This window comes from Mixophyes fleayi, chromosome 1, assembly GCF_038048845.1.
Source record: "Mixophyes fleayi isolate aMixFle1 chromosome 1, aMixFle1.hap1, whole genome shotgun sequence".
In the NCBI taxonomy this organism is placed as follows: Eukaryota; Metazoa; Chordata; class Amphibia; order Anura; family Limnodynastidae; genus Mixophyes; species Mixophyes fleayi.
Window position 1 is genome coordinate 188,956,222 of NC_134402.1, and position 144,179 is coordinate 189,100,400.

Here is a 144,179-nt window from a genome sequence, read left to right on the forward strand (position 1 = left end):
TCGCTATATGTATTAAGTAGTGATTTTTAGTATGATCTCCCAAATCTCTGTTAATCGCTCACGATTTGTGTTGATTTCAAACTATCCCATGTTTAGCAACCTCACTGGTGTTTAGCTGAAAATCACAATTTGCAAATCAATACTGATTTTTGATTGGTTTAAAGTTTTACATGGAAAACTTTGGCGATTTTAGGCTAAATAAAATTATATTATTAGAGAAAAAAAATGTGTGGGGTCCCTCCATCCAAACATTATTAACCCTAGTGTTGCCAGCCTAATGCCGGTTGCTCAAAAATCGTGAGAAATTTGCGTGGGGTCACCCCGATTTTCATGTAACCAGCGCTAGGTCTAGCACCCCGTCGCAAATAAAATAAACAGAGCCACAAGCTCTATTTATAGACTGAGGGCTTTCCCATGACCAGGGGAGGGCTGGCAGACTTTAGCCCGGGGGCAAGCACACAGCACTGGCCCATCCTTTAAGTGTGCAATATATGTTTATCTATATAAAAAGAGGCTATTTTAGTGTTGCTTAATCCATATATATATATTTTTAGACAGGGTAACCCTCTATGATGTAGCTTGGTTATCATTTTAAACAAATACAGAGGCAATTCTGTGTGCACTACTATTAAGTGCACATAGTTCTGCCTTCACGAGCAGTACACAGTGAAGCGGGACATACCTCCAAACTGTCCTAAGCGAAACAGTCACTCTATAATAGAGCTTGAGGCTCTGTTTATTTCATGTGTGACTGGGTGCTTGCATTAGATACAAGCACAGTAATCGATATAAAGCATGTTCCAGGTGGAATTACAAATTAGGGATCCATTTGATCTGAAGAAAAAAGACTTCAATCAAGATGGAATTACAAATAGGGGGTCCTCTTGACCTGAAGATCAGAGATTTTCTTCAAGCATGGACTTTCGAAAATACAAATATTTGTGGACATGGGTTTCAAGCCATTTTGGATTAAAAGTTGCTGACAAAAGAAGACATCATATTGATGAATATATGGGGTATCATTATTTTTAATAAATAGATTTGGTATTAAAGAGGGTGTTTTGTGTTTTTATTGTGGTTTTATTATTTTTTATTAAATTGTGGTTTTAATGAGGGTGTTGTGGCTTTTTAAATATTTTTGTTTGTGGAACTATGGGTCGCAGCAAGGCATGGATGTCAGGCCATCTTGGCACTTGGGATTCTCCAAGTGCCAGCATGACCTGGCTGCCATGGTTATGCTGGTACTTGTAGTTCTACAAGCATCAGCATGCCCAGACTGTTTAAGACAGCCCGGTCTGACCTTGGACTTGTAGTTCCACAAACAATAAAGGCGTCTGTTTATTTTTTTCACATACTATCATTGTTATTACCCTACACCCACCGCCCAGGGGTGTAGGAAGAGTCCTATTATGTTTCTTTTGCAGACCCACTCCCAGTCCCACATCCTAGAGATTCCAACCCAGCGCTGAACATCCTGGATTGGTTTGTCATTATTGCAGGGGAACTCCTGCTGTGTCCCCCCACTGCTATAGTGCCACCCACCCTGGCTGGTTTGCCTAGTGTTGGTTGAGTGAGAATTGGGGGGACCATATGCAAATTATTCCCCGATTTTTCGCACAACCAGCAGTAGACTGGCAGCACTAGGGTTAATAGTGTTTGCATGGGGAGACCCCACGCATTTTTTTTTTTAAACAATCATCAATTTATACACTTTAGACAGCCGCCGGGACCTGCGGCTCTATAGGCAGGGCAGTGTAACAGTGATGTGTTTGCTAATCTCGCATCTAGAAAGCAGCGTGTTGTATCTAGCGATTTTTATTTGAAAGTCGTTCAGGTTTGCAGCTTCATATATTTTGAGATTTGTATAGCTAGAGTGGGGAAAAATCGGGACATTTGCTGCAAGTTTTAAACCAGCGATTTGTACAATAATTCATCTTCTCCTGGAGCACATGGTAGAGCTTCTGGAAAAACCTCAGGAGTCCCAGCATGAGGAGGCAGGGAGCCATTCCCAGGACACTATAGAACAATGTAAGTATAATTGATTTAATAATTTAGTAATATATTTAATGGGGAGATTTTCCAGCATGAAAGTATAGGCCACATAATTAATTTCTTTGCTAAAGCTGCAGAGACCTAGACCTAGGCAAAGATTACTATTATGCAGGTGTATTGCTTAATATGCCTTATAAGTGTTTGCTCTTAAAGATAGCAACCCCCACAATATATCTGCATGTCCCTCAAAAAGGCAGTACTCTGGCTAGTACTGTGTTTACACTAAGATGAATCTTCCAGAAAATTTCTATTAATGTAGCACATCTGAACTCTGCAGAGCTAGAAACATTTACGCCCATTGAGCAAAGATATGTTTATAACATGTAATAAAGCTGTGATGTTAAAATGTAGTCTTTTAATTGCAATGTGTTTTTTTTCAGGTGAAAAAGAAACATTCCCTCTGCACATTATTGTACAGAAAAAAGAAAGAAACAAAACAAAAATCAATTGCTAAATATTTAGAAATGATAAGAAAAAATATTTATAAGTTTCTGTTTTAATTGTTACATTTCATTTTATTGCTATAAAAAAAGATTTAAAAAAAGCTTTGTGTGTGTTTTTTTAAAGGAAATTTGTAATAATTAGACAGATTTGTTAGTTAACTATGTTATAACGTGCTTATTGTTATCATGTGATAGTAATCCATGATGTTATTGAATTATCCTGGGCAGCACGGTGGCTAAGTGGTTATCACTTCTGCCTCACAGCACTGGGGTCATGAGTTCAATTCCTGACCATGGCCATATCTGTGTGGAGTTTCCTCCGGGTGCTCCAGTTTCCTCCCACACTCCAAAAACATACTAGTAGGTTAATTGGCTGCTATCAAAATTGACCCTAGTCTCTCTCTGTCTGTCTGTGTGTGTTTGTTAGGGAATTTAGACTGTAAGCTCCAATGGGGCAGGGACTGATGTACAGCGCTGCGGAATCAGTGGCGCTATATAAATAAATGATGATGATGATGATTATCCTATCCATTGGCAATAGCACATTGCCCACCCCGTAGTACTCATCATTCTTGAGGCTCTTTTACTTAATGCCATTCATGTGCAATAGTGTGGGCCATTTCTTTAATTCCGGATTGTCTCAAATGTGGAAATCCTAATGCTTCACTATTACAATGCTTTTGGGACTGTCCCTCCATTAAGAAAATGTAGCTGCAAGTTAAACATTTTTGCACAGCAAATTTGGTTAATTTGTCTTACTATCCCCAGAGTGGGTTATTTTGCTCACTCTCATTACCACAGCTAGACTTATTAAAGTTAGTAAAAAGCTACTCTTTTTTGTTTCAGCAGCCACCAAAAATGTCTATTACAAAAAACATAGGACAAAAAACAATCCACCCACTTTATCACTTTTCAAGGAAAAACTTTTCTATTTATTTAAGATGAACTGGTTGTAAGCAACCTTCAATAAAGTGAGGTAGGCCCAGGGATTTTTTTTAACACTGAGTATATATACAGACACTTTTCCGACTGCAGTCAAATAAAAAATTACTTAGATTAAATGAAATGATATATAACCAGATCATTCTAGAAAATCTTACCTAAATTAAAAAGCAAAATGTTAAAAACATTAAAACCAAATCTCATTAGCCCAGTTACTTTATCATGTGACCCAAATTTATCATGACCAGGTCATATACTGTCGAAGTCGTATAATTGGATGAACAAAAGTATATTGGTTGATATTGTTTTATTGGTCAATTGCACTCAGTATGCCACGCTACACATGGCATATTGCGATCGCATGGTAAAATACGCACGTACACACTCACATTACAACATTTACTTATTTATGTAATTCATATTCATATTGGTTCCGTTACACTGTAATTTATGAGCAGATATTAGTTAGTTTATTATTAGTTTTTATAACAAGATTAAATGTACACTTCAGTGTTATTTAAGGTTCAGGTTAAAGGAAATGTATCATGTCTGATATCATATTAATCCCCTTTACATCAGCAGCTGTCCAGTGCATTCGGCGAAGAGATCGCACATTGCATACTCTAGTTATTGATGTTAGGGAATAAACCTTTAATAAGATACTGACCATAAAATGCTAATAAACCAAGTGTAACTGGAGATTCAGGCGGGAAGAACAGAGCTCATCCCCTGGAGAGATGACCCACACCTTTGGATTTCTTAGATTGAACCAGCCTATGACCTGTTTACCCTGGACCCATCTGATGTCTGGACCTATAGAAGCAAGCCACATCATCTCTATTGTTCACTCTGTAACACTGACTGTATATATAATCATAGCTGCACCCCCTCTAGCCTCAGTCTACTCTGACCACAGTATTCTAAACAGATATACTGTGCACTGGGTCCCGTGGGAGTGCAGCGAGCGCATGCCATAGCAGCGGTATGTATTTATCTTTTGGTATTGGCTGCACTGTACAGTATCTTAATATAATAATGTATTGAATTGTTAACTATTTACATCTGCTAAAATAAATCACTTTGTGCGTTGGAAACGCAATACAATCGCCTATGCAATGCTTATTTGAAAACAATAGAATAACTTATAATAATTTGGGGGCTCTGAGTTGGAGGTTACGTTATCGGCAGGTATGCAACGCTTACGGTTTTCGGTTCCTCAACAAAGGGTGGATTGACGGACGCGTCTCATACGGGAAGGAATGCAATGTGTTCAAGACCTGTGGTTCACTTTGTGTTGCGAAACCGAATGTTCGTTGTTGCATAGTCTGAAGGTACGTTAATTTGAATCTAGGGACAAGAAAGAAAAATGTTTCTTTTTATTGTTGTTTTACGTTTTAAAGGGTATTGCATTGCATAGGATATGTGTACTTCCTGCCTTGCGTATGTGTACTTCCAGTAATATTGCCACGTGGTTAAACAATCGTTTTGATAGTTATTATATATGCATAGTATAATTACTTGTGAAAGCCTCTGAGACATTATTACTATTGTTGGGAACTTTTGATTTTCTGCGCAGAAAATGTGTATAGTGTGTGATTTTGTAACGTAGATACACTGTTTATTGTTGATGTGCTCAGTTGCTGTCTGATGAGGCAGGTTGCCCAACTGAAGGACGATATAGGCAGGTATACCGGGAGCGAAAACAAAGGAAGTTTTCGCACGCGCTCCCAATAGTAATCGCAACGTTTATTTATAGTTAGTATTTGTAAGCGTTGCAATCAGGCCACACGGCAAGGAAAGCCATGATTGTGACTTGGGAAGGCAGCGGGGAGGAATTATATTGGAAAGGCTGGTTGATTGTATCGACTTTGTTCTCCCAGTTATAATAAACACAACAGATTTTTGTGGTTTAGCCAGGGTATCGAGGAGCTGATAGCCCTTGGGTCCCACAAGTGATATTTCTGTGTTAGGGGTCCTCGTTTGGTACGAGAGGAAGCGAGTGGACGCGGCTTGAGCAAATATGTCCACGGCCAGTAAGAGATCTCTAGCGGTAGAGTGTTTATAATAAAGGGCATTGGAAGGGACAGAGTACTGTGGTGTTATCGGTGGTCCGCATAAAGAGTATTGTTCCAAATAGGTGATAAATATACTCTAGAGATGGCCAGTGTACTGCCTAAGGAAGGCCTTATTGATTCAGCAAGGTTTCGTATGTGTAAGAAATATGGTGCATACACAACGGCTTATTGCGACACGGGGGTCGAGATGACCAAAGATTGTGTTAGGCCTTTCCCAACAATAGGGAGCTTTAATGCAGAGGTACTAAATAACGTAAAAGATAAAGTGTGGTTTATTAAGTCAACGAAAGTGAGAAATAAACATGATGATTGTTTAAAGTCGTGACAAATGTAAGGTAACACGTGGCAGAGCAGCGGAAGTAAGCGTGGCAAAAAGTGCGTGCACAGCGGAAATCAGCGTACCAGAAATTAACGTTCCGGAAGTGTGCGTGGCAAAGCGTGGAGAACTGAGTGCAAGCACGCCCCCGACAAATTCGGTCGGGGCAGAAAGTACAGCCAATACCAAAAATGTGAAAACTGTAACTAGTATCTTGTTTTAAGTAATGTCTCAGGACAAAGAAAAGGAACGATCCCACCAGCAGGGGCAACGGCTGAAAGTGGTGAGAATAATGTAAAGGTTATCACAGGGGGAGACATCCATTGTACTGCAGTAGCAATTTCAGCAACTAGTTCAGAACATAGTGATTGTAACGGATTTACTGGATTCACTACTAACCTTGATTAACGCTGGCTTACCTGAGGTGCGGAGTCTAACGATCTCCCCGGTATTCACCAAGAACCGCCGCAAGGCGGGATGGGCTTTGCTGCCAGGAGTCGCAGGTCGTGGTCCTCAGGTTTGCCCCAAGGTGTAGTACAGCGGAGCAGGAGCAAGATGAGAGTAGTCGGGCAGGCCGGGTCTGTACACAGGCAGGCAATGCAGACAGAATCAGGAGGAGGTTTCGGAGTCAATCAAACCGGGTCGGTACACGGGTCACAAGAACAGAAGCGAGGTCAGCTAGCCGGGTCGGTACACAGAGGACAACGGAATCCAGAAGAGTGAACAAGCCGGGTTGATACACTGGGAGTCAATACAGATGAAGCAGGAACAAGGAAGGACACCGGAATCAGGAGCCAGGAACTGGTAAGTTGCTCTGACACTCACCAAGTGTCAGAGCTATGTTTTTATAGTGTGTCCCATTTGAATTCCGCGCCCTGGGGTAGTAATCACGTGACCGCCCTAGGTAGCGATCACGTGACCGCCGAACCCGGAAGTGCGGAGAGGTGAGTATTCGTGATAGTGATTTGGTAGGCTTACATCCTGTTCGCAATACAGCAGTTCCCAATGGGAAGGTGAACAAGGATGGTGAAGTTCCCATAAAACATGTAGTAACACATGATTCATGGACTAGGTCTGAAATGTTTTCAATTATGTCTGATTTCCCTGATCCTAGAAAAGATTTGGCCAAGAGTCAGAAATTTATTAGACATTTAGGTAATGCACATGAGCCTACTAATAAAGAGTGGCGAATGGTGCTTAGAGCCTGTCTTCCTCTCGATATTGATATACAAAAATTCATTAAGGATTGTATTTTGGAGGAGGATGAATCCTTATCCGAGGATGATAATCAGGACAATATTAGACATATAATCACACAGTTGGCTATATATTTTCCAGTGATAGTGGACTGGAGTAAAATTTTTACTATCAAACAAAAGGACAGTGAAAAAGCAACAGACTATTTTTGCAGGGCTCTAATAGCAAATATACTGGGGTATCAGACATAAAAGATAATGTACACTACAGAGAGGTTGCTGTTAAAGTTCTAATGGATGGCCTCAGGGAAAACTTGAAAAGAAGGGTACAAACTTCATTACCACACTGGAGAGGAATTACTGTAAGTGTTCTCAGGGAGTCAGTTATAGGACATGATAAAAATATATGTAAAGAGGAAAAAGCACAGAGTGATAGGCTAATGATGGTAAGTAACCCAGCACCAGAGGGACTGCACACAAGACCACAGTCAGGACAGTCAGACTGGCCATCTGGCTCTTCTGGCATTTGCCAGAAGGGCCGATGGCTAGATGGGCCGGTCCGGCTCCTGGCTCCCCCTTGTTCTGGTTCCCAACGCCGGCGCTGCCTGTGGTCTTGATTGAAGCTTCCCTGCGCACCCGATGGGACGTCATGACGCAGACGTCACGTCATGACGTCACGCGCAGCAACGTAGGAGCGCGGTCTGGAATCTGGTGGCGCCGAGTGAATGCCGGCAGCCGCTGCCGAGCAGGTAAGCAAATACCTGCGGGCGGGGGGGAAGGAAAAAATACTGCAGGCGAGGCAACGGCTGTAGGAGGGGGAGGGGGTGCTAAGGAAATGCCTGCAACGGGGGAGATAGTAAAAATGACTGAGGGGGGAGGCAATGGCTGTAGAAGGGGAGTAATTAAAAATGACTGAGGGGTGGCAATGGCTGTAGAAGGGGGGGTAAGTAAAAATGACTGAGGGGGAGGCAATGGCTGTAGAAGGGGGGGTAAGTAAAAATGACTGAGGGGGGAGGCAATGGCTGTAGAGGGGGGGGCAATGGCTGTAGAAGGGGGGGGTAAGTAAAAATGACTGAGGGGTCGCAATGGCTGTAGGAGGGGGTGCTAAGGAAATACCTGCAGCGGGGGAGTTAGTAAAACTGACTGAGGGGGGAGGCAATGGCTGTAGAAGGGGGGATAAGTAAAAATGACTGAGGGGGAGGCAATGGCTGTAGTAGGGGAGGTAAGGAAATACCTGCATGGAGGGGACAATGACTGTTTGAGGGGGTAGTGAAAATATCTGCATGGGGGAGTAAGGAAAATGGCTGCAGAGGAGATGGCAAAGGCTGCAGGGGGGGGTAATGAAAATGGCCGGAGGTGGGTAATGAAATGGATTTTTCTATTAATCAAGAATTTTATATATATATATGTGTATATATATATATATATATATATATATATATATATATATATATTCAATTATGTACATTTTTATACACTCTACTGCCTTCAGCGCTGTTTTTCTTGTGTTTAGATGTGTGGTTTAGTTAGAAGAAGAGCAATAGTCCCTTTTAACAGCTGCAGCGGGAAGTATTAACTTGTTTGGAAGTACACAATTTATTTTTGCGTATAGATGAGTTTATTAAATTAATATTTTATTATTTTTTTACTTTGGTTTACTCTTTTAATAGCGCTGGAGATTATTCGTTCAGGGGTAATAAAATATCTTGGGGAGTATTTAATAAATAGAGCAGCTTTGGGGGGCATGATCTCTTTATTGTGTGGTGGCTACATGAAAGCTCTCTGTGGCCTTAGCGATCACTAGAATACTAAATACTTCTGAGATGGGGCTGGTAGAGGTTAAAATTTGATTGACAGCAAATGTTCAGTTATTGCTTTTATATGCCTGTACAATGGGGTAGTTTTATTTGGCCATAATGGAGTGTTTTGTTTGAACTAAAGGGCCTAATCATTCAGGGTTTATTAACATTTTGCATTATAATAAAATATGATACAATTTTCAATACAGGACTCCAACTTTCCAAAATCCATCAAAAAGACAACAAAGCTGCAAGAACAAGCAAGAAAGAAGAGCAAGAACAGATAAGAGACAATGGCACAATCTGTCTCAACTTGAATGCTGGAGAATACATCTGAATATTCATATTCATGAGTATTCCTAATACATTGGGGGGGGGAGGGGGGTGCGCAACAGTGGCCTAGTGGTTAGCACGTCTGCCTCACAGCACTGGGGTCATGAGTTCGATTCCCAACCATGGCCTTATCTGTGTGGAGTTTGTATGTTCTCCCTGTGTTTGCGTGGGTTTCCTCCGGGTGCTCCGGTTTCCTCCCACACTCCAAAAAAAAACATACTAGTAGGTTAATTGGCTGCAATCAAAAATTGACCCTAGTGTCTCCCTCTCTGTCTGTCTTTGTGTGAGTGTGTGTCTATATTAGGGAATTTAGACTGTAAGCTCCAATGGGGCAGGGACTGATGTGAATGAGTTCTCTGTACAGCGCTGCGGAATTAGTGGCGCTATATAAATAAATGATGATGATGATGAACCAGTGTATTTGCCTAAGGCGGGCAGAACACTTAATCACCCTTAACCCTTTTTTTTTGCCTTACTCTATTTAATTACTCAAACCCTATATGTTTAATTTTTGCAGAGAACCATTAACTTATTCTGCCTTAGTGAATTTAATCAAATTTAATTATTTGCACCAGTTCTTTGCAGCGCTGTATTTTTTAGTTTTTCTGTCTTGAGTTGGGACATATAGTAAGGTCTTCTATTACAGATGCAACTTAATTTTCCAACTGGTAAGAAGTAAGCTCAGCACCAGAATTTGCTCTTTGGTTATATTTTATAGACTCATAAACAAACAGTAAATGTAAAATGTAACTTTCATTAGGTATTTTTAACATAGACGGAAATTACCTTAAAACATTACAATGATCCAAAGTGATTTATTCGGAAATGGCTTAAACAATATGTAAAGGATGCAACATTTATATCACTCCTTGTCCACACTGGAGAGATTAGAATCAATAACTATACCGTTATATAATTCAGTACAATGTTGTATCCTTTAGATATTGCTTATGCTTATTTATACCGTCTGATTTCCAAATTATTATTTTAATACTTGAAGGTAATTTCAGTATATGTTTCGGTATATATTAAATATACCTAATAAAAGTTACAGCAAAGGTGACAGCAATCATAAATGATGTGGGAAGTGCAGGGGCAGAGCCTCTTGTACCTGGTGGAAGGAGTCATGTTGTAGGGCCGTTGACCTATGGTTTGCTAATTTCAGTAATTAGGTCTTTTATTTCAGTTTTATGCAATTTATGTTTTACATGTTAATTTTAGTTGTTATATAAAATGCTTAAGTTATTTTTGGCTTGATGCTGTGGCTTACATATAGTATATTATAATTCAATAAATTACTATGGCCATTGCATCTCAAAAAATTACTGTCTTATATGGTGCAGTGGGAAGTAGCATGGACACACTATACATTGTATTTTAACAATACATAATTTTTTAAAAAAAACATTTTGGGTTTGTGCATTTTCCCAGTGCTCCAGGTGCTTAGCACAAAAAGGGAATTGATCAGGGTGGGCAGAAGACAATTCTTAATAAATACGTTTGTGCTGAGGCTTTATATTGCACTGCACCAGCAACGCCACATCAGCACGCAACAATATCGTGCATGGAGCCCACAGCAGGTGGGCCTGTGTACTTTAAATGCCAGGGCTGATTTTTAGTCCCAGTCCGGCCCTGACCACAGTATAATGACACCTGGTTTAAGGAACAGAAACGACATGAGTTGAGGAAGTGTTTTAGATGCCATAAAACAGGACATCAAGCAAAGCTGTACAATGACAAGAGCAGAAACAAATAGACTTGGGCCACCTAAAGGGGAATTACATAGACACCCACAGAGGTTTTCCAACAGGCATCTGCACACCTCACAACAGTAAATGTTTGAGGGAGAACCATAGTCAACTAAAAAAAGATCAGGTTATATCTGTAGTCCTACAACCAGCAAGGTAAAGGTTAAAACTGTGGTAAGTATTAGTTTGCACTTTTAGAAAAAACTGATTTAAAAGGTAATCATTGTTGATTTTGCTTGTTTGTTTTATGTTGTCACATGCTTGCTTTTCTGATCGCTGGCCAATGGAAAAGAATGGAAATGTTTATTTTTGTCTGCTGTTTCAAGATAACGATCTTGTTTTTCTTCTCACAGATAAAAGGTACACAAAAGAAATATAGACTTAGTGCTTAAGGGGATGGGATAGAGAAAAATAAAAAAAATTACTCTTGAAAGACAAATTAACAATAGACCATTAGAACACTCTTTGTTTTAGGCTGCAGTGACTCATGATAATTTGTTTGGCTGAGAATCATTATCCTAAAATTAAGTATGTACATACTTTTCTCCAAAATATCGTTTTTTGTATCCCAGATGAGTCATCAAGAGTTAATTTCTATATTTCTGTCATAAGTCAGAAAGTCCGTTGAAAAGGTATGTAGTTAATGTGATACCGAGTTCTTAATGAACAAATGACGGACGACACTGGATTGCACGGTTGACTTAAGACCCCCTAGTCAAGTATGGGGAGGGGTCATAGTTTAGCAAATAGCTAAGGGGATTAGTGGAATGAATTCAGCCATTTTGCCATAGAGTCCAATCCAGCTGTCATTTTTGCTGAAAAATCTCCCTTTCTGCATGTATGTTTGTTTTCAAACCCTTGTTTTTAAAGCTTTGTATTCCTATTTTTCATTGCTTTCTTATTTCTCATTCTTTACATCTATGCTAGTCTCTCTCTCTTTCTCTCTATTTTCTCTCTCTCTCTCTCTCTCTCACTCTCTGCTCTTGTATAGATACGAAAAGACATAGACATCATTTTTAATGGGGCTAAAACATATTTTTTTTAAGACAAATTCAGGGATACACACATTAGATTGACATGAGTTACAGAAACAGTCAGGGGTCTGGTGTTATGTGTATAGAAGCTGCTAATTTTAAGCAAAAAGTTTTTTTTTGTTTTTTTATTGTTGTGAGGAAATACGAGTCATGTTTTTATAGATTGCATATCTGTTGTTTTTTTTTTGTGTTTTGTGCCTCCTGTACAAAAATGTGCGTTTATATGTATGCACAAAGGGTGGATAGGAGGAGATTGCTGGAGCTTAGGTATACAGATATGCATCTCTGTGTAGAACATTGGAGTAGGATTTTTGCCCCAAGATACGACATAATGTGAAACCCTAGAAAATGTAGAATTTTCGTGTTTTATATTTTTTCACTGTTAGACAGACATGTACTGGGTACTGTTATATTTGATGAAAGTGTTATAGAAATAGACCCCTTTGTCTTTCTCACTTAGTCAAGTAGCTGAATGTGAGGTACTGAGAATGGCATGTGAATTGGCAGAGGGAAAATTGATTGATATACATTGGTCTTCAGCATTTTTCTAGTCTAGGGGGGCGATGTTGAGGTGACTGAGAAATCTTGTTATAACAATACCAGCACATGATTAGGACACTACAGAGAGGACTTTATACAGTACAACAGTTACCAACTGAAGTAGCTGCTAGTAAAGTCCACACTTACACACACAACCATACATGGCTGTCACACCAGGCCGAACATAGCTGTCAAATAGACAGCAGAGTTTTATGTGACAGCTAACAAATCTATGTTTTGTTTTGTTTTTCATTGTATTGTTTTAGTTTTAAAATGTGAACACACACACACATTCACGCATGCACATATTGGTTAATATATGAAGATTTGTGTTACCTGAAGAATTAACTATCTGGAAGGTGAAGAGATGTGGTGAGGAGTCTGGCGGACCCTGGGGAGATGGACAAGGTAGACCAGTAGCTCCCAGAGTGTATCTCCCAGACCCAGAGGAGGCAGCACATGGTCTGGTTCAGCTGGGTGCAGAAGGTATGTGCAAGCTGGTAAGAGTATATTGGGGTGCACCAGACATTTCGTCTCAAGCTAGTAGGACGGCAACATCCTATCTTTATTAAGAGAATGTCAGGAAAATGATACCAATAGAGCCATCCCATATCACTCCTGCAGATGGTTTTTCTCCAGGTAAAACAAATCCACGTCATCCAATTACCACCATGCAGGATCCTCAAGTATACACTGGTGTACCAATGAAATATGTCTGGGTAAAGGTGTATTGAAATGTGTCTAATGTATTACTGTGTCATACTCAAAGCTTTTGTTATTCAATGTGATAGCCCTAGAGTTATAATAGGTGATAGGGGTATTCATGTTATTGATAATAGATGTATAATGTATGAGTAGTGGTAACAAATCACATACTTTCGATTAGCCACAAACCAGTGTGAACATAAAGTAACGGTACTCGGTAGAATGAATTGAATAGAATAAGAGTTGGAACTTGATTGAAGTGACTGATAGCTTCGGCCACTAGTCCTTCCCCGCTACCAAAAGGGTCACTCCTGGGCAGCCTTTTAACCTGTCGATTTTTGAGATGTTCTTGACCCCTCTAGAGATGAGATTGTAACTGAGAGGCTAGTTTAGACCTTGAGAGGGAAGGTAAATAGTGAGACAGCAACCGAGAACGTCCAAAGCACTGTTTCCTGAAAAGTCACACTAACTGTCAGGGTGTTGGATCGGGAGAGTAAGTTGTGGAACAGAAATTTCTTAGGCTCAGGTTATTTGACAGACAGGTACCAGGTGTAGGCTACCAGCATCACGGCTTCAAGGGTAGCAGAGACACACTGGTGCCCATTCTACCCACTGCAGAGGAGCCAACACTCAGAGAAGGGTCCAAGGGCACTCATGAATCTGTTCTGGAAGGCCTCGAATGAAGTTAGTAGCACCTGAGCCAAAGGCTAAGACAGTTGTCCATCATGAAGTTGTAGTTTTTCCTGTTCTGTGTTTCTTTCATTTCATTCTCTTCTCAGGACGGTCAATTCTTTTAATTATTGGCAGGTGACAGAGGCTGGTTCAGGTAAGGATGTTGAGGAATTGGGGATGAAGGAGAAGTTAGTAGCATAATCGGTCCAGCCAATTACTCTATTCAATTCAGAGGTAAAGGAAAATTTGGAAACCCTGGAGCTTGGAGAAAGTGCGAGGGGCTATTGTCTAAGTAGCATTACGTCCGTAAGTACGGTGACCCCATAGTTAAAAAGAGGTACACCCAGCGATGCCAGTCCAGTAATATTCGGACTTGAGCAGGCATCCTTGAGAATGATTATCATTCTTGGGAGGGTAAGGTTTTAGACCAAACAAAGTGCTGGGCGTGCTCTCACGTGCCTCAGTGATTATATCAAGTAGGACTAGTTCTCTTTCCACTAAATATTCTTGAGGTACCCGAAGTATGGGTGGGAGGTCACTAGGGGAAAAGTACAACACCTCGGTCCCTTAGTCTGGAGTCTCCCAATAGTTTACAAGCCGATCACTGTTAAAATCTGAGTATTAGGAGACTGAGAAGGACAAACAGACAATAGCCCGCCCACAAGTGTTGATGAAAAGAACTGATGACATTATTAGAAGTGTGTATATTAATGCAAGCTGAAGGAGGTTGGATATGAAATTTTTGATAGACATAGGATGATGCTATCGATGAACATGAAGTGTTTAAATGTATTCTGAGCTTAAAGACATGCGTTGGACAGATGAACCTGTTAAACTTGAAGAACTGTAGTAGAGTATTCTGTATAGCTGATACATGTTCTATTGTACTTTGTACCTTTCCAAATAATGTATTAAGTGTTTTATCGGACCCTTGAAGGGCATACAAAAGGTTATCTCCAAGCTCCAGAAATATACGGTCTATAGTAAAAGAAGAAATCGTTTTGAGGATTAAGACTCTCTCTTATGATAACTTGTTTTCATACACCAAGGGGGACTTGCATTACATAGCAATGAAACGTGGCACTGAGATCTTGCATATAACATCTTTAAGGTGATAGTTTATTATACTATCAAAGGGTGGAACTGTCAAAGTCGTATAATTGGATGAACGAAAGTATATTGGTTGATATTGTTTTATTGGTCGATTGCACTCAGTATGCCACGCTACACGTGGCATATTGCGATCACACGGTAAAATACGCACGTACACACTCACATTACAACATTTACTTATTTATGTAATTCATAATTATATTGGTTCCGTTACACTGTAATTTATGAGCAGATAGTAGTTAGTTTATTATTAGTTTATATAACATGATTAAATGTACACTTCAGTGTTATTTAAGGTTCAGGTTAAAGGAAATGTGTCATGTCTGATATTAATCCCCTTTACATCAGCAGCTGTCTGGTGCATTCGGCGAAGAGATCGCACATTGCATACTCTAGTTATTGATGTTAGGGAATAAACCTTTAATATGATACTGACCATAAAATGCTAATAGACCAAGTGTAACTGGAGATTCAGGCGGGAAGAGCAGAGCTCATCCCCTGGAGAGATGACCCCCACCTTTGGATTCCTTAGATTGAACCAGCCTATGACCTGTTTACCCTGGACCCATCTGATTTCTGGACCTATAGAAGCAAGCCACGTCATCCTTATTGTTCACTCTGTAACACTGACTGTATATGTAATCATAGCTGCACCCCCACTAGCCTCAGTCTACTCTGACCACAGTATTCTAAACAGATATACTGTGCACTGGGTCCCGTGGGAGCGCAGTGAGCGCATGCGATAGCAGCGGTATGTATTTATCTTTTGGTATTGGCTGTACTGTACTGTATCTTAATATAATAATGTATTGAATTGTTAACTATTTACATCTGCTAAAATATATCACTTTGTGCGTTGGAAACACAATACAATCGCCTATGCAATGCTTATTTGAAAACGATAGAATTACTTTAATAATACAGTATATTTCATTCATTCATACTGTATATAGTAGAAATGAAATATTCGGACTGGTTGAAGTCCAACAAGATCCGATGTTGGAAATCTGAGTGAAAACAAGTTGTGGCTTGCAAGATATATAATATATATATATATATATATATATATATATATATATATATATATATATATAATATGTATAGTCCTCTCTCATTTTCTCAAGTGCCATTTATAACAGACAGCATGTAGGGAGGAAGTTAGCTGTGGTGCTCTGCTCTCAAAGTGTTCAGGGTGAAAGAGGGAAATAAAAAGTAATAGAATCGTGCCATTATTGTAAAGCAGTTCTGTAGAGATTAGTCGGCTGGAACAATTTTCTGATCAATTCATTTCAAGAGACTTTACACAGGCTAGTGGCTACTGGTAGTTGTTAATGCATTGCATATATGATAGTACTAGTATATAGACGGTGCTAGATATCATTCTAAAGTAAGTAGTATATTTAGTGGTGGAAAACAGTAGCAGCAGAATCCAAAAAGCAAACAGATATTTTAAAAAATATTTTAAGTTTTTCTAGTGAAAGTGATCTTATGTGGAATAATTTTGAAAAAAAATGGGTGTTTGCGTGAGAGGTTCAGCAGCAGATGCACATCTCAAAAAAAAGGCTATACATTCTAATCCTTTCTATTTTTCAATACTTGTCAATTTTGAAAGGGTGATATATGTGATATATATATGAGAAAAGGGTGCTTGTGTGTGAGGAGTTTTAATGGGCATTTTTGGCATTCAGCCACCGCATGTAGAACATTACAGCAGCTGCAAAAAAATTTAATCTGTCATGCCACCAAGTGAAGCAAGCCCATTAGATAAATTAAACAACAAAAAAATTAGTGTAAGGTGCAAGAGATTGAAAAAAATGTTGAAAAGCTATGCACATATTAAATTTGGAACTTTATAAAGCATGCATCATGGAGAATGAGGAGGCAGTAACAACCAGATTTCATTAGATGGACAGAGGCATCATTAGATATTTAGACAAGTATTTAACCAATTGCAAAGAGTTAAATAATTTTCTGTCACTATATAAATAAATGATGATGCTAATAGACGAAGGTGGCCGACACCATGATAAAAAAAACTTCAAAGACGGCGCACACAATACATTACCAAAGCATTCATCAGTAGCCAAGAGCAGGGCTTTCCTTATATTGACGCTATATAAATGATTATGCTGTTAGATGAAGGTGGTCTGCACTCATGCTAAAAAACTTCAAAGATGATGCACACAAAACACATCTAGATGGGCAGAGCATTCAACAGTATCCCAAGAGCAGAGCTTTCATACTTTGCTTTACTTATATGCTCTGTGTCATAATGCTGTCCTTCTGAATCAAAACAGGGGACGCAAATACAATTGTGGGGAGGAAGGGCTGAAGAATTACCAAAGGGTGAGGTACCTAATTCAGACAGTGGAAATGTCGGCACTTAACCTGTCAACATGTTCATGTCGGCAGGCTAAATGCTGTCACTTTCATTGTGACAATTTTGCTAATTACAATGCCGACATTAAAAAAACAATTCTGGCGGGTCCGGAGTATAACTGGGGTATAGTTAAATGCTGACATTTCCATTGTCAGAATTATGATCGCCACCCGTCCCCAAGACCCATATATGGAATGTATATAAATTATATTTTTATGTTATATTAGTGACGTGTAAGGAATATGTAAAACAGACAGTTCAGATAGGCCAAAAGTTGGCTCTCCTACACAGTGTGTATAGCTGACATTGATGACGCAGATTTGGCTGCCAAAAACATCTGTCTTGACAAAAAAATGCAATTGAAAGTTCTGAAAAATTAAGTGGATAGAATTTAGCTCTGGCTAATAATACATGTATAGATATATAGATGGCTGATGATTTACGCTATGTGATGGAGTTAGAGAACCGTATAGACTGGCTTATTATTTTTGGAGTTGAATGGGAAAAAGCAAATGCACCAATGGCAGATTTAGAAAATCCTTCATTAAGACGACTGAGAACATAATGCCTCATCTATGGACAGCGGCATTAGTAAACATTTAAAAGCTGATGAGAGGGCACAATGTTAAATGGTGCAAGTCAAGATGGCATTGTCCTTGAGTGATGTAGATCTGTGCTGTAATGCTGCCCTTCTTAATCAAACCAGGGAACTTGTACATATTTACGGGGAGGGAGTGCTGAAGAATCATTCCCCCAGGTGAAGCTCCATCCACCCAAAAGGTAAAGGGGACTGCCTGAGACGTGCAGCAGTGGTGGTCCCCAAGAAAGGGTCTAGTCAATCTGATGGCAGATTTTGCACTGGACAATTGTATGTTACGAGCCGTCACGATAGCTGCGATGACTTGAGTGTAGATTGCGGCGGCGTCCCAGCCACTGCCCTGGCGTTCACACTGTCACTGCGTCTCAGCTAGTGACAACCAGTTATGGTACAAGGCTGTAATTAAATTATTACTGCCACCTGAGTGGAGGTGGGGGTGCATGCTCTTGGCCCCATTTCTGATTGGTCCCTATCTGTTTATAAAGGCAGGGAGACCTTAGTATCCCTGCCGTTTATAGTGCTTTGCCCTGCAATAGCTAACTTGCTCTCTGTGCTGTGAAACCTCTGATTGATTTCTGATGTGACCCTTGGCTTGTTTTCTGTACCCTGCTTGATTGCTGATTTCACTTGACCTCTTGGATCATTTTACTGGACTATCCCGGTTTGCTGTCAGCCCTGACCTATTGGCCAGTTTGGGATGCTTGCTGCTGACCCACGACCTCTGGCCTGAATCTGGTTTTCCGCGTACTGAGTCACCTAACTCTCTGCCTCCTTTCTCTGTGCAACTGGTTCCTGCTTATAAGCTTTTACTACGTTAAGTCCTGAGTACCTGTGCGAGTGTCCAACGCTATGGGAAAGGTGACTGCTATATGTGAAGACCTCTCCCGCTAGTTCTAAAAGATTATAACAGTTACTAGGAAGCTGTAACACCGCAAAGGATTGGGTGCAATGAAAGGAAGATATCAACACTATGCAGTTTAAATATTATTTTAATTAAATCAGAGAAAGCAAATGCCAACAAAGTTACAAAATGCTTCATTAAGACAGTTTCCTGCAGACTCTGGCCAAAATTGGTGAAAATTGGGACAGTTATTAAGGGATCATTAGAAAATAGACTGAAAATGACTGAAAAATAATGTTAATGCTACAAATAGTAATATTGGAGCAAAAAATATGAAAATTACATTTTACATATTTTTCACAATTTTTAATTAAATCCAGATCCAATACCAAAAGCAAAACTGTTCGTGATATTTTGGCAAAACCTGTCACAAAACCAAAGCACAAATGCATTTTATTACCAAAACCACATCCAAAACACGGGGGTCTGCGCACATGTCTAATATATAGTTCTTTGATTCATGGAAAATAAATATATTATCCCGGGACTGTCTTTTTCGGAGTTTTCTCATAATTCCAAAATCACCAGATGTGTATATATTTTAATATCATTGAAATGTGTATATATATATATATATAGATAACAGAGGGCGGGGATTCGCCCGAGGTAACATAAACGCTGAGAGGGCAGGTAAAAGAAAAGTATAGCAAGAGTTAACTCCACTGGGGGGCAGGGGTCAGCCAATCAGTGGGGAGGTAGGGGGCAGGATTATAGTGGGGGAAAGCAGGATAAGGCCAGGAACTGGCAGTCAGCTTCCCCTTTCACTGCTGGAGAGTTTATGGAGTGAGTCCTTCGTCTTACCTGCTCTGCTGTCCTGGTGTGAGTTTTCGGGTGAGCGCCTGGCATTCTCTGCTGTCCCGGTGAGTATTAGTGTGCTATTTGTTCAAATCTTACGCTGCATTTGTGGTGTTATTGTATTGTATTGTTGGCATTATATTGTATCGTATTGTATTGCTGGTCTCTTCTAGTTTCCCCCTTGCTCTCTGCTCAGCTTATATCTACATTTCCTTCCCCTTTTGGCTGCATTCCTCCCCTCCATTCCTGCTATACCCGACGTTCCTTCCCTTCCTGCTCCTTTTCCCGTTTTCGCCCCCTTTATCCTGCACTTTTCCCCCCTTTTTACTCCTTGATTTGCTGCCGTTACTTGCTTTCCTCCCATCCCTTATCTCCTCTCTCTCCCCCCCTGTTTCACCCGCCAGCCCGTAGAATAAGTCACCATGCTCAGCGCCAAGCGGGCAGGACCCCCTCCCTTATATGTTTGCCATTACCAACAAGGCTAAGGACGAGTTGGCAGCAGCAAGGTCACGCTCTGGCGTGGGTAAGGAGGCTGATGGGAGTTTTGCCAATTGTTTGGAGCAGGGTCCGTGACAGATACGCACGGGCCGGTTTGTATATATGTTTGCCATTACCAACAAGGCTAAGGACGATTTGGCAGCAGCAATGTCACACTCTGGCGTGGGTAAGGAGGTTGATGGGAGTTTTGCCAATTCTTTGGAGGGTTTCCTGGAGTCTGCAGTCTGTTATTCGGTGAGTAGGCCAGAGGGGCACATGAACATTATAAAAAAACATTCTCTTGATACAGGGGATGTATACCCGCTCCAGAGGTAACATGTGGAGACGTTATGAGGAGGCATTTCACAAGAAACAAGATGGTTTATTAAGGATGGATTTGGTGTAAGGTTATGGCAACTCCCAAACAGTTTGGCACAGCCCTTTCGAGGGAGATGTATTGCATATAACGAGAGTCAGGATGGCAGAGGAGCAGCCTGTAGGCTTAAGCATGCCTGTGCCGCGTATGGAGGAGGGCATCCCAGAAGGGAATGTCCTAGGAGGAGCGGCCCAGGTGCCACAGATAGACCCACCGCAAGTGCTACTGCGAGTTAAGGCCTTTTCTCCTATTGCATTGTCTGAGCTGGATAAACGGCTAGGATGTTACCCCAATAGACCGGATTCTGAGTTTTTAAGGGTTGGTGTTAAGCATGGGTATAAATTGCTGGTAAGTGGATCTGTACATGCGTGGTCTACCATGAACCTAAAATGAGCTCTAGAGTTGCCTTTGGTTGGGCAGGAGAAAGTGAATAAAGAGGACGAGTTGTGCAGAATGTGCGGTCCCTCTCCTAGAGGTCCGTCAGAGAGATTGTCATACCTGGGTAGTGGAATGGACACTAGAGCAGGGTGCTGTAGGTGGCCCAGGGAGAGAGTGCCTAAGTCGAAGGGTGTCATTGTCTCGTTGCAGGGCAAGAGTAATGCTCAGTTAAAGCACGTTCCATTCTCGCTTGGTCTACTTAACTTTGCTTGTTACGTTATCCCCATGTTTTTTGGCAGGAAGTTGGAGAGAGCTACAGTTGGGTATTAAAGCTTGTTATCTGGTGAGGATATCCTAGGAGATTAGGGACGATCTGGTCATGTGGCGTGTGTTTTGGTTAACTTCAATGGGGTTTGTGGATGTTGCCTGACGCCAATAATGTGGAACTGCACTTGTTTTTGGATGCGGCTGGCTCATATGTGTTTGAGGCTTACCTGGACAGGGAGTAGCGTGCGGCCGATGGCCCCTTTCGTGGCGTCAAGAAGGTTTCATGAGGAATGTCTGGTTTCTGGAGTTGTTCCCAATTGTTGTGGCAATGGAATCGTGGTGTAATCGCCATGGCGATAAGAATAGTTTCCGGTTGTGATAATTTTGGGGTAGTGCAGACTATCCGTCCGTTAGCCCCTGGGGCTAATGTGATTGGTGTTTTATGCCCTGGTTTTGTCTGGCAGATTATAAGGCGTTTCAGTGGACCTTGTAAAACATACGATAGCAACGGGTACCTTGTAGAAATATCAGTTGGCTTGGTAGTCCTGGGGAGGGTCCTGTTCATCAAGAGAGACAGAAAGTAGGCCTGATCAGCAGCATACTGCTTTTTGTGTGGCATTGTTTTCATGTGGGTAAATCGAAGCCCTATTTGGTGTCTGCTTTGGCAGGTATTTACTTCTTTCTGCAGTGCACGGTGGTCAGTATGTTGCCAAGCAGGTTTTGGCTCGCAGGGCATTAGGGGTTGAGCTAGAATCCATTTTCTTTTCTCCGGGGGCCTGATTGGCTGTTGGCACCCCGGGGTTTCTGGTTTTACCTCCGCATGGGTCAACCTATCTCGCACAAACAGTGGTGTGCCTTTCCGCTAGTTATTAAGTGTGTATTTCGTCTCTGGTTGACACACATATCAATCCATCTTGCACGTTCCCGTCAGGATGGCAAGAATATTTGGTTGGTGGGCCATTCATTCGTCTTTTGGGCCGGTAAAAGTGGGTCCGCTCATAAGTCGGCCAGATCCCCCCAGGCAAGTTCAGTGAGGTGGATAGGTCGCAGGGGGCTTTGTGGGAGTCGCCATGGAAGGTTCTAAGGGATAGCGAGGTCAGGTTTGGACGCCCTTCGGTGATTAGAATCCACCGCGGGGACAATGATTTGGGTAAGTGGAAAGGTATAGAGCTCATAGTAAGGACCAAAGCGGATATTGGAGCGATTAAACTACATTAGCCAACAGTACGCCTCACATGGTCGGACATCATCCCTAAAATTAGCTGGAAAGGAGTAGACAGGCCAGCCCGTATTGGAAAGGCACGCGGGAAGGTAACAGGGCGGTGAGGAGAATGTTCTCGGAAATAGGGGGCGAGTTTATCAGCTTCCCGGGCATCAGAGCAGGTGTCACAAATTTATATAGACCTGATGGGGTGCATTTGGCAGAGACAGGATTGGCGTGTTTCGTAGAGCAGATTTTCAGTGTTTTGGCTATGAGAGGTCAGTTGGTGGCGGACTTGGGTTCCTAACGGGACCCAGCTTTGGCGGTAAGCAGCCCAGTCAATAAAATGCATTTTTGCAGTAGCTCTTAAAGCCCAGTCAGCAGACAATTGGGTCACATTCATGACGCAGTAGGCACTCTCCCCTAAAGGGAGTGAGTACTTGGGGAGAATACCCCTTCGGGGTGATGGGGCTCCGCTTAGGCGGGCGCGCCCCAGCCGTACCCAATCTAATGGGGCGGATTTGATAGCGCATGGGTGTGGCCTAGGTGCTGATTGGTCTGCTTATATTGGCCACCTCTTCTTAATATATTGAACATTTCAATAAATTACTGACCTTTCATTTAGCCAAAACAAAGTCTCCGTGTCTTTATTTCATAGTGGTATATTAACTCTGTCAGTAACACTGTAAAGGTAAGATGTCACCCGTTAAGTGGATTAGTGCATATCACTTCCACAAATGGTCATCTCCACAAATGGTCATCCCTGTTAAGGCTTAACTTTTTTCCATATAACGTTAGTTATTCAGTGCACTTGCACTTCCCTGTTAATCCAATTGTGATCAAAAATACATCACCATAACATCTTATTTTATTGACTAATAATGTTGTAAATGTATTCTAAGATCATTCACATCATACTCATAGTATTTATTTGCTGCTTTATAATATCAAAGCTGGAATCTACTGCAACTCTCTGATAATTTAATACGTCTTTCTCCTACATCAAAATCTAATTTTAAATCCAGTTTTAATCAGATCTGTACTGTAATATTTCATTACTGGTATTCATTAGTTACTTTGTTGTATTCATGCAGTGATTAAATATAACTTTTGTTCAATTAGTGTATCCGTGTCTCCAAATAGCAGTCTGCTTACTAATCCCGCCCTGTGCAGACTTATGTCACTATTACATTGGAATATGTGATCACACTGAAGATTCATTCCCTAACATGGCAGAAACCTTTCCTAGTGAACTATCTGTAGCAAAGCATCGCAATCATGATCACTTTACTAACATATTTTTATAGCCTGGCTGAATTTGCGATGAAGCATGAAGCCTGCCAGGGATGGATCCAAAGATCCCTCTCCTGCGATGTTGTCTTCAGATGGCGTTAGCTGTCGGGGTCAAGCTTCAAATGCCGACTGATAGTGAGTATGGCCGCATATGTATACCAGAAAATGTGTTTGCAATTAAGAGCTACTGCAAAAATGCATTTTATTTACAGTAGGTATTAATAACATTCTGATAAATGTAGTTCATACATAAAAAAAGCAACAACCTTTTTTCAATGCATTTTTTATTAATGATCAAATTATGAACAGGTTAATATATTTAAGGTTAATGTATTTAATATTTTTTCATGATTTTTTATGAGACAATACATTGCACATGTGCATTGTGCATATCATGCAGTGTGTTGTGTCTGTTTGCATATGGCAAGTGCCATATAGAAAGAACATGCTTACACGCATATTCAACTGGAAAGATTTTTTCAGATCCACTTGTCCTTTAATACGGGCATACCTCTATGCAGTTTACATCTGATTAAAAAGAAACGCAATTGTGTTCACTTTGCGTTCCTTAATGAATCAGACCCTTTAAGTTTAAGAATATATATAGATTCCTTACATTATATGGATTAAACTTTTACTTCCTAAAATACTGTGAAAATTAGACGAGAGTTTACTATCTTGTTTCCTACGCACCCCCGTCACCAATGATATGTTCTGAATGAAAAACTATACTCAAAAATGCTCCATAATAAAAGTGGCTTTCAGTTTCACAGTATTACTAAAATTTTACTTTTTTTCTCAAGTAGACCCAAGTAGGAAGGAAACATCAAGAAAAGGGAAGAAAAATCCTAGTACATGAAAATGTGAAAGTTACCTCATGCTTTAAAAAAGCATACATGGAAAAAGTCAGCACTTAAATGTCTGCAGATGTGCTTCTTATATGAAAATTTGTTATTTAGATGTGTGAGCCAACTGGATCCTCCCCAAGTTTCTCTTTCTGTGATGACATTCAAGTTGCCTGGGCCTCCACCCAGTAGGAATTTAACCCTTTAAAAGAAGCTTTTCTCAGGTGAAAAAGCTATTAGAGTATGGATGATGTGCAAATTATGGGATTTCCCAATTTCCCCTACAATTACTGGAACGCCAATACTTTTATTAGCTGTGTGGTTTGTGAGGCTTCAAAACAGAAAAACACATTTGCTTAATAGTACAAAGAGGAACTACGATATATGAAATTCCCTTTCCTTCCCCTTATGAATTCCCAGTTCTGTTTCCTGAAAAAGTAATTGCCATTTGCATTGCTAGTAGCCATATTTTATTAAGGACAAATAAATAAACAGTGAATAATAATATTTAGGACATCCTATGGTCAGTGGGTGAGTACACAGTAAATGACTACAGTACAGTCACATATATAATTTAAATATAATTATCTAAAATGTACTTATTTGTCCATCCAGTGCCAGTTGGTGTTGTGATATAAGACAAAGGGCTTTATCTTTAGACGAAAGTCACGTTGCGTGCCGTATTTTGTGTGAAATTGCTCTGTGCATGCTCAGAATGGACCTTACGTCATGCAATCGCATTTGTTGGCGTATCATGCCATTTCATTTAAAAAAAAATATAGGAAGTCAAAAAAATTGTTGACTGCCTACATAAAAGAGGTAGGTGAAACTTTCAGATGTGCGTTTCAGTAGTAACAAAAGTATTTTATTTCAATTACAAAACATGGCATACGTTAGCATGTGAGGATCTTTTAAATTGTCTCGCTGACCCTTTTAAAAATGTCATTCATGGCGTGGTTTTGCGGCCATTTTGGACGGACGTCTCCTCTTCAGGCTCTCCCCAAAATGAGCCTTTTTTCCCATTCTACTGACCCCTCACCTACACCTGATCGCGCCCATTGTCAGTGTGCATCCCCCCGCTACAACCGGGTGCCTCTCTCGCCCCTCTAGCTGCCACACAGCACATAAACAGCAGCGGGACCTTCCAGCGTCTGTACCCCCTGCCTGGCATTGCAACTGCCCTTGCCGTTCCACCAGGGCCTTGACTCGGGGAATAAAAAACCTGCCAGCTAAAGCCTCCTGCCTCCAATGGACCAGCAGTTTACCTGGCCGTTCGCCTGGTTCCTGTCACTCACCGGACCGTGAGTGCCTCTGCGCTGGTGCGTGGCTCCCTAGCCTTCCTGCCGGCACCTGTCCTAAACCGCGGCCGTCCGCCATCCTAATGGACTGCGCATGCACAGCTCCCAAGAACTCTTGTGACTGTTGCTTTTAATCCAAATTGGTTGATCAGGCAACTCCCTATTTAAGGCACCTGTGTGCATTACCTGATTGCCTGATCTTGGAGTCTCATTCCCTGTGAGTCTCTGAAGGTGTTCCCTGTGTTCTACTAGTGTCTTCAGTTTCCTGCTGATTCCTGATCTACTCATCGCTGGTTTCCATACCCGCTACTATCTCCTGTGTACTACTAGTGTCTTCAGTTCATGTGGATTCCCTGTGCTTCTCCTCGCTGGTTTCCATACCTGCTACAGTCTCCTGTTTCCTGACTGTGTCCTCAGCTGGACTCTGATTACCGGATCTACTCACCTGTGGTTCCTACACTCGTCTCTGCCGTCCAGCGTCTCTGCAGTTCCTGCATCTCCCTGTGGACAGACTGTTCTACTGAATAGCGGTATGCCTATCTGTTATTGACTTTCTCCGTTTACTCTGCATATCCGCTAGGACAAGTTTCCACGCTCAGCAGCGGTATCCATACCTGCTATAGACTGTTATTGTTACGCTGCATACCTGTTTGGAATTAACCGTACTACTCAGTCGTTATATGCATAACTGTGATTGACTATCCATTATTGGCCTGCATATCTGTGCTGAGCAAGTCTCTACCAAGCAGCGCCACACATACCGTTATATAGACTTTGTTGGATACGCTGCATACCTATTGGGATCAAGTTCCTCTGTGCTCTCAGTGTCTGCATCCTATTATCTTTGTATGCTTCCATTCATCAACACTTGTACACATCCTCACCTATTAAGCAGTGGTACAACTTGCTATACGCAGACCACTGACTTCCCCGCTACCTACCTGCACCTGGACAAGTCTTCTCACCATAAGCAGTGGTACAATTTGCTATACGCAGACCACTGACTTCCCCGCTACCTACCTGCACCTGGACAAGTCTTCTCACCATAAGCAGTGGTACAACTTGCTATACGCAGACCACTGACTTCCCCGCTACCTACCTGCACCTGGACAAGTCTCTTCACCATAAGCAGTGGTACAACTTGCTGTACGCAGACCACTGACTTCCCTGCTACCTCCCTGCATCTACTCACGTCCATCCTGATCTCCGTGTTCAAATCTGCCTTTCCACTATATCAGCTAGTCGCTGATTCATTGACCAAAGATTGCTGCAAGTCACTGACTTTCCTATTATTTATTGGCATTCTCTCTCCATCTGCTGTGATATCTGTTCCGCTAGTCACCCCGCTACCAGAGGACCGTTGTGAGAACTTCACTACTCTGGTAAGCCCAGTCATCTGGTGAAATCCTGGGCAAGACTCCTAGTGCCCGTGACAGTTCCCCTGGATCCTTGCCGCCGAAGAAACTGGAAATACTGTTGACCCGAACTTCCAGTCAACCACGAAGGAGACCTCAACGGAGGGGACTGGCCGAACCGAGACCAGGCGCAATCTGGAGTTCCTCCTACACATCTCAGGCTTCCATCAGCTGCAGGCTCTGTGGTATAGGACTCAATAACAACAGGTCAGTACGCGGGAGTCCAGCGCTGCACAGACCAGGACATAAGGCAGGGGACTGCCAGAGTCATTAACCCCCTCACTACCACTACCCGGGGTCTAAAGTTCACATCCCCCTGTGCCCACAACATACCTGCTGACACGGGGTGTGTCTATGATGCCATAGCACCCTGCTTCATCTAACCATTTCTCCACACATCGTGCTTCCTATTTCCCTCACTGCCTTGAACGTGTAGAGGGACTACGGACCTGCTTGTGGATCATTCTCTGTGTCCTGGTCCTGAAGCCGTTGGAGAGCGCTGCCCTTATTTAACCATCTAGCCTCGAGCTTCTAGTATTCATTGGAGTGACATTCCCTGTGTAAGCAATTACTTTTACATTTGCACCTCCGACCACTAGAGGTCTCTGTATTTGCAAACTTGCCCTTAGATTTGCCCTTATCCAAGATGGCCAGTTTGGAATCAAAGAGAAACCATCTTGGATCCTGTTTCCTGTTTGGGCCTATAAATGGCACTTCCTGGTTCAGACATATGCTTGAGTATTCTGCTTGCTCAGCTCCTGCTCCTCTACCTTGCATCTGTAACTACCTGCTTGTGTACCAACCCAGCAAACGTCTGACTACCCTCTTGTGTACCGACCCGGCAAAACGTCTGACTACTCTCTGGATATCTACTCGGCTATTGGGCTCCAGGTAATGCCACCAGTATCGTTATAGGATACTCAAGCCTTGAAATGAATGCCAGGCAGAGCTGAAATTCCTGAAGGACAGTTTTTTGGCTCTTGAATCACAGGTTAAGCAAGAGTTTCAAGTTATCTCACAAAAAACCTGTGACGCACATAGTGGTTTCCAGGAATTTCTAATTAGACTGTCTCAACATGAGGAACGTATCTCAGAGTTGGAGAAGGGGTCACCACAAGTGCATGTAACTTCACCATCCCCTGCTGCTCTCTCTCTCTCTCTCCCACCAGCCCGGTTTGGAGGGGACCCTCAAAAGTTCCGCGGATTTATCAATCAATGCCAGCTGCATTTCCAACTGTATGAGTCCCATTTCCAGTCTGAAAAGTCAAAGGTGCGGTGTATGCTTTTACTACTTAAGGACACTGCCCTTGCATGGGCTTCTCCTTATATTGAAACTTCTAGTCCAATTTTAGAGAAATTTGATGACTTCCTCAAAGTAATGAAACAAACCTCTGATGATCCGAACCGGAAAGATACTGCTGAAAAAACATTATTGAAATTACGTCAGGGGAGACGTTCAGTTGCGGAATATACTGCAGACTTTCGAAGATGGGTCCTTGATACTACTTGGAATTCTGAGGCACAGCTGTCTGTCCACCGTAGGGGACTTTCTGAGACCATTAAAGATGAATTAGCCCGAGCAGAGGCACCAACTGAACTTGAGCCTTTCATTATCCATTGCATTCGAATTGATGCTCGTCTGATTGAGAGACGACAAGAAAGGAAGGCCTTAACCTGGACATACCCCAGTTATCGAGAACCCACAACTTCAAACTATAATGGGAATTCTGAGGTAAAATCCACTACAGAATTTGTGTCTGAACCCATGCAAGTAGACACACTTCACAAACGTAGTTCCAATGAAAGAAGGGAGCAACGACGTCAAGAGAACTTGTGCCTTTTTTGTGGCAAACCAGGACATTATGTCTCAAATTGTCCTAGAAGACCTCAGAAGACAGTGGCTAGCTTAGCAGATGCAGAATTTCCAGACCAGGAGTCTGTGATTTCCGACATTCCTCAGCATGTGAATGCAATTATTCCTTGTCTCTCCTCTTTAGCATCAACTAAAAAGAATAAGGGAAATAATAACTCACATTTCTCAATTCCAATTCGATTCCAGATCGGTGCACACTGCATTTCCAGTACAGCAATGGTGGACTCTGGTGCGAACGGCAATTTTATGGACATTATGTTTGCTAAGAGAAATAAGATTGAATTTAGAGAGAAACAGATATCAGTATTAATGGAAACTGTGGATGGTTCTCCTTTGAACTCTGGTCCAGTTACTCATGAAACCGAACCCCTGGACCTTGTAGTTGAGCCAAACCATCATGAGACTCTGACATTCTTACTGATCTCTTCTCCCCAGTTTCCTATTATTCTGGGAATTCCTTGGTTGGCTGCAAATAATCTATCCATTAACTGGGAATCAAAGTTTTCTTTTTCACAAGAAACATATGCTCCGGAGACTAAACCTGAATCCTCTGTTGAAGAGGTGAGCAAGTTATATAATTCCCCTCCTCATGTTTTGGACCAGCTACCTCCACAATATAAGGACTTTTCTGATGTCTGTAGTAAGAGGAATGCTGACAAATTACCACCTCACAGACCCTATGATTGTCCTGTGGATTTGTTACCTGGGGCTGCTATACCCTTTGGACATATTTATCCATTAGCCGAGCTCAGCAAGAATTTTCACAAAATTAGATCTACGCGGGGCATACAATTTAGTTCGCATACGATCTGTCGATGAATGGAAGACTGCCTTTCGATGTAAATATGGACATTTTGAACATCTGGTGATGCCCTTTGGACTGTGCAATGCTCCTGCTACATTCCAACATTTCATGAATGATGTTTTTAAAGATCGAATTGACCAATTTGTTGTCATCTATCTCGATGACATACTAATTTTCTCAAATTCCCAAGAGGAGCATCAGCAACAGGTTCGAACCGTACTGGAATGTCTTCTCAGACACTGTTTGTACATTAAGTTGGAGAAGTGTGAATTCCACCAAACACAGATTCAGTTCTTGGGCTATATCATCTCACCTCAAGGTTTGAGAATGGACCCTAGCAAGGTCCAGGCTATAGTAGATTGGCCAGCTCCAAGAAATGTAAAAGAGGTACAAAGGTTTGTAGGGTTTGCTAACTTCTATAGACGTTTCGTTAAAGACTTTTCGAAGATTGTGACGCCAATCACTCAACTAACCAAGAAAGGATCGTCTTTCCATTGGTCTCCTGAAGCTGAAGGGGCTTTTTCTCTGCTTAAGACAAAGTTTACTACAGATCCCATATTAATATATCCCAACCCAGAACTTCCTTTCATCCTTGAGGCAGATGTTTCAGATTCAGCAGTAGGGGCAATATTATCACAGAGAATAGGAGAGAAGATGTTATTACATCCATGCGCTTTTTTTCTCTCGTCAAATGACTGCTTCAGAAAGAAATTATGATGTGGGAAATAAGGAACTATTAGCCATTGTGGCTGCATTTACTGAATGGAGACATTTGCTTGAAGGTGCTGCACATCAAATTACCGTGCTTACTGACCACCGGAATCTAGAGTTTGTTCGGTCTGCGAAAAGACTTTCTCCGATACAAGCCAGATGGAGTTTATTCCTAAATCATTTTGATTTTGTTATCTCTTATAGACCTGGATCCCGAAATGGGAAAGCTGATGCTCTATCCAGAGCATACATGGAAGACTCACCACAGCTTGATCCTGAAAAGACAATCCTCTCTAAGTCAAATTTCCTGGGAGCTATTGGCACTGGTGAGCTGTTATCTGACATCAAGGAGGTTATAGAACTGATCCGATCCTTTTAGAACCCCCTACAGATTTACACTTGACCTATCAAGATAACATTTGGAAGTATGGACATCGCCTGTATGTACCAGAAGCAGCACGATTAAGAGTACTGCAATTTGTCCATGACTCTAGACTGGCAGGCCATAAAAGTGTTTGGAAGACTCATGAATTATTATCTCGTTACTTCTGGTGGCCGAAATACAAGGAGGATGTCAAAATATTTGTATCATCCTGCAGTAATTGTGCCCGGTTTAAGACTCCCCGCACTGCTCCACTTGGACTCCTACAACTTTTGCCAGTTCCTTCTCGTCCATGGGGTTCAATATCCATGGATTTTATTGTGGATTTACCATCATCCAAGGGTATGACTACAATTCTGGTGGTTGTAGATCGACTCACAAAAATGGCTCATTTTGTGCCCTGTCGTGGACTTCCTTCTGCAAAAGAAACAGCAGAATTAATAATCAAGGAAGTGTTTCGTCTACATGGAGTCCCTGATGTTGTAGTCTCTGACCGAGGAGTACAATTTACTTCACGTTTTTGGAAGCAGTTTTGTAGTGTTCTTAATATTAATATCAAATTATCAACTGCTTTCCATCCTCAATCCAATGGACAGACAGAACGCACCAATCAGACTTTAGAACAATACCTACGGTGCTACATTTGCCAATGGCAGAATTTTCATACAACTCACAACACTCATCCACAAGAAAAAGTCCTTTTTTATGCCAATTTGGGGTACCATCCAAACCTACTCCCCAATTTTCCACATGATTCTTCCATACCTGCTGTCACATCCAGACTAGAGTCGCTACAGAGTAATCTCGAAGTATTAAGAGAGACATTGCAACATGCACAGGATAGTTATAAGAGAATTGCAGACAGACATTGTAAAGCTGCACCAGTTTTAAATGTTGGTGACAATGTTTGGCTTTCTACACGAAACCTAAAAGTAAGCGTGCCTACTCCTAAATTAGGACCGAAATATATAGGTCCTTTTAAAATTTTGGCCCAAGTCAGGTAATCTGCTTTTCGACTTGAACTCCCAGGATCTATGAAGGTTCATCCTGTCTTTCATGTTTCCTTACTGAAGCCAGTAGTTTCAAATCCATTTCCTGGCCGTACCTTGCCTCCTCCAGATCCTGTTCAAATTGATGGACATGAAGAGTTTCTGGTAGAGAAAATACTAGATTCTCGAATATTTAGAAATAAACTTCAGTATTTGATACAATGGCAGGGATATTGACCAGAAGACAATTCATGGGAACCAGAAGAGAATTTTCATGCACCTCGATTACTGCTTGAATTTCATCAAAGATACCCGGAGAAGCCCTGCAAAGCACCGTCCAGAGGACGTTCTTGAAAGGGGGGAATACTGTAAGGAATTACTTTGACATTTGCACCTCCGACCACTAGAGGTCTCTGTATTTGCAAACTTGCCCTTAGATTTGCCCTTATCCAAGATGGCCAGTTTGGAATCAAAGAGAAACCATTTTGGATCCTGTTTCCTGTTTGGGCCTATAAATGGCACTTCCTGGTTCAGACATATGCTTGAGTATTTTGCTTGCTCAGCTCCTACCTGCTCCTCTACCTTGCATCTGTGACTACCTGCTTGTGTACCGACCCGGCAAATGTCTGACTACCCTCTTGTGTACCGACCCGGCAAACGTCTGACTACCCTCTTGTGTACCAACCCGGCAAACGTCTGGATATCTACTCGGCTATTGGGCTCCAGGTAATACCACCAGTATCGTTACACCCTGAGTGCTTCCAGTAACAACATCAACGACCATCCATACCCATCTATACTCATCCCCACTGAGTGACCTGAGTGATAAGATACTCCCCCACACGTGAGCCGGTATTCAGGGATCTATATCCTGTGTTTCAACTCAGCATCTCGCTACTTGGACTCTGTCCACTTCCCCGGGTAGAGGATATATTCATCTGGTTTAATTTCCTCCTGATTACCCAGTCTTAACTATCCATGTTTTAATCCTACATGTCTCGTGGGAGCGGGTCATTTTCTGAAGCATTACCCCGAAAGTAACAACACCACCTCTGCCGTTAGTCATTCCTTCCGGTTGTGTATTTCCTTGGAGTAATCATGTCGCACAAACCGAAGAAGAACCCTCTGCCTCAAACACCCAGTATTTTCTCCAGAAGTGGCAAGGCTGCCCAGCCACCTACCTCTGCCCCGGCATCTCCGAGTTCTGACGTTGACTCTCTGCAGCCTTCTATGGCTGATATAGTGAAACAAGTGAAGGCTACCATCCAGTCGGAATTTCGGGCTTTAGTTACAGTTATGCACGGAAATCACTGCCCTGGGTGCTCGCACCGACTCTCTGGAAAAAAACAACCACCGATCTCTGTGCCTTCCAGATTCAAACTAACCAGGATATAGTAGCTATTCATGCTGACCTGGACATTCTCAAAGACCAGTTTGAGGATCAAGAAAACCGTTCCCGACGGAACAACATTAGGCTCAAGAATGTTCCAGAGTCGATCATATCAGAGGACCTACCTTCATATTTGCAGGGTCTATTTACTACCTTGGTTCCAGACCTAGCTCCTGCCGATTTCCGCTTAGACCATGCACACCGGGCTTTCCGACCTAAGCCCCAGCCTTCTCAACCACCAGAGATGTCATCATACGCCTTCATTATTATTCCACCAAGGAGAAGATTCTTCTTGCTGCTCGAGACCATCGGGACTTTTCCTACTCCGGGACCAACACTCTCTTTTTCCAGGACCTTTCTCCTATTGCATTGAAGAAACATCGAGACCTAGCTGACATCACCCAACGTCTACGCTCAGCTGGCATCCGCTATCGCTGGGGGTTCCCCTTTCAGCTTTCTTTCTCCCACGATAACCATGCATACTCAATCAAGACCCCGAAACAAGGTTAGGACCTGTTACAAACTTTGAAATTCCCAGTTCCCCCTAGTTCATCCTCCACCTCGTCATCAGTGACCCGTAAACGACCTCCTCAAGCTGAATGGTCCTCTATGTAAATATTGCTAATGTAACTGTTTCTTATTCTATTGTTCTTTATTTGTTACTCGTGCTCTAATCTATATCATGTGTATTCTATGTTACATTGATCACATTTGCTCGGGGTCTTGCCTTGATAGGGGTGATCCAAAGCCTCAGTCTAATCCCAGTTGTCCGTGGGCAACTCTCTGGCCTTACGCCCTTTCCCCGAATGGCAAGACCTCTGATCAAACTCACTGTTCATAACCTAAGATGCGGACTCACATGTTTTACACTCTTTTGAAGCTATGTTAGCTCTTTCTATTTTGGGTTTGTTTCTTTATCTCATCTAACACATGATGTTGCACAATACTTGTCCATTGTTTATTATATATATATATATATATATATATATATATATATATATATATATATATGCTGTTCATATTCTTTGTTATTTCTCCTCTCGACAGAGGTTGCCGTCTTGGCGGACACTGAGCGGCGAGGTTTCACCTCCACGTAAGGGTTTCCTGCTTAGACTCCACGCAGTTGCTGCTGGGTGTCCGTTGACATGGTTTTGCTCCACTCCTATGTTCTTTATAGATATAACACAATGCATAATCTACCTGTTTTCACTGATGTGATTTATACTCAGTTTTCCGTTATTTATCTCTTGTTTGGTTTATATGTAAAATGTTTAATTTTTATATTTTCTCATTGGGTATTCTCATTACCTCTTCTTTGACCTTTTATCCCGCTCCCACGACCCTTTAGCGGTCGATTTTTCCATTCACTCTTGGCTGTCCGTGCTTTGCCCCCCTTTTCCGATACCTATGTTGTACCTCTCGTTTTGAACCCGCACTGGCTTCCCTTTGGGGATGTTGGTCTCCCACTTTCCCTTCTCTATCTCCTTTCTGTCCCTAATCACTAGCTCTCTTACTCTCTCCAAGCTCCCATGACTCTTAAAATTATCTCCCTCAATGCTAATGGCCTTAATTCTCCCACCAAATGCACAATGGCCCATCAGCATTTTAAACGCCTTAGGGCAGATCTCCTTTTCTTACAGGAAACACATTTCAAGATTCCTCACCCTCCATTGACATGCAAGACATAACCACATACTTACTATGCATCCTCTGATAGTAAACAAAGAGGTACTGCCATCCTCATACATCACAACATTCCTTTCTCACTGGAATCTCTATACACTGACCCTCTAGGAAGATATCTAATATTGGTTGGATCTCTAGGTTGCGCCAAGCTCACTCTAGTTTCGCTATACGCTCCCAGTGTTGGGCAGGGTGCCTTTTTTTCCGCATTTTTTGAACAGCTTTCCACCATAGCCCAAGGTCTAATAATTATAGATGGTGATTTCAATTCCACCCTGGATTCCGGGATGGACCACTCCTCTATCTCCTCCTCCCATACCTCCGCTCACCGAGAATCTAAAACCCTGGTATCCCTCCTCAAATCCTACGACTTCTACGATGCTTGGCGCCTCGCCCATCCCTCCGGTAAGCAATACACTCACTTTTCAGCTCCACACAACATCCACACTCGTATTGACCTCATTGTCATAGATCGCTCTACCACGCAGCAACTTATTGATTCTGACATCCTTCCGGTTAGCTGGTCTGACCACGCTCTGGTCCTGCTTGAAATCACCTTTCCTTGCCCGCGCTCTTCTCCCCCAAAATGGCGACTGGATGACACCCTACTTCTAAAGCCTGATCCGATTACCTCCATCTCCGAATCCATTAAGGAATTTATCTCTCTGAACTCTTCACCAGATATTTCGCCCTCCATTCTCTGGGAAGCACTTAAAACTTCCATACGCGGCACTTATTGGGCTGTCCGCCTCTCGCCGCAAGGCTGAACTCGCTCGCATCATGGATCTTGAATCACAAATCGCAGCTCTAACGACACTACATGAGCGTTTCCCGAAACGTAAGACCCGACTCAAGCTGATCACTCTCCGCGGGCAATTACAGCAAATTCTCTCCAAAAAGGCGGCCAAAACTCTTGGTTGGCTTCACCAGAAGTTCTACGAGAGGGGAGATAGAGCGGACAGACTATTAGCCCAGAAGCTACGAGATAAACGTACCCGCAACCACATTGACTCTATCAAGAACCACTCAGGGGATCTCACCTATGATCCAAAACAAATACCCGATACCTTTAGAGACTTTTACTCCTCTCTCTATAACCTACCATCTAAAATTTCTGACCCAGTATCTTTACATTCTAAAATTAGTGACTTCTTATCCTTTATTGCCCTGCCCACACTTACCACTGCACAATCTGATTTCCTTAACGAACCGTTTACTGCCGACGAAACTGCTCAAACAATCAAAGAACTCAAAAATACCTCAGCCCTCGGCCCCGACGGCTTCACGGCCGTGTATTACAAAACTTTTTCCAACTCCCTTATGCCCAAGATCCTCAAGCTCTTCAATTCTATACTCCCGGTTCTAAATTCAATCAGGCAACAACTCGGGCAGACATTGTGGTTATACCCAAGCCCGGTCTCGATCCCCAACTCTGCAGAAACTATAGACCCATTTCCCTGCTGAACGTAGAACTCAAATTGTTCGCGAAACTTCTCGCTAATCGGCTGAACTCTGTCATCACCTCTCTCGTTCATCCCAACCAGGTCGGTTTTATTCCGGGCCGTCAGGCATCGGACAACACCCAGCGAGCAATTGATCTGACTTATGCCTCTAACTCACGCAACATCCCCACCCTACTCATAGCCTTAGATGCAGAGAAGGCTTTTGATAGGATGGCCTGGCCCTATATGCAGCAGACCCTCAAGGTCATGGGCCTGAGGGGCCCCTTCCTTCGGGGCGTTGCTTCCCTATACTTTAATCCGACCGCTTCCATTCTAGCTAATGGCTTTCAGTCCTCTTCCTTTGAAATTCAAAATGGTACTCGACAGGGGTGCCCATTATCCCCACTGATTGAACCTCTTGCTCGCAAAATCCGTATTAATCCTAATATCTCCGGTGTTCGGGTGGGTTCCTCCGAAAATACAATATCTCTATACGCAGACGATATTCTTTTGTCAGTCACAAACCCCCTCATATCGCTCCCAAATCTACTCAAGGACATCACTCTCTTTGGCACTCTGTTAGGAACCCCTCCAGCCAGTACATCAAAACCCGGAGTCTGCTCAGAAAGTCTGTGTTCACTGGAGCCCCTGGTGGTAGGGACAGACTTGGCCGCAGACAAACAGAGGGTCGTGAGATGTGCACTGACTGGGGAGAACCCAGGTAGAGTGTAGAAGCAAACAGCAGAGTGGAATCCAGGCAAGGGTCGAGGGTCGGCAGCAGACAACAAATCCGGAGGACAAGCCGAGGTCAGAGGTCACAGGCAAAACTACAGAGTCCAGAAACAAGCCAGGGGTCATACACGGGAGATCAGGTCAAGGAGCAGGGAACAGGAACCGGGAGCCTAGCTACACTGGGAGCTATAACTGGCAGTGAGGCTCTGTCCTCACTGCCTTAAGTAGTGAGAGGAACCAATAGAAAAAGTGCCAGCGAGACTCCTCCTCATACATAAAGCTGAGTGAATAAAGTGGTAACTGATGTATCCAAGTCGACATTAATCCCTATAAACAGACTTTTCTGTGCACATGTTTTTAGTAAATGTATCACAGTAATAAATAAAACAGTTTCATAGTGTTTCCTACTGCGCGCATGCGCCCGGCTGTAGAACAGCTAGCCGGGCGCTGCGGCAGTCGAACAGCGCGTCCCGGTTGTTGCCCAGGCAACCGGGATGTGGGGGGCGGAAGTAATGTCCCGGCCATCATGGAGACGGCCGGGGCGTCCGAGGCACCGGAAGTGAGTCGCGGCGGACCGTCGGGGAGCCGCTACTCCTAACACACTCTTTCCAATTATAAAAACAATACCTCCAAGTCAGAAATCCTATACCTCAATATCTCCTCTTCTCTTCTGTCAACCCTCAAAACCAGCTTTGATTTTAGATGGCAGCCCCAGAAACTAAAATACCTTGGGATCTACCTCACTAGATTCTATGATCAGCTGTACGCGGCAAACTTCCCCTCTTTATTTACAGCCATTAAGACCTTTTAAAGTGGGACAAACTCATTATCTCCTGGACGGGCAGAATAAACTCCCTTAAAATGAACATCCTTCCTCGGCTTTTATACCTGTTTCAGACCCTACCCCTCAAAGTCCCCGCTAACTCCTTTAAGCTCCTCCAACAAATGGCTACCAAATTTGTCTGGTCTGCTAGGAAGCCCAGAATTCATATGCAGACTCTTCACAAATCTATTCAAGAAGGAGGTCTGGGTGTTCCCCACTTTCTCAAATATTATCGTGCTACTCATCTCACCCAGTGTGTAACTCCTTCAATCTCCTCCAGGACAGCGAGTTTGGGTCGATATTGAATCCGCTCCCACAGACACTACATCGCCCTCCTTGCTTCTTTGGCTTAAACCCCAACATCGGCCTCCTTCCTCACGTCTCCCCCCTCCACTAGCATTCCCACTTGCTTCCTGGACTCATACAGTCTCTTCATATAACTTAGCTCCTAACTCAAGGCGCATGAATAATCCCGCCCTTCCTCCTGGACTTCGCCCGCTTCAATTTTTCTACCGGACGCGATGTGGCATCAACTTCCTCTCCGACATCATACCGCTGCAAATATTTCCCTCTTTTACTGACATCCAAATGCTCTTTCGTATCCCTTCGTCCTGCTTCTTTCAATACCTACAACTTTGACATTTGTATAACTCCATCCGACGTACAGTCACTGATATATACCTAACTTCTCCTTTGGTCTCGTTTTGTGATGTTCGCTCCTCTTCTCAGGGCTTGATTTCGACATTCTACCGCCTTATGGTAAAATACAATTGCCCCCCCTAAGGATTCTCACGATCTCAAATTGGAGGAGGACATGGGGGAGTCACTCCCTCCCGGGGAATGGGTTAAGATTCGTCTGAATCTCTCAAAGAGCTCTATTCGCATTAAGATAAGCTTAGACATAGTTGCATACATTTGGTATTCTGGTTTGTGTTTTAAAATGTTAGGAGTGTGTTGCCTATATGATGCAGTTTATACATAGATGCATATATTATCATTATTTATTTCTTAAAAAACTACATTGCATGCTCTTTTATACTGCTTTTTAAAATAGATATTGTCACGGAATTGCAGAGATGGCCACTAACCGGTATTGGCGCAACCTCTTACAGGTGTCAGAGGGTGCTATATAAACCATAAGATGCACGTTGATTGGGTGATGGGGATTCGTCGCTCAGACATGCTGACTGTCGACAGGTGAGTGGAAAAAGCGTTGCCTAGCAATGGGACGCGACTGAAGGGAGCATGCGCACACACAGCGTGCAGAGGAGGGTGCAGGTGTCTCCTACACAAAGTGTCAGTGCAGAGACGGCGCCTGACAGATATAATTTTTGGGATACAAAACTTTAAAAAGTTTAAATATTTGGATGGACTAAGCTTTGTTAGCTGGAAGTATGTTTGTTTTTTCTAGACTGTTTTTTTTGGGACCCCAAAATCTACAATGCTTAAGGGAATTTATTCACAATATTTCCATCTGCTATGGGGTTCAATGGGTGGAAGAGGCCAAGGTTTCTGGCCACAAGAAAGATGACATTGATCCTAGTCCTTCAGAGTACACAAGATTATTTGACCTTCAAAGCATATATGATTGCATCTTACTGTAAGTATCATTTGATTTTACTGAAAACGTAATGCTTACAATAAATGGACAGATATCCAAGGTAACCATTTTCAATACATTTCATTTAGTGCAACAAACAGGCAAAATAGAGACACAAACATAAGTGAAACACACAAAAATCATTTGATTTTGCTCCCTTGCTTGCCTCCTGGCCCAATATTCCCTGCGCTGCTTGATCAAAGCAGCCTCCAGTTTACCCAAGCAGCAGATTCCACAGGGACAGGAAGAGCAATCAAAGTATCAAGGTCTACTTATGCTCCAGCATTCCTGTTTGCTTTACTGTATCCTGACTGACCCTCCTGCTCCAGATTTAGCGATTCCTGACCTCTCTTCTGGATCTCCCTTTGGCATATACAGATTTCCTAGCTTGACCTTTGGCTTCCCGACCATGCTACTGTCTGATCCTTCTGTACCATTCTGCTTGGACGGCCTGACCTCGGATTGCACAACCACGTTTGTTCGCCCACTACATCGCTGGTGGCTAAGTAGGAGGGCCGCGACCTGCATGTCTTCTGCAGCAAACTCCAAACTCTCTTGCGGGGGTCCCTGGTGAAGACCAGAGGTATGTTTAGACTCCACACCTTCTAGTTTAGCATCGCAAATATCAGCAAGCAGGCCTCACTCTCTATTAATCTGTGACAATTTTTTTCCACAGGGAGAAACTTACAGGAGAAAAATCCACAAGGGTGCAATTTCCCATCTGGACCCCGTTGTGATAAAACTTCTCCCATGCCAGCTGACCCAAAATGGGAGAGGAAGCGAAGGCAGTTTTCAGTTGGCAAAAGGCTTTGATGGCTTCTGGGGACCAAATCTTTTGATTAGTGGTCTTCTTAGTCAAAGCAGAGATGGAAGCGATAATGGTAGAGTACCCATTAATAAACTGTCTATAATAAATAAAAAATCCAAGGAAACATTGCATAGCCTTTAATCCTGTGGGTTGGGACCAGTGCAAGATAGCTTTTACCTAAGCAGGATCCATCTGAAGTCCGGTTCCCGAAATAATGTATTCTAAAAAGGGAATTTGTTGTTGTTCGAAAAGACACTTTTCCAACTTGCAGAATAAATGATGTTTCCTCAGAGTCAGTATTCACCTACATGCCTCCTATGGGAGGGGAGGTTCTGGGAGAAGATGTGTATATCATCCAAGTAAATGATAATCTGGTAGAGCAGATCTTTGAAAATTTCATTCATGAAATTCTGGAACACCGCTGAGGCATTACAGAGCCTGAATCACTAAATACTCAAAATGGCTGTCATGGGTATTAAATGCCCTCTTCCATTCGTCCCCTTCTTTGATGCGGATAAGCCACTCACAGATCTAATTTAGAAAAAATGGTGGCTCCTTTGATACAATTGAAGAGCTCTGAAATCAGGGGTATTGGATATCTGTTTTTGATGGTGGTAGCGTTGAGGCCTCTAAAGTCAATGCAGGGAAGAAGCCTGCCATCTTTTTTCTTTACAAAAAAAGAAGCCTGCCCCAGCTGCCTGATGAAGCCTATTTTCAGGTTTTGTTGAATGTAATCGGACATGGCCTGAGACTCAAGAATTGCGAGTAGATAGACCCAACCCTGGGGAATAGATTTTCCAAGAAGAAGTTCAATACTACAATCCCAGACGCAATGAAGTGGAAGTTTGGGGGCCTTCTGTTCACAAAAGACATCGGAGATCTCCTGGTACTGGGATGGCAGAAAGGGAAAGGAAGGAGTGGAAGTAATGCGGAGTGGCACCACTTTAGCAAGACATTGTGAGTGGCATTGGGGAACCCAGGAGAGAATTTGATCAGATTGCCAATTAAGGGTAGGTGACTGAAGACAAAGCAAAGGGAAACCAAAACCTAAAGAGTTGAAAGCTTTAGGAATAACAAATAAGGAAATCTTCTCCTTGTGTAATAATCCAATTTGAAGAGTGAGCGGAATTGTCCGTAAAAAAATTAGTCCCCACGAGATTTTACTTCCATCCATGTCCATGAACCGAACAGGATGTTCCAGAGGAATGGTAGGAATAGCGAATCTCAATATCATAGGGGCCAAAATGACATTACCTGCAGCACCCGAATCTAGAAGAGCGGGCAGGGAAATGGAATGCTCTCCAGAAAAGAGATGGACAGGAAAAAGAAGACTCTTCTTTTGAAAAGAGTCACTGCGAGGGAGAGTAGATGAATCTAGCGAGACCCTACCATGACCTGCTATTCCTTGTTGTTTCCTGGACGACTGGGACAGGTTCCAATGAGATGACCATCCCTTCGACAATAGAGACATAATTTATTTTTGATTCTTCTCTCTCTTTTTTCTGGGAGAGATGGGCCCTGCCCAACTGCATGGGTTCTTCGGGAGGTACTACTGTTTGAAAGTGAGGGGTTAATCGGACCGTACGTCGGGTCTGTTCTCAATATTGTGACCTTTTCTTAAATCGTAAGTCTACCTTTACACATAAGAAGTAAGATAGTCAAGAGAGGAAGGAAGATCTCGAGAAGCCAATTCATTCTTTATCTTGTCGGATAGACCATGACAAAAGGTAGCCATAAGCGCTTCATTATTCCAACACAACTCGGACGCCATGGTCCTAAATTGAATGACACATTGGCCTACCGATTTTAAACCTTGTCGTAGACAAAAAATCCCAATAGCTGCACTGGAGACCTAGCCGAGTTCGTCAAAGATTCTCTTAAAGGTCCTGAGAAATTCAGCACTGTCTTCTTTCCATGTTACAATGCATCCCTTGCATTGTAACATGGTTTTGTCCAGGAGACTGAAATAAGAAGTTTCTCAAGTTAAGATCCTTAATGAATCAGGCCCGAGATGTCTTAGTTTGGTACATATCACCATCTTAAAAGTGGTATTTTCAAAGCCTTTCCCTTTTGTGACCTTTCATAAATTGATACAAGGTGCTTATCCATAACCATGGGTCTGATGCATATTATTATTGAGACCTTGAAAGGTGGGAGTTTTTCATTGACCATTTTAAAACATGTCTGCAATGAACCTTTCAGCATGGGCTTGCCAGTAGTATTTCCTCAAGATCCACAATCTGCTTCGAACCCTATATTTTCTGTGGTCATCATCATCATCATCATCATCTATTTACACAGCGCCAGCAGATTCCATAGCACTTTTTCTGTCTGTGTCACTGAGAATAGGGACACGGGAATAAAGTTTACGTGGGTTCACAGGCAAGTAAGGACTGGTAGGAGGTAAAGTTCCCAGGGATGTGGGGTGCAGGTCAGGATTTGTGGACCTTAAATAAAGCTGCACCTGACTAAAATTCAATTAAACTTTCAGATGGAGATCAGAAGATTTGCTGATAATGCCTTGGATACATTTTCTTGCAAGGTCCTTGTTTGCACCAGTGTGCTTGTAGAACCATTTGCTTGAAAGCCAAGGATGCTTTGCTGCATTTCATGCAAGGTCTACAGACTCACAGAGAACAGCAAGGAATACTAAGGCACAATACCCTGGGGTTCATGCATTTGGTGCAGCATTTTTAGAGTCAATCCAAGAAAGATGCTTGTTTATTAAATTTTTTGGGTTGGTATTACAATGATATCATATCATTAAATTCATCATATGCAAATAAATACATAATTTGACTGAATAAAGTTCTTTCCGGATAAAGTTTAAGACAACCATCTCTCAATTGAAAAAGGTATCAATGTATGGATAATGTGGAAGTTAGGGGATTTGCCTAGACCCTAGGTTCCCAAACTGTGTGCCGTGGCTCCCAGGGGTGCCGCGGCGCTGTCACAGTGGTGCCGTGGACAGGAAGAGGAGAAAAAAAAAACTTAACAAACTTGCCAATCAGGCGGCGCCCGGGACACAGCATCCTCCTCCCTCCTCACTGAATGTCGGGCGTGACATTATCACGCCCGACATTCAGTGACAAGGAGGATGCTGGGTCCCGGGCGTCGCCGGATTGGTAAGTTTTTTTTGTTTTTCTCTCTCTTCCTGGCCATGGCGGGATGCAGAGGGAGGATGCAGAGGGGGCAGAGCGTGGATGCAGAGGGGGCAGAAAGGATGCAGAGGGGGCAGAGCGAGGATGCAGAGCGAGGATGCAGAGCGAGGATGTAGTGGGGGCAGAGCATGGATGCAGAGGGGGCACAGCGAGGATGCAGAGGGGGCAGAGTGAGTGGATGCAGGGGGCACAAAGTGTGTGGATACAGGGAGCAAAGAGTGTGTGGATGCAGAGGGGGCACAGAGTGTGTGGATGCAGAGGGGGCACAGAGTGTGTGGATGCAGAGGGGGCACAGAGTGTGTGGATGCAGAGGGGACACAGAGTGTGGAGATGATGCAGGAGCACAGTGTGTGGAGATGATGCAGGGGCACAGAGTGAGTTAGCTGTAAATTATTCTTTGACAGAAATATAATTGAAAAAAATATATAAAAATATTATTTTCCCTTGGATTTATGTGTATTTTTGCATACAACTAAATAAGTATTTCTGTCCTGACCTAAATACTTATTATGTTTTTTACCCAGCTACTTATAAAATGGGACTGCTCGGTAATTGTTTTGGAGGGGTGCCTTGAAAAAATTAAGGGTGCCGGGAACTGCAAAAGCTTGGGAACCACTGGCCTAGACTATAAGTAGGGTCATTTTATACCCTCTGTTTCATGTCTGTAATTCCTTTGTCAACCTTGTAGGTACTTGTTCTGTTTTATGTGTCAGTTGTGATCATTTGTAACTCTGACTGTCAGCACTGCAGGTTTTATGGCATCTTACGAAGAAATGATGATAAGTTAATATACAAAACTATAATGTCAATATTCACCACATAAAATTTGTACTATAAATATAATCATATACAATGATATGATGTAATAATGTTTGAGAAATTGTATTGACATAGAAGTTAAAAATGACACCCCCCATGTTTTCTCTGCAGAAATGAGTTTTAAACTTTTTTATGCGTCTAACCAAGATTGAATCTAGTCTTTAATTAGTAGTGTATTTGGCCTTTTATCACTTTACTGCTGACTATAGAGTCAGTATATTGTTTTTATTAAAAAGTTTGTAATTTAGATACTTATATTAAACAATATTTAAACATTAAACTTTTATATCCTCCTTCATGTGTTAAGGAGAATTTTCTTTGGGAAAAGCCCTTAAATGTAGTCAGAAAAGCTGTTTTGCAAATGTGGCATGTGTATGGATGATAGAGATGGCTGCACTGTAGATAAACACTCTGACCCCTTCCCCATTTAATCATTTTCTAACCTATATAAAATAGTTAAAATGTGTGAACGCAATGGGAAATGACCCAGTGGTACTGAAGAGTGTCATCACAGTAATTCAAAATCTACTGACATACTATCCCAGTTCAGCTACTGGACCAAGAGAGTTCACCTGTCATTGATGTTCATCTCTGTTCCTCCTTTGGAGATTTCTGCGGCCTCTTTGGTTACAGCAGATGCCATCTGAATTTTTGTGAACTTGGAGAACAAGTGTTCTAGCTCTTTGTTCAGCAGCGAGCATGATGCCAAATAAGAATGCCAGACATGCAGCTACTCCAAGCTGGCAAATTATGACAAGCGTGCCTATGCAGCACTTTCTCTATAACTAGAAGAGGAAGGAGATTCAGATGAGATAAATGGTCAAGGACAGTCATGATTGCCAGCCAGAGCCGTAACTAGGCAGGTGTGGGTGGTGCCGTCGCCCAGCGCGCAAGCCCAGGGGGGCGCAGCCGCCCGAAACCTGCCTCTATGCCTAGGTAATCTCGCCAGCTTTCCCCACAAGCAACAACTCATTCCCCGCAACAGAAGCAGTCACCGAAAGCAGGAAGTTCGGCATTTGGAACGCAAACTTGCGTTCCAAATGAACTGGAACAGAAAAAAGGAGATTGTGGCTGCCACACTGCACTACAGCAAACAGCAAGAGGTAAGTGAAAGTATGTGTAAGAAGAAGAGACAGAGGAACGGAAATGTGGATCATCATCATCATTTATTTATATAGCGCCAGCAGATTCCGTATCGCTTTACGATTGGGAACAAACATTAATAAGACAATACTGGGTAATACAGACAGAGAGGTAAGAGGACCCTGCTCGCAAGCTTACAATCTATAGGACAATGGGAGTTTGAAACACAAGGGCATGAACTAAATGAGAGGGGGAGGGGGCGTAAAGAGAGGTAGAAGGTTATAAGGGATATTTTGAAATGGGAAGGGGTTCGCCCTTCCTCCATACTTTGATCCATGTTTGCTAGTAAACAGAGTAGATCCACTACTCAGAGTAGCAGGTCATTCACACTTTTCACAAGCCCAGTCCTGACTACTGTCTCCCCCCACGTTTATGTGTACTGTGTATCTTGCCCCTCCCTCTCCTAGTGTCTGTCTGTATCAGCTTCCTCTCTCCCTGGTTGTGTTATCTCTTTATCCAAATTTGCCTTTACAGCCCTCTTTCTCCCTCTGTATATGTGTGCCCCCCCCCCTGTTTATGTGTGCACAGCTCTTCCCTTTGTGTGTTTATGTCCATTTCTGTCTTTCCATTTGTGTGCCTGTCTCCCCATGTGTGTTTCTCTGCCCCCCCCCCTTGTAATTATATGTCTCTATTTCTACATTGTGTCCCTTTATTTTCCTCCCCTTTGTGTGTATCTCATTTTTCCATCTCATTAGATATGTATGCCATGTGGGCACTTAGGGGTATTTTACAGTTATCCAGAACACCCAGGGCTGGATTAAGGGAAGGGAGGCCCCCGGGCTAATGTTACTGTGAGCCCCCTCATGAGCCCTCCCACCCATGACCCTCTCCCACTCCCTGTAGTGCTTTCCACGGCGCGCTGTAATCTCCTTACTGAGGAGATCTCGTGAGAGTGAGACTATGACTCATAGTTTCACTCTCACGAGATCTCCTCAGTAAGGAAATTACTGCACGCCATGTAAGTACTACACTGACAGCAGGCAGCTAACAGCATAACATTTGCTGTTAGCTGCCTGCCATTCTGCTTGAACAGATGACAGTCGGAGCCCGCCCCCGACCCGATGAATGCCGGTGGGCCCCCCAGCTGCCTGAGGCCCCTGGGCTGTAGCCCCCCTTTAGTCCTATTGTTAATCCAGCTCTGAGAACACCCCACATTCAAATCAAACCACCCTAAAAGCAGTATCTGCACAGTATGCTGAAACTGTCTGATGTCTCAGTAAGATCAGTAAGAAAGTGGCGCATGCATGATTTCATGCCCGTCACATGACGCAGTGACTGCAATAGACTACTGAGGTTGGTACTTTTTACTGAATAATGATTGGTCCTTACAGAACTAGCAGAGCCCCAAGAAAATGGCTGGCTGCACATAGGGCTTCAGCTAGGAGGAGGAGCAGCATGTTAGTGCATACTTGCCAACTCTCCTGGAATGTCCGGGAGACTCCCGCATTTCTCATGAGTCTCACGGACTCCCAGGAGAGTGTGGCAATCTCCCGCATCTGCCCACTTTGGGCAGAATTAGGTCCAAAATGCTGCATTTGGCCCCACAAGTTTTGGAGCCCCCCATCACGCCCACCTCCCCCCGGCAGGCTCTCGGAAGCCAACTTCAGAAAATTGGCAAGTATGTGTTAGTGGAATGTTTTCAGTAGGTGGCACTGGTATTGTAAATATGTATTTTTGTTTTGCATGCATTTTTTAACCTATTAATGTGAACAATTCGATTTGATTTAATGATTTTAAGGGGACACAATTTATAAGCTTATATTAGTGATTAGAAATGACATTACAAACCTAGGGCCTGATTCATTAAGGATCTTAACTTAAGAAACCTCTTATTTCAGTCTCCTGGACAAAGCCATGTTACAATCAAGGGGTGCAAATTAGTATTCTGCTTTGCACATAAGTTAAATACTGACTGTTTTTTCATGTAGCACACAAATTCTCGATCGCTTACTTGTACACTGAAATTTAAAGTTGATATTTGTGTGCTACATGAAAAAACAGTCAGTATTTAATTTATGTGCAAAACTGAATGCTAATTTGCACCCCTTGCATTGTAACATGGTTTTGTCCAGGAGACTGAAATAAGAAGTTTCTTAAGTTAAGATCCTTAATGAATCCGGCCCCTAGTCTGTAATCACAGCAGAATTAACACTTCTACTTTCTAATTATTTTAATATAGTGAGATTTTTTTTATTGAACCTCTGCAGTTTTGCACCATTTGCGATATGTACAACCTTTTTTAAAAAAAAAAATTGATTTGCTTTTCCATTGGGGAGAGGGGGGAGTGACAATTGCGAAAGGGTTGGGGTTTCTCCAAAGCACTCTTTGTAAATCTACTGTATACTGTATGTCAGTATTCATTGGTGATGAATAAATGTAGCTGGTGTCAATTGTACATCTTCAGAATTCAGTAATGCTTCTTGTAAGGCCAGAGCTGTAACTAGGTAGGTGTGGGCGGTGCCGTAGCCCAGGAGGGTGCAGCCGCCCGATACCTGCCTCTATGCCCAGGCTCAATCGCTCCACACAGGTCCCTACCACAATTCTAATCTTGCCAGCTATATGTACTATTAAAGTAATTGTATCGTTTTCAAATAAGCATTGCCCAAGCGATTGTATTGTGTTTCTAACGCACAAAGTGGTTTATTTTAGCAGATGTAAATAGTCAACAGTTCAATACATTATTATATTATGATACAGTACAGTACAGTCAATACCAAAAGATAAATACATACCGCTTGTGCTACGCTGCGCTAACAACGGGCCCAGTGCACATGAATTCACCCTTGAATACTGTGATCAGTGAAGACTGAGCCTGGTGGGGGTGCAGCTATGATTATATATACAGTCAGTGTTACACAGTGAACAATAGAGATGATGTAGCTTGCTTCTATAGGTCCAGACAAGGGTGGTTCCAGGGTAAATAGGTCATAGGCTGATTCAATCTAAGGAATCCAAAGATGGGGGTCATCTCTCCAGGGGATATGCTCCAGTTACAATGAGTTCATTAGCATATCACATTCTGATATCAATCTAGCTATTTATTCCCTAACATCAATAACTAGAATATGCAATATTCGATCTCTACAGCAAAAAAATGACAGCTGGATTGGACTCTATGGGAAAATGGCTGTATTCCTTTAACTATGATCCCTCCCCCTACTTGACTAGGGGGTCTTAACCGTGCAATCCAGTGTTGTCCGTCATTTGTTCATTAAGAACTCGGTATAACATTAACTACATACCTTTTCAATGGACTTTCCTAACTTATGATAGAGAAATGAAAAATTTACTCTTAGTGACTCATATTTTCTCTCAAATACATAAAACGATATTTTGGAGCAAAGTATGTACATACTTCATTTTTGGATAATGATTCTCAGCCAAACTAATTTTCATGAGTCACTGCAGCCTGAAACAAAGAGTGTTCCAATGAGCCATTGTTAATTAGTCTTTCAAGAGTAATCTTTCTATTTCTCTATCCCACCCCTGTAAACACTAAGTCTATACTTCTTTTGTCTACCTTTATCTGTGAAGAAAAGAAAAGATAGTTATCTTTAAACAACAAACAAACCAAACATTCTCATTCTTTACCATTGGCCAGCGATTTAGGAAAGCACACATGTGACAACATAAAACAAACAAGCAACATCAACAAAGATTACCTTCTAAATCAGTTCTTTTTTCTAAACTTTGCACATTAATACTTACCACCGATTTAACATTTACGCCTGATTGTAGGACTACAGGTCTGACCTGTACTCTAGAGTTGGCTATAGTTCTCCGCAAAGTATTAGTTAATACAGGGTGTGCAATCAATTGTTTGGGAACCTCTGAGACTTGTGTTCGCCTCCTTTGTGGGTGTCTATGTGATTTCCAACCCAGGTATCCCTTTTTCTATCTACACAGTTCCTACTCATGTGTCCCTTCTTAAGGCAGTAAAAACCTGTCCTTGTCATGTCTGCACAATCTTTTGCTAGGTGTCCTATTTTATTGCATTGAAAACACTTCCTCAACTCATGTTGTTTCTTTTCCTTAACCCAGGTGTTATTACACTGTGGTTGTGTGTGCAGTCCCTCTAATGCTGGGATACTTACCATCATTACCCTATCACTTAGTGTCTCTTTCTGTTTATTTATATTCTGATCATGTCCTATGGCTGACTCCCTGAGAACATTTACAGTGATTCCTTTCCAGTGTGGTAATTTCCCTGAGGCCATCCATTAGAACTGTAACAGCAACCTCTCTGTAGTGTACATTATCTTTTATGTCTGATACCCCAGTATATTTGGCCATCGTTATCAGAGTCCTGCAAAAATAGTCTGTTGCATTTTCACTATCCTTTTGTTTGATAGCAAAAATTTTACTCCAGTCCACTATCACTGGAAAATTTATAGCCAACTGTGTGATTATATGTCTAATATTGTCCCAATTATCATCCTCGGTTAAGGATTCATCCTCCTCCATCATACAATCCTTAATGAACTTTTGTATATCAGTATTGAGAGGAAGACATGTCTTCAATAATACTTGCCAATCGTTATTAGTTGGCTCGTACACATTACCATAATATCTAACAAACTTCTGACATTTGGCCAAATCTTTTCTAGGATCAGGGAAATCAGACAAAATTGAGAACATTTCAGACCTAGTCCGTGGAGAATGTGTTCCTACATGTTTTACGGGAACTACACCATCTCTGTCCGCTTTCTCATTAGGAACTGCTGTTGTGCAAACAGGATGTAAGTCTACCAAATCACTATGTTCTCAACTAGTTGCTGAAATTGCTGTTGCAGTACAATGGATGTCTCCCCTTTTATTAACCCTTACATTATTCTCACCACTTTCAACCGCTGCCCCTGCTGGTGGGATCGTTCCTTTTCTTTGTCCTGAAACATTACTTTTACCATTACTTAAAACAACATACAAGTTACTAGTTACATTTTTTTTTACATTTTTGGTATTGGCTGTACTTACTGCCCCGACCGAACTTGTCTGGGGCGCGCTTGCGCTTAGATCGCCACGCTTTGCACAGCTCACTTCCGTTGTGCGCGTGATTTGCACCACGCCTACTTCCACTGAGCACGCGCTCCCTTGCCGCGTGTACCCTTCTTGTTGCCACAATTTTAAACAGTCATCATGTTCAATTCTCGTTTTTGTTGATTTAATCAACCGCACTTTATCTCTAACATTATTTAACACCTCTGAGTCAAGACTACCTATGTTTGGGAAAGGTTTCACACACTCCCGGGTCATCTTGACCCATTTGTCGCAGTATGCCGTTGCATACGCACCGTATTTATTATACATAACATGCTTTGCCGACCCAACCGGCCATTCATTAGGCAGCACACAACTCTCCATGACTTCTTGGCCCTGGACGATTTCAACAGGTACGTCCCTTTAAAAATATCAATGCCTTTCCTAGTTTGAGTACTTTACCACTGTTAGCAACCGATATCAATCAAGAATATCAGTGGTTGCAGCGTATTTCCTCCCACATCTCCCAAGTCACAATCACGGCTGCACTAAATCAACCATGCGGTCCGATCGCACCGCTTACGGATAATAACTATCAGTAACTTTTGCGATTAATATTTGGGAATGCCGCGAAAACCTGTTATTTTCCCTTTGAGTATACCTGCCATGTATACTCTGAGGTGTCTCTTTATCACCTGCTCTTTCTTAGAACAGAACACCACTTCACACAAAGGTTTCTTTATATCCTGCTCACCCTGTGAACAGAAGCTTTGTTGTCAGGTCACCTTTTTTACCGTGCCCCGTCAGACACACCTGAACCAAAGCGCTATCTATTTTCAATAGTTCCACACTGCCCTCCCAATACTCAATCAAGGCCCTGCCATGTGGTCCAACCGCAGATACTCAGAGATTCTAGTTATCTGTGAACATCGAGATTAGTATTAGGCGCACATGCAGAACCCTATATTCCGTTACCAGTATACTTTTGTCTTTGTGCATAACATTCGCATACACACACACACAACCTTTTGTTTTCTGTACAGAAAATGAATTTCCCACACACTAGTAGTATATTTTAAGAGGCTTTTTACAAGTAATTATACTATGCATATATAACAGACTATAACCATGATTGTTTAAAGCACGTGGTAACAATACCGGAAGTTCATACACGCTAAACAGGAAGTACAAATACACTAGGCAATGCAATACCTTTTAAAACGACAAACGACAATAAAAAGAAACATTTTTCTTTCTTGTCCCTAGATTCTAGTTAGCATTCCTTCAGATTACGCAACTGCGGACATTCGGCTTCTCAACACAAAATGGACAACAGATTTTGAACACATTGCGTTCTTTCCTGTATGAGACGCGTCCGTCAATATCCACCCTTTGTTGAGGAACCGAATTCCGTCAGCGTTGCATACCTTCCGGCAACGTAACCTCCTAACTCAAGAGCCCCCAAATTATTAAAGTAATGGCATCGTTTTCAAATAAGCATTGCCCAAGCGATTGTATTGTGTTTCTAACGCACAAAGTGGTTTATTTTAGCAGATGTAAATAGTCAACAGTTCAATACATTATTATATTATGATACAGTACAGTACAGTCAATACCAAAAGATAAATACATACCGCTTGCGCTACGCTGCGCTAACCACAGGCCAGTGAACAGTAATTCACCCTTGAATACTGTGATCAGTGAAGACTGAGCCTGGTGGGGGTGCAGCTATGATTATATATACAGTCAGTGTTACACAGTGAACAGTAGAGATGACGTAGCTTGCTTCTATAGGTCCAGACAAGGGTTGTTCCAGGGTAAACAGGTCATAGGCTGATTCAATCTAAGGAATCCAAAGGTGGGGATCATCTCTCCAAGGGATGTGCTCCAGTTACAATGAGTTCATTAGCATATCCCATTCCTGATATCAATCTGGCTATTTATTCCCTAACATCAATAACTAGAGTATGCAATATGCGATCTCTTCGGCGATGGAACCGGACAGCTGCTGATGAATAGGGGATTAGTATATCAGACATGACACATTTCCCATAACCTGAACCTTAGATAACACTAAAGTGTACATATAATCATAATATATAAACTAATAATAAACCAAATACTGTCTGCTCATAAATTACTGTGTAATGGATCCAATATGAATATGAATTACATAAATAACTAAATGTTGTCATGCGAGTGTGTGCGTGCGTATTTTACCGTGCGATCGCCGTATGCTACGTGTAGCGTGGCATACTGAGTGCAATCAGCCAATAAAACAATATTAACCAATATACTTTCGTTCATCCAATTATACGACTTCGACAGTGCGCCAAATGCCGAACTTCCTGCTTTTGGTGGAACGCACATACGTATGTGTAACAGAATTCTTTCAGTAAAGTGTCAACCACACCCCCACATTGGGCTGACCACACCCACTTGGCAAATGTCAGTCCCATTTCGATGGGGGGCGCCGGTGCCCTGTGTCGCCCCGGGCACTAAAATGTCTAGTTACGGCACTGTTGCCAGCAACTGAAATTCTTCAGATTTATACAACTAGTTCATGTTTGCACCTTCCACTGTCTCTCCTCTTTCCAACCATATCCCACACCATTGGTTGCTGCACAAATATGGCAGTCCTCAAAGGCTGCTTTAATATTGGTGGCTGATATTACTGGTGCCCTACAGTAACCACACATGTTTTCCCCACCAACAGCTACAATTGTCTTTCTGCTACCTTATATTTCAAGTGTTCGCCACACCTTTAAGAGGGAATGCAATTCTGCGTAACGTGCCATAGAAGTGCAAAGGAATATCTGTGATGTTGGAGCACCATAGTACCCGGAATTTGAAGATTGCAGTGATGTTCATTGGAACATTGCGTAGAATTTACTTCCCTCCCTTAGATTGTAAGTTCAGTTGTGTAGAGAGATCTTTACCTTCTGCTTTATGTCATTATACATAATTGTTTGTATCTCCTAAATATAATGCATAATATGGTAGTGTTTTATAAATAAAAGATAATAATAACAATGTTAATAATAACGCAAATACTATGACAAGCTGTATGGTTTGTGCAGCATCAAAATAGAAAAGCATTTGCTTCATAGTTTAAAGCAGGATCTGTCATAATGGAATTTCCTCTTACTTCCCCTTATGAATTCCCTGCTTTGTTTATAATAAAAAAAATTGCAACTTTTTTGCTAGCTGCTGTATTTTATTTAGTTTCAGTCATTATACAGGGAATAATGAATATATCAGGTGATACTATGATCAGTGCATAGCAAAGAGCAACATGTATGTCTCCCTCTTCCTCTATAAAATAACAAATATTCTTGTGCGTGCAGTTGATCACTAAGTTAAGTGAAAAAACGGCATCTTGATACATTCACAAATGTACTGTATTGGTAACTGTTCACAGATCATCACAAGAAATCAGATGTCTGACATCATGGCAGTGGCGGATCCATGGGGGGGGGGGGAACGATCGGGGCAATCGCAGCCTCAGAAGTCAGAAAGGGGCGGGGCCTAAATCCCCCCCCCCCCCCCCCCCCCCATATCACCCAGGGTACAACCATTTTCTAGATCCGCCCCGGCATCATGGTGGCTGCATGTGGCCCTCTGAGCCTACACCTGTGGCCCACAGCACCTCCCCAGTTTATTTTCAGATTTGTTTGTTATAGTTTATAGCACTTGTTTTAAAAGCATATTAGCTGTTATTACAGATAGGGGTCTCTTTTTTTGATGAAATGTATTATTCTAACTTATTACTGAGATTAAGGGTAATGAGCGCCCCATTTGAAGATTATAGGGCCGTCCATTCAGCCACTGAAGTGTATCAGGTCACGGCACTACAGTATGTACAGTTACAATTTGCTTAAATATGCCTGATGTCTCTAGGGGTCGTAGAAGTCCCTATTTTCAACTCATAATGCTTATTTCCTAGAATTCAGACTCCTGATACTGACACTGATTAAGAGGATGTGTTATTATGGCACCCAAAATTAAGTATGGCTTAGCAACTAAAGACAAAGCAAACTTTGGTTCAAATGGATGTTCCAGTTTGTTTGAAAATTATGTGGCCACTAGTATGAGATGGAATAGTACCCCCTCATATCTGCAAACAGTCCTGGCTAATATTAATATCAGACAGTGTCATTTTTTAAAAAATTTGAGTGCAATTGTATCTTTTTAGTAAAATTCTGTTTAAAGTGGTGTGCTCGCAATACAGTGTTGAACAACAAAGAGCCTCTGTTTTCAGATGTGTGCAAGTGTGTTAAGATCTGAAGTTCATTGAAAGGCTTCACAGATAACAAACAGGCAACTCAAAGAGTCTATCTCAGAATATTACCCAATTGTATTTATATGTGCTGTAGAAAGAGATAACAGGTAGATAACCTGGGAGAATGTGTAATCACTGGCTACAATAAAACGTCCCTGTTGATTCTGTTCTGCCCATTTAAAACAAAACAAACGTATGTAATATATGAAGTTGAAATAGCTGTCCTTTAATTGTGAACACTGTAATATGTAACCTTACCTGACCTAAATAGAACAAACTAAATAAAGAAATAACGAAGTAAAAAGTATAATATTAGCTATTGTATATCAATTTACATTTAAGTGTTACCTCAATTTGAGAAAAATGAACAGGTACCATCAGATAAACATTAACCCTTCCTGTGCACTGCAGGAGGTCTTTGGACATTTAGCTCAGATTACATTTTGTATTTCACTGAAATAATGTGAAGCAAATAGCAGATCCCGGAACACGAACCTTCCACACAACACAAAACGTTCTCTGCTCCTGAAACATTACAGTTACACTGACCTACTTACCTGTTCATAAATGAATTTATGTTTTTTTTTATTATTATAAAAAAAAACACCATTCGCATCAATTACAGGTAATAATGTGGGGAATTCTGGAGAGCATGTTGTACCCTCAGCTTCTCACAGCCCTGATCTGTTACGTATGGATAAAATGAAATGAAGTGTAACACGTGGAGTGGGTGCTCCAGTGATACATGATTTCTAGCTCTCCATTTCCTATACGTAACGCTATGTTGTGTATACATATATTATTCTATAGAAACCAATACAATACAATTCGGTGAGGGTGGGGGGTGAAGTCACACTCGTCACATGTACTGATAGTAGTATCTGTTCTGCGGGCTTTATTTTTAACTAACGTGTTGAATGGCTGTCCCACTCCCGTCCTCCCTCACCTGATCCCCACAGTCACACCCCTACCAGCGTTGTTTCCTCCCCGCCACCTGCGCCTAAACTGTCAGCGACTACTCCCGCTGCTTCAAACACAGGAGGCGCGACTGTCAGACGCAGCTGTCTCCCTGACTGGCAATAGCCGCTTTCTACATACCAGATCCGGGTGAGTGTAATACATGTCTGTATGCGGTGTCCGGAGGAGGGTGCACCTTCTGCTTTGTTGCTTGGCGGGAGAACTCGGCAGAGTTTAAAATGCTATGTAGTGACCCACGGGGTAATAAACTCGGACTACTTTGTGTTATTGAGTTTGCTGTCTCGGAGGGCTTTTGAGTACTGCAATCCCCATCATGTCATGTTTACTGAAATTGTAATACTGAGTATATGAAATGAAAAAAAAGTTTATATTAATTTAAGTGGAAATCTGTTAAGCCTGATAATAAGCTATGGTAAGAAATGCATCTAAGGTGCAGGAATCTGATTGGTCTGTTTCCTGGAAGGAATCTTTAAAATGTGAGACTGCTTCTGTTATTTAGAGAGAATTAGCAAATATGTGAAAGTTAAGGACACATATTTTATGTTGTCTATCTTAATTCTATACACTGTCTCTGGAACAGTCTGCAGAGACGCTTCAAGGCAATGGCCAGGTTGAAATATCTGTCCGTTTCTCTTCACTCCCCATAGAGGTGTGCAGAAAGGTAAGCAGACATTCCTTGCCGTAATAGGCGACAATGTGCACAGCCGGGCATTGTGGTGATGTCCAGCGGCACATTGCGTTGAATTGAATCTCCCACTTAATGTAATGACACTATCACCTATGTGAGTGCTGATCTCTTATTTACATCCTGTGAAATACCTGCGTGTCTAAGGCGCATATTTACCAACAGCCGCATAAAATGAAAAAATAGTTTTCAAACCTTATTGCATTGATAAAGATTGAACTATTTCTCATATTTATGGAACAACTTCAGCAGGGACAGCAGTAACGATAAACTGCTCTCCCTGTGAAGTTTAACACTTACCTTTTCATTGCCTGCGAAGAGACTTGTGATGCCGGCATCTTCATTGAACTCCTACTGCGCCTGCTCGACTGAAAGTATAGGGCATGCGTACAGAGACTATACTAACGAACTGTTATGTGACAGGTAGGGATCACATGATCCCTCCACACATGCGCTGTGCAGCTCTGCTCTTTGGAGCAGACCTGACAGCTAGGAAAGTTTTCAATTATGTTAATGTATGCTCGGAAAACGAAATAGAATGCAAAACAGCAGATATCCACAATATGTGCTGCGATGCAACAATATAAATTTGAAGGATCCTTCAGATTGCGACTGAATCATGGTAAGTGTCCTTTGGGGACATTACACTGCTTAATAAATAGGTCCCTAAGGCTGGGTACATACTACAGGAAACTGCAAACGATATAATTTCATTTGAAATTTTACTAATGGTTGAAGTCCTGATCAGTCTGCCGATTCATGCATACACACTATAGACGCTGGATTCCGGGAATTGGTCGCTTCAGTTGTTTAATGGACTAGCCAGTAATAACCATCTGACAGGAGGGAGAGTGACTGGAGCACAGATGGAGATATGGATCCTTATAGTGGGTAAGGGGTATATGCATTAGTTTGATGCGGTTCAACTAAATATGCATCGCTGCACATTGCAGTGATGCATATTTATGTACCGCTAAGATGCACCATGCCAGGGCACTCTAGGAGCCCCGGCGAAATGACCCCTCTCCTGCGATCTCATTTCCCTGCTTACTGTCAGCTTAGCACTGCCAGTGACAGGAAGAAGTGCTGTGCGCATGTGCACAGCACTAACCTTGCCTCTGTGAAATCTTCTACATTGGGAAGTTAATGCATAGCAAATATACTTAAAAGATGTGGAAACATCCGTTTTTGCATCTTTTAAGTGGAAATTAGCTTGATGCATAGATCCCTAAGTGTCACTGATCCCTCTGATCCATACAGGGGACCACAGCTCAGATGTGCCAGGCACAGAACACATATTTCAGCACATGTAGACCATGAAATAGGCTGGACTAGGTGCATATATATATATATATATATATATATATATATATATATATATATATATATATATATGTTTTGCTGTACATTTGGTTAGCTGTGAAATAAATATTTCTTAATGCGGACACTTTAACATGATCTTAAATAATAAAGATGTTTCCTGGCGCCTGGATAGAAGTAACGTGATAATTCCTTTAAAACAGGGGTCAGGGAACTTTTTTACCTTTTACCCCAAAATATATTTAGATACGCCAATGTTACCCCCTTGATTTGAAAGGAAGGAAATCATATATTATTAATTATTGGAAATCAAAATTTTATTTAATCTATTTAAAATTTCTTTGAAAGCTTCAACTTCAAAACTTCAGGTTTCGTAGAAATGATGTTGCTTCATTTTTGATACGGGAACATCAATATTGGGGCATTTTGATGTCGGAGCAATTTGGATACAGTCTTCAGCGTCCAATCGATTTCCCTGCTTTGTTTTTATGTTCGTTAGACTGGAAAAGCCTTGTTCGCAAAGGTAGATTGTTGCAAAAGGCAGCAACTTTTTGACTGCCTCCTCATGTGCAATTTTGAATGCCTTTGCAGCTGTTGACATCCAAAAATATGACATATCTGCTTTGTTTTCAAATGCAATACGTGCTTCATTATTGCATCGAAGCTCAAGAAGTGCCTCTGCCAACCCTGAAGGCTCTTCTGGTACAACAGCAATTTCACATTTAAAGGGGTCTAGAATCCAACTGACGCATGTAAATCGGCAGCATTACCCCCAGGAATTTCATTTTTACCCCATTTGGGGTAATTTACCCCTGTTCCCTGACCACTGCTTTAAAAGAATGTCACAATGTTAAGACAGAAATGTACAATGTAACAGGGAATATAGAAACAAAATAACCGTTAACAAGATCAGATGTGGGAGAACCTGTGCAGAACGGCACTATTAGGAGAAATACAGCTATTTTTCCAATTATATTAAAGCATGGTGATCTAGTAGACAATAACGGGAATGGATTCCATGATCAGTAACTCTCACTGGGGCACAGGTGAGTTATTGCGATTATTTCATTCTTGGCTTCATCTCGTACACACATAAGAGGGTCAGGGAATAAATATCATGAACTTTAAAAATTATATGGAAGCCACAGCAGTCCTGGACCATGCCTTGAGTCACCACCAATGTATTTAAGTCCCAGGGTCTAGGAATTTGTTTTTTTAAATCCTGTTTCCTAATTGCTGTGCAACTTGTTCATTGAAGGAAAAAGGAGTAGAGAAGAGATTTTTTTGTTATGACGTTGTCTCATAAAATAACTCGCATGTAGAGCATGCTCATTCTACATCTCAGGCTCTGTTGTTTGGTTAACAATGTGGACCAGAGAAAAAAAAAGTTGCTTTGTATTCTCCCTCTCTCCCGGTGGGAAAATAAATAAATACCCACGTGTCTTTATTGAAGAATCTTTAAGGCACTGCGGTGGTCAGTTGGGGACCGGGAGCTGGGAAACAGGCTTTGGACTATAGATCAAGTATGGAGGATAGAAAAAAATCAGCTTCAGCGACTGAAAAGACTACATTCCCTACAGATTAACCCCATTCACTAGGGGGATCCATGTCCTTAGTGACTAGACAGACAGGTAAAAGGTTCAGTCTCTTCCAAAGCATTTTGCAACTAATTCAACACACCTTTTGGCTAAATGGACTTGGGCTTGAGAGACACACAATGCATTCTCTGCTTATAAAAGAAGCATGTTTTATATACACAAACTAAGTATAAAAGGTTACTATGATGTTAACCCATGGGCAGCACAGTGGCCTAGTGGTTAGCACTTCTGCCTCACAGCACTGGGATCATGAGTTTGATTCCCGACCATGGCATTATCACTGTGGAGTTTGTATGTTCTCCCTGTGTTTGCGTGGGTTTCCCCTGGGTGCTCCGGTTTCCTTCCACACTCCAAAAACCTACTAGTAGTTTAATTCGCTGCTATCAAAATTGACCCTAGTGTCTGTGTCTGTGTGTGTGTGTGTCTATATTAGAGAATTTAGACTGTAAGCCCCAATGGGGCAGGGACTGATGTGAATGAGTTCTCTGTACAGCGCTGTGGAATTAGTTCAGTAACTTGACCAATTTCACATTTTAACACAGAGTATTTTATTGGATCTGTAATTCCAAGTATAGTATGAACTAATTTTCATTTGTTCTGTGGAATAGAGTAGTGTAAACCGTCACAGTAATTTCTTAGTGTCTTAAGGCTGCAAACTTCATTCATTCCATAAATTTCACACATACTCCATTAAGAATGGATATTTTTAAAGTTAACTGTGTTTGGAAGTAAACATTAAAGATTAATAACACTGCACATGTATTCTCTTTAAGAAGTAGTCCAGAACCTGTATCCTGGTAGGTGTCAAACTTTAGACAGAGTCCACTGCTTCTTTCCAATTCTGCAGAGTGTATACTCATTGCAGAATTAGCATGACATCCTTCCATCGTTGAATGAGAATTTTACTTCACTTTGCAAATCTATTTCAACGATATTATGTGCTTTGGGATGATAATCGTTCCTTGTTGCATGGTACACACTACTGTGATATCTGGCCAATCAGTCGTTTATTATCTGATTGGCCTGATAATCTGCTGAAAACACTGTAGTGTGTACCCAGTCTAACAATTATTCTGGTTGAGCATACTTGTACTTTTGAACTTGATGGATTGGTTAAGGCTCTAAGGGGGGTATTCAATTGTCAGCGTTAACGCTAACAAACGAGCGCTCAAAAAATCTTACCTTTAATACGGTAATTACTCGCGGAATTTCAGCTCGCTGCTCCCTGAGCGGCGAGCTGAAATTCCGCGAGTAAACTTACGTATTAACGGTTTTCGCGCGCAATATTACCGTATAAACGGTAATTTTTTTGAGCGCTCGTTTTTCAGCGTTAACGCTGACAATTGAATACGCCCCTAAATGTTTTTCCCTATTAACTAACATTGTTTTCCACATGCTTTATAAATAAACTCCCAAGCAAGCTGATTGCTTTAACCTACTTTTGTCCCCAAACACCACCCCTTAAGGGGTCGGCAGGCAAATTTTGGCTGGGGCGGGGGATGGGGTGAACCTCGGCTGATTAGGATCATTTTAAAGGAGAAAAAAAATGCAGATAGCCCAGTGGGCAAATACCAAGCCAGCTCTGGCACACAGCTTATATAAATAAGGGAGCACTTTAATATGTATAGAGACCTAAAATGTGTACAGAGATCTAGAATACATTATCCTTCATGTGTTTTTCTTTTCTTACCTATAGTATTAGCTTTTCTGCAGACATAACGTCAGACATGTGAAAGCTATAGTTAATATACCTTAATCTATTTGTATAACTTCTTCTGCTTTGTGTTTAAATTTGGCATTGTAAATATTGGCCTACACTGTTAGAGCACAGTGACAACTTTAATCAGGTGTGTGGATTTTCTGAGTGAGCTGCATTTAACAGCTGTAATAAAAAAGAAATCATTGTGTAGTTACATAATTGTGATACCTGAGATCTCCCTGTGGTCCTCAGGAAGCAAACAAGGAAAAGGACCTTATTTTCTCATTAGTTTTTGAAATGTGTATAGTTCATGCTAATGGGTAATAAAAATTAGGGAATTAACAATTGGGTGTCTGTGTTTAATTATTGCGATGTGTGTGGGGTGAAACCGACTGATCATATTGGTAAATGTAGTCTAGATTATGCCAATTACTGCCAATCACTGCTATCTTCTTGTGTCTGCACCCTCTGACCACATTAACAGGCACAGTAGCATTAGGTTATATTGGTCCAAGAGTCTCCACACATTCATTTCCTTAACAAATTTCAGACTGACACATTTTAGAAGGGAATTTGTCTTGCACACTCTTCTTTAGAAACTCCCCATACATTATGGCTGATTTCTCTTGGAATAAAAACTGTAATATTGTTTTTAATAAGTATTCATCCCTTTTAGTCAATGATTGGTTTAACCACATCTAGCAGATATTCCAGTGCAGCAGTCTATTTGAATAACACTAACTTTAAAAACTGAGATGGAGCACTATTGTAAATTACTACTTTCAAATCTTATCAGTCTCTGTCAAATTAGTTGGCAAGTGGCATAGATGGCAAATTTGATATTTTGCTGCAGACTTTCTCTGGCATTACGGTCACGACTCTGACTAGATCGCTCAAATATATCATGTTTTCTTCATTTTAAGCCACTCTAGTGTTGTTCTTGCTGTGTGCTTTGGCTTATTTTCTTGTTGAAAGACAAACTTCGTCCCCAATCCCATTCCTCTTCCCATTAATCCTGACAAAATTGCCAGTCCCTGCCACTGAAGACATCCTGATAACATGATACTCCCACCACAGTATTTCTGAGTGGAGTTGATGTTGCCTGTCTGGTGTTTTGTATTGTGCCACACATAACTCTTAGCATTCAGGCCAAAAAGTTCCACTTTGTCTTTTTTCAGACTATAATAATTTTCTGCCACATCTCTGCTATATCTCCTAGATGGTGTTTTGCAGATAAGGATCGGGATTTTTTTTTTACACTCCGGACTTATTCCATGCTACGCCCTTTCCTCTAAAGGCCCTTATTGTGGAATGTCTTGGATGATTATGTAGATGGGTCAATGAGCTTTATCACAGCCAATGACTTCTGTAGTGCATTCTGTGTCGCAGTTAACCTTGGAGTTGTTTATCAGTTAAGTGTCATACTCCTATTAAACTATTTGAAATCCATAATCTTGCTGTAATGTTAGGGATATCGTGTTTTATGTTTAAAGTACTCCTTGAATCTGAGTTACCTCTTGGGGGAGGGGGGCCACGTGCGACAGATGGAGAATCTAAGATTTAGTCTGTTAAATAATCACTCGTAACACTAACTTTAGTAGCAAATGGTAAAACATTCAGAGCTAATCCTAAATGCCTATGAAGTGGCTTGGTATATATTTATACATACAAGGTACTATATATGTCATTACACATGGCTAATGTTAAAACAAAAATGAGAAATCCTTCTTTAAAGCCATTACTACAAATTAAGTTTTTTGTTTTTTTTTATATTTTTGGTTTCTTTTTCTTTTACCTGAAAGTGTTAAGGTCAAGAAATAGCGGCCTACTTCCTCATGTGCAACTCCGGATGTGAGCATTAACCATACACTGAATCCACATGCTGACGATATTCATTAAATGATGTATATCTACACATTAGTGCTTTTTTTATGGTTTTATTTTGCTACAAATAAAATCTGTACATTTTATTGATTTCTTGGGGATATTCTGTCATTTTGTTGGTACATAGGTTGGTTCCATTTCCTCTTTCATTTTAAATAAATGCATGACTTTTAAACAGGTTTAACATATATGTACATTCTTTAAATGTCGCTCTCTCACCATAGTACACTTGGTACACTGATGACTGAAAGTATAAATTCACCTGTTTAATACACTGGACCTAGCTGTAACATATAAAGGATTGAAGGCTCTGTGCAGCCCCTATGTGGTAGGACAGTTGTCAGGGGGACAAAAGATTTCGACTGACACCATTTGGCTACAGGTCACCTAGTTCACTCAGATGTACTATAGCTATAATTTGAGAGGCATAATGTGTCTCGTGCATACTGCAGAAAAGAATGGTTAACTTCTTATATGCTTGTATTTTCCCCTCCCACATCCTTTTCCCATTTTCTTTAATTAACTTAATACATTTAATTACAAGAAACTTGAAATTCTTCTACATTTAGTTTAAAATATAAGGAATAACACAAGCTGGGATTCCCCAGACTTGCACACTTGTTTCATTGTTTTACATTTTTATTTAAAATAAACGGGCAAATATGAATAACTGGCTCACAAAAAACATTAAATTATATTGTCGGGGGCGAAAAAGCTAAATGTTTGTGTAGTGGGTGGTGATTAAATCTGTCTGTTGCTTTAAAGTACTTTGTGCTCTCTATATTCTGTAGAAATGCAAAATTAGTGCAGCTGGTAAGGAAGTGCCAAAAAACGCTTCTGATCTGCAATGTTTTCTGCTATTTGTATTACATTTGCTAATGGATATGAGCAGCACGTTGTCTTAGTGGTTAGCACTTCTACATCGCAGCACTGTAGTCTTGATTTTGATTCCCAACCATGGCCTTATCTGTGTGGAGTATATGTTCTCCCCATATTTGCGTGGGTTACCTCCCACACTCCAAAAACATACTAGTAGGTTAGTTGGCTGCTATCAAAATTGACCCACAACTATGTGTGTGTTAGGCAAATTAGACTGTAAACTCCAATGGGGCGGGGACTGATGTGAGTGAGTTTTCCGTACAGCGCTGCGGAATTAGTGGCGCTAAAGTAAAAACTTTAAAGGATTTGCAACAGTTGCATTTTTAAATGTCCCACATACAGTAACAAATGTTAAATAAACCATGTATGCACCATACACCCGTAAAGACTTGATTTTTTTTTTTTTTTAAATTTTCTCATTATTACACCTGACTCTCTCTGGTTCTATATTAAACCATTCAAAGTTTACTGTTTTCTTCTATTCTGGATTAATTTTATAATGTTCTTTATAATATGCCATACTCAATCACTACAGACTCTTAAATCCAGTCTTCAGACCAGAACCAGCATACACCAACAAGTACTCAAATAATTGCAGATTCGTTCTAGGCACTATGTGTATGATTGTGGCATCTTGAGCATTTACAACTATTTTAAGATGTTAATACCAGTTTCAACACGAACATTAAATGTAGCAATTTGTGTGGGTTTTTTCCCAAGAAAGGGGACTTTTTATGAAATGTTAACAAGATTTTGCTAATGAAATAAAATAATTTGCTTTTGAGGATTATGTATTTTATGATATATTGATAACTAGCAGTAAATAAGCCATTTTTTACTTTTTTGTGGGTAAAAGGGTGGAGTGGACTGGGACTATGACAACAACATTAAGGCATATTTACAATGGAGCGTCTGACTATGTATAAACAGACTATAGTGACAAGTTATGTTTGTGGAATTGATGGCCCGGCTGTGCTGTATGCCTGATTAAACTTCATGACTGCTTAAGCATCCTACATTTGTGCTTTACTAAACTCTGCTGCTTTTGCAACCATCTGAATTTGAGCAAGTTCCCAGCATATCGTCTTCTGTCTGTGTCTTACCAATTGGATTGTCTAACGTGGCATAAGCAGTTTTAAACTCCTCATAGGATTATTTTGTTTATCATGTGACCTGATAGAGGCAACCTCTGTGAAAGCTTAGGGTGACCTCAGCTTTTCCCTAGTGGGTATAGGCCAACTGTGAAGATATTGGGTTTTCTGGCCCAATTCTACCCACTTCACTCTGGTTGGCCACCCACAGGTGCTTGCCTAAGCCAGGGAAGCCTACCCAGTACCCTCTAAGGTTCTTATTGGTCACTCAGGCAAATGCAGTTAGTACAACAGTACATTTATTGTAATAACAACAACACTGGAATATTGTGTACACACAGTAAATAAATGCCAGGCAGGTCTACCACATCATCTGTCCATTACCCCACTAGCTTAAGGAGCTACAGTGACCTGGATGTCCTGACTTAAAGGGGTCTTCTCTCAACTGCAGCTGTAGTCCATTGGTGGAGAACGAAAACTCAAAACCAGCTACACTGCACTTTCCATGAATTAATCCTCAGAATGAATCTCCCCTCTTCCCCTGGAGTGACTCCTTATATCTAGGGTAAACTTCCCACAGTGCTTTCCCCTCCCTGGGCAAACTCCTGGGCCTCTCCTTGTTAAACATTGATGAGTCCTGGACTAGGGAGGTTGGAGATGAGCTGTACTTCCACAGAACCTCCCCCTCCAGATTGAGACCAAATGTCTGGAGTAGACTTCTGAGAACAATGAATACTAATTGCCCCCCCCCTCACCAGTATCTTGCAGACTCGTTTCGTCACACCAATGAAGGGCAATATAAGAGATGGGTCTGGACCGAGGAAGGCGGGAGAGCACAGTGCATTCCCTCCCAGTCTGGGTATGCCGCATGACCTCCCTCCAGTTTGCAGAGTTATTCATGTGATGCGGAAGTCGGCTGAAGGCTCAATGGCTGCCTGATGCCCACTCCTGCTATACGCAAATCAGAATCCTTGGTTCTAACTACGCTAACATCTCAGAACTATGTTTACATGGCAGGCCTCCCATGTAAATGGTTTGCAGTTAAACTCCAGTAGGGAGATGTCGTAGTGGCATGTGCATTTAAGAAACGACACAATCTGCACTACTTACAAAGTACCGTATTTTATACGTAAGTACGTATTTTACCATATGTATATGACGCTCCACTGTATAAGACGCACCTATATAAATCATGTGAAAAAATTAAGGATAAACATTATCCTCAATTTTTTCACATAGTAATTGTGCAGCATATACAGAGGAGAGACAACGCTATAGTCAATTATGACTTACCCTGTCAGATGAATCTTCTGTCCGGTAAAGTCTTCTTTCTTATATCCGTCTGATCCTGATGCTGGAAACCCGCTTAAGGTCATCTTCGCGATGTCCAGATGTCCTTTCAGGACCTTGTCAAGGACAGAGGAATCATCTGACAGGGTAAGTGCTACTACCCCTGTATAAGACGCACCCAGTTATTAGACCCAAAATTTTGGGGAAAAAGGTGCGTCTTATACATGGGGAAATACGGTAAGTGTTTTGTAAAGCCAATGCTAAAATTTAATTGGTCCTGCACGTGTCCTAGTGGCGTTGTGGATATGCATGGTAAATAAACCATTTAGGAACCAATCTTGACTGTTGCCAGACACCTGTTTTCTTTAAAATGAATTTAGATTCCTGTTGACATAAAAACCAGCTTTAATGCATCAATGCATGGGAAATACTGCCATACTCACAATTTTACTGCCACGTTTTTGAGTCGTTTAGAAATTTTTAGGTTCTTTTTTTTTTTTTTTTTTTTGTACCTTTTATAACTGCTGTAGACTAAACATGTCAGTAGTTTGTGTCTATTATGACTGAATTATGATGTGATTCTACAAGCAATTTGTACAGCAATTAAGCCTTTCCCAAAGGCATACAAGACTTACTACTGATTGGAACCTAGGGAATATCTGTCTTGCCTTTGACCTGTTTTCTACATTCATACAGAAATATATTTTAGTGTTGCTTGTGAATCTGAAGCAAAATGAAAACTTTATTTTTCTTTCTGATTTATACAAAACTGCTGTAGATCAACCACTACAATGTTTGTCTTACTTTCCATACAGATATAGACGACTTCTTTGCCGGTGTGGTTTATGTTTATACACATCTGAAGTATCGGGTCTTTTCTGGGGGGAGGTGGTGGTGGTTTTGCTTTGTTTTTGGGTTTTTTTCTGTCCTTACTTATGTTTTCTTTAACATATTTGTTACATAATTTATGTTTTACACTAATTTACAATGTATTTCAACTGTTTAGCAGACAGCCTACTTAGTAGTGGTTTTTGTGCCCAAAGATTGTTATGCAGTTTAAGTTTCCTCTTTGTTCTTCTTGGTGTTAGTACTACTCTCTTCTGCACGTTCCTCTGTTTCTAAAGCTAGCTAGCTCTCTGCTGCAGCATCCGCCCATGTGGCCCTGAGCAAGGTTCTAGGGTGCAGAAGCAACAGTCTTGAAGTGTGCAGCTAAAGCTGGGTACACACTACAGGTTTTTTAGCAGACTATTGGATCAATTGAGCGATTAAATGACCGTTCGGCCCAATATCGCATTAGTGTGTATACTTGGTGAATGTCGATTCATTTGATTGTGCAGCAGAACTATAAATTTCATTCCAGTGTTCCAATCCTGTGGTGTGTATGTACTCACGATCAGGATCTCCATAGAGTTTAGAGTCATGATCTTTCCAGCCAACGGTTATGACAGATGAAGAGCACAGATCTGAGGGTAAATCTTTTGAAACATGTATATTGTGTACACATGAATCAGCATGCTGTCCAGGACCCTTTTTCTTTTTTTTTCTTTTTTATTTTCAGTCGTTGGTACAATCGTTGTAGATCACACATTGGTCCGAAAGTTCTGTAGTGTTTACCCAGCCTGACCTGCACACTTCAGCTCAGGCAGCAGCAATATTGGCATATGACCAGAAAAGCCCTTACCCATTTGACATACAGGAAAGCAAATTCTAGTTTATTCCCCTTTTCGGTTTATCTGTTTGGTTTTTTGTGTGTGTGTTTTTTTTGTTTTGTTTTGTTTTTTGTTGCTCTGTCATTCTTTCCTTTGCAGCTTCAATCTGTTTTATTTACCCGTCCCTTCCCTAAGACACTTGCAACTAACATATATGGGACATTGCTGCATTGAGCAGTTGTGGAAGGCTTTGATAACAATGTTTTAGTGTGTTTTAGTTCCACATAATTTTATCTCGTTATAGTAGCTATAGCTTTTAGTTTAGCTATGGTGAGTTGACATGTCATTGTTTATGCCTTTAGAGAGTTTACCCACTGAAGAATTTCGTGCATGGGGTTTTCATGAAGTCTCTACGATTTCTTTCTTTGCATTTGGGTTATGGCTGTTATATATTGTGAAGATACCGGGTTTATCTGGCCCAGTGCTACCCAGTACCTTCTAGGATTCGTATGGTCACTCAGGCAAAATGCAGTTATAAAAATACAACAGTATATTTATTGTCATACAAACAACACTAGAATATTATGTACACACAGTAAATAAATGCCAGGCAGATTTACCACATCATCTGTCCCTTACCCCAATAACTTAAGGAGATATTGTCACCTGCTGTCCAGACTTCATGACCCATGGATCCCTCTCAGCTGCATATATATACTCGAGTTAGAAAACGACAATTCAAAACTCCATTTTGCACCTTCCTGAATGAAATCCAAGCATGACCACCCCTCCCCCCTGGAGTTGTTCCTTATATATCACAGGTCTAATTTCCACAGTCTTTCCCCTCCCTGGACAAACCCCTGCATCTATTCTACTTCCCCATTGGCCAGTGCAGGACTAGGGGGTTTGGACAGGGCAGTGGAGATGAGATGTCCTTTCACAGAAGCCCCCTGCTGGGATGCAGACAGAACGTCTGGACTAGTCCTAAGGAGAACAATTGATGCTTAATTGGCTTCCCCTACTTCCAAGGATAAGGTAGCAGTGAGCCCCTCCTAAAATTAACCCCTTACACTACTTTGTGATGTCACAGGGTCCCCAGCTGTTCCATGCTTCCTGTAGAGGAAGGAGGGGGGAGAATGAATGCAGCTCAAGCCCTCTCACCTGTATCCTAGACACCACCTGATCTTTACCCATAACCCTCCTGGCTTCAGTTTAAGGACAATGAATAACATTACTTCAAGTCATCAATATATAATACAAAATATACATATTTAAATTGAATTACAATGTCCCCTTAACCACATGTAATTGGACAATGCAGTTGTAGTCTGATGAGCTGGGGAAACAAAAGAAGGGCTATACAAAGTATTTGCTATAATTCACATATCATACTCGTTTTGTCACATTCCTCCCCTACTTTTTTAGCCCTTGTTTCCCAGTGGCTCCCTAGCCCCAAGTAATCATTTCTTCCAAGTCCAAAGTTTCTGGCCTGCTGTGGTTTCTCCTGGGTCTGATGGCAAGGTAGACAGCAGTACACAGTTCCTCAATCTCCCACCAGGGTCCCATGGCTGCAGGCATATCTTCCCACTCAGCTGGAGTGGGGGTTTATGCTGCCCTGTGTCATAAGATGAGACAACAATAAAACTGGGCCACTCCTGTGCACACATCCATGGTAGGAGAGTTGTAGTCCAACATCCCTTGTGTGCCTTATCCACCCTTAATTGCCCAACTGCAAATAGTCCCTTGGCCTGTCCTCTGTTTCTGGAGACCATGCTCCCCTCCCCCACATATTCAAGTGAAAACTGCCAAGTGGCAGGCAAACTTTCTGGCTCCTTGTCCGTTTGTTTCTGGCAAAGATCCAATCCCCCCTCCCCCAAACACTCAAGGGACAACTGCCCAGTGGCAGGCAAGCGTGGGGGCTCCATTAATTCTTTGCTTATGGGGAATCCTCTGTCCCCCTCCCAAACCACATGTGGGTGCCCCTGTAAGTATGTTTGTGTGCATCTCCCCTCCCCTGCTACCACATCCAACTGTTGCACTACTTCCCTCGCCTCTGGCGCATCGGGGTAGTGTGAATCCTCATTGGACACAGACTTGTCCTCCTGGCAGCAAAGCAAAGTGGATGGTCCAGTGCAGGCCTCTGGTATTGGGTCCTGGATTCCCAGATTTGGAGCTGGAGTGCGATGCATCAAAGCTGGTGGGGCTGGTGAATCTTGCTGTACTGGTGCCCTCTCAGACACCCACTCAGTCAACATCTCCTCATCTGCCAATTCTGCATAGGGGAAGGCATAAGTGTAATTTTCCCAGGGCCCCATGGTAGTGGCCTCTGACATGACAATTCCTTTATCCTCTCCCATTAATTCTGTCCTACAGTCTGTAAACATGATTTCTGCTGAGATCATATGTTGCGCAAGTTTATGATTCTCTTCTGTCACAATTGGGTAAAGCTGTACATCACTTGCCCCGGAGAGCACACATGCGGTATCCTGCGTTACTTCATTAAACAAATTCTTTTCAGGCACAACAGGGATGGATAACTGGTCTTTTCTGTAATTCTGTTCTAACTCAGACACAGTCTCAGGTTCCAATAACACTGGCAAATTATCAGAAGATGCTACTACATGGTACTTACTTGGTAGCTCTTTTCCATCCAAGTCACCAAATGGGAGAATTTCTCCTAATCCTTTCTGAGTAGTCGGAGGTACAACATCCTCACCAAGCAGTTCTTCTCCAGTCTCCCCCAAGATAGTAGCTTGGGCAACTGTATTTAATCCACTGGGATGGACCTCCCCCTGATTAACAGACTGAGCAGCCATCTTTTTAGAGTGTGATAAAAGATATTCCAATTGGCATTTTTCAGTATTCACTCGATAACACTGATCCTGCCACATTTCAGTGTCCGTAAATCCTTGCCGCCATACCTCATCCTCTGCTTCTTCAAAACTCTGTTGCAGACATTGCATTTGTTCCCAGAGAGGTATGTGGGGACCTAAAGTGAGCATCCATTTTCTATAAACACTAAAGGCATTGATGGGATTCTCCTGATCTTTTAACAAACGTTTCAGGATATCCATGTGTGTGCTGTACAGGTAAGGTACACCCCGGATCTGGCATTCCACTATCAGCTCCTCCATACTCATTGTCTCTAGTGGATCTGTAGAATCTGCTAATGGGACAGATTCTATTAATACATTTGCAGGGGATTCATCAGGCATGTCCCTGTGCTGTAATAGTCCATTTACGTCTTGTTTGTACTGCTGATTATTGTTGTATCTGGATTCTCCCTTGGCCAGATTCTGCATAATACAAATAACTTCATGTGTAAAATCATCCCATGCTGGTTCATCCTGAAAATTACAGGCACTTGCCTCCTCTTTCAACATTAGGAACACATCCAACAGGTTCTCCAATTTCTCCTGTAGACTGGCTCCTTCCCACATAATAATCTTTGGGCACTCCTCATCCCAATAATCCAAAATGTGCTGCATTGTGGTGGGGTGGTGCAACACATCCATATCCCCATCCTGCAGACACTCCCACAGTCCTTCATCCCAGTACACCTTTCTCCTGGTTGTACTGGACTGCTTCATCCCTTCCTTTGGGAACTTTTTCAACACTGGGCTGTGATCTGCTCTCTTGTTCCTAGAGCTCACACCCATTTTACTTCCAGGGATCACCTCACTGTGATTTCCTCTCTTTGAGACACGGTTCCATCTTCCGCTCTCCTCTGGCGGGGTGCGCTTCCCCTTATCAAATCGGCACTTAGACGGCATCTTCCCTCGCCTAAAGCCCACAACGCTTTTCGTGACACTTTCTACCTTAAAGCCTTTAGGAGTAAGTTCAGGATAATGTGGTAACTGGTTTCTAGTGCTAACTGCTTTGCAGAGCCCTGGAATGTATCACGATACAGTTCCCCTGCAGCTCTACCCAGATAGGACCTGGGACTGAGTGACCCCACTGCTTGCCACCAAAAATGTGAAGATACCGGGTTTATCTGGCCCAGTGCTACCCAGTACCTTCTAGGATTCGTATGGTCACTCAGGCAAAATGCAGTTATAAAAATACAACAGTATATTTATTGTCATACAAACAACACTAGAATATTATGTACACACAGTAAATAAATGCCAGGCAGATTTACCACATCATCTGTCCCTTACCCCAATAACTTAAGGAGATATTGTCACCTGCTGTCCAGACTTCATGACCCATGGATCCCTCTCAGCTGCATATATATACTCGAGTTAGAAAACGACAATTCAAAACTCCATTTTGCACCTTCCTGAATGAAATCCAAGCATGACCACCCCTCCCCCCTGGAGTTGTTCCTTATATATCACAGGTCTAATTTCCACAGTCTTTCCCCTCCCTGGACAAACCCCTGCATCTATTCTACTTCCCCATTGGCCAGTGCAGGACTAGGGGGTTTGGACAGGGCAGTGGAGATGAGATGTCCTTTCACAGAAGCCCCCTGCTGGGATGCAGACAGAACGTCTGGACTAGTCCTAAGGAGAACAATTGATGCTTAATTGGCTTCCCCTACTTCCAAGGATAAGGTAGCAGTGAGCCCCTCCTAAAATTAACCCCTTACACTACTTTGTGATGTCACAGGGTCCCCAGCTGTTCCATGCTTCCTGTAGAGGAAGGAGGGGGGAGAATGAATGCAGCTCAAGCCCTCTCACCTGTATCCTAGACACCACCTGATCTTTACCCATAACCCTCCTGGCTTCAGTTTAAGGACAATGAATAACATTACTTCAAGTCATCAATATATAATACAAAATATACATATTTAAATTGAATTACAATGTCCCCTTAACCACATGTAATTGGACAATGCAGTTGTAGTCTGATGAGCTGGGGAAACAAAAGAAGGGCTATACAAAGTATTTGCTATAATTCACATATCATACTCGTTTTGTCACATATATGCACAGATCTAGTGGGTTAGAGCTATGGTGATTTTGTAGCTTTTTTTTCTCTGGTATTTGTAGACTACTACATTTGGGCTAAGCTGAATATTTTAATAATCTGATACTTTTTTATTTTGATGAATATTAACATAGTGAGAGGATTTCTTAAAGCTTGGAACAGGTAACTGTTTGTCCAAACACTTGTCAAATTCTGCATTGCTAAACTGTTCAATAATATTTTTTTATTTAATTTTTTTTGTATATCATTTTTGTTCATAAGAAGCCAGAACAAACAGGTTTTTTTTTTTCTATTATCTGTGCCTCAATATGAAATTAGATGATTTTCAGTTTACCAACTGATCTGTTTGATGGCAAATGTGACTTAGTCATGTGAGAGGCAGAAGGAAGGGGTTTGAACTGTGAGGTTACTATAGATCATTGAACCGTGACTCATGATGATTCAAAAATTAAATATATTTTTAGCTGTAAGAAGCATGCTGTAGTTTCAAGCATAAAAATATAGTGCAGTATAGAGCAAATACCATTTAAATGGTCCTGTGTATTCCAGCCTATATTGACTACTGTGTATGTGTTAAATTTATAATTTTTTATTTATTTTTATTGTGCAACACTTCAGAGACTCTTCCCCCCCCCCCCCCCCCCTTTTAAATAAGGAAGGAAACCCATGCGCAAGCAGAAAAGATACAAACTCCAAACAGGGCAATGGGAATCGAACTCATGACCCCAGCACTGTGAGATGGCAATGCTAACCACCGTGCATTTCTCTCGAGAGAACCCAATGCAGCGAAATGAAAATAGTTTAAAATAAATCTTTGATCTAGATGTAGGATAGATTGTAGAGGATCATGAACGAGGCACTTTCTACCCTACGCTTCATGTCTGCTTCTTATGTCCTTTTACAGTTTCTACGTAAATTATTTTTTTCTTTTTTGCACAATTTATTATACTGACATTCCGATGCTGTAGAGTTTTGGGAAGTTTCTATAAAGAAGTGATGAAGCTGAGGGTTTACCCTAGTCTCTTACGGCCAATTCCACACCTTGCTCATCCTTCCTGTGCTTCTAACCCCAATTACGTTTTAAGTGACCCCCTCATCCTTGCGCCTCTGTTTTGTCATGGTTTCCTGAAGATCACTCATGGAGGTAAATGCATGAAACTGCGCATTTTGCAAGTCTCTGATATTTGGCGACTTTGCAGGGGAAATTTTAAAGTGGCATTGGCTTTGAAAGGCAAGTTTTGCAAAGTGACTTTCAAAATGCAGTTTCATACATTTACCCCCTGGACACCTTCACTGGTGTTTGTTTTCCTTGGAAGCAAACGTATACGGATTCTTCTCATATGTTGCTCCTGTAACAGTGACGCAGGAGCTGAAAAGGTTTAGATAAAATATAAAGTATAGGTACATGCTACAGAAAATTTCTCGCAATGCAATATCATTAATGATTTTAAGAACGATCAAAAGTCCCTATCAGCATGCCGATTCATATGTACACACTAATACGGGTTTTACAAAATTTACATTGTGTATTGTGCTTTTCATCTTTCATAACCATCAGCTGAAAAGATTATGACTCTGTAAACCTTATGGAGATCTACTTACACTGCTGGTTGTGAATGCATAGAGATTTTTAGTTCAAAAATAAAACCAAATGAAACGATACAATGATCGTGGGAGCATATACACTAATGCAATATCAGACCTAACTGCTGTTTATCGTGATTGGCACGATAATCGTGTGAAACACCGGTAGTGTGTACCCAGCTTAAGCAGGGAGCTGGGTGGGGGTCCTAATCAAAATGCATACAATAACTTTGGTGTAGTCTAGTTCCAATTGATGTGACATGATGTTGGGTACAGGTACAATGCTAGCGTGGCCACCAGGGCTGGATTAACCCGAGGTCTAACTGGGCTACAGCCCAGGGGCCTCGGGCATCCAGGGGGCCCTTGACAGTGCTCAGCAGCATTAATGATCGGGACGGGGACGCCCCGGCCGATCAATGCTGCTGAGCAGAGCCGGATTTAGACCTCATGGGGCCCTAGGCAAGATATTGGTTTGGGCCCCCCTTCATACACACAGTGGCCCCTCACACACACAATACACACACAGTGGCCCCTTACACACACATAATACACACACACACACAGTGGCCACACGCAGGGGAGGGCTGGCAGACTTTAGCCCGTTGGGCAAGCACATAGCACTGGCCCATAAGTAGCGGCCCATCCTTAAAGGGTGGTTTTTGGTACAATATATATTTATCTATATAAAAAGAGACTATTTTAGTGTTGCTTAGTCCATATATATATTTTAATGCCCAGGCCCAGAGCTGGATTAAGGCTCTGGGGGGCTTGGGCACTTTATACATGTTAACCCCATATGATGTAACATGGTTATCATTTTAGACACATACACAGACAATACTGTGTGCACTACTGTTAGGTGTACACAGTTCTGCCTTCACAAGCAGTACACAGTGAAGCGGACATACCTCCCAACTGTCCTAAGTGAAACAGTCACCCAAATTCGGGACTGTCCCACCAGATTCAGGACAGTTGGCAGACTGTCCTGCTCTCTCCTACCTGTTCTTGTCACTGTCACCACTTGTGACTGCTGGTTACTTTAGCTCATTTGCTGGTTGTCTGGATCCGGGAATATTGGAGGCCCTATTTGGAAAAAAATGAGTACATAAAATTTAGAAAACTCCAACTAGTCCCAGTGTTAAATCAATAGCACCCACATTTTAGAATTAGGCCTCCCTCCAGCCACAACATTAAAATAATATTCACATTTGCTAAATAGATCTCTTTCCCTCCGACCAACCCTGACATTAGATAGCAAACACATTTAATATATAAACCTATTTCCCTCCCTCCAAACAGACCCAGCAATAATTTAAATAGCAATTACATTTAACAAATATTACCATTTCCCACAACAATCACAGGCATTAAAAATACATAATCACATTTAATAAATAGACCTCATTTTCCACAAACAGCCCCACAATCAATAAATAGCTTCCAAACCACCCCAGCATTAAATTAAAGGTCTAATTACCCCATTATAAATTCATAGGCCCCACTATTAAATGAAATTGCCCCACCATCACCCCACAAATACAATAGCACCCAATAATTAGTCCCCACCTGCACTCCACAATTAAATTAATAGCCAACCTCCCAAATTGTATTAAGAACCTCCACACACACACTAACTACATTCATTTACTGCCCCCCCCCCCCCCACACACACACTACATTCATTTACTGGCCCCTCACTCACACAAACACAATATATTGGCCCCTCGCTCACACAATATATTGGCCCCTCGCTCACACACACAATATATTGGCCCCTCGCTCACACACACAATATATTGACCCCTCACTCACACACACAATATATTGACCCCTCACTCACACACACAATATATTGACCCCTCACTCACACACACAATATATTGACCCCTCACTCACACACACAATATATTGACCCCTCACTCACACACACAATATATTGACCCCTCACTCACACACACAATATATTGACCCCTCACTCACAATATATTGACCCCTCACTCACAATATATTGGCCCCTCACTCACAATATATTGGCCCCTCACTCACACACACACACAATATATTGGCCCCTCACTCACAATATATTGGCCCCTCACTCTCACACACACACACACACACAATATATTGGCCCCTCACTCTCACACACACACAATATATTGGCCCCTCACTCTCACACACACACACAATATATTGGCCCCTCAATCACACACACACAATATATTGGCCCCTCACTCACACACACACAATATATTGGCCCCTCACTCACACAATATATTGGTCCCTCACACACACACACACAATATATTGGCCCCATACATACATATATATATAATATACACACACACACACACACACACACACACACACACACACACACACACAATATGCTGGCTGACACACACACAATATGCAGACACTGACACACACAATATACTGACTGACTGACAAACACAAACAAACACACACACAATATTCCAACCCCCCCACCACTTACCTTGTTCAATCCGCGCCACGCTCTGCAGTCTTATGACATGGGAAGGCACCTGTCGTGACACAGGTAAGGGGTAGGGGGGGTGCCGCGAGTCGGGGGAGGGGCCACAATTATTTTTTTTTATTATTATTTTTTTTTTTTTATACTTTATGTTGTTCCCCCCTTCTGGGCCCCCTGAGAGCCGCTAGGCAGGTGCATAGGTTGCCTAGCGGTAAATCCGGCCCTGCTGCTGAGCACTGTCACTGTAGTCTTTCCGCGGCGCTCAGTAATCTCCTTACTGAGGAGATCTCGTGAGTCTCACTCTCACGAGATCTCGTTAAGGAGCTTACAGCACGCCGAGGAAGGACTACAGTAACAGAAATAGGTAAGTGCTTGGTGTGGGGGGCGGCGGGTGGCTCAGGGGGGGGAAGGGGGGGGGCATTAGCCCAAAGGCCTCCATTCCTTTAATCCGGCCCTGGTGGCCACGCTTATGTAGGACCAAACAATATGACAGCACCAAAAGAAGTGACAATTGCAAGTCCCTCAGTTTGCTCATAGCTTGCACAGAGAGAGAGAGGACATAAAACTGTCTAGCATATACATTCTCCTGTGTTTGACACAATTAAAGAAATTGAAGTTTCTATATGTAGTATATTGAGTTTGTGACCTTCGGTCTGTCTGCTCTCTCTACAGTTTGACATTTTATTTCACTATTACAGACAATATTGCACAGCCTGGATAATTTTGTAATATTTGTCTTGTCTGCTATTGCAGTTGTCTGGATTTTGAGGTTCATAAGGGCAAGGTTTTGCTTGCACTCTTTAGTTGTGAAATGGTGATTGCTGCATATATACAAAATACTTAACCCAGATACCTATACTTATGGCTGTATATTGCAGCAACATACTCAACCTTCACTTTCCCCTTTCCACCTTCCAAACGTTTTTCTTTTATTAAATAAATTGTAGTGTACGACCATGGTCTAGTTATCCAATATGCTGACACTAGGGCGCAAGATTTTTTGGTGGCGCAAAATTGTCACAGGTAGAGGCATAAACTGAAATTCATTTTAAAATATAAAAGAATAGTTTGTTTTCCAAAGTTAAAAGAAGACATGAAAGAAAATTGTAGGGTTTAATCTTGACATATTCCCATGGTAAAAGCTAAAGACCATGAGTCCTCATCAAGCACCCACCTGAGGATAAGCAAGTAGGAGATGGCTACAGGGTGAAGGTGGAGGGGGGGCTGTCACACTTGCACCTCAATAGTGCTCGTTCAGACCCCCCCCATTCCACTATACAGTTTTGTTTTTAATTAAATGAGCGACACATATCGATGTGACATGTTTAAAAAGGCAAGTGTAGCTGAGTTTCGAAAAAGAAAGGTGATGGAAACCGGATTTTAAATTAAGGGCGAATTTGGTTTTGCCTACAGATTAGTAGCCTGGCATGGAAGGCGAGCGGGTGTAACCAGTGTATTAGTCTAGGGCGGCCTGAAACCTTATTCAGGCCCTGCTCACAAACACACTACAAGATGCTCTGCTACTCGAGTTCCAACTTGTTTTTTCTATTGAATTTGCAATTTAATTTATTTTGCAATTAGAAGTTGCTCAACTCAGCCCAGCCAACTGAAACAGACAAATGTCAGAGGGCAGAGCATTTTGTACCAGCTGGAATGGTACATGTCTGTGTTATAGCAAATGAAACCGAGCACTAAAGAGAATGGATAGGCAAGCTAATTACTTGATCTGCTGTAAGCAGGGCAAACCTGGCTAACACTCCTGTGATGCCCTCTTCAGCTAAGCATATATATGATAATACCATAAATAGAACATAAACACACACATGGTAAATCTTAATTATGTCCTACTACATCTTACAAATTATTTTGAAAAATATACATATATGACTAATCCCTTTACTGCCTGTGGTCCATGTCAAAATTGTACTTTATGAGGCCCCACTATTTTTCATGTTTTCATGTAAAGTTGCGTTTTATGGTTCCTCTTTACATATAAGTTCCATTCAGATCGAAACTGCTTCTGTCAGTTTGTTTAACCTACCGTGTATTAGCCGGACGTGAAAGGCGACGGAGCACTACACGCATATTGTGTACGACATGAGTCTTTCAATAGATCTACTCTCTAAACCTGTGTGTTATGTATATATTTATGCAGTTCAGGTTTGAGTTTGTGTGGATATCTGTGGTCTGTATTGAGCTTTGTCACAGCTTTGTGGAGACGGTATTTGCATGTCATTTTTTGTTGATTAGAAAGGTTATAAAAAGGCAGAATCTGCACAGAATGCAGCAGCTCGGCACAGAATCATAGTGGCTGTCTTTAAAATCTGTCTACAAATGTGCCTTCTATCCACTGCTTCTTTTACTTGTAATAATGCAATAATAGAAAATATATATTCCTATCCTTTGTAGATATTATAAAAAAATATATATTTGTTTGTTCCTGTTTTAGTTGAAACTGGGCTGCTGCCAGTCTACTAAATGCACCTGTGTAATCCTTTGGCAAGGTGTCTGTGTGTTTATCTATCTTATGTGACCGAGAGTAACCTCTGTTAAAGCATCAGATGTGTATTAGTGGAAAGGGAAATGAACTGCACATCCTATGGGAAGCTAGTGTTGTGATGCACCACTGTGTCGTATAAAGGAAGGTTGTTAGCACATCCCTGACAAGCTGCCATATAAGGCAGATGGTTTGTGGGCTGATGGGCGACTTCCAATTACAGAGAAGAAAAGCAGTGATGTCACACCACTACTAGTCTTCCTTATGGGGGCTGGTTTTACTAATCAATTCTTCTGGTGTGAAGCAAGGATATTGCACGAGTGACTAGCCCACATTGCAGAAGATAGGAGAGATCTGACTGTCAAGATGCTATGTGAGTATTTCATATCTGAGCACATTAAAATGTGTTTATACAATATACTCCCATTAGCTCAAAACCCAGAAATGTATACACCTATTTTTCTTTAACTGGATATTTTTTTTAAAATAAAAGGATTTTGTAACACTGTACACCAACTAAGCATAATATGATTCTGTCAAAATAGTCAGTAATGGAAATTATAGATTATGATGGTAACTAGATTTTAACCCATTTTTTAATTGTATCTGTTATGGTGTAAGCAAGTCGGCTAAAAATAAGTCAGTGAATGTCATTATGGCTGCCTTATAGTCAATCGCACGTCTGCAAATGAGGAGTTTTATGTGTAAATTAATATATGCTTACAATTGTTTTTGTGCATGAAGTATTCATATCCATCATTCAAGGTTTCAGGAGTCATGGGTGTCTTAGAATAACTACTTTTTATAAAATGTAACTATAATATTTTGCAAGAGCAGCATGTGAACACTGGAAATGTTCGGGCCACCCGTTTGCCCCCTTAAGTACAAATGTTTTTATTCCTGAGATTGTCATTTTTTTTTTTTCCCACTGTTTTATTAATCAGCATCAATTTTGGTTAGCTGATCTTGCTTACATTTGTATTGCTTGTCTCTTAGTGACACTGCAGTGTGATTCAGACATGTCTGCCATGGTAACTGCTGCAACAGAAATACTTGTGAACCCAGAAGAAATGGCAGGGCAAGATGTGTATTTGAATGATATACTGGTAACTTCCTCACAAAGGTAGGTTTCTTCTAGGGAGTAGCAATAGCTACTTGCCTGTTTAAAACCATAGTATAAGGTTAAAAGCTTTGCTGCTCTCATCATCTGTGTACATTTGTAATGCTTTACAGTAACATACAGCTTTAAAACTACTACATTTTAATACTTGTGGTAACAGCGTGCTGTTCTTTAGTTCAAACACGTAACTAATCCTGTCTAATTTGTGTGTGGGTTTTTGTTTTTTTCTGGACTCTCTTAAAAGTCTGGTATATTCGCCTGATGTAACGGTATCAGACTAGGGAATCAATTTTGCAGTAGATGGGATAGGAAAACTTGTAGCCAGCCTGGTCATAAGAATGCTTAAAGTGGCAGACAGTATTTCAGGAGATGACTTTGATCTTGTTAGAGGCAGTGTCCTGTCTTCTTGAGTGTCTGTTAGTGAGGGATGGGCTGCATGTGACGGGGGCAGTAGCATGCTTTCTGAAGGGAAATGAAGGCAAGTGGGAGGCCACATACTGAGTGACATAGTGAAAGTATTAGATTACATCAGCAAAACAGAATAGTGATGTCAAATTGATGCAGGAAGTATTTTTGGTGGCAAATATATATTATAAAAATGAAGCTGATCTACAAAACTGAGCATTAATATAATTCCTCCTGCTCAAACATCAATCAAGTGGTTGACATCCGAGATTTGTTGTTAATGCTATGAAGCTTAATGGCTTAATGTAAGCCTGTAGGGTGCAAATGACAACCTTTTTAGTTAATAGTTGGAAATGATGACCATTTGGTTGCATACTTCTCAGTTGACTTTCCTAGAGGCTCTAGAACAGAATATAAAATATAGCATATTAGATGTCTGTTTGTGGGGCTATTTTTCTCAACACCTTTATTGAATCTCTGTTTTATGATGTGGTCATGTTTTCTATTTCTTGGGAATGTTTGTCTAATGTGATTATACCAATGAAAAGAACTTGCAAGTCCAGGGTATAAGTCATTTACATGATCCAAACGCTTGTGCATATACACCAAATTCAGATACACGCCTATGCCTGCTTCTTGTGCCTCCTACCAGCCACCATTAGGTTAAGCTGCTGCTATAAGTTTGACCAGTAAAAGGCACACTAGGGTAGTCCTAGTGCAACACAAGTATGGTAGTTAAATAGTGTGGTACAAGTACATGTAAGACCAACTGGCTCCGCACATCTGCATATGCCAAAGCAGCAGCTTGACTTGCAGGGAGGAGACGTGCATTGCTTCTCACTAGTAATATCGAGTAGTCATTCATGTCTCCATCATGCTGCTAATATAGGTTATACTATTCTACTCGCTGCTAATAAGTGGGTGACATAACTGAGGGAAAGGTGGTATGAAAGAAGTCCATCATGGGATCCTTATACAGCAGGGTTAACTTTCTGGCAATGCACAACAGTGGCATTTTAAGGACTGCTTTGTGAGGAGTCTCCACATGTGCCTGTAATATATATCTTTGTAATCATCCATAAGTACAGTTGCCTCACAGCCAGAGGAGTTCTCCAAATTATTGTTCTTGTTAATCTATTTTCACTTGGCTTTGCTAAATGGGGGACTTGAAACTACATCAAACTATACATTTTATAAATGTAGGTTTTGAAAAAAATGTATACGTTGTCTTTATTTAATTTTTTCTTTTTTTTTCCCTCCCTAGTCTCAAGGAAGAAAGGGTCCAAGATCAGTCAACTAATCATACAGTCTTCAACCCTAACAATCTAAAGGCACTTTCAGGTGAAATGGAGTCTAAATCAGAAATTGCTCAGTATGACGGTATGTACTGTACACACTCTTCTGTGTTCAACGAAGAATTCTGAAAGCTGGCACAAATGAGAGGTGGTTTTGCCAATAGCATCAAATGAAGGTTGCTTTTCTTTTCTAAATTGTACTAGAACAACTAAAATATGTGTTATGGACTACACCATATTTTGCTTTACACCAGGTTTTATATATTCTTCCGATTGTTTGAAGTTCTTGTTTCTGGACTATGCCATATTTGATAGACCTGCAGGATGTTGACCATTTTTACCTATATTTTCTGCTTTGCGCTTGTTTTAAAGTCATAAATTTATTTTTCTAATTGGTTAATTAAAGTTTTACTGCCTTTTAGTTCTGCAATACCTATAAATTGAGAGAAAATCTACAGAGTAGATTACTGCAACAGATTCTTCAACCACAACAATAATGCGACCACTGGTTTGTTGCTCACCACACAATCACAATCTTAAATCTCTTCAACTATACATTCATAATTTTGGTAGTAGTGGTATCCCTTTTTAAAATCTGCAGTCTACTTGTCGGGATCTGGAAATGGAACCTTGGATTGTTAAAATGTTCTCTTGAGTGTTCTGAGTATAGCACATGTGTTGCTGATAAACTAATCTAACGTTTCTGTATTTATCTGTTCACACAAACCCAAAACAATTTTTCTGGTTACCAATTACCAAAATCATAAAAATCCCCCTATCAGGGCTTCAGTGCGAACCCTGTTTTAGTAATAGTTATTGACAGAAAGAGTAAACAAAGGGGGGGGAGAGATAATCTTAAACTAAACAGCCCATTGTGCAAGTGCATTCTAGGCTGATCGGTTTTGGCATTAAATCCAGCATAGGGTGGCCTCCCGTGCCTATGTCATATCCAGTATAGTGAAGGGCATCTATTTACCAACAATATTGGCCTATGACAAAAATTAACTTGTGAAAAGAATGGTGAGAACTAAACTGAGACCGCGCTCTTGTCAAATGGCTGCTGTACTTTACTAAAAGGAATGCACACTTCCCAAAACAATATTAATCAAAAGAATAATAGAATTTCTAGAGCTACTTGTGTTATGAACATAAACAACCCGTTGAATCGTGAATAACTGAATACTTATTTGAAGTTAACCAATTAATGCTGTGTGATCTATATATAACGTGTGTAGACCAAAAAAAAAAGAAGCAACATACCGTGATTCTCAATGTTCGTAAATTTTCTGCAAATTGTAAAACATAAATTCCATTTTTCCACTGAAATGTTTTCTTCACTTATCCCCCTATAGGGAGTGCACTTACTAAACACAAATGTGATAGGTGCTGTATATAAATATATAAGATGGATTCAGTGCTGCTGTGATCTTCCTTCACCACCTCTCACTCATTCAAATTGTACTACAAACGTTTAGAGAAGAATAAGAGTGGTATGTAAATTCTGTTCCTTCCTTATTGATATACTGATGCATTCATATAGGTTGGGACATGAATCCATAAAATTTAAAACAATATCTAGTGTGATATCGTTAAAATATGTTTTAATATACCAAATATAAAACCAAGCATAAAAATAAGACTTCTTGGACATAATGACATACAGGTGGATTCCTACCAGATTGGAAAGATGTTAAGCATGACACGTGATTTTGTGATTCCCAGTATATTCACAAAGTTGTATCCTCCAGATAGTACATCAACCTTGGTGGTAGTATAGCTTTATGCTTCCTGAAGTCTCCAGGCCTTCTCATCCAATGTGTTTCAACCTTTTGGTTTAGTTCTTTTTCAAGGATATTATTATTATTATTATTATTATTATTATTATTATTATTATTATTATTATTCATTTTTATTTATAGGGCACCACTAGGTGTCCGTAGCGCCGTACAGGGACAAACGAGATTACAATACGAGGTGAGACAGCATAGTACAGTAAACAATAATCACAGTAACTCAGTGAGCTCAAAGCACCGCTAGAGGGGCGGAGGAGGGGAGAGGGGAATGTCCGCCAACGACGGAGTCCAAGAGGTAAGGACGGATGACAGGGAGACCCCTAGAGGGGAGAGGAGGGAGCGAGAGGGGACGCGGGAAAGAGGGTCCTCAAGGAGGGGGGCTAAGTAGCTGGAGAGCAGAGTTAACAGTGGTGAAGACAGGTGGAGAGAATACCCTGCTCAAAGGAGCGTACAATCTAAGGGGTGGGGTAGACAGACAGATAGACACGGGGGAGAGATGGAGGAACGGAGGATAAGGGGGGAGGAAGAGGCAGAAGAAAAGGTTTGAAGTTAAGTGGGAGACTGGAAGGCTTTAAGAAAAAGGTGGGTTTTTAAAGCCCGTTTGAAACTGGACAGATTAGGGGAAGTTCTGATGGATAAAGACCTTCATGTAAAATCCCTTCCTTACATACTCATGAACTCCAGATATTGCAGTTGAAAGGTCAGAGTATCACAATTGCCAAATTAATCAATTATAAATAAAATACTATCCCATATACATTTATAAACATGGTCCTGATGCTACTGACACTAAAATGTTGATAATACGTACGAAATTAAAATATATGTCCATAATGTGGTTATTCTATTCATGCCATTCCTATAAATCTGTATCTGAACAAATCTTTCATAAGCTGCCAAACCTATCCAGGATGTATCATGCCAAATATTATTACTGAAAAAAGATGTTCATTATTAATCTGCACGGCAAACAGGAAATGCCTCTATGGATGCGTTCCTATGACTCCTGTCCAGTTTGTGTTCTAAATCGGAATATGTCACTTCCTGTTTCCGTTCCATCTGTAATCCGGCATGGAAATTGCTTTTCTATAGGGTTAATTATCGCATACATATTTGAAATCCGATTGGCCGGCTATTTTGAGTAGTAATATCTGGCATGATACATCCTAGACGGGTTTGACGGCTTATTCAACCTGTTTCTTTCAAGTGAAATTAATTTATTTTGCCAGAATGTGAAAATTAGCAAAGGGAAGGGGGAGCTATAAGCCTAGTTGAAGTTAGGTTCTCCAAGTAATATACCTGACTAAATAGGCTAATGAGGATGCAACCAGGGGTGAATTGGAAATTAGAATTGTCATTAGACAGGGTCTAATCGACAGGAGGCAGGCCATCGCTGTGGGTGCTACAATCATATATGGGCCTGACCAGCACACAGCTCCAAACACTTCCACTTGAAAAGCACTAGAAACTCTGCGCTCACCACTATTAGGTGCATGTGGCTTCCTCTTAAAGCAGGCCAGCTTGAAGAGGGTCATTACAGTTGGGGAAAAAGCTTGAGTGAATGAGACAGTCCTACCACAATGGAGAAAGTTGGCAGTCCGTCTGTTCTCCTACCTGTACTTGCAGATTTCATACCTGTTGGTGTTTTAGGTTGTTGCTGTTTGTTCGGATTCTGGGCTCTGTATGGAAAAGGGATATATGCTGGTGACCTTTTGGAAAGCCAAGCAACTAATAAACACTCTAAACCCCCATTATTAAACCAGTAGCATTCCCATTTAACAAACAGGCCTATTTCCTTTAATGACCCCTACATTATTATCACTCGCCTTACATCAATAAAAAGCAAACTGCAATACCCTCAACATTACTTAAATCAACAATGAACCCCAAATTACAGCAATACACTCAACATACAACAATTCTATTTACCCACATTATACCAATAGCACCCTCTCACAACACAAGTCCCATCACCTGTGAGCAGTTTTAAGCTGTGTTGGTGGTCGTAGAACAGGAAGTGAAATTCTCTGTAGCTGACACAACACAGGGATTTGCAACAGATTTTGTATACACCCGTGGCAGGGCACGGTGCTGGGCAGTAGATTGAGTAAAGTGAGGAGCAGGAAGGGGTGAAAAAACTGTGCGCCACGGCTGCATGGGGTGCTGCGACAACCTCAAGAGAGCTGTGGCCAGGACCGGTGGTAAGCAAGGCGGGGGACTACTTCGTAATTTTTTCAAAGCAAACCTTAAGTCAAAATAATTACTAAGACCCTAAGGGTGCCTCGAACTGAGAGTTTGGGATCCACTGTTCTAGATTTGGAACAGAATATAAAATACCCGGTCACTTAAGATTTACATTTTGCATATGGTTTATCTTCTGTTTAGGAGTCCGGTGAATTTTTTTATCTGTTTTACTGTTTTCGTTACGTTGATGATCACTAACAGTGAAAAAGCCGGGCCAGGAGCAGAGGTGCTGCAGCTATAAAACTGTTTAAGCTGCCGGTATCTGGTAGGAGGGAAACGGTAAAACGCAGGATTTTTAGAGGGTGGTTTCCACAACACCCTAGAATGGGCATAACCAGTATACAAGGAGCAAATTTTAGGCAGATACACAGGCAAAACTGTGTGCACTATTGTTGGGTACATGCAGCTCTGCCTTCATGAGCAGTATAGTGTGAAGCAGGACATACCTCCTGTCCTTGTTGTTAGACCAAATCCTGACTAAGCGAGGCAGTCACCCAAATTTGGGACTGCTCTACCAGATTCAGGACAGTTTGCAGACTGTCCTGCTCTCCCTTACCTGTTCTTGTTGCTTTCACTATCTGTAACAGATGGTGTCTTTATTTGCTGCTTGTCTGGATCCTGGAATGTTGGGGGCCCTATTTAGGGCAAAAAAAATGGTTACATGAAATGTAGAAAACTCCCAACTATCAATGGAATTAAATCAATAGCACCAACATATAATAATTCTCTCCAGCTCCAACATTAAAATATTAGGTTTATTTATTAAATGGGAATACTATTTCCCTCACTCCAAACAGCCCCAGCAATAAATTAATAGCATTTACTTTTAATATAACCATTTCCCAAAACCATCCTTGACATTAAATAATTCATATTCACAATTAATAAATGGCCCTTCTCCCCAAACTCATTCAATTAAAAGTCCTGTCACCTCATCTTAATTTAAGTCCCCAGTATTAAATTAAATTAAATGGCTCCACCAATAAATGAAATTGTCCCACCACCACCCCACAAATAAAATGGCACCCGTTAAATTCTAAATTTCACCACTAAATTAATAGCCTAGCTTCCATCCATGTACTATTAAGACAATCCCCTTCCCTCCCTTTAAATCACACAATATATTAAGACCCACCACATTCCCTAACACATTATAGCAGGCCCCCCTGTTCTCCCTTACGAAACTAGGGGCAGGCAGAGGGACCACATTAGGGAACCAGCTTCCATGAAGCAGAGGGGCTCACCACTGATAAGCTAGTGTCCCCCCGATTAGCTAAAGAAATAAAATAAAACTGTATCCGACTGCTGATGGACGTGGCAAGTGCCTGGGGGTCCTCAGAGAGAGGGGGGCCTGGGGCACGTGCCCCCCCTCTTAATATGACTCTGTGGCACCTATCACATTTGTGCACTGGCTGTAGGGGGAAAATTGAAGAAAATATTTCACTGGAAAAATGGAATTTGTTTTACAATATGGGTTATATATTTTTTTTTTTGGGCTACACACGGTATATATTGATCACCCAGCATTAATTGGAACACCATCAGTATTGACTAAAGAAGATCCTGAGGACTTTGTTCTCTTCAAATAAGTATTCAGTTATTCATGATTCAATGGGTTGTTTATGTTCATAACACAAGTGACATAGTAACATAGTTGATGAGGTTGAAAAAAAGACACCAGTCCAACAAGTTCAACCTATTTTGGATCTCCTGCGATTCTGCACTTATATTTGAAATTGATCCAGAGTAAGCAACCGCCAATCTGTTTCAATTGTGAAAATCCCCCCAGACTCAATATTGCAGTCCTATTTTTATCCTATATCAGGGTTTCCCAAACCCAGTCCTCAGGGCTCCCCAACAGTGCAGGTTTTCTGGATCGCATGTGACATAATTAGGACCACCTGTAGATCTGTTACAATGTGTCAGTCCGTAATGAATTCACCTGTGCTCCATGAAGGAGATATGGAAAACCTGCACTGTTGGGGAGCCCTGAGGACTGGGTTTGGGAAACCCATATCCACTACGATCCTTCATTTTAATTAACGGTTGTATCCCTGGATACACTTTTCCGATAAAAATTTGTCTAACCCTTTCTTAAACATAAATACAAAAAAGGAGCGCCAAACATAGTGTGATAACGTCAATTAACAACACAGTGACCATATATTCCAAATTGGTCTCGTACCAAAAACAGAGGGTAAAATCGCTTATCTGGATAATAATATCTCTTTGATATTCTACAAGATTTTTCTCAAGTGACCTCAGTCTTCTGCGTCCATCCAATACTAGGACTCAATAGGAAATAGCAAATAATAGTGTAGTGTGTTCATAACATGCAAAAAGTATCATTCTATAAAAAATATTTTAATCCAAAGACATGCCATATCCATTCATGACAATAAAATGTGCATTATATAAAATTAAGTCAAGCTTATCTGTGACAAGGACTCATCCAGAGATCCTTAAGGCCCACAGGTGATGTCAGTTCCTTCCACCAGGATAGGAGATTACCACGTGAATAGTTCCTAAACTCCTCTGGAAATGAAACTCCTTCGCAATCACCAGCCAGACAATCAGTCAGTACTCCCTTGACGCGTTTCGTCCTCAACGCCTTTCTCAAAAGGGTAAGTGTCACACGTAATGAGGGTCCTCCCTTTTATAATCCCCCTTCTCAAACGGCAGTGCGATACAACGGAAGTCCGGGCAAAGCTCTCACTTCCGCCCACAAACACTGTATCACTTCCGCCAATATGTATTACATCACTTCTGTTTCTCCGGGAGAAATTACGTTTCTATGGATACCATAAAAAAATCACACTACAAACTAGAATACTACATAGTAATGAGGCATAGGCAATCGCTATCTAATAAATACAATCAGACCGCATAATTGCTCATTGATATCTCTTATAAATTCCAATTGTATAAAAACCGCTGCATAAACATTGCATATAATTACTAGATCATTATTATATATCACTTCTATTGAAATCTATTCTAGACAGAGTCCATCTATATAACGTATCTACAACCATCTATATAGACATAACTACTAGATAGGAATAAGTGACATAGTACAACCATGTCACTATCATTCTATACATAATTCACCTAACTCATAGTTGCAATCAGGGAAAAGCGCAGACCAGATCACAAAAAAAGAGAAGAAGAAGAAAAAGGTTAGTATGCATTAAATAAAAAAGGGGCTATTTCAAACGCTTCGTTAAGACCCAGAGGTGCAAGTGTGTTCAACTTGAAAATCCAGAACATTTCCCTGCATGACAATTTTCTGGCAAGATCTCCACCCCTAGGACCTAATACTACGTGTTCTATAGCCTTGAACTTTAATAAATCAGGATTACCATTATGAAATATGGAGAAATGCTTTGGAACCGCATGTGTCTGTAATTTGTTTTTTATAGATCGTATATGCTCCTGCATGCGTATTTTCACCATTCTTTTGGTTTTTCCAATGTACTTTTAAATGACATGGACATTCCAACATATAAATTACTGAGGTAGTTGTACAATTCATTCCACTTTTAATCTTCTATTCTTTAGAACTTGCAGAATCAGAAAATGTTCTATTTCTAGGATCAACCCACTTGCACATATTACATTTACCACATTTCCCAAAACCATAATTGAAATTCTTCAGATAAGTCCCCCTATTTATATTATCAGATTTATTCACCAATAGGCTAGGTGCTAGCAAGGCTTTCAAATTCCTAGTTCTCCTCAACACAATATCAGGTCTATCATTCAACTCAGTACCCAGAATCGAATCCATTTTAATGATATTCCAATGTCTGTTAAGAGTATGTCTGATCCTCTTTTCATCAATACTAAAATCAGTTATAAAAGGGACTATTTCCTTTTTAGTATCCTTGATCTTATACCTTAGGATATCTTCCCTCCCTTTTTCTCTTGTTGTTTCCAAAGCGTTATTCAATAAATCAGCAGGATAACCCCGTTCTTTAAACCTTTCTAGGTAAATGTTTGATTGTTCCTCACATATCTCTTTTTTAGAACAATTTCTCTTCACTCTAGTAAATTGAGATAGTGGTATATTATCTTTCCATTTTTTCTGATGACAACTTTCATAATGGACATAACTATTGCTATCCACCTCTTTGATGAAAGTGCTAGTTTCAATATGCCCCTCTCTAGCTTCAAGTTCAAGATCCAAAAAATCTATACATTTATTATCAGTCTTATAGGTAAAGCTCAAATTGAGATTATTCCTTCCAATATATTCAAAAAAGGATTGAAGATTTTCACTAGAACCTTCCCAAATCAAGATAATATCATCTATATAACGCTTATAGAAAACAATATTATATACTGTAACAATCCCTTTAGTTCTGTTATCCAATTCCCATTTCCCCATAAACATATTGGCAAAGCTTGGCGCAAACGGTGTAGAAGATCAAAGGGATATTATTATCCAGATAAGCGATTTTACCCTCTGTTTCTGGTACGAGACCAATTTGGAATATATGGTCACTGTGTTGTTAATTGACGTTATCACACTATGCTTGGCGCTCCTTTTTTGTATTTATCTAGGTGCCACATCCGCAATTGATGTATAAAAGTGAAGCAGCCTACTGTATGTGAATCTTTTTATATATAAGCACAATATATTCACGTGACTGTGTTAATGCACTAAGCGCCATTGTCTTTTATCACTGTTTTTATCCTTTCTTAAACATATCTATTGAATCTGCCATCACAACCTTTCCTGTCAATGAATTCCATATCTTGACTGCCCTTACTGTAAAGAACCCCTTCCTTTTCTGCATGTGACTGCAAGTTCCCTTTGAAGTTCTCTGTATTGACCCTTAATGTATTTGTACATAGTAATCATATCTCCCCTTAGACGCCTTTTTTTTTTTCTCCAGTAAACATGCCTAAACTGGCTAACCTTTCCTCATAACTTAATGACTCCATTCCCTTTATCAATTTTGTCGTCCTTCTCTGAACCCTTTCTAGTTCCAAATTATCTTTTTTATAGAGGTGCCCAGAACTGTACTGCATATTCAAGATGAGGTCTTACCAACGATTTATACAGTGGAAAAATTACACTGTCTTTCCTTGCATCTATGCCCCTTTTTATGCATGCCAATACTTTGTTTGCCCTTGCAGCTGCTGCTTGACATTGAGCTCTATTGCCAAGTCTACTGTCTATGAGCACTCCCAAATCCTTTTTTCATTATAGATTCTCCTAAATTAATTCCATTTAATTTATAGATTGCGTTCTTGTTTTTGATCCCTTAATGCATAGAAATTCTATTTATTCTTTTGAAAAATTAATTTGTATATATGAGAATTCTCTGGGCAGTGGCCTACACTTATATTATCTGCTGGGCACCTCCCCTTCAGTTGTGACCCCCCCACATTGCCACCCCCCTTTCAGATGATGTATGGCTTTAACCTCATTCATGGTAGTGTTTTTTTTGTTTTTTTAACGTGTTATATTTTACTTACATACATACATACATACATACATACATACATACACATACACACGTGACCATCCAATGCCAAGCATTGGGTGCTCATAGTCTAAGGGCTGTGCTTCTGTTTGCTGAAGTGTCTGTACAATCAGACTTGTGATTGGCATTTCAGCTGTCAATCTTTATTTGAGTTTGCATTTCAGATTTACCTTGTGTCTTCCAGGTGCTGTCTGTTCAGGCATCTCCACATCTGACCTAAAATTGATGACAACACAGAGGGACGGTGCTGTGCAGCTACGGATGGAAGAGTCTGGAGTTGCAAGTCTTCCTCCTGTAACTATTCACCAGTTGTTTGAGGAGACTGTTAAGAACTACGGTGAATATACTGCACTAGCATCCAAGCATGGAGACCAATGGGAAAAAATTACTTACAGGCAATACTATGAACAGTGCCGGATAGCAGCAAAGGGATTTATTAAGGTATACAGCAAAGCATTAAACAATTTTATATATAAATATATGTCTGTAACTCTTCTATACATTTTCTTTTTTTTTTTTCTTTCTCTCAGTTGGGTTTGGAGCGATACCATGGTGTGGGCATCCTGGGATTTAACTCCACGGAGTGGTTCATTGCTGATATAGGAGCGATACTTGCTGGGTAAGTTCCAACCTTCATTCCTTTTATTTTGCGTTTTATCTGATCCTATGAAAACTCTTAATTTTTGAGTGTTCTTGAATGGTGTGCTTGTAAGCCTAATCTTCAGTTATTTATTATGCTGAAACCACTGCATTATTACCGGACAGATTACTGCTGAGTCAGATATGATAAAAAGATAAACATTATCAGAGGTTTGTAGATAAGGGCATCATTTAGGCAGGTAATCACCCATATGCTTGTAAACAAAGTCATTACAGTTAGTCTTGTAATGCAAGTTTCTGAAATCTTTACATTTTGTGTGTTTTGGTTTATTTTTTTCATGAAACACTACAAAATAATGGTCCTATAACAGCTCATTATAGTAAACGTCTAAAATGTAGTATAAATGTAAGACAACTAATAAAGTTAAAAAAGAAAGTGTGGTAGGAGAGAGGGTGGATGAACAACCTACAACGGGAAGTAAAAAAAACTATCCCTGTCAAACAGTACATTACCTCGGATATCTATGGTGGGGGTCTTCCAATGCAACAGCATGGGGAGTATCTGTTGGTATGTATGTTTTATGATCCATGGGGCTTTGATTATGTAAATATATTAAACGGAATAACATGCTGATTTAATGTAGCGTAGTTCCATTGATAGGATACCTGTGCACAGCCCCTCCACATATATGAAATTATCTGGCAATTTTTCTGCAGCTCCGATAGCCTATGGATGAACGTGGTGAACTGTGTAGGAGTCAAGTACCACTTGAAAACAATTATGTAACAATTTGCTTACAATATTTGTAAACTGTGTGCCTCCTAGTGGTCACGCACTGAAACATTTTGGTAGCACATATTTTTTCCGCTATTAGCCTGCCATATTGTCAAGTAGGGAGGGAAGAAATGGCTGTTAAGTTTGGGGGGGTTTTTTTTGTTTGTTTTTTCTATATAATTTTTTTTTTTTTTTTTTAACCGTTAAGGGGGTAGGGCTACAAAAAAGAATAACTGAGAAGGCAAGGGAAGAAAATACATTTAATTAGATGATGGAAGTATTTGAAATTCGTTAACTTATTGTTTTTTCTCAATCGCATATTATTATATCCCATAGTGGGTCCTCTAGTTTTGAGAATTTAATAATAAAAAAAAAAATTCACATTTTTAATGGAAACTAAAGAAATGCAAAGAGAGTAGTTGACTTATCCTTCCTAGTGTTTATGTCTATGTGAAGCTTGTCATGGTTGGTTATTCATTGCTGCATTCCTTTAATGAGCTAGGTTGTTTAGTATAACAAAATCCCTAAAGAGACGAAGGAAACTTTCCTCTAGCAACTTCTTTTCCTGTTTTATGGGGATCACAACCTCTTGCTTAGTGTATACCCAGGTTGCTGTTTAAACGTAGGAACCCCATTGGGTAATCTGGTCCAGTTGAGCAGCTTTCTATAAGAGGGAAGGGGAATAAGCCACCTAAGGAATTGGTGAGCATAGAGCATCTTAATCTGGGCTTGTGCTCTGCCATATATAACTGCTGATTTTGTTACTTTCAGTTTCTAAAATTCTGCAGTTACATAGGAAGTTGAAAGGGTCCTGAAAAAAACAGTTATTTGGGTAATAACATCATTTTGACGGGGGTGGGTACCACCTTTTTATAAGATCTAAAATTTGAGAAGGTGCTGATAAATTGGACAGATGACTAGAAAGACTAAACGCGAGTTCACATAAGTAATTTTTGTTTTGCAATAGTAATGTCCTCTCCTCTCTGTCTTTAACATTATCTAGAAGAGTGTCTGGTAGGCAGAACATCAGTGGGAGGTCATTTAAATATCTTCTATGTAAAGACACTTTGTGTGTGGGATCCCATCATTACCACTCTAATATCTGGTGGAATGTCACCAGTTTCTTTATATAGTATGCAAACAGGTGGGATAAGAGACAGCCCTGCCTAGTCCCATTCACTATTTGTAAGGACTGGGAGAGATGCCCCATCAACTGGCTAATATAGCAGCCTAGGTCACAGTGTGGTCAGGTAAGAAAAGGCTTCTGTGTTTCCCACCTGATCTCCCAGTACACCCTGTTGAAAGCTCTTGACTAGCTTCGAGCCACATCAGTCTTGCAGGGTCAACAATAAAATATCTGTTTTTAATTTCGCGTTGATCTCATCCATGTTTGGAATACTTTTTTCCTGTGTATCCTATTAAGGTGGTATTCCTCTTCCGGTAAGTCTGGAAGAAGGTATGCACCCCATCTTTGAATATAGGATTCAAGGCCTAAAATGGATTCCAATATTCCATGGAGGAGGTTAGTGTAATCTGTAACTGTACAGAGATTATACTATTTGTACCTGGCCATCTGCAAATCATGGACCTCTTGCTGTAGTGCATTATAGAGGTCTTTGTCATCAACTGCGTGCCCCATTGCTTCTACCTGGCTCACATTACCCCTAGTCTCTTGAGAAAGCACAGAGAGACTCCTTCATATCTGTCTTTTAATCTTCCCCACAAGTGAAGTGAGGCGGAGCAAAAGATCCCTTTTTAATGCTGGGTCTTGGTGAGAAACCATTTCCTTACTGGGAAGCCTCTGCTTGGGTGTATCGGAGGCAAATTGGTCTGCAAAAACTGGGAAGCACAGATATTAAGTGGCCATTATGCTATTGTGCCACACCATAAGTCTTAATGCATTTCTTAAGTAACTGATCTAGTTTGATGGCTTGGCCACAGTGGGTCACTTTTATGTGGGAGTTCTGTGTATGCATGGCTTATTTCAAGTACAGTGCTCTTCATACCACACTCTATACTGCTCCTTCATTTTATCTGTACAAAGTGCATTAAAATGTAATTCCATTATTAGACTTTCACCTTTGTTATGCCAGTTATATTATCTGTGTTCAAAGCAGGTGGTATAATGATGGAGCACTGTATTATAAATCATATTTACAAGCAAATGATTCTAACCCATGTGCCACTTTCTATCTGCAGACTTGGGCAGAACAGATATTCCTGATTTTAATACATAATAATTTGCTCTATTTCCTAGCAGTACTATGAAATATAGTATATTTCACTGTTCTAGAGCCACATATAACAGCCGCTGGAGTAACATGATGTGGAATTTTCTAAAAATGATGCTTATTACACATGTGAAGCCTGCTATTTTAATTTTAGATGGGGGGGGGGTGAATTTTTGTTAATTTTATAGAGCAAATGTAAGTAATATAAATATGATGTGGAAAAAAATCAGCTTTTCGGTGTGAAGCATGGTATGTGTGAGGTACATAACTGGTGTGTACTGCTACATTCAAGGGTACTTGAATTCTTATCTCCTTGTCAACAGAGGATTTGCCGTGGGTATCTATACTACAAACTCAGCAGAGGCATGTCATTATGTGGCAGAGAACTGTGAGGCCAACATACTGGTGGTGGAAAATCATAAACAGCTACAAAAAATCCTTCAAGTAAGTTGTTGCTAAAGAAGCCTAGATATATTCAGCAAAAGATTATCAGGCTCTAATGCGTCATATAGCCAGCGTTTTCTTACTGCTTATATGCTTTACATCTAGATGACTTGGAAAGTGGCACCATCTGGTAAGAGTACATTCATTGGCATTTAGAATAGTTTTTCTTTAGCTCTGCCACTATTGGAATAGAAAACACCTCATTAATCCAGACCCGATGAACCCAACTAACCATGCATTCTGACTAATCGAAACGATTCAGTAGTTTGGAAGTTTTAAAAATAGGATATCATTCACTTTTCTTTTCTTCTCCAGAGTGTGAAGCCTTCAACATTGTTTTGAAAGGTGTTAATATTGTCTTTCAGGTTCAGGACCAGCTGCCTCATTTGAAGGCCATAATACAATACAAGGATGAGCTGAAAGAGAAGCGGCCCAACCTATACACGGTGTGTATACAGATGTTGTACCCTTTAAAATTGTTTCACACAAATTGTCAGTGTATCAGGCAATAAATAGCATTTCTTATGCTATACGGCTGGTTTAAAAGAGCTGGGGCGGAGGTCACGTAGCCATCTTACCAAAAAAATAACAGATGTGCCTCCCATCAATATTTTCCCAGATTTACTTCTCTAAATCATTAATTCCAGAAATGTTAACAAGATCATATAAAAATAAATGCTGCTTCAGGACTCTTTCAATGCAAATAAAGCTGTTCTCAGTTTAACTTCTAATGATTTGATGGCAAAGGGTTTGAAGACCCTTATAGTTGGCTATTAGATTAAAGCTGAGCTAAGCAGATGGATCTCTTTTGGACCACCTAATCCATTATAGATTGAATTATTACCTTGGGCCACACATGCAAATATATTGAGCCAATTGGTCCTATTGCTACGTGGTCGGCTTTATAGAACCTTCTTAACAGAACTTGCTGTCTATTTTAAATTGTGGTGGTGTAAAATCCAGCGAGCGTCCTGTTATGCTGTCATCATTTGATATTGTGGGTGGGAACGTACAAGCTGTAATTACTAACTTGATGTATATTTTAAGCAATTTAGTATTGTGATTGAGACCTTTAACACCTTGTTGCTAAAGCTGGCCACACATACGCCAATCCAGCTGCCTGGACAGTAAACTTGAATCTCTGGACAATGTGACCACGCATGATTGGACAAAAAAAAGTGTTTGTAATGAGCATATTTGTTGTGATCAGATGGGGTATGCCCTTGGTTTTGGGGGCTCCCACTTCATAATATCAATGTTTATTGCCAGCTTAAAACCTGTTTTCATTGCCCTTTAATCGCTTTAACCCACATCTGCACTATTAGTCTGAAAACTACTGCCACAGGCTTTTTGCTGAATTGCAATATGAAAGCTATTCCCTACCACTATATCTTTGCAGTGGGCAGAATTTATGCAACTGGGAAAAGATGTCCCAGATGCTCAGCTGGACCAGATTATTTCTTCTCAGAAACCCAACCAGTGTTGCACACTGATCTACACATCTGGAACCACAGGACAGCCTAAGGGAGTAATGTTGAGCCATGATAATGTGAGTAATGATGCAGAACATATAGCTTATGACATTGTTAATGTGAGCCTGTCACGTTCACACAGCGGAGAAACCTATTTTGTGGGCTGAGCTCAGGTGGAACTAGCGAGCTGTGGGCCCTGGTGCAAGGAGGTTAATAGGAAGGAACCAGGGCCCCATCCCTGTGCATCTGCCATGCAGTAGGACCCACTAGCTCCATGGGCCTCGGTGTACGGCACCTGCTGCACCAATGGTAGTTCCACCACTGGCTGAACTGATGTTTATGATGTAGTGTTCTAATTAAGTAAGTAGCTCAGTGGTGTCACCGATTCCTAGCGAAATGTTTGGCTGTGTAATGCTTCAGCTGACAAATGGATTCCTCATTTATGCGTAAGTCCACTTTAAAGATCATAAAATGGATATACCAAATGTTTAAAATATGCTGTTTGCGGTTTGTTTTGAAATATCCATTATTTCAGATCACTTGGACAGCCACAGCAGCTGGTAAGACAGTCCACCTCAGAGAGGCCACTGACCAACAAGAAATGGTTGTCAGCTACTTGCCGCTTAGCCATATTGCAGCACAAATGATAGATATCTGGCTTACTATGAAGTATGGAGGGACCACTTATTTTGCTCAGCCAGATGCTTTGAAGGTAACACTTTCCCTCGACCGTTCTATAGAACTGCCTGTCATAACTTAAGATGTGTGTCAGTAAAGCTGCACAAACGGGCTCCTTTACATTCTCCTCATTCTTCACTCTCACTTGGTATTTCTCTCCAAGGGATCACTGGCGAACACCTTGAGAGAAGTAAGACCAACAGCCTTCATGGGTGTTCCTAGAGTTTGGGAGAAAATGCAGGAGAAAATGAAGGCAGTTGGGGCAAAGTCTTCAACAATCAAACGCAGGGTTGCTTCTTGGGCAAAAGGTGTTGGCTTAGAAACAAACTTGAAGAAAATGAATGGGTAAGATTCTCTCTATTAAAAAGTGTGTTACAAGGTATTGTAATAGTACTTGCCCTTTGTAGCATGGACTTGGCCAGCTTATCTGATAATCTTGATTTCTTCCGCAGTTTACAAAGTCTATACATTGCTCTGATTCTGTATGCTTTGGGTTTTTGCTGTTCCCTTTTTTTTTTCTTAAACCTATGTCTGCTCAATAGCAAACTATTGCCAGGATTTCTTCAGTCACCCAGAGGTGATGGTCAGTCTCTGATGAAAGACAATCTCATGAAAGGACAATAGTCTGCTTCTGTCCCATGTCTTTGTAGACTCAAGACCACATACTGAGGATTGTTATCGTGTTTATTTTATAGGTCACCTCCTAAGTTATGACCTACCTATAGCGAACAATATAACAACTTAAGATTCAGTTTGCATTAGGTTTATTAGTTGATCCATGTTATACTAGGTGTGTTGCCTTAATTGACTTTTATGCATTACAAATTTTGAAAGTAGTCCAAGATTTAAGTTAACATCAGTAGTAAGGTCAGATTGAGGATTGTGTTTTCACAAACATTTTGTGTTAACTCTCGAATTGCTGTTTGATTGCTGTAGCTGATAATTCTATATCTTCTGAGATCATTCTTTCCTTGCTGAAACAGTGCCTCTTCCCCACCAATGAAGTATCACGTGGCCAAAAAACTGGTGTTCAAGAAAGTACGCAAAGCTCTTGGACTGGACCGCTGCACGAAATGTTACACAGGAGCTGCCCCGATCACAAAGGATACTCTGGAATTTTTTCTGAGCCTCAATATTCCTGTTTATGAACTTTATGGTATGAGTGAGAGTTCAGGCCCACACACAATATCTGTGTCTGATGCCTTCAGGATCACAAGGTATTTGCAACTTCTTTTATTTTTTTAACTTGTCCCAACGAGCATCCTTTTAGATAACTTGTTTGTTCTTTTTCCCTCTCCACAATACCTTCTTAAAGTTGGATTTAAAGAGATGTTGAAGCTAGTTTATATGTAGCCACACATAGATGAGCTAGCGGATTTGGGACACCTTATTTAATGAGTTTCTTTTGATTGCAGTCCTCTACCAGAATCTAGATTATTGCAATCCATTGCTGTGGTGTGCAAGCTTATTTATTTATTACTATTATTAATTTAAGGCGACAGTGCTACAAAGTGCCCGATAGTAGTGGGGGGTGGTGGGGGGGGGGGGGGGGGGCGCGGCGGAGTTTACATAAAATGGGGACATTCAGAGTAGACAACACCCCATAGAAGTGCAAGTGAAGTCCGGTAAAAATGCACAGCCACGATGTTCTGAGGAACATTGGGGCTGATTGAATCTCCCCCGTTGTGTCTTATTAAAACCTGCTCCACAAGCAGCTGAAGATATTGTGCTGTAACCCAGAGTAGCCAATCACGTTTGCTTTTGTTTTATAAACGGTGTACTAGAAAAATACTTACCATGAACAACATCAATTTGTATACACTGAGGAACACTTAGATGTCGCAGATGGCTAGTGGTAATGGTTTTTATGCATAAAGAGGCTTTTTTGTTTTTTTACTTTATGCCAATATTATTTAATGTCCTTGTTTTTTTTTAGCTGTGGGAAAGTAATATCTGGTTGCAAAACAAAAATATATCAACCAGACAGTGACAGAAGTGGAGAAGTCCTTTTCTGGGGTCGACATGTTTTTATGGGGTACTTAAACATGGAGGACAAAACAAAGGAGTCCCTGGATGAGGAAGGCTGGCTGCATTCTGGGGATATTGGAAAACATGATGAACATGGATTCTTATTCATCACTGGAAGAATTAAAGGTGATATGGTTTACTTTCTAATCTAATGCATCCACAGGTGGTTATGTTATTGTGACTTAAAATACCTGTAAACTGCATTGGGCTGGGAACATGGCAGTGTTCAACCTCAATCAATGTTACATGCTAGACAAAGAAAATTGGATGGCTCTCCTCTCGTCATTTCTAGCCTTTAGCCTTACCTTGTTATAGTCCAGGGAAAGAAAAAAATACAGCGAAGTATAATGCAAGTTTTCTGTACTTCTACATGACACCTACTAAAGCATTGCGCATCTAAGGCAAAAAAGGAACTGCCTGTGCACTGTACATAGTCATATTGGTAGATGTTCCTGCACACTCACCAGCTGGTCTCTTCACCTGAAGAAAGGTTTGTTGCCGTCCCTCCCTCTTTATACAACTTAAATTATCTTCTCCAAGCAGAGTATATAGAAATTTAGGTACTGGATTGTAGTACATTTCATTGTGCTTTCTTCAGCACAGCGAAGTACAGTGAGAATCCATGATGAGAAGAGTTGCTGGTGTTTGGACACCAGTGTGCAACTATTTCTGTATGTACAGCACTTTTTGGAGCAGAACGTGTGCCAACAGTATGCTCCTTCACTTTGTGGTTAAGGGAAAAAGGACAGACTGACTAATCAATTCTGTGTTCCATTTCAGAACTCATAATTACAGCAGGTGGAGAAAATATCCCTCCTGTCCCAATCGAGGATGACATGAAAGAACATATACCAATAATTAGTAATGCAATGGTAATTGGAGACAAGAAAAAGTTCCTGTCTATGCTGCTTACACTAAAGGTAATTTGTTTGCGTTGTCAAACACCTAAGTAGGACTTTGCAGCCTGTTCCTTAACAAACTTTGTTGGGAAGCTAATGAGGTTATGCTGACCAGTACCTAAAGCATGTATTACCTCTTTAATTAAAGTATATCCTCATTTAAAATAGAAGCGTGGAAAGCTGAATGTTTTGGTTTGCTTTGTCTGGGAGCAATATTAAATAATGAAAACTAGAACAATTTTGCATACTAATTGATGACCTAGACACATGCAAACATTTTAATGGAAGTCTGTTCAGTCTTGTTCCCTTCCCCCATCGATTTAGCCAAAATTGATCTTTTTTGGATTAAGTTTTTACCTTTTTCAGATAGACTGTAATGAACGTTACTTTGATGTGAAGCACCCAGTCCAGTGTATGATTTAATGGCTGCATGACTTGGGTTTTCTTTTGCTTGTACAACAGTGCAATGTAAACCCTGACTCTGGGGAACCAGAAGATGAGCTGACTACTGAGGCCATTGAGTTCTGCCAGAAAATAGGCAGCAAAGCAACTAGAGTGTCTGACATAGTTGGACATAAAGACAAGGTGGTGTATGCGGCAATTCAGGAAGGAATTAATTCAGTGAATGAGAAGTCCACCTCAAATGCACAAAAGGTCCAGAAGTGGCTCATTCTGAACAGAGACTTTTCCATTGCAGGAGGAGAGCTTGGTAAGCATAAAACAGAAGCCATCTCATTATTGATTTGACACTCAAATTCTATTTAGTGATTGAAAATGCCTTATTTGTAAAGTAATTTTGACCTAAAATGCAAATGATTCTAACTTTTTGTTTTTTCTTCCTAAGGCCCTACCATGAAACTGAAGCGACCTGTGGTATCCAAAATGTATAAAGACCAAATTGACAGCTTTTATCTAGATGCAGCGACGCCCACTGATAACGCCATCCAATCAAAGTAGTAATATTTTTAGGTAGCCGTATTAAATCATCTTGGGTTTTCTTAAACGCACCCTTACTGAAGCCAACAGGTGTGTGTTAAGAAAACAGTTTTTTTTGTATATTTTCCATATAGAAACAATGCATTCTATGTTCATCTCAATCAGCTCATATATAGATAGATATATATCTGTCACTATACCGAGTTTATTTTCAGTGGAAAAACAGAATCTGTATCTCATAAGTGCCTCCTGAAAAAGATTGCAAGAAGTTTTGAGCTAAAGGAATACTCTTTATGAACCACACTAGCCTTTTTGTTGCAGTATGATAGTTGTCAGCATTTATTTCAATACATTTTTGAAGTTGTAGCATATATGTAAATAACATGCTGCTACTTGATTGTCAGCAAAATTGGCAGCCTAAAAGACTAATCTCTTATGGATACATGGAGGAAAATAAGCCAAAAGTAGCGTTCAGCTCAATGTATAAAAAATTGGATTCTGATCCCATACACCAAATAAAAGCAGAGGCATTCATTAACTGAATAGAAGTACTAAATGTTTTGATATTCTAACGTTGATGTATAAACTGAGTAATTTATTTTATAAATATTATTTTGTACCTTTTTTTTTTTCTTTTCTTTTTGTGAATGTAAAGAAACTGCTGCATCTTGTAATTGTTTACGTAAAACTGTTCATCAAGTTTGAGCTAGGAATTGTTTACGCTCTTCTGATAATGACACCTGACTTAAACTATACGGTTGTAGATTTGAGCTGTTTAGGTCTTTATTCTTCAGACTCTGCAGTGCATTGGACCCTAAATTGAAGCCCCTATATGTTTGTGCAATAATTAGTTTGGGTGGAAGGTTGTGTTAACAGGAATTTGACTCTTCAGGAATGTAACTTCCTGGTAAGTCTACCCCTATAAAACATATCACTATTCAAAAAGTTTGATTAAATATTGCGCAAAATATGCTTTTATAAATATTTGATTTACAAGTGGGTCTATCTCAAGCATCACTTAATTAAGCATTGCTTGAGATTTCTACATACCTCTTTTGTAGTACAGCCTTGACTTTCATATGTATTTTCTGTGTTCACATATTGAGAATCATTCCTGCTCATGTTCTCTGTTGCTGTATTCATGATCTGCACCACATATGCACTACCAAAGTAATAAAAGGTCTAGTAAACTATTTAGTCTGAGATAAGGCTATTTAGAGGGCACATATTCTTATGGGAATTTTATTATAAAATGAATGCACTAGTCACAGTGTTACGATCTGTGACCAGCGTCGATCTTTGGAACAAATTGTACTTCCTACGGCATAAATACCCTAAGTCATCTTGTTTGTTGGAATTTAAAGTATTGTAAATAATTTATAAAGACTACTCTTATGTGTTCCTGTTTTCACTTTGTTTCTGTAACTGTTCAATAAAGCATACAGGAAAGTTTGCACTGCACAGAAATTCTCTTATTTTTCTCAGTGTTGGAAACTTTCTGGGAATTGTCCCAGTAAATGTGGTGGTTTAGAATTTTTATATCTTCTAATTTGTCCAACCTTAAAATTGAGGAATTGCTAAGGCTGCCATACCAAATATGACATGATTTTCAGTACAGCTGTATGCAGTCTACTATGGAGTAGGTAGTTGAGAGGGGATATTTTGCAAATATATTCCTCACTTTGAAAATACATGCCTTAATAAAAAAGTCTACAAAAGTGAATCCATTTCGAAACCTTGCTACCGCCTGTCATCCCTTGTCCTTGTGGATGCAGTAATGAATGTTCTATGATGTAGTTCATTCTACTTAAGAAAGTAATCATTGAACATGGCTTATGGCACCCATATTTCCATCAATAGGTAAGCGAACACTAATAACTCACTGCTTCTACAGAAAACTAATGTAATGCACTATAGCAGTGGTTCCCAAACTGTGCACCTAGGTTCCCTGGGGTGCCTTGGAAATATCACAGGGGTGCCTCGGCCATGGCCAGTGGGTAAGCAATACGGGGGACTACTTGGTAGTTATTTTGGCTTAGGGGTGCCTTGAACTGAAAAAGTTTGGAATACACTGCACTATAGTGTTAAAATACAAAGTACAATTATAGCATAAAAAACTATGTGTAGCAAAAACATAGGTTTATTTAAAAAAAAAAAAAAAATTAAGGTAAGAAATGTTTTGGGCACACCATCTACTGTTGCTGACTGCAATTGGCATTTGATGATACTTGATGATACTGTCCACTTTCTCATCTGTCAGCTTGCTGCCCTACAACTGCATTGCAACAGTTTGATAAATGCTCTTATCACATTTATCTTCTATGTAGTCTGGTATTTTCACTCCTTACCCAAGGCAGTCTAAAGAATATGGTGTACACTATGCACTGCTGATTTGCTTAAAATAATTTAAGTAAATGTGCATAGAAGGCCCATATCCACAGTTAGTTTAATGTACATCATATACAGTTCTGCCATGCATAAACATGCCTACCACTGTTTTATGCCCACTATGTGGAGCTTAGCCCAAAATAAGTCCATGTCAACTACATTATATAGATTAACAATCTTATACCACCACACACTCATGTCCAGCATCTAGCCCAGCTTAGTCCTACATCAAGAATAAAGCCCTTTGCATATAGACCTGCTCCCGGATTTAAGCCTATAGACCACAACCTAAAGATAAATGCCCAAATAAAAAGCCTCCATACCATGCCTGTAAATTGCATCCCTTTGCCCAATTGTTGCTTTTTATATTTTCTTTCTTTTTCCTGCCCTCTCATGGGTGTTTACGGTTCTCTCCCCATTAGCAATAGTGTAAACTGACTGGGGCTAAGTTTTTTATTTTTTATTTTTTATTAATGTGACCAAAAGTGTTGTTTGTTTCAATAAAGCTGAAGAGTGTGATACTTTACATTAGTGTAAAAAAACTCTGGAGAGCTAAATCTTTTCAATATTGGCACCCACTGTGGTAACCTGGTAACACCACACATTCCCTCATTTTGTAAAAGAAACATTACTCAATTTAGCTGTGGCTAACGGCCTCAAATACACAATCGTACAGAGCTGTTGGGTAATCCGCAATCTCCTAATCATTTCTCCCATGATAAATAGACAAGTATGTAGCGTTACAAATTGTCAGATTGACATTTTTGCATGTGCCAGGTCAGTCTTCTCCAGGATGTCAGTGGCGATATAAACTTTGAAATTCAAAGTTCAGATCATTTGCTCTGTAATGGTTGCCAGTGTATGCCTTATGTTTATTTTGTATTACAACAGCAGACAGCACACAGTGAGTGTGTGCTGTCTGCTGTTGAGACTATTGGCTATAGTTACTAAACTGCGGATTTGAAAATGTGGATAACTAGAATCGGGTTGCTATAGGGAACATCTCCTCTTTTTCAAACCCGCAGTTTAGTAAATATACCCCTATGTGCATTAGTTGTATAAGTCTGCAAACCCATGACATGCAGCTTTGTATGCATTAATTTCCCATGCAGTAATTACGTAGGTGAGATCCGAGTACTAGCATGGTGAGTAGTTCTATGCTTGCAATAAGTCTGTAGTGAATGTTTTCCAAACGTATTGTTCCATGTTAGCGGTGTGAAGACTTTTTCATCCGATGTCTGTTTGAAAAAAAATTGTTAAATTTCTCCATTTAGCCTGACCATAGTAAATACAAGATTTCCTATGCATGATATTTTTCTCCCTCAAGAAGGATTGGAATTCCAACTAAGTAACTTGTGTTCCATTATAAGTAATTAACTCCTTTGGGTTACCATCTCTGTGGAAAACTGGAGAGAAATATAATCACTGTAGCAAGAGTAACTTTTGCAGTAATTGCCGCATCTGTCCATTTACTGTAGAATAATGCAGAAATGGAGGTTGCTTAATTGATTTCTACAGTCCCTAAAAAATTTGATTTATGTGAAAGCAAAATGACAATCAAGAGGTGCAGTGTTGAAGGGTTCTAATAAATAGCACACACTTGGTTACACGTATGTCAGTCTGTCTGTCTGTTACATTCAGTCTGTCTTCTCTCCCCCTGATCCTCTTCCTAATACCCCTGTACCCTTCATATATTGATTTGCTAGTCCATCCCCTCTCTACATTTTTCACCATGTCTCCTTGCTTGCGTCCAATACTCTTCCGCACCCCGCTTTCATCTTCGTACCAGATCCAGCCCATCTCCACGTACCAGCAACCCCACCAATGTCATCCATATTTCCCCACTTCCTTCTCTCCCTTTCTCCTTTGCTCTATGGAATTTCAGATTCATCTACAACAAACTACCCTCTATCCATGACGTCTTCATCTCCAACTCACTTAACCTTTTTGCCATCACAGAAACCTGGCTTTCTTCCACTGATACTACTTCCCCGCTGCTCTCTCCTATGGCAACTCTTCTACCTCATCCATCTTGGTATCTCATCATCAACCGCTCCTCTGGTCCCACTTCCCAATTTCTTGATAATGTTGCTGCCTGGCTTCCCCATTACCTTTCCTCCATCATCCTAGGTGACTTTAACATCCCCATTGACAACCCCACAGCCCCAACGTCCATCAAACTTCTTGCCCCTTCTTCCTCCTTTGCCTCTCACAATGGACCTCTTCCTCCACCCACTGTCTCAGTCACTCCCTTGACCTTGTTTTCTCCCATCAATGTGCTCTTTCTGACTTCAATGCTTCCTTACTCTGATCACCATCTCCTCTCCTTCACTCTTTCCTCATCTCCTGCACCCCACCCCACATCCAAATCTTCCCTTGTTAGGTGCAATCTTGATGCTCTTGATCCTGCTATATTTGCCTCTTCGCTCCTCTCCCCTAAATCCATCCTGGCCTGTCCCACCAAACCAAGTGGCCTCCCTCTACAACCGCACCCTTACCACCTTTTTGACCCTGCTGCCCCTGCCTCTTCTGTCCACCTTCGCCACTCTAACCCCAGACTTGACACTCCAAATTTAGTGGGTTCCATCAAAAATGCACACATACCACCAAACGCCATTGTTCCTTGCAGATTTTCTTCAATTCATCCTCTCATCCTACAGTTACACCTGCTCCCTTGCTAAACAATCTGTTTTGGAAGTGAAAAATGAGGCAATCGGGTACACAATCTCATCTTATCAGTCTTGTGCCACCCCTACCACTCCACCCTGTTCTGTCCCTCCACTGGAATCTTCCCTTCATCCTCTAAACATGCTCTTGTTTTACCCATTCTTTAAAAATAAAATAAATATATATATTTTAATTCCACTCTCTAACTACCTCCCGATTTATCTTTTCCATTTTGCCTCCAAAATATTGTGTCTACAACAGTCTCTGCAGCTACCTCTCTGACAACTTCTCCCTCCTTGATCCTCTCCAATCTGGCTTCCATCCCCTCCACTCCACAGTACCTGCCTTGACCAAAGTCACCAATGGTTTTCTCTCAGCCAAAACCAGGGGCCATTTCCTTCTGCAGATTCCTCTTTAACTTCCTCACCCTCATGTACAAGGCCAACTCTACTGCTCTCTACGTTTACATTCTCCTCTCCATTCATACTCTCTCCTGGTTGGCCAATGACCGTAGCTCACGCCCTTATCCAACATTTCTCCCTTGCCGCCGGATACACACACACCGCCTATAGAGGTATGTGTGCATCCCACCGCTATAGACCAGTATTCTGTCCAAATGTATAGCAGGAAAAGGAAATGATTGCATCCTGCTGGCGCTTTGTACACCAAGTGGGTAAAGACAGTCAAATTCGTCGGCTGCTGAAGGTAAAGCGGGGACAGAAAAGCATAACAGAGCCTACCGGTAGCTCAGACTATAGCCCAGAGAGTAGTGGAGATGAGTATGCCTCTGACACTTCGGAGGAGAGTGGTTTAGACATCCGCTGTGATGCCCCGTTGCCCACCAGTTCAGCAGAGTACATGTACCCAGAGAGGAGTTATATGTACAACCATTCTCCACCTTCTGCTAGCCATGATTTAAACAGCGGGTCGGAGAGACGAGGTTGTGTCTGTCCAAACGCTATCCAGAAACAGTGATGGCTCCAGGGCGTATAACAAAAAGCAGTACTGCCTGTACTGTGAGAAGCCCCTCTTAAAAACTTCCCGGCACATGGAGCATGTTCACCACAATGAGACTGAAGTAGCCTGGGCCCTGAAATGGCCAAAGCACTCTAAAGAAAAGTGCGTGCACATGCCACATTTTCGCAATAGGGGCAACTTTGCACACAATGCTGAGGCAATGAGGGCAGGCCATGGTGTTCTGGTCCCATGCAAATTTCAAGACAAAGAGATGGATGTTGAAGGCTTATCAGCTACTCACTTACCCCCACTGCTCTAACCTCTCTACTGTCTAACTCTACCAAGCCTCCTCATACCTGCAGAAATCTGAATTTTATTAATCTTCAACAATTTTTCACCTCTCTCCAACACCTCTCCCCAATCCCTACATTCTCATCCCCTGAGATGGCAGTACCTAATTTTCACCTAACCTTAGCAACGGCCCTTGATCAAGTGGCTCCAGCGACACTACATACCACACGTCGACTTCGATTTCAACCGTGGCACACTAAAGCAACACGCAATCTTCAAATACTGTCCCGTAAAGCAAAACGTCACTGGCGTAAATCTCGCACCTCTAATGACTTCTTCACATATACTTCTATCTACCACTCCTATCGAAATGCTCTGGACAATCCCCTCAATTCCTTCCCACTACCCTCTGACACCCTCTCTTCATTTGACCCCACAAATGAAGAGGAAATTTCTACGCTCTTCTTATCTTCCTACTCTACCTCCTGTCCTCTTGATCCTATTCCCTCGCAAATTGGTAGATCCCTGTCTCCTGTGCTCATTTCACCTATTAACTCAAATCTGTAATCTCTCACTCTCTACTGGCATCTTTCCATCACTATACAAGCATGCAGTGATTACTCCTATTCTAAAAAAACAAAACGCCGACCCAAACTCTTTCTCAAATTACCGTCCCATCTCTCAGCTCCCCTGTCCCTCCAAGCTTCTAGAGAGACTTGCCTACACTCGCCTCACACACTTTCTTTCCGCTAACAACCTGTTGGACCCTCTTCAGTCTGGCTTTCGTTCTCAATGATCTGATCACTGCTAAAACTGAACGCCATTATTCTCTCCTAATTCTCCTGGCGCTCTCTGCTGCATTTGACACCATTGACCACTCTCTTCTCATGCAAACGCTGTAATCCCTAGGTCTTCAAGACACTGTTCTATCCTGGTTCTCATCCTACCTCTCTAATCGCTCTTTCACTGTTAATTTCTCTGGAGCCACCTCTGCTCCGCTTCCCCTATCAGTTGGAGTACCACAAGGCTCAGTGCTAGGTCCTCTATCTATAACGCTTCTCTTGGAAATCTAATAAGTTCCTTTTGGCTTTCAGTATCATCTCTATACGTATGATACCCAAATCTATCTATCCTCTCCTGATCTCTCGACATCTGCGTTGTCCCGTGTAACTGTCTTTCTGCCATATCATCTTGGATGTCCTCTCGCCAACTCAAACTTAATCTTTCTAAAACAGAGTTAATAATATTCCCACCCACCAAAAAGAGCATACCTGACATTTCTATCTCTGTTGATAACATGACCATAAATCCCACCCCACAAGCTCGCTGCCTAGGTGTAATCCTTGACTCACACCTATCCTTTGTTCCCCACATTGACTCTATATCTAAATCATGCTACATACATCTAAAGAACATTTCCAGAATTCGCACATATCTCATGCAAGACACTGCAAAAACCTTAATCCATGCACTTATCATCTCCCGCATTGACTATTGCAATTCCCTCCTTACTGGTCTTCCCAAAAACAGACTCCAACCCCTACAATCTATTTTGCATGCTGCGGCAAAACTGATTTTCCTTGCAAATCGTTATTCCTCTGTTGAATCACTCTGTATGTCTCTACACTGGCTGCCTGTCTTCTACCGAATCCAATATAAAATACTTTTACTAACATATAAGACCATCAACAAAGCTGCACCAACATACATCTCCTCTCGTCTCAAAATATCTCCCAACTCGGCAACTCCGTTCTATACAAGATCTGCGTCTCTCATCCACCCTCATTACATCCTACCATTCCTGGTTACAGGACTTTTTTCGGGCTGCACCCACTCTGGAATTCTCTCCCTCGCACAATAAGACTCTCCTCTGGTCTACAAACTTTCAAGCGTTCTCTGAAAACCTAACTATTCAGACAAGCTTATAATATTCCACAAACCACCCTCTTAACCTCATCGCCTTTAGCCTGTTACCGCCTGTTACACAATTTCACCCAAGACAACTACCCATTGACCAACATTGTTGTGTGACAGGATCATTTAGCTTATGAGTCACTTTAACCATTGCAGTCTGGCTGGGCCAAAATGCAAAATGTAGACTTAACCTCGTGTCAAACTACCATTGTCCCATAGATTGTAAGCTTGCGTGCAGGGCCTTCTCACCTCTTTGTCTATTTTACCCAGTTTGTTTATTAGTTTATTATGTTTGTCCCCAATTGTAAAGCGCTACGGAATATGTTGGCGCTGTATAAATAAATGATGATGATGATGATTCATGCACTGTGTAGCCTGCCAGGGCTTGTTTGCAAGGAAATACCTGTGACGACAAATGAAGAGATTTAGAACTGATAGATATAGAGAAGTCCCCCTATCCCCCTAGGCGCAGAGTGTATATATCAAATAGTAGTGATGCGTATGCAGAGTAATGGTATAATGGATGACACTCCAAAAACCAATGGCTTAGCATGAGAAAACCCTCTGGTTATACTGTGGGTGACCTAGATATGCACAGATGTATAGACACAGCTAAGGACAGCAATTTTTATTGCTTGTATGTACTGCAGACAATCGATACAGGTAAATATATTGTTTGGCAAAAACACTGAATAGTTAGATGTTAATGCATATATACAGACCAAAATGCAAAAATATTGAAATAATCAAGGGTCAATCAATAAAGCAGTTACCTAACCGCCAGATGTAAAGGCATAACAAAGTTAGAATACAGTCAATGAGGTGTGGAAACTCCTTACACCTATTAGTCCTGAGAATAGCAGAGGCCGAGTGATAGGAATAGATGATACAGCCAAGTAAGTCCCCTGAATAAATCACAAGGGGGGATGTTCGGGCAATGTCCTCTTATAATCCGGTGGTTCTAATATAGCCAATTCAGATAAGGCAGATGCGTAGATGAGGTAACAGGTAACTGCACTGCAGTTGAAAACACATGAAATTTCAGAAAGCTATATGGGTCGAGATGGAAAGAGTTTATCTCGTCAGCTGCCTTGAAGAGTCCAAATGGAACATGCCTCATCTCTTACCTTTCATTGAAGATGTGAAAAAGATGCTTTTGTACCTCGATGAGAAGCATCAAGCCTACCAAAGTGGTCTATCCACCGAGCCTACGGTTAACCACTGGCAAAAGTCAGGTGATCTTGTTCAATTGAAGAAGAGAAGGGTTAGTTTAAAAAATTTTGCTGACTACCTTCTCCTCAAGAGATACCTCGGATCTCCACGAAGGTGTGTCCCTAGTGCTTTCCGAGGTTGAGAGGAAGGTCTGCCGGCACTTCAGTCACATTGAAATCCAAGGCGAGAAAAATCCCCATCCTGCTGACACCAGCTATGCAAGCTGCAATGAAACATCACACAGAAAAGTGTGACACATGTGGAGTGGATAGCCAAAATGTCTATATGTTCGCCAGACTAGCTGCCTTGTCACACTTCAGAGGCTCTGATTGCAGACGGCTGTTTGCCTGAGCGTGTGGGACCAAGCATCCCCACACGCTGTCTTCCACGAAGCTTCGAAAGCACATTGCCACTCTCTCGAAGGTTCTCAACCTAAACACAAAACTGGATCAGTTGGCAGACTTTCTTGGGCATGACATCAGGGTGCACCAGCAGAATTACCGCCTCCCAGAAGGTACCCTCCAACTCGCCAAGATCAGCAAAGTAATAATGGCTCTCGAGAGTGGCAGACTGGCCAAATTCAAAGGCAAGAATTTGGACTAAATGCACCTTGAGCTGGACGGTAAGTGGAAAATCTGGTGTCTGATGTATGCTTTTGACTTTTACCTCAGTCATTGACATATCTTTCTTTTCAGAACCGGTCTAGCTACAGAGCGACATGTTTGATGATGATCAATCCCCCGTGACAGAGGGACAAGTGGCCAAGCGTTTAGTTGACACTTCCACGTCAGAAGAGAGGCGGTGTATATACCTGGCAACACAGGACCAGTGCCCAGCCATGGCTTCACACAGGTAGGTATAGCACACAGTTTTGCTAGGCAGAAAAACTTTGCATTCTCTGTATTTTGCGGAGCCATAATGGACCACTCTGCTTCCTTTCTGGTTGCAAAGAAGTGCGGAGGAAATCCAGGGACAGAGAAGAGGTCCAGACTGTGGAGAAACACCTGATGAGGTTTATACAGACATGCCGGGTGCCCGGAAAGCGAGACACTATTGCATGCCTCATGGCTGAACCGTTATTATTATTATTAATTTTTATTTATAGGGCGCCACTAGTTCCGAAGTGCCGTACAGGGACAAACGAAATTACAATACGAGGTGAGACCGCACAGTACAGTAAACAATAAGCACAGTAACTCAGTGAGCTCAAAGCACAGCTAGGGGGGCGGGAGAGGGGAAGGTCCTCCTAAGACAGAGTCCAAGAGGGAGGCACGGGTGACAGGGAGACCCCCAGAGGGGGGAGGAGGGAGCGAGAGGGGACAAGGGGAAGAGGGTCCTCGAGGAGGAGGGCGAGGTAGCTGGAGAGCAGAGTTAAAAGTGGTGAAGACAAGAGGAGAGAAGACCCTGCTCAAAGGAGCGTACAATCTAAGGGGTGGTGTAGACAGACAGAGAGACACGGGGGAGAGAGGGAGAGAAGGAGGAATGGAGACTAAGGGAAGGGGAAAGAGGGGAAGAGGCAGAAGAAAAGGTAGGAAGTTAAGTGCGAGACTGGAAGGCTATAAGAAAAAGGTGGGTTTTTAAAGCCCGTTTGAAACTGGACAGATTAGGGGAAGTTCTGATGGAGGGAGGGAGCTTGTTCCAGTGGAGGGGGGCAGCGCGGGCGAAGTCTTGGATACGCGCATGGGTGGAGGTCATTGGCAGAACGGAGAGGGCGGGATGGAACCATGCATACTGAAAGATCGGAATGGTCAGGGGTGAAATACATAAAGAACCACATAACAGCTTTAAAGAGCGATCAAACTTGTTGAAATGATGCGAAGTGGTTGAACATGGCTGTAGTCTCCATGGCTAGGTGTCGGTGTAAGCGGGCATGCGGATTTCCTCAGACGGCCAGAATGCACAAAACTTTCCCTACCATTATTTATTAGTTTTATGTATGCGGGAATGTGGATGTCCTCAGACAGTCAAAATTCATGACACTTTCCCTATCTTGCATTCCGTGTCAGTACTTTATGCAAAGTCAAAGTGTAAATCTCATGTGGTGACAAACTGCTCCTACACATACCCCTATGACTGTTCTGTCGACAGGGCATTAGGAAAGGGGTGTCCCTATACACCATGTTCCAGACATGGGTCCTCACGATGCAATAAAAACAAGTGTGTGTGTGTGTGTATATGTGTGTGTTAATGTACATATATATACATTATATATAATGTGTGTGTGTGTATGTGGAGATAATATAAATATATAATTATTATTATTATATACTATATACACTCAGAGTGGGATTCTCCAGGAATATTCTTCTAGTGGTTCAGAGTGGGATTCTCCAGGAATATTCTTCTAGTGGTGAATCAGGAAAAATAGAAGAAACACCTAGGTTGTTTGGTCTGGATAATATGGAAAATGTGTCCAAACACATCATCATCATCTATATATACAACAACCCACAGCCTAGGAAGGCAATATACCAGACAGAATTTCCATAGTACACTTAGACAGTCCTTTCAGTCATTCAGACCTAAGGATGGCAAGTTAAATCAAATTTCATAACAATGACTATTGTCAGGTGCAATAACACCTATAGGGGACAGAATTTCACATTTTTTCAGCAGTTGGGACCTACTCTTACAGATCAATGGGTATTGGACATGATACAGATTACAGTTCCATCATTATCTGAAAGTAAATTTCTTTGTCCGGCCCAAACCTCTAAAAAGCAAGACAGAGAGAGATGTTTGCAAGGTTTAATGGGGATCAAGGTCATTTCTCAGGTCCCCCCCAGAGCATTTTGACTCAAGTTTGTAGATGCAAATGTTTTCTTCTTTTTTTTTATTGTTTATGAAAAGGTTGGAACAGTACAATCATAAATGAAATCAGAGAGCACAACTTAGCATGAAAATCAGCTGAATAAAACATTGCGTAGAAAGAACAGTTGGCAGCAAATTTTTATCAACCGTTATACTGGTTGGCCACATTTTTGGGGAAGGTAATGGGGGGAGGGCAGAAGAGAGGCCAGAAACATCAAAGAAGGGACAAGGGGGAGAGAGAGAAACAGTAAGATGAAGGGGGAAGAAGAGCAGACAATAGGAGTTTTTAATTGAAGAGTGAGTGAAATTGGAACAAGGACATTCACAGGTTCCAGACCTCGTTAAAGGATTTAAAGGAGTTAAGTAAGCTGGTCATAAATTTCACATGATGCACGTACCAGATTCTGGTTATAATGGATGGAAGTGTGTGTGTGGGATGGGGGGGTTTGAGGGTTGCTTCCAGTCAGCTGAATTGGGCAGGTGTCAGCCAAAATCATATGTCTAATTAGTTTAATGGCAAGTAGCTGAGAGGTCTCCCAGTGGGAGAAGAAAGAATTTGGGTTCCATGGGGATTTCCAAAGGGACTGAAAAGATATAAAAGTCTGGGGAGGATATTCATTTTGATGGTATTCAGCCTCTCCAGGAGATAAAGTAATGGGACCATGAGGCAAGGTCTAGTTTGATTTGAGCAAGGATGCAAGGGAAATTAGCTTGGAATAATTGATGATAATTTTTAGTTTTGTAGACTCCCAGATTCCCCTCTTTTGTAGACGCCAATTAAAAAGGGAAGGACCGCTCTAAGATGGATTTGACAGAATGGGGAATATAAAAATGTAAGACTTCCATTTTGTCTATTAATTTTATAGCCAGAAAAGTGGCCATTAATTCAAGTTCAGGCAAAAGAGGAGGAAGGGAAGTACCTGAGTATGCTATTGTCAATTATATGTCATCAGCGTATAGAGCCAACTTGTGCTCTGTGGTACCCACTTTAACACCAGATATCTCCTTGCAGCCATTGATTCAATGATAAGAGCAAGGATAATGAGTCGAGAGGGGGCATCCCTAATGCATAACATTACAGATCCCGAACGTTGGTGGCGTGAGACCATTAGCAGAAATAGTCACTGAGGGAGAGCGGTATAAGTCAGAAATAACTCTTAAGAACTTTCCAGAGAAGTCCATCGATCCAAGAACACCCTACATAAACAGCCAGTAGATTCGATCAAACACTTTTTCATCATTAAGCGCCATGATAAGGGAAGGCAGCTTACTATAATGTATGGAGTGGATCAGGTCGATAGACCTTCTGGTGTGATCAGGTGCCTGTCGTCCTGGAATGAAACCCACCAGGTCAAGGTGGATTATGGTCAGGTGAAGGGGGTTTATTCTGGTGGCTAGCATACAGCTTTATATCTACACTGAGAAGGAATATCTGCCTGTAACTAGAGCATTGTGTATGGTCATTTCCTGGTTTTTGGATCACTATAATGTTTTCCAGTGTTGTGGTAGAGTCAAAGGAGGTCCTTTCCAGCATCCCATTAAAGAAGACAGTTATTCATGAGATTGTCCACCTGGACCAGACGGAGTTTATGCCTGGCAAATCCACTCTTATCAATGTTAGACGACTGTACACACAGCTTCAGGCAACCCCGACTGTGGGGAAAAGGGCAGTAGTCGTGTCTCTGGATACGGCCAAGGCCTTTGACTCCTTTAATGGGAGTACCTGTTGCATGTTCTGACCAGTTTTGGTGTAAGAGCTAGATTTCTTTGTTTAGTGCAGTTGTTATATTCAGCACCTGCGGCCAAGATCTGTGTTAGTGGGTACACTACTGCCCCATTTGGTCTTGGGAGGGAAACTCATCAGGGCTGCCCTTTGTCCCCTGCCCTTTTTGTGCTGACCATTGAGCCCCTGGCATGCATTAATTGTGACCACCGAGATATTAGGGGACTCAGGATGGCGAGAGCCGTGGACAGCATAGCGCTATATGCAGATGATATGCTGATCTTTTTAGGGATGCAGATTCGTCTCTAACCTGCCTCCTTGAGACAATTGACAGTTTTGGCAAATTATCTGGTCTCAATATAAACTGGAGCAAATCAAAGCATTTGGTTGATTGGGATTCCTTCTGAGTATGTTCGACTTAATATTGATCCCATCACTGAATACCTTCAACACAAGAGCCACTCCTGGCAAAAACTCCCTCCCAGGGTGATGAGGAGGATAAATTTGATAAAAAATATGTAATAGCATTCCAAGTGTGTTTGCCATCTAAAGTATTCCATGTTATCAATCATCTGGTATCTTTGGTTTGGGGCACCAAGAGGAGCGGATTCAGTTCACTACGCTGTGTAGATCTAAAAACTCTGGGTGCCTGGCCTTGCCAAACCCAGACTGTACTACTTAGCTTTCCAACTTACCCATCTAGTAGCGTGGCTAGGTGAGTCCCTGGGGCATCTCTAAGAAATTTCCTTGATGAGCAGATGAATCCCTCCCTTAGGCTTTTACAGGTGCTCCTAGGTGTTACTCATCCTCCTCAAGATGATTAGTGGGTTATGGGGGTGTCTGGAAACCTGGTGTTACTGCCCCACTTCAGTATTTCCTCTCCTTTCTATTCTGAGTTCTGCCAGCCCTGTGTGGCACTGTTGTACTGCTAAGCAGCTATTTTGATGGATCAATCTGTTACTTGATATTATGTTACAAAGGTGTTGAGTCCTAAAATATAGCACATTTTTTCCTGACCCTTGCGGTGACTATGGACTACCTGGTGCATTTTTGTTCCGTTGCATAAATGAGTTCTCACTGCTTGTCTGTGTTTTAGTTAGGAACGTTGACCCTGATTCATTAAGGAAAGTTAAGCATAAGATTGAGTAAGAGCTTATCTGTACACTGAAATCTACAGTTTATCTAGGACATGCCCTACCCCGAATATAAATCTGCCATCACATTTTAAATTTACCTCCCCTCCAATGCAACATGGGTTTGCCTTACTTACTTTTGCTTAACTTTCTTTAATGAATCAAGCTCGTTATGTCTAGATAGCTAATTATTCACTGTGTGTATTGTCTTGCTGTATTGGAAAATTAATAAAAATACTTTATTTGAAAAAAAAAAAACAGTTAAGTAAGGGTTTAGAACCCCCTTTTTATAATATTGAACCGTAAAGCCATCCGGCCCAGGGGCAGATGAACTATTTAGGGACTTAATGGATGCCATGATGTTTTTCTGCGTAATATCAGCATTTAAGGTAGAGAGTTTTGGCAAGGTGCGCTTAGGAAGATGGGGGAAGGGGAGAATGTCAGGAAGATACGTCTCCAGGGAGTGCAAGGTGAAGTTCTACCGTAGCCAGGAACTAGGGAGATTTTAGAGGGAGGCTCTAAAATCCTGGAACTGAAAAACTATTTCTACAGGCTCATGAGTTATAGAGTTTGAGGATGTTTTCTGAATGTTATCTATAAGGCCCAGAGCCCTTTTTTTCTGCAGTTCTCTAGCCAATATTGCATCCGCCTTATCAACTAATATCCTATTGGCTAACGAGCAGCATATCAAGTATAGAGTTAGACCTTTGAATACACCCCCTGATGAAGTCACAATCTGTGACGAAACCCGTTGTGCCAATCGGAATCATGCACATGGTAAACACACCCCCCTGACGTCACAGGGTCCCTGTCGGCGAGCTGAGATGAGGACTCAGGCTGAGATGGCTGTGTGTAACCGGAAACACGGAGGACTATAAACATCGTGCCTTCACATAAACACAAGAGGGTGGAATATAAAGATACCTTTATGGGAATCATTTCCCCTACTCAAATATAAGTGGTTTTAACTAGGGATGTGCACCGGCCACTTTTGGTGTCTCGTGTTTTGGATTCGGATTTGCTTGAGGTTTTGGGTTCGGATTTGTTTCGCAAAACACCTGACGAAAGGTTTTGGTTCGAATTTAAGGTTTTGGATTCGGATTTATTTTGAAAAAAACATAAAAAGTGCTAAAAACCAGTTTTGTGGGATTTTTTTTCACTCCTACGCTATTATTAACCTCAATAACATTCAATAACATTCATTTCCACTAATTTCCAGTCTATTCTGAACACCTCACAATATTGTTTTTAGGCCAAAAGGTTGCACCGAGGTAGCTTGAGCACATACTGCCATAAAAAGAGGTACAAGATGGAATTGTTCTGGGCCCTCCCTCCCACCCCTCACAAGATTCGACGCGAGACTTGGACGACAGAGCCTCGTTTTCAATTTTTTGCCCGCCGGAAATATCCGCACTGTTCGGATGGGCTCAGATTAGCGGAATCCGAGGCCGCTCATCTCTAGTTTTAACGGATTGTTTTAATAAATCTTGTTATCGTTTTTACACTATGAGTGTTTTCTGTCTATTTCTCCCCATCTATTGAATCTCTTTGGGGAGGAGAAATTTGAACAAACCCTAAGGAGCATCCACAGACATTGACGGTTTTCTCATCATCTGATTGTGTGATACTTAATTTTAACCAGGAATGACATTCCCCAAAGGAAGTGGGGTAGGACTCTAAGCAGAACTTTTAGAAATTGTTTGTTACCCTATTGTAATTCCAATATCCTATTCTTTTGCGCCGACCTCTGCTTGAATATTCTGGTTGTAATTTGTGAAGTATAGGCTATTCCTCACTTGAGGTACTGGCAGCATCCCCATCCCTTACCCATATCCTGGAGAGCGCAGACCTGTCAGTTTGTTTTTTGTTAGAAGGGAGAGCCTTCTCCGAAGAGGTGCACTGTGCTGTTAACTCCAGAGTAGGCACCGTCTGGTAAAGGAAGGTCCGCTGATCCCCGGTGGCAGGTGAGCGATGTTTGCAGGTGACCCAGAAACAATGCGGTGCCACGCAAATGACAAGGATGGACAGGCTGCAGGCCGTGATCCTCAGTGTAGGAGGAGTGGAGCTCAAGAACACCTCATCCGGGTGGGCCCCAGATGACAGAGCTAAAATAAGTCAATCTAGGGGGGTAAGGACCAAGATGTGAGTCTGTCTAAAGTTGTGAGCGCAGATGTTTTCAAATGGAATCAGTGACATCAATAGGTCTTGAGAATTCCTACTTTCATGTTCCTTTGGCAATGCAGCACAGAAAATTCCTCAGATTTAGGGTAATTTTTTTTTCTTTAGAGTTTTTTTTTTGCAAAGTCACATGCACAAAAGCTTTCGATTGACATAGTGAATACACATATTGAAGATAACAGAAAATCACACAGGGTCTGTGACCAGCGCAGAACATGGAAATCACCAAGTCAACCAAATATTAAGATGTAAGGAAAATGAGTGACCCAAAATTGTCATTCTTAGAGAAGAGAGGAGAGGAAGAAAAAAAAAAGGGGGAAGGAAAAAGTAAAAGAGGAAAGAAAAGGGGGGGAATAAAAGTGACTGGATCCAGTATAACAGAAGGGAGAAGCTCTGGGAAGAAAAGAAGTAATAGTACTGAGTTATGTAAAGGGCAGGCACACCTGAAAGAAGGATAGCCACAGGTACCGGACCTTGGCGAAAGCTCTTGAGGATTTGCGAATAATAATGGTCATGTATTCCATCCTTTGGGTCTCCCAGACTCTAATGATTATGGACCGCATGCAAGGAGGGGATTGCAGTCGCCAGTCTGCCGCTATTTGGCAACTAGCTGCCAAGAGAATGTGACTAATTAATTTATTCTGATGACTGGATGCCGAGGGACCTCCCACGGGAAAGAGGAAGAATTTAGGCTCCAGGGGAATATCCACCTGTAGAATTGAGAGGATCAGGTTTTTTATCTCAACCCAGAAATTTGACAGCTTTGGGCATGTCCACCAGATATGGAGGAATGTGCCATAATGGGTGCACCCCCGCCAACACCGATCAGACGAATCAGGAAGGATTCTATGAAGACGTGAAGGCACATAGAATTAAAGAGAATATCTATAAGATACTATACCATTGGTACTAACACAGATAGAACTAGAGGCAGCATTCCTCATCTAACCGTTCTTCACCAAGGTCCCGCTCCCAGGCCAATTCTTGGGGGCCTCTAAAATTCAAGGTGGAAGATGCAAGCTCATAATTGAGTGTAGAAATTAGACCTTTTGTTTAGGATTGGCGTAAGCAGAGGGTTTCAAAGGTAGAGAGAGGACGGGATCAGAGGCAGTTTTGACAACACTATGAAAATGGCGTAATTGCAGAAACTGGTAAAAGTGCTTTGAGGGAATATGAAAACGTGACTGGTTATCAGAGAATTGAGGAAAAGTTGCCGAGGTGCTTAGGTGATTGAGAAATCTAACTCCCCACGAGTGCCACGGCTGAAATGAACTAGGATGAGTTCCTGGGGTGAAGTCCAGGGAATTGAATAATGGCATGAGGGATGAGGCGACAGGCCAAATTTTTGAGATGAGTGCCAAAATAGATAAAGAATGTGATATAACTGGGTGGAGTAAAAAGTGTTTGGGGTGACGAGACCTTGGGAGCCACTGGAGAGAAGACAGGTTATGAGGTCTGATTTTATTTGATCAAGGAGGCGGGGGAAATTAGCTTGAAAAAGGTGCCGGTAATGTTTGGTAAAAAAAACACCCAAAAATTTAATTCTATGGAAACCCCATTGAAATGGAAAGGAGTGCTCTAGTGATATCTTGTTATTGTCAGGAACATTAAAGTCCAATACCTCTTTCTTGTCCGGGTTTACCTTATAGCCCAAAAAATAGCCATTTAGCTCTAATTTAGCCAAAAGAGGAGGTACCAAAGTAGTGGGATGAGTAATGGACAACAAAAGATTATCCACATAAAGCGCTATCTTATGAGTAGAGGGGCCCACCTGTATACCCAATATCTCATTGTTGTCCCGAATCCAGTGGCTCAATAAGAGAGCAAATCTAAGTAGAGAGAGGGGGCAACCTTGGAGAGTACCATTCATAATCTGGAAAGGCAGCGAGGTCAGATCATTAGCAGAAACTGGCCGACGGCGAACGATAGAGAGCTAAAATACCTGTCAGAAATCTGTCTGTGAACTCCATCACTCGAAGCACTCCCTCCATACACGACCAGGAGATGCAGTCGAACGCCTTTTCAGCGTTGAGCGCCATGAGAAGGGAAGGAAGACTATCATTGTGTATTGTGTGAATTAAGTCAATAATCCTTTTATTATCAGGGGCTTGACGTCCTGGGATAAAACCCACCTGATCAGAATGGATAAGGGCAGGGAGGAACGGGTTCAACCTGGAGGCCAAAATTTTTGCAAATATTTTCAGGTCAACGTTAAGTAAGAAAATAGGTCTATAGCTGGCACAAAGAGCATGGTCTTTCCCCGATTTGGGAATAACGACTATGTTGGCCCTAGTGGTGGCGGAGACAAAGGAAGCCCCCTCAAGCACTTCGTTAAAGAAATTTGTTAGATGTGGGCCAAAAATGTCAGCAAACTTTTTATAGTACTGGGGGTAAGGCCATCGGGACCAGGAGCCGAGGAGGATTTCAATAACCTAACCGCCACCAGAAACTCAGAGAGAGCAATGTCCGCATTCAGCAAAGACTGCTGTGCCGGGGTTACTTTAGGAAGGGATGTAGATGAAAGGTAATCAGTCCAGTTGGTGGTCAGGGGGTCCCGACGAGGGGGAGGAGCATCAAGGTTGTAGAGAGAAGAATAAAACTAAATTCACTAACAATCTCTGCTGGGTCATAAGTAATATCGTCTGGGGGGTACTGACGTATTTTATCGATATGATGCAGGGCTAATTTTTTCCGGAGTTTTCTAGCTAAGACAGAGTCGGCTTTGACCGCTTTATCATAATAACGCTGTTGAAATTTCTGCATAGTGATGGCCGCCCTACGGGAAAGAGGGTATTTAGTTGACCGTTCAGTGAGGCAATCTTGGGAAGCAGGGCTGGGTCATGGTGAGTTTGGTGTTTTGTGAGGAAAGAAGCTAGTCTAAGTTTCAAAGAGGATATTTCATCTGCCGCTTTTTTCCTGACAGCCGCTGACTGACGAATCAAATTACCACGTATAGTAGCTTTATGGGCATCCCAAACAATTCCTGGGGTTACATCAGAGGTTGAATTATTAAAAAAGTAATTAGTAATGGAGGTCTTAATATCTAGGCATGTGAATATATTAAGTAGAAGCAAATCTAAACGCCATTTACTACGCTGGGGAGGCGGTTTAAAGAGATCTATAAGGAGAGATACAGCTGAATGGTCAGTCCGGGAGAGGGGGGTTATGTCTGCCTGTATCACATAATAAGTGAGTATATGCAAACCGTGTAGCATAGCTATGCGTGTGTATAGTTGTTGAGGGACGGAAAAATGGGTATAAGCCCTAGCATCCGCATTGTAGAGTCTCCATTAGTCTTATAGACGATGGTGTGAAAGAAGTGTGGACAAGCAGGTGGAATCTGGGGAGGAAGAGGAGCCCTGCCGGGAGGAGGAAGGAGGAAACCTGTCGAGAACCGGATTGAGGGTAACATTAAAGTCACCGCCAATGATGATGTGACCCTATGCCAGCCGCTCAATATATTTAAAGATTTTGGTAAAAAAAAGGCTATTGTCTCTGGTTCGGGGTATAGACTGAAACCAAAGTGACAGGGGCAGAGTGGAGAGTGCTGTTCACCAATAGAAAGCGGCCTTCCGGATCTGCATAGGTCTTCGAATGAAGAAAGGGGACTTTGCCATATATCAAAATAGCAACACCCCGTTTCTTGCAATCTGCCGAAGCAAAGAAGGACTGGGAAAACTGCTTACCCTGAAGTTGTGTATGGACTCCCGTAGGGTGAGTTTCTTGAAGAAATACGATATCTGCTTTTTTTTCTCTTACAGGCAGCCAAAAGAATAGTATGTTTATGAGGGGAGTTGAGGCTGCTCACATTGACGGAGAAAATCTTCAAAGCCATGGCAGCAGCTGGGAGACGATCTCCAATGATAACACTAAACCATTACAAGGGGGACATAACCAGTTAGTTTGTAGATGAGACAGAGAAGCATAAAGAGCAAGTAAAAAGGTGGATCATAGTCACTGAAGAAGGAAGGGAGAAAGAAAAAAAGTTGCAGCCCGATTGGGGCGAAAACCCTGAGTGAAAGGAATCCTTTAAGGATTCAGAGAGGTTATCAAAAATCAAAACACAGCAAGATTTAACAATGTTTAAGGGTGCGTGGGGGTTGGTCCTAGGTCTTGTATAGCATTCGGAGCCGCTAGAACCCGAGGAGACCCAAGAGGAGAGAGGGGAAGAGACATTAGCTCTCCAGGCCAACGGTTCTAAGAACAACTTAGTGCAAACAGAACAACAAAACATCAAATAGTACTATTTGTTATAAGAAGGCTAAAAGTTGTAAAGGGTTGAAGGCTAAATCTGACAAACATGAACAATTTTCCAAAGACAAAATAAATTTTGCCAAACTGAGTAATATACTTGAAACTTTAAGGAAACTAAAGAAACCTTAGAGTAGCAAGGAGGGTAATGAATTCCAGCTGGCGTTGACAGTCTGCATAAAAGAGCAGGCAAATAAAGAGAGAAACTTGCACCAGTATAGACATATCAAGGAGGATCTGCATCCCGAAGACGTCGTCTAGAGGACCGGGACCACTCGGGCTGAGGGAGTGCTGGGCCGAGGAGGCATAGTGTGAGGAGCTGACAAATCAGGAAGGGTGCCCAGCTTGACCAGAAGATTCAGACCTTGATCCAATGTTATGACAAAGTGAGAGGAATTGGCAGCAGAGACTTGAAGCTGGAATGGGAAACACCAACAGTATCGGATATTGTGCTGGTGGAAAATCTTTGTGACTGGCTGCAGGTCCCTCTGTTTTTGTATGTTGGAAGGAGCAAGGTCCAGGAATAACTAATTGTCCATGTCCTGGAAAGAGACCACGGGTTGGTCCGTGGTAGCAAAAGAGGATGCAGTCTCTGGTCGGAAGTAGTGCAGACGGACGATGATGTCCCGAGGAGGTTGACCACTGGTAGGCTTAGCTCTCAAGGAACGATGGGCCCAGTCCATAAGACATTCAGCAGCAGAGATATCCGGAATGAGGTGAAGGAAGAGGGACTTGAGGAAAGCTTTGATATCCACAACGTCGACTTCCTCAGACACATTTCTAATGCGGATATTATTAAGGCGGGATCGATTTTCAGAATCTTCCTGCCTTTCATTCAGATTTTTAACTTTGTCACGGAGACGGGAGAGTTCCTTATCAATAACAGAGTTGGAACGGCAGATATCATCTGTTTTTGATTCCAGGGCATCCGTCCTGTTGCCCAACGTGTTTAGCTCAGTTTTGAACTGACTAACCACTTTTGTCAGCTCTTGTTAGAAAGTCGTCTTCACCCCCTCCAGGAGACTGGTCATTACCGCTTGAATCTGAGGGTCAAGTTCAACATCAGAATGCGAAAACCCGATGGCCCCTGGCAATCAGCCTGGGGAAAGGAGGGTTTAGATTTTGATCCAAAGAAATTTGATGATGTTACTGATGTCACTTTCTTTGGTTTGGTAGACATGATTGAAACTAATCGGTGGGCAGGGTAAGGTGAGGAGAGAGAGGATGGTAAGGGAGGAGATCGCACAACGTTCTCAGCTTAGGTGAAGGGGGTCTTACCCAGGATCGGGCAGCATAGTAAAATTCACATAGCTGCTGAAAACTTTGTTGTGGACGGTGGTGTCAAATCACGTGGAGAAGAGGTCTCCCCCAAGTGTCAGAAGTGGGGATTGTTTGTACATAAAGTGTTAGACACTTACAATCCAACTTCAGCACCAAACACCTCCAGCTGTCGCTGTACTCTCTGCGCTCCGAACTCCTTTTCCCGAAGGGTAGGCCTCTAGTGTGAAGTGACTGCCCTCAGGTGGTAGTAGAGGGAAGTGTATTTCACGTGCAGTGTTGAAAGCCAGTTAGCGTAGTTGTCAGATTGAGATTAGAACTCACAAAGACAGTCAGCGTGATTATTGTCACATGATATCCTTAACCTCTACTGTCTGAGAGAATAGCAGGTGAAGTAACAGAGAGGAGCCACAGGGTGGCAGTAGAGAACCGTTTTCAGTGTAAAGGCTATTAATGTAAAATCTGCATTCATTCGTGGGCCTCTATGGTCAGATTGTCGTGAGGGATGAGATGTTGTCACCAAGAGAGCCCTGGACCAGGCTGGGTCTCGTGGGTGGAAACAAGCGGAGCCTCAGTGGAAAGCCAGATTCCTGTTGTGTATTCCGGACCGGAAGTGAAGCCAGCTATGGTGAAACACTTCCGGTTTCGTGGTGGGACGGGGACTGTGGCAGGCGATCCAAGGGACAGGTAAGGAGGCCGATAATCTAAGAGCCAGGGAGGCTAATCACTCACCAGGGCCCGATGGTGGACATGTTCTGGGGATCAGGCTCAATTCCTCTCTGTCGCAGGATACGAGGCAGGTCCGCGGGCAACCAGAGCTGGCGGTGCTCGATCTCTGAGAACCTGTAGAGGGAGGCTTGCAGGGTAGGTAAGCAGATGGCAAGCGATCCCGGGGGCGTCGTGGCAGAGCAGGGAGTGTCAGCGGGGATCACCGGCATGCAGGCTCCTTTCCTCCTAACTAGTCAGTCCAGTTAGGGAGTCGATTTCTTGGTGCTCGAAGGTAAAGGCAATGTGTACCGCAATTTAGGTGGCAAGTATCAGCCTTCAGGGCGCTAAATAATAGGCGATGGACAGGGATTTTCCTTTTGTAGGAGAGGAGCCTCACAGATATGCAACCGTCCTCGATGGCTGCTAGACCTCGCCCCTGATTTAGGATAATTCTTACCTCTTTGTCTGTCTGTATTACCCAGGATTATTCTATTACTGGTTATTCCTGTCACACGCCGGACCCATAGTTCCCTGGCCGGGGTCCGGCACACTTACCTGTCTGTCCATTCCAGCACTGAGCAAAATGGCCCCCTCTTAGCGGCCGCCATCTTGCTTTCCCAAATGTTTTATCACTTCCTCCTCCCATTCATTAATTACCTGGATGATATTTAAAGCACCTGTTGCAAGTCTATGGTGCCTGTTTTTTGTATCTACACCCTGCTCAAACGTGGCCCCCAGAGGTTATCTGTTACTACAGCCCCAGACTATCATTCTGCTGTATTCAGCAAGCTTTTCATCTTCCATTCATTCACAGTGGTTATACTGCAGCCGCAGACTATCACTCCCCTATCTGTATTCAACAAGCTTCCCAGCTTACTATCATTCAAAGTGGTAAATACTGCAGCCACAGACTATCGCTCCTGTGTATTCAGCAAGCCTCCAGTCATTCACAGTGGTTAATAATGCAGCTGCAGACTGTTGCTCCTCTGTATTCGGCAAGCTTTCAGCTATTCACAGTGGTGTATACTGTAGTCGCAGGTTATCGCTGCCCTGTATTGAACAAGCCTCCCAGTTTACAAGTTATTGACAGTGCTTCATACTACAAGCCGCAGATTATCACTTCTCTGTGATCAACAAAGTTCCAAGCCTCCACTTGTAACCATCTCTACTCTTTCGTCCAGGTTCTCCCATATGTTTTGCCTAGCACCTTCTTGGAGAAACATGACCTGTGGGGTAGAAGCCGCAAAGTCCATATCCCCTTGAGGGGCTTCCTGCCGAAAACCATCTACCTCATTAGACTCCGCGCCTCAGGGCGCAATGAAGTTAAGCCAGGCAAACCAAAAGGTGCCACTGGCAATTCCCAATTGTAAAGCGCTATGAAATTTGCTGACGCTATATAAATAAATGATGATGATAACTGGGCACCTTTTTCAATTCAACTGCCTGCCTTTTTGATTGGGGACATACCTGCGAACTTTCACCAAAATGCTAGACATACTGGTAGCAGAATAAAGGAAACAAGGCTTTAAGATATGGCCATATCTATATGATATTCTTGTAGTAGTGGGTGAATCAGAAGAGATGGTCAACCGCAGAACACCCTAGATAATATATTTCTTGCAAAAGAGTGCATGGGTCATCATCTTCTTTCAACACAACAAATTAAGTCTCTAGAGGTCCAAATAGACACCATGTGAAGCAAGATATCTCTGTCAGAGGAAAGGTGTGCCAAAATCCTATCTCTGACATTGCAATTTCAAACTCATCATCAGAACATGATAAGAAAAAGGATGAGAATGTTTTCCTAGGCAACAGGAGTAGTCCCATGTGCAAGTTGGCACAACTTGAGCTCTTAAAGAATTGGAATCACAAATAGGTTTCATTAGATCAGATCATAAAACTTTCAGGGTCCACGAAGGAATCTCTCTAGGGTGATAAAGCCTAAACATAGTGACATTAGTAATGTCACTTTGCGATCTAGAGTGGGTGATACAACAGACTCCAATTATGCAGGATGGGGAGTACATCTTTGGGAAAGAATAAAATGACTCCATAGCAGCTCAATATCCCCACCCAGGTTGTTTTATATGTTTCGAAGACGACTTAGGAAGTAAAAGAACAGATGGGGGGAGGGGGGGCAGCTGGATTATATACTCTCTGATGGATGCTTTTGCTTGACTTGTTGCTAGCTAAACAAAAGGCATTGTAAAAGCTGCCATGGAGTACTAAGAGGAAAAAGTATTAACAGTGAGAATAATTCACAGATTTCTTTCTGCAGCTGCAGCACTGTAATTCTTTAGCGGGGCATCCGGCAAGATCTTTATACAGAAACTCTTTTAAAACTTAGTGTGTATAAAAAAAATGTTTTTTATGTGGAGGTCTTCAAAAAGAGCATCCCAAATGGAAACCAGACCTGTCCCCAAGGACTTATTAATAAGTTTAAGGATAATATTCCTCACGTACATGTTATTCATTGTTGGACATGGAATCTAAATCCACAAATATACATACCAGACCTCATGTCTCCTGGATCTTCTTTAATCTGCATTGATTTAATCATCTAGGAAATTGTGATACATTGTTGACATTATTCAAGTGGTTGAGAAACCTCCCTTTTCTTGGATGCGCATACTGCACAGAACTCTGATATAGTTATTTTGGCAAGTAATTATCACAAGGTCCACACACACAATTATGAGACTTGCACATTTTTTTCCCTTGTACAGGCTTCACTTATGTACTGTGTAAACAGAAAAAATACACTAACTATAATAAATTAACATTTTGAATGTAGAGAAAACATGATTTACAGGGGGGTTACCTAGGGGTGTCCTTCAGCTTTTTTAGAAGTGGACTCTAGATCAATTTTGTAGGTTCTTTTCAAAAGTTTGCAGTAGTACATTAGATTAAAAACATTATTTTGGGATACTGCTGGTACTGAGAATGGCATTAAGGTGTTCTGTTCTGCCCTTTTAAGTCTCTGGGGACAACAGACAAATGCCGGCTGCAGGGGCGCATGCAGGATTGTCAGGGGGGGTTTACCCCCCAAAAAACAAAAAACAAACACTCGAGAGAGCAGCTGCGCAAGCGTCGGCAGCGCTGTCCTATACAGCAGCCGCGGCGCTGCCAAAGAAGCGTCCGCGGCAGTGCTGTATACATGAGGACGTATCTGTTGGGGCCTGCAACAATACATAAGTTATAATGCACAAGCCCCATGCTTCTACCCCAGGGTAGACAGAAAGTGTCTCAGGTAAGTCAAACCTATAAGAGAAATGACATATATCCAGAAATGATTATTATTAATCTTGTTCTAATGAGTATTGATACTGGTAAACCAATCTAAATTTGTTTTTTCCTCCTCTTCTCAAGATCTTGAAGAAAAGAAAAGTGATCAATCATCATCATCATCTATTTATATAGCGCCACTAATTCCATAGTGCTGTACATAGAACTCACATCAGTCCCTGCCCCATTGGAGCTTACAGTCTAAATTCCCTAATCCACACACACACACACTAGGGTCAATTTGATAGCAGCCAATTAACCTACCAGTATGTTTTTGAAGTGTTGGAGGAAACTGGATCTCTAGGAGGAAACCCAGGGAGATCATACAAACTCCACACAAGACCATGATCAGGAATCGAACTCATGAACCCAGTGCTGTGAGCAGAAGTGCTAACCACTAAGCCACCATGCTGCCCCAATCCAATCTAATGATTCTTTTAGTCCCAGACTGGATAAAGTGAGGTTTGTACATGGAACAGTAAATTACAAATCAGAATATTATAAGATTGGTAATATTGTAAAAAAAAAAAAAAAAAAAAGAACCATTTTCCAGCATTAAGGACAGAAACAGAGATGGGAGTTATTGCTGAGAATGTCTGTTGTTTTCCTCCTAAAAGGGCTTCCCCAATTGGGAATCTGCTGTCTCCCAGTGAATTTGCTTGAACAAAAAACTGCAGTCAAACTTAAATGTTACAAATCACTAGAATGTGTTCATGAGGCTTCAAGAGATGTGTGAGTTGCCCTTTATTAAAACAAGTTCTTTTAAAAGTTTAAATACACAAGAGAAGTTTTAAACCAATGGTTTGTATAATTATGGTGCAAGGGGGTGTTTTTTTTTTATAGATGATTATGTGATATACAGTAATAAATGGGTCAAAAAAAAACTTAAAGGAACATATTTTGAATGCGTGAAACAGGAATTATTCTTTATCTAGGCATGTTATCTTGCAACACAATAGGGAGATGAATTGAATATGTTTTCAAGTCATAGAAAAATGTTTGTTTGCTTGTTTTTAAAAAAAGAGGTGGAAATATACCAAAAATAATCTCTAATTCAGATTTTTGGGATATTTAACCCTTTCGCCACTGAGACTTTTCTCACATATGTGCTAGGTTCTTTTGGGCTCATTACATATTTATTAAATGCCTGCTGATCAAACAGGAGTACCATCATTTGAAAGAGGGAACTTTAGCTTTCCTTGTCCCAGGGATAGGAAAATAAAGGCTCCCCCTATGCCTGGCATTTCCCAAAGACTTTAATGGACTGTATGCATGCATGTGCAGGTATGTCTCTAATGGGGAAAGGTTTCTAGATTACATGGTAAAGATCTCTAATTGTTACCATTTGTTCTTCAAACGAGTTTGATAACACCGTAACCAGCCTATCTTTCGTTTCTCACAAAGTGTGGATTATAGCATGTACTTTTTATAGCTCTTGCTTTTGTTCCCCAGCTGTTAGGAACTCCCTAGCCAGCACAATGAAACTCGGAGTCTACTTCAAAAGCCTGGTGTTCGCTGGAGCCCCTAGTGGTGGGGACAGACTTGGCTGCAGGCTGACAGAGGGTCGAGAATTGTATACCGGCTAAGGAGAACCCAGGAATGGAGTGATTGACGGACAGCAGCGTGAGGCTCAGGCAGAGTAGATGCCGGCAACAAACAGCGTAGTGTACGGAGTAAACCAAGGTCAGAGGTCACAAGCACAGGTTCGGAGTCCAGGGACAGGCAAATGGTCAGGGGCACTGGCAGAGGAGCAAAATCCGGTTTTCAGGCAAATGGTCAGGGTGAGAAGCGTAGATTCAAGGTCCAGGAACAAGCAAGGGTCATACACAGGAAGGCAAATCACAGGTTAAACACCAAGCACAGAGAGGACAATCAGGCAGCAGAACTGAAGACAGGACACTCTAACCGGCAATGAGGCTCAGTCCTCACTGCCCTAAATACTACTGCTCGTGACAGTACCCCCCCCTTGAGGAAGGGTCAAGGAACCCCGACATCCAGGCTTTGTGGGAAACTTCTTGAAAAATTCTTTAATGAGTCTACCAGCGTGAAGACGCCTCTGCGGTATCCAACATCGCTCCTCAGGGCCATAACCCTTCCAATGTACAAGGAATTGAACTTGGCCTTGAACCTTCCTTGAGTCAAGGATTCTTTTGACGATGTATTCGTGGTCTCCGTTCACAATCAGAGGCTGGAGCCTATTAGAGGAAGGCTGACTGAATTTACTGGGAGCAGCGGCTTTCTTTAGAAGAGAACAATGGAATGAGGACGGTATTTTTAAAGAGGGTGGTAGCTTATGCCTGAATGCTACTGGATTTATCCGTTTTACAATGGTAAATGGTCCAATGTATCGGGGGCCCAACTTCTTGCAGGGTTGTCTTAATTTGATGTTTCGTGTGGACAACCAGACTCTGTCTCCCACCTTCAATGAACATGGAGCACGATGGCGGTCAGCAAAGGCTTTGGATTTTTGGGAGGCTTGACCTAGTGCAGAGTGCACCCTTCTCCAAACAGACCTCAGCCTGGCAGTAAAAGCTGGTGTTCCGGAATCACCACTGGGAACAGTAGAAGCAAAAGAATTAGATTTTGGGTGAAACCCGAGGTTACAGAAGAATGGGGATGTGTGTGTAGCGGAATGGCAAGAGTTGTTATAGGCGAATTCCGCCCAGGGCAACAGAGATGACCAATTATCATGAAACTTGGAGACATAGATACGTAAGAACTGTTCCAAGGACTGGTTGGTTCTTTCCGTCTGACCATTCGACTGGGGGTGATAAGCCGAGGACAGACTAATACTGATTCCAATGAAATCACAAAAGGATCTCCAAAATTGTGCAATAAACTGGGACCCTCGATCCGAGACTATGTCTTCTGGAAGACCGTGGAGACGGAAGACATGTGTAAGGAGCAAGGTGGTCAAGGTCCTGGCATCAGGTAGTTTGGGTAAGGAAATGAAATGTGCCATCTTACTAAATCGGTCCACGACTAACCAAATGGTGTTATGCCCAGCGGATACTGGAAGGTCAACAATAAAATCCATGGAAAGATGGGTCCAAGGCCTGCTGGGAGTAGGCAAGGGTAACAGTAGACCAGGAGGACGGTTTCTAGCAGATTTATTTCGGGCACATTCAGGGCAAGCACGGACATAAGCCTACACGTCAGCAAATAAAGTGGGCCACCAAAGCCAACGGGAAAGAATTTCAATGGTCTTACGGATTCCAGGATGACCCGCTGAACGGTTGTCATGGCTCTCCATGAAGACGGATTTCCTTAGGTGAACCGGAACAAATAATTTGTTCGTAGGGGTCTGAACTGGAGCAATATTCTGGAACTGTCGAATAGTGGCTCCTAGATCCCGAGTTAGTCCAAGATGAATAAAGGTCAAGGGGACAATAGGCAGCGGGTCAGGAGACTGAGGATGATGTGCCATAAAACTTTGAGACAAAGAATCGGCTTTAGTGTTTTTCGATCCTGGGTGAAAAGTGATGATGAACCTAAATCTGGTGAAGAACAGGGCCCAGCGGACCTGCCTGGGATTCAGAGTCTGCGGTCTGAATATATTGGAGATTTATATGGTCAGTGAAGATGGTAATAGTATGTGCAGCTCCCTCCAACCTATGTCGCCATTCCTCCAATGCCCACTTAATGGCCAGCAATTCACGGTTTCCGACATCGTAATTTATTTCAGCAGGCAAAAACTTTCTAGAGAGGAAGGCACAAGGATGTAATTTTTTACTCCTGAGGGTCTTTCTGCGAGAGAATGGCACCACCACCAACATCCGAGGCGTCCACCTCCACAATGAATGGAAGTTCTGGGTCAGGGTGTCTAAGAACTGCTGCAGAGATGAATGCAGCTTTGAGAGCTGAAAAACTTGCCAATGCTTCAGGAGGCCACTCAGCTGGGTTAGCTCCTTTTCGGGTGAGAGCGATGATAGGAGCCACCAAAGAGGAAAATGAGCCAATAAACCTTTGATAATAATTGGCGAATCCAAGGAATCTTTGGATCGCCTTCAAGTTAGTAGGGAGAACCTAATCTTGTATTGCCTGGACTTTAGCGGGATCCATTGCGAATCTGGATGAGGAGATGATGTACCCTAGGAAGGCCACTGTGGACACCTCGAATTCACATTTCTCCCGTTTTGCATACAGGTGATGTTCCCGCAATTTCAATAGAACCTGGCGGACATGCTGGCAATGCCGAGATAAAGACTCGGAATAGATTAAAATGTCATCCAGATAAACAACGACTGTTTTCCCAAGGAACTCCCGTAGTACATCGTTGATTAGGTCCTGAAAGACTGTCGGAGCGTTGAATAAACCGAATGGCATTACGAGTGTCGAAGTCGTATAATTGGATGAACGAAAGTATATTGGTTGATATTGTTTTATTGGTCGATTGTACTCAGTATGCCACGCTACACTTGGCATATTGCGATCGCACGGTAAAATATGCACGTACACACTCGCATTACAACATTTAGTTATTTATGTAATTCATATTCATATTTGTTCCGTTACACAGTCATTTATGAGCAGATAGTATTTAGTTTATTATTAGTTTATATAATATGATTATATGTACACTTCAGTGATATTTAAGGTTCAGGTTATAGGAAAGGTGTCATGTCTAGTATCATATTAATCCCCTATTCATCAGCAGCTGTCCGGTTCCATCGCCGAAGAGATCGCATATTTCATACTCTAGTTCAGGGGTCAGCAACCCCCGGCACACGTGCCAGACGTGGCACGCCGACGCTGAAGCTGCTTCAGTAAAGCAGCCGATGATGGCCGAAACGGAGCTTCTGCGCATGAGCAGAAGCTCCGTTTCGGCCATCATTGGCTGCTTTACTGAAGCAGCTCCCACCCAGGTTTCAGGAGAAAGACGAGTCTACAAAGGTAAGTAAGAGCAGCAAATTGAGGGGCACATATACTTGGCATATTTGTATTTGTGGGGGCAACTGTGGCAATGCAGCGCAAACACATGAGCGCAAACACGACCCCGACAAATTCGGTCGGGGCGGAAAGTACAGCCAATACCAAAAAATTTAAAAACTGTAACTAGTAACTTGTATATTGTTTTAAGTAACGTTAAAAGTAATGTTTCAGGACAAAGAAAAGGAACGATCCCACCAGCAGGGGCAACAGCTGAAAGTGGTCAGAATAATGTAAAGGTTAACACAGGGGGAGACATCCATTATACTGTAACAGCAATTCCAACAACTAGTTCAGAATGTAGTGATTTGGTAGACGTACATCCTGTCTGCACAACAGCAGTTCCCAATGGGAAAGCGGACAGAGATTGTGACGTTCCCTTAAAACATGTAGCAAAGCATGATCCATGGACTAGGTCTGAAATATTTTCAATTTTGTCTGATTTCCCTGATCCTAGGAAAGATTTAACCAAATGTCAGAAGATTATTAGATATTATGGTAATGTGTACGAGCCAACTAATAACGATTGGCAAATATTATTGAAGACCTGTCTTCCTCTCAATATTGATATACAAAAGTTTATTAAGGATTGTATGTTGGAGGAGGATATATCCTCAACAGAGGGCGATAATCATGAGAATATTAACAACATAATTTCTCAGTTGGCCATATACTTTCCTACGATAGTGGACTGGAGTAAAATTTTCACTATCAAACAACAGGATAGTGAAAATGCAGTGGACTATTTTGCAGGGCTCCGATAGAGAGATAGCGATGGCCAAAGACACTGGGGTAACAGACATAAAAGATAATGTACACTACAGGGAGGTTGCTGTTACAGTTCTAATGGATGGCCTCAATAAAAAAAAAACTTGAAAAGAAGGGTGCAAACTTCATTACCAAACTGGAAAGGAATCACTGTAAGTGCTCTCAGGGAGTCAGCTATAGGACATGATAGAAGTATAAATAAACAGAAAAAGACACTAAGTGATAGGATAATGATGGTAAGTATCCCAACTCTAGAGGGACTGCACACACGACCACCAGCATACAACCCACATAACAGGAAACCTAGAATATTGAGATGTTACAATTGCAGAGAAGAAGGACATATTAGGAGAGATTGTAAAAAGGAAAGACACAATACACATAGGGGTGGGTCACGTAGATATCCTCCAAGGAGGAATTCACATAGATTAGAAGACTCACACCTGCCCGCGCATGTTATAACAGCAAATGCTGCGCGGGAAAGCAATAGTCAATGCTAGGAGTCAGGTCACACCTATAGTCCTACAACCAGGCGTGGTAAATGTTAAACTGTGGTAAGTATTAGTGTGCAGTTAACTGATTTAAAAAGTAATCTTTGTTGATTTTGCTTGTTTGTTTTATGTTGTCAAATGCTTGTTTTCCTAATCGCTGGCCGAGGGAAAAGAATGGAAATGTTTGTTTTGTCTGCTGTTTCAAGATAACTATCTTGTTTTTCTTCTCACATATAAAGGGTACACAAAAGAAATATAGACGTAGTGTTTAAAGGGGTGGGATAGAGAAATAGAAAGATTACTCTTGAAAGACTAATTAACAATGGACCATTAGAACACTTTTTGTTTTAGGCTGCAGTGACTCATGATAATTTGTTTGGCTGAGAATCATTATCCAAAAATGAAGTATGTACATACTTTGCTCCAAACTATCGTTGTATTTCAGAGAAATATGAGTCACTAAGAGTAACATTTTCATTTCTCTATCATAAGTTAGGAAAGTCCGTTGCAAAGGTATGTAGTTATGGTGATACCGAGTTCTTAATAAACAAATGACGGACGACACTGGATTGCACGGTTGATGTAAGACCCCCTAGTCAAGTAGGGGGAGGGATCATAGTTTGGTGAATAGCTAAGGGGATTAGTGAAATGAATACAGCCATTTTCCCATAGTCTAATCCAGCTGTCATTTTTGCTGTAAAATCTCCCTTTCTGCATGTATGTTTGTTTTCAAACCCTTGTATTCAAATCTTTGTATTCCTATTATTCATGGCTTTCTTATTTCTCGTTTTTTTTACATCTATGCAAGTCTCTCTCTCTCTCTCTCTCTCTCTCTCTCTCTCTCTCTGCTCTGGTAGAGATAAAAACAGACACAGTCTCATCAATGGGGCTAAGACATATTTTTGTTTATTATTTTTACATAAGACAAATTCAGGGATACACACACTAGATTGACATGAGTTACAGAAACAGTCAGGGGTTTTGTTTTCATGTGTATAGATGCTGCTAATTTTAAGCAGAAAGTTTTTTTGTGAGGAAATACGAGTCAACGTCCAAAACACTGTTTCCTGAAAAGTCACACTAACTGTCAGGGTGTTTGATCGGGAGAGTAAGTTGTGGAACAGTAATTTCTTAGGCTCAGGTTATTTGACAGACAGGTACCAGGTGTAGGCTACCAGCATCACGGCTTCAAGGGTAGCAGAGACACACTGGTGCCCATTCCACCCACTGCAGAGGAGCCAACAATCAGAGAAGGGTCCAAGGGCACTCATGAATCTGTTCTGGAAGGTCTCGAATGCAGTTAATAGCACCTGAGCCAAAGGCTAAGACAGTTGTCCATCATGAAGTTGTAGTTTTTCCTGTTTTGTGTTCTCTCATTTCATTCTCTTCTCGGGACTGGCAATTCTTTTAATTATTGGCAGGTGACAGAGACTGGTTCAGGTAATGATAATGAGGTATTGGGGATGAAGGAGAAGTTAGTAGCATAATCGGTCCAGCCAATTACTCTATTCAATTCAGGGATAAAGGAAAATTTGGAAGCCTTGGAGCTTGGAGAAAGTGCGAGGGGCTATTGTCTGAGTAGCATTACGTCCGTAAGTACGTTGACCCCATAGTTAAAAAAAAAAAAAGAGGTACACCCAGCGATGCCAGTCCAGTAATATTTGGACTTGAGCAGGCATCCTTGAGAATGATTATTTTAGACCAAACAAAGTGCTGGGCGTGCCCTCACGTGCCTCAGTGATTATATCAAGTAGGACTAGTTCTCTTTCCACTAAATATTCTTGAGATACCCGAATTATGGGTGAGAGATCACTAGGGGAAAAGTACAGCACCTAGGTCCCTTAGTCTGGAGTCTCCCAATAGTTTACAAGCTGATCACTGTTAAAATCTGAGTATTGGGAGACTGGGAAGGATAAACAGACAATAGCCCGCCCACAAGTGTTGATGAAAAGAACTGATGACATTATTAGAAGTGTGTATATTAACACAAGCTGAAGGAGATTGTATATGGCATTATTGATAGACATAGGATGATGCTATTGATGAATATGAAGTATTTAAATGTATTCTGAGCTTAAAGACATGCGTTGGACAGATGAACCTGTTAAGCTTGAAGAACTGTAGTAGAGTATTCTGTATAGCTGATACCTGTTCTATTGTACCTTTCCAAATAATGTATTATGTGTTTTATTGCACCCTTGAAGGGCATACAAAAGGTTATCTCCAAGCTCCAGAAGTGTACGGTCTATAGTAAAAGAAGAAATCGTTTTGAGGATTAAGACTCTCTCTTATGATAACTTGTTTAGAGCTACAAACAGCATGGTCATACACCTAGGGGGACTTGCATTACATAGGAATGAAATGTGGTACTGAGATCCTGCATATAACATCTTTAAGGTGATAGTTTATAATACTATCAAAGGGTGGACTGTAAAAGTCGTATAATTGGATGAACGAAAGTATATTGGTTGATATTGTTTTATTGGTTGATTGCACTCAGTATGCCACGCTACACGTAGCATATTGCGATCGCACGGTAAAATACGCACGTACACACTCGCATTACAACATTTAGTTATTTATGTAATTCATATTCATATTGGTTCCGTTACACAGTCATTTATGAGCAGATAGTATTTAGTTTATTATTAGTTTATATAATATGATTATATGTACACTTCAGTGATATTTAAGGTTCAGGTTATAGGAAAGGTGTCATGTCTAGTATCAAATTAAACCCCTATTCATCAGCAGCTGTCCGGTTCCATCCCCGAAGAGATCGCATATTGCATACTCTAGTTATTGATGTTAGGGAATAAATAGCCAGATTGATATCAGAATGTGAAATGCTAATGAACTCATTGTAACTGGAGCACATCCCCTGGAGAGATGAGCCCCACCTTTGGATTCCTTAGATTGAACCAGCCTATGACCTGTTTACCCTGGACCCATCTGATGTCTGGACCTATAGAAGCAAGCCACGTCATCTCTATTGTTCACTCTGTAACACTGACTGTATATATAATTATATCTGCACCCCCACTAGCCTCAGTCGACTCTGATCACAGTATTCAAGGGTGAACTACTGTCCACTGGTGACCATGGTTAGCCCAGCGGTATGTATGTATCTTTTGGTATTGGCTGTACTGTATTTTAATATAATAATGTATTGAATTGTTAACTATTTACACCTGCTAAAATAAATCACTTTGTGCGTTGGAAACACAATACATCGCCTATGCAATGCTTATTTGAAAAACGATAGAATTACTTTAATACGAGATACTCATAATGTCCCGACTGAGTGTTGAAGGCAGTCTTCCACTCATCTCCTTTCCTGATTCGGATAAGAGTGTACGCCCCTCGTAGGTCAATCTTCGAGAATATTGTGGCTGCTTTAAGCTGGTCGAACAGAACAGAAATCAACGTTAAAGGATACGTGTTCTTAATAGTGATGTTATTCAGACCACGGAAATCGATGCACGGCCTAAGGCTGCCATCTTTTTTAGAAACAAAAAAGCAACCTGCTCCTACAGGAGATTTAGAGGGGCGAATGAATCCTTTCTTCAGGTTTTCCTCCACATATTGCTCCATGGTCTGAGTCTCAGGGATGGATAAGGAATACAGATGCCCTTTGGGCAACTTGGAACCTGGTACTAGGTCAATCGCACAGTCATATTCTCGATGTGGTGGAAGTGAATCAGCTTTCCTTTTGCAGAATACATCACAAAAGTCCTGATAGGGTGCAGGCAGTAGATCTGGACTAGGCTGGAGAGCTCTAAGGGGTAGCGTCAGGCAAGAAGCGGAACATTCTGTGCTCCAACGGATGATTTCCCCTCTTTTCTAATCAATAAGAGAATAATGGCTGCGAAGCCAAGGATACCCCAGAATCAATGGAGCAGAGGGACAGGTAATTAGGAAGAAAGAGAGCTCCTCCGCATGGAGGGCTCCGACAAACAACCGAACCATCGGAGTCTTTGCGAATATTCTATCCCCAGGCAAGGGGTTACCATCCAAACCGCAGGTGGTAATGCTTGATCCCAACTTGATATCCGGAATCTTGAGCGTCTGAGCCAAATGGATATCCAGAAAGTTCCCTGCTGCACCGCTATCGAGGAAAGTTGTCACATCCGCGGATTTGTTACGGAATACTAGACGTCCAGGGACCAACAAAGAATTTTCCGAAGAGACAATCTGAAGGCCTAACGCGCACCTCTTTGCCAGCACTTAGGCTTTGGCGTTTCCCGCCTTGTTAGGACAGGAACGAACTAAGTGACCAGGTTGACCACAATATAAGCAAAGGCCTAGTGAGCGTCTTCTGGAACGTTCCTCCGGGGGCAAGCGATAAGCACCCAACTGCATGGGTTCCGCGGAATCCGGCAAAGTAACACTAGAACTGGGTGGAACGCCAGGAGGTATTGATGACTCCCGTTCAGTTTTTCTCTCTCTGATTCGACGGTCAATTTTAATGATAAGCTGCATCAAATCTTCAAGCGAGACAGGTACTGGATATTAAACCAACGTATCCTTAATTTGCTCGGTAAGGCCTATCCGGAATTGACTTCGTAGTGCCGGATCATTCCAGGCACTATCTGTTGACCAACGCCGGAATTCCGCACAATATTCCTCAGCGGAACGACGTCTTTGCCTTAATGCCCAGAGATGCGACTCAGCTGAGGCCACTCTGTCAGGGTCGTCATATAGCAACCCCAAGGCTTGGAAGAAAGCATCCACGGTTTGTAAGGCTGGACTTGTGGATGGAAGGGTTAAGGCCCAAGACTGGGGATCACCCTGGAGTAGGGAGATAACAATTCCTACTTTTTGCTGTTCGGAACCAGATGAGCGTGGTCTCAGGCGGAAATATAACCTGCAACTCTCTTTAAAGTTGCGAAAAGCAGACCTGCTTCCTGAGAACTGGTCAGGCAAATTCAATTTTGGTTCTGGCGGGACGCCAGTAGAGGCTTGCTGAGGCTGCAGATTCCTGGAAGCCTCTTCTTGAGCTGCAAAACGCTGAGATAGCCCCTGAACAACTTGCGAGATCGCCTGGATCTGGTTAGCCAGGATCTGGGCTGGAGAAAGATTTGGGTCGCAGTTGTCCATGGCAATATCTCACCAATCTTCACGGCCGGTTATAATGTTAGGAACTCCCTAGCCAGCACAATAAAACTCGGAGTCTACTCCAAAAGCTTCAAGGTCCAGGAACAAGCAAGGGTCATACACAGGAAGGAAATCACAGGTTAAACACCAAGCACAGAGAGGACAAGCAGGCAGCAGAACTGAAGACAGGACGCTCTAACCGGCATTGAGGCTCAGTCCTCACTGCCCTAAATACTACTGCTAACCAATCAGAGCCTATCTCTGAAACCAATCACAGCCCTTGCCTGATAAATAGGCTGCACTAGTCTGAGCATGTGCCCAGCTATTTTTTGCGCCCAGAGCGCCTAGGCACCATTCTCGGCGTCCGGCCGTTGCCCTGGCAACGGTCAGGCCGAATTTCCGGAAGTGACATCCCGGTCGTCATAGCGACGGCCGGGAAGCCAGAAGAAGCAGGAACTGAGTCGCGGCGGTGCTCGCGGCTCGTGACACCAGCTCAACAGAATACCACTGCAGTGTCTAATTACATGTGGATAAGGGGACATTGTAGCTCATTGTATATATGTATATTGTTTATTGTATCTTGTTGATAGTGCATGGAAGCTGTTATTCATTGTCCTTAAAGTGAAGCCAGGTGGGTTATGGGTAAGGATAAGATTGCAGGATACTGATGAGGGCGAAGGTTAATTAGTATCCATTGTTCTCAACATGACTAGTTCAGACATTTTCTAGAGCCCAGCAGGGGACCTTCTGTGGAAGTACACCTCATCTCCACTCCCCCTCAAACCCCCTGATACAGCACCCACTGATGGTCAAGAAGGATAGACCCAGGGGTTTGCCCAGGGAGGGGAAAACACTGTGGAAATTAGACCCTTGATAAAAGGAGACACTCCAGGGAGGGAGAGGAGACATTCATTCGGGGACTGGAAGCTGCAGGGTGGCTGGTTTTTAGAATTGCCGTTCTCCACCAGTGAAATACAATGGCAGATCCACGGCTCATGATGTCCGGACAGCCAGGTGACTGTCATTCCTTAAGCTAGTGGGGTAAGGGACAGATGATGTGGTAAACCTGCCTGGCATTTTTTACTGTGTGTACATAATAATCTAGTGATTGTTTTTATTACAATAAATATACTGCTGTACTTTTCTAACTGTATTTGCCTGAGTGGATGTAGTTTATTTTTCTCTTAGATAACATTTTTTTTAAAAAAAAATTCTCTATATCTTCACAGAGATACATATATTGGGTAGCATTATCATTCCTTAGTCTAGATATAATTGACAAGATGTTTTATAAAATTCCAAGTGCCATCTTACTTTACCAAAGTGGTCATTACTAATAGGCACCAGGGGAGGTGGGGGGAAGAAGCAGGCACTCCAAGTGGGAAGACTATCAAGAGAATCAGCACCTCACCTTTAGGAAATAACTCCCCTACCTAGTCTTGCAGACTCTCCACAATATTTATACCGTGTTATAGCTTTCTTAACCTATTGAAGCTTCTCTAATTTGTTTGTAGAGGAACCAATCTGTCGATTAAATAGCATCATGATGCCATTTGAACATAATTTTCTAAAGTTTTTATGTAGAGTCCATATTTATCATAAAACTTAGATAACCCTTTTTCAATGTGTTGCCTTGCTATCAAAATATAGAATATCCAGTATATCAGATTTTTTTTCATTCAGAAATGGGGGTGTCAGAAAAGTCTGTTCATAATATATTGCTTTTTTTTTTTATTTATTTAAGTAACTGTTAAAATGATCACCATTGTTGATGTTGAGATAGATTTAGCAAAACCTATAGGATTTAGCAAACCTTAAGGGAAAATGGAGGAGCTGCCGGTAGCAACCAATTAGATTCTAGCTGGCATTTTCTAGAATGTACTAGATAAATGCTGGCTATAATTTGATTGGCATCTAGGGGCAATACCTCCACTTCTCATTTTTAGAAGGTTTGATAAATCTATCCCTTAATGTCTTTGGAAGGTAGACCTAAGTTCCAATTTCAAAGTTGCTGCAAAGCATGTGTGTTGGGTCTCTATAATTTAGTCCCAAACATTATATTTATAAATGTTTTGTTCCAATATCTATTAATCTTTCTGCATGCCTAGATATTGTGATAAAAGGTAGTATTTTCTCCCCTACATTTCAGGCACGTTCCTGCCTCTTCGCTTACAAAATGTTTTCTCTGAGCCTGGGAGATGTAAGCTCATATGCTTATGTTTCATATTCTTATTTGTTTACTTTTATGTATTCTCGTTCTTCTTTGTTTGTTCTGACACAGGGCAGGGACTGATCTGAGTGAGTTCTCTGTACAGCGCTGCGGAATTAGTGGCGCTATATAAATAAATGGTGGTGATGATGATGATGATGATGACGACACAAGAAGCACATAAATAATTTAGTGTACTTGTGTGTATCTAATTTACACAGACAGATTTGGAGCATCTGCATCAGATAGGTTAGCTTTGGGAAAGCCATTTTTTTAAATGAGTGCATTGCTGTGCAGGAGAAACAAATTCAAATATTTACAATTTTGAAGGGTTTTTGCTCATTTATTTATTACTTGACTATAATTAATTATATATAAGTCTTGTAGGGAGGATGGAATATATCCCTAAATATTTAAGTTCATTATTAGCTACCGTGAATTGAGATAATGTTTGACATAAATTGGTGGCGGATTCTATTCCGGTAATAGGGACATATCTCTATATATTTTAAACAGCAGTACCCCACCCCTATTAATACACTATTTCCTGTGGTGGCAGTCACTTTAACGGTGCTGATAACACCAACAGTGACTTCCACGACCAAAAATTCACGAAACCCACTTACCCAACTTGTAATAAATGCTGACTCACCTTAAGAATTACCAATGCAGTCCCCGACAGTGTATTCATAAATCACGATCATCAGGAGCGGCAATGCCGCTTTAAAATCGGAGCGAACTGTCAAACTTAGGGTTAGTTTTAGCGTTACGGTTAGGGTTAGCGTTAGGATTAGGGTTAGGAATAAAGTTAGTGTTAGGGACCCGGCCTTGCCGCTTTCAAAATAGTGATATACAGGTCGCACTTTAAAATGACGTGAAAAGAGGCTGCCGTTATTCCTAATGATCGTGATTTATTAATACACTGTCGGAGACTGCATTGGTCATTCTTAACGTCAGTCACCATTTATTACAAGTCGGGCAAGTGACTTTAAAAATTCTATTGTCAGCCTACTGCTTGTCGTATAAACCAGCTCCGCAAATTCGTACCCCACCCATTTCCTGTACTGCTATTTGATTAAACAGTGCAAGATTTTGTTCTCTATAGTTTAATGGCACTGTCTGTCTATCTATGAATTACAAGACAATATTTGTTACAACATATACACTTAAATAGTATAATATATGTGAGTATACTTGGTTTTTAGAACCACAGTTTACTAGGTTACCCGGACCCACTTAGGTTCAGAAATCACAGGCAAGGAGGAGAACGAAAGATACAAAGCTATCTTATAGTAAAACAACAGAATATAATACTGCACACTTTAAACAATAGGTCAGCGGATCATCAGTTTCGGAGTGCCAGCAAGGTTACCTACCCACCTTAGCCACGCAACAGTTTCAGAGGCAAAAGAGTCTGTCAACAGAAGGTTCAGGGAGTTTTGGTATCTTGCTGTTCCCGGCCAACTGTCCACCAGCGTGGTGGGGCTTTGGGTATCAGTCTTCCCACTCCTGTGGGCGCACTAATTTACCCAGAACTTGGTTAGTATCTTCTGATGGAGTGAGGTGATGACAGGTCCCAAAATGGAGCAACAGGCTGCTTCCCCAGGTACAGGACAGCAATGATCACTGATTCTGCTGGTAGAGAACAGAAACTCAACACCAGTCAGCCCCACACCTTTCCAGGAATCAATCCTTAGAATGAATACCCCCTCCCACCTGGAGTGGCTCCTTATATCCATGGTTAAATTCCCACAGTGTTTTCCCATCCCCTGGCAAACCCTTGGGTCTCTCTTTTATAAATATTGTTGGGTATTGGGCCAGGGGGGTAGAATGGGAGTGGAGATGAGCTGGCTTTCCATAGTGACTCCACTGCTGTGTCCTTGCCACAATGTCTGGGCCAGTCCTTTGGAAGACAATGGGCAATACTTATCTTTCACCACCTCCAGATCTTGGATAACACACAGTCTCTCCTGAAATTAACCTCTTCCATGCTTTTGTTATGTGTCAGGGCTTCCAGCTGTCCTCACTTCTTATCCTTTTCTCCTTACTCCCCCATATGTCCGTAATAACTTCTCCTGTCCACCA

General features: G+C 41.6%; 1 protein-coding gene across 2 annotated transcripts; it reads left to right on the plus strand.

Annotated features, from left to right (window-relative positions):
* Positions 1-55,815: 55,815 nt before the first annotated feature.
* Positions 55,816-103,256, plus strand: ACSBG2 (acyl-CoA synthetase bubblegum family member 2). 2 transcript variants are annotated; one of them, XM_075204666.1, is made up of 15 exons: positions 55,816-55,919; positions 80,386-80,512; positions 82,179-82,294; positions 91,926-92,182; positions 92,272-92,360; positions 95,671-95,791; positions 96,157-96,237; positions 97,191-97,340; positions 97,799-97,975; positions 98,105-98,286; positions 98,925-99,158; positions 99,878-100,095; positions 100,750-100,889; positions 101,331-101,577; positions 101,713-103,256. In XM_075204666.1, the coding sequence occupies exons 2-15, from the start codon at positions 80,409-80,411 to the stop codon at positions 101,823-101,825; spliced, it is 2,229 nt and encodes a 742-aa protein (XP_075060767.1). In that variant the 5' UTR covers positions 55,816-55,919; positions 80,386-80,408; the 3' UTR covers positions 101,826-103,256. The 2 variants fall into 2 exon arrangements, with proteins under 2 accessions (XP_075060767.1, XP_075060766.1); XM_075204665.1 differs by lacking the exon at positions 55,816-55,919 and adding an exon at positions 79,536-79,762.
* Positions 103,257-144,179: the final 40,923 nt, after the last annotated feature.

Excerpts from the sequence above, each read along its gene's own strand:
- ACSBG2 (XM_075204665.1), top strand. Across the intron at positions 95,792-96,156 it reads AGCTACAAAAAATCCTTCAA|GTTCAGGACCAGCTGCCTCA; the intron begins GTAAGTTGTTGC and ends ATTGTCTTTCAG. Across the intron at positions 101,578-101,712 it reads CATTGCAGGAGGAGAGCTTG|GCCCTACCATGAAACTGAAG; the intron begins GTAAGCATAAAA and ends TTTCTTCCTAAG.